Source organism: Pygocentrus nattereri, chromosome 2, assembly GCF_015220715.1.
Source record: "Pygocentrus nattereri isolate fPygNat1 chromosome 2, fPygNat1.pri, whole genome shotgun sequence".
Taxonomy (NCBI): Eukaryota; Metazoa; Chordata; class Actinopteri; order Characiformes; family Serrasalmidae; genus Pygocentrus; species Pygocentrus nattereri.
The window spans coordinates 37334283-37478461 of NC_051212.1; the positions used below are offsets into that span (position 1 = coordinate 37334283).

At 38.2% G+C, this 144179-nt stretch overlaps 6 protein-coding genes and 1 pseudogene across 7 annotated transcripts; 4 read left to right on the forward strand and 3 right to left on the reverse strand.

The window, feature by feature from the left end:
- Nucleotides 1–2578: 2578 nt before the first annotated feature.
- Nucleotides 2579–26358, reverse strand: retreg1 (reticulophagy regulator 1). The gene is made up of 9 exons (XM_017714211.2): nt 26033–26358; nt 24464–24570; nt 23167–23197; nt 5777–5903; nt 5602–5686; nt 5147–5269; nt 4114–4184; nt 3884–4007; nt 2579–3446 (listed from the first exon to the last, which is right to left on the reverse strand). The coding sequence occupies exons 1-9, from the start codon at nt 26206–26208 to the stop codon at nt 3019–3021; spliced, it is 1272 nt and encodes a 423-aa protein (XP_017569700.1). The 5' UTR covers nt 26209–26358; the 3' UTR covers nt 2579–3018.
- On the forward strand, nt 26311–35778 carry rnf182 (ring finger protein 182). Its single transcript, XM_017714212.2, has 2 exons — nt 26311–26385; nt 33544–35778. The coding sequence occupies exon 2, from the start codon at nt 33717–33719 to the stop codon at nt 34467–34469; it is 753 nt and encodes a 250-aa protein (XP_017569701.1). The 5' UTR covers nt 26311–26385; nt 33544–33716; the 3' UTR covers nt 34470–35778.
- A 2689-nt stretch (nt 35779–38467) lies between these two features.
- Nucleotides 38468–63319, forward strand: ranbp9 (RAN binding protein 9). Of its 2 annotated transcripts, none has more exons than XM_017714208.2 (14): nt 38468–39127; nt 41098–41209; nt 41378–41430; nt 52155–52322; nt 53913–53935; nt 54498–54682; nt 56774–56886; nt 57020–57128; nt 57238–57392; nt 57744–57885; nt 58826–58947; nt 59123–59271; nt 60120–60231; nt 61811–63319. In XM_017714208.2, exons 1-14 carry the CDS (start codon nt 38911–38913, stop codon nt 61939–61941), a joined length of 1791 nt encoding a protein of 596 aa, XP_017569697.1. In that variant the 5' UTR covers nt 38468–38910; the 3' UTR covers nt 61942–63319. The 2 variants fall into 2 exon arrangements, with proteins under 2 accessions (XP_017569697.1, XP_017569696.1); XM_017714207.2 differs by having other exon boundaries at nt 38471–39127; nt 59120–59271.
- Nucleotides 63320–63664: 345 nt separating this feature from the next.
- Nucleotides 63665–71061, reverse strand: nol7 (nucleolar protein 7). The gene is made up of 9 exons (XM_017714213.2): nt 70811–71061; nt 70149–70326; nt 68038–68098; nt 67817–67872; nt 67699–67724; nt 67477–67543; nt 65042–65163; nt 64854–64931; nt 63665–64765 (listed from the first exon to the last, which is right to left on the reverse strand). The coding sequence occupies exons 1-9, from the start codon at nt 71025–71027 to the stop codon at nt 64692–64694; spliced, it is 879 nt and encodes a 292-aa protein (XP_017569702.2). The 5' UTR covers nt 71028–71061; the 3' UTR covers nt 63665–64691.
- Nucleotides 70997–75216, forward strand: epdr1 (ependymin related 1). The gene is made up of 3 exons (XM_017714214.2): nt 70997–71270; nt 72570–72778; nt 74505–75216. The coding sequence occupies exons 1-3, from the start codon at nt 71026–71028 to the stop codon at nt 74693–74695; spliced, it is 645 nt and encodes a 214-aa protein (XP_017569703.1). The 5' UTR covers nt 70997–71025; the 3' UTR covers nt 74696–75216.
- A 311-nt stretch (nt 75217–75527) lies between these two features.
- stard3nl (STARD3 N-terminal like) lies at nt 75528–88120 on the forward strand. The gene is made up of 9 exons (XM_017714215.2): nt 75528–75847; nt 78995–79277; nt 81619–81696; nt 82657–82734; nt 83066–83119; nt 84298–84415; nt 84565–84663; nt 86536–86591; nt 87019–88120. Exons 2-8 carry the CDS (start codon nt 79077–79079, stop codon nt 86586–86588), a joined length of 681 nt encoding a protein of 226 aa, XP_017569704.1. The 5' UTR covers nt 75528–75847; nt 78995–79076; the 3' UTR covers nt 86589–86591; nt 87019–88120.
- Nucleotides 88121–94907: 6787 nt separating this feature from the next.
- On the reverse strand, nt 94908–129779 carry LOC108437215 (annotated as a pseudogene).
- Between the last annotated feature and the right edge of the window lie 14400 nt (nt 129780–144179).

Sequence of the window (144179 nt, forward strand, 5' to 3'; positions counted from 1 at the left end):
ATGATAATTTCTTCAAAACAGAGTCTCAGATTCAGAACAAGAGTTTATGACATTTGAACAACTTTTACTCAGTCCAGCTCAGCGCAGGTGTCAATGTGCTCTAGTGCCTAGTCGTACCACTCCAAAAAAATAAGGTGCAAGTACAAATAAAACAGTGTAAAACAAGACTACACATGCAAAGCCTTGTGTTTAGGTACATTCAGCTTCCAAAAAAATGCTTAATGAAAAAAAATACAAAAAAGTTAGAAAACAAAATATGCATCATAAAAAGTAGATACTTTATTACCTTTTCGTCTTAAAGAAGAAATTGCTTTCCTTCTCATTTGGGTTATGATGTACTTATCCAGGTGGAAATCTTGTTGATTGTCATTTTGAAAAAAGGCCTTGTATCTTTGGCCGTTTAGCTTTGTAAAAGATCAGGAAAGAAGGAGCTGAGAGGAGATCACGTGTGCGCTATTCTGTGGCATTAATAAGGAGAAAGTTTGGCAGCAACATGGGGAGTATCCTGTACATCTCCCAGCCCCCTAACAGCTAAACTACTACTCTGGTCCGCACCCCTCAGGTGATCACGTATTGAGTTGGTAAATCAAGCTGAAGTGAAAGTTGAGCAAAATATTACATTCACACTATTTTCACCTTAATCCAAACGTGGCTAATCGGCCAAGACAGGCTAATGAGAGGCTAATGTAGGTGACAAGAAATGAAGGTTTATAGCTCTCCAATTAGTGTTATCTTGCACTTTAAACCACATTAATTGCAAACATGATTTTACAGACACATATTAGACCAAAACGGCTGCTTCTACTGTCTAGCTATGTGATGAGTTATTTATTTTTACAGATAGTGTTGGGGTTAAATGGCACAAAGCGATACTTTACAGTAAAACATTAAACTCTGCTACATAACATTAACGTTAACATGCCATCGAAGCTGTTAATGCTGTCATGAGTTCTAATACCAGATTATATCCTGTAATATAATGTTCTATTTATTATGTTATCATTACTGTTAATTATCGCAACATATGACATAATGTTTGATGTCATGACAGGTAACTAGAGTACAATTAATATAAATTAGCATGTAATATAAGCTGTCATTAAATTAAACATTATGCTGTCTGTCATGACAATTACAGGTAACAGTAACATGATAGTTTTATTACTGAACAAAATCTGTCATATTCATGCCAGCACATGACATGTTTATGGTATTTTATCAATATTAAGTAGCAGGTTTCAACTGATTTAACTTTTTCCTGCAACAAAATAGTGCAACATATGACCGTCTTAATCGCTGTAATCATATTGCAGTTACTGACATAATAATTTTGTTACTTGTGGTACAGTATGTCTCTAGGAGAAGTGCATTAATTACACTCAACACATTTAAAACATACATTTTCTCAGGACTTATCTCTGTATATATTATCCGTGTGCTACCTGACACTGGACTGTATAGCTTTGTGAATGTGAGCAGTGCAGCACAAGCACTGTCAACTCAAAGAACAATCTGTTGAAGGGTCTAATCATAGTCATACGGGCTAACTGATATAGATTCTGTCAGATGGGATGAGGTCTATCAAATCTCAACTTCAGCTAAACTACATTTTCATTCAGAAATAGCTCTGTATGCTTTACATCTTATTTAAAACGATTCTGTTTTGATAGCAGTTCATAATTTTCAGGAAGCGTAAATGGGAATAGTGACATGCCTTTTATATGATTATTATGTGATTATTATTTCTTTATTATTATTTTTAAATAAAGTACTGAAAGGACAACAGGGTTTTCTCTTGTACTTTCCAGTTAAAAAGACTTGCCTAGGTCTTTACTCTAGGTTTCAACACAGCAGTAAAGTAATGAGTAGTGAGCTTACATTTTCCAGGAAGAAAGGGGTAAAGTAATCCTATTATAGTTTGAGAAAAGTAATCTGTGTGGGATTACTTTTATTTGAGTAACAACACTCTTAAAAAAGATGGTTCTTCAAGGGTTCTTTAGTAAAGAAAATGGTACATAGAACCATGAATAATCTAAGGAGCCTTTGCATGATTAAATGGCTCTTTGCACCGTGAAAGGGTTCTTCAGATTAATGGAGATTGTACAGTAGATAGTTTTATATACATATATATATATATATATATATATATATATATATAATATGCAATATAGCACCTTTTGTAAATGGCAAGCTTGTAACAATAGGCTAGTAGAATTTACTAAAGAACCTTTGAAAAAGCATGTATTTAATAGGGGACCCCAACACTGTTTATAGAACACACAGTGTTAGAAACCAGCGAGTCTATTTGAGAGTACGTGGCAACTCATTAGGTCTGAAGCAATTGTGTGATATTTATGCTACCTGCATACACTCCTAAACAGATGGTTCTTCAACGGTTATTGATGCTCTATATAGCACTAAAAAGTGTTCTACTACTGTGTCAATGTCAAGCTTTTAACAACAGAAGAACCCTTTTATATATACACATCTATATGCTCTAAAAGGAAGCATCTACAGCACATTCTCCATCAATCTGAAGAACTCTTTCATGATGCAAAAACCTTTTTTTTTTTCATAATTTTTTAAGTGTATAGAAGTTTATATTACTTGTTAGCTACATCAGCCTCAAGACTCCAGAGCCAAACTGAGCTAACATGTCTCAAAACACAAAGCAAATATGTCTTGGTTGATTGACTACATTTGTCATTTGAGGAGAACAGTGTGTAAATTAAATTTCTGGCCAACTGTCACTTTTATATCCAAAATATTGAACACCAAGCTCATGCCAAATGCATTGTCGTTCCCACACTTGTTCACCATTGCACAAGATGCCTTCTTCCTCTACAGATTTGCAGATTACTGCAAAGTGATTCCGTGAACTTACAAAAAAAAAAACAAACAAAAAAAAACAATGGAATACCATCTTTAGTCTGGACCTTTCCCAGTTCCTCCAACCATTTCCGTCCCACACTCCTGCTCAATTGCAGGCAGGACCAGGTGCCCTTGAGAAGAGTCGCATCAGTGGCGTCCAAGCAGTTTGGAGAAAAAGCCTGGTTGTTTGGTGCCTTTGGGCTGGGTCTCATCACTGGGCTTCTCCAGGCCCAGCTCCCCTTCCAGCTGCTCCAGCTCAGACTGGTCTAGCAGCTCAAAGTCCTCTGCCTCGCTGTCTGTGTCCTCGGCCAAAGCCTGGGCCAGTGCTGGTACCCCAACTGCCTGTAGACGCTCCTGCATGGCTGTGGTGACTGCTGCTGTAATCACATCTCCAGCCATCCTCTGCACCAGTTCCAGAGCCTGTGCTGCTGCCTCCCCCTCCACACGTTCTCCTTGTGTGGGTAGACCTATGCTCAGGTCATCATCATCGCCGTTAGTCCCCAGACCGTTATCCAGGGAGGGAAAGTCAGGGAGCCCACCAGAGAAGACTTCCTCTTCACTGCGGCGATCTAAGTCTGGTAGCACCAGAGAGAAGAGTGGGGTCAATACATGTGAAATAACTGAAGGCATCCTGACTGACTCTCAGGGGCATCAGATCTGTCAAATGTTAGTATTAATTACTCAAATCATATTGCCCTTTTGTCAATTAACTGTTAAAGTAATAAAAGTGTCTAATTTCAAAGATTTCTAATAAAGTGTTGTGGCTGCATATATATGATGTATCTGCTTTTAAATCTTTGTCTTTTGGAAAATGAGGAGTACCTGGCACTTAAAGAAATACAGCTTGGTCCAAGAACTTCTTATTTGGTATATTTGTTAAGTGAAAAGTGTTCGATAAAACGTTTTGTGCTAGTCATGAGCACAGTTCAATTCTAACAGCCCTTTCTTGTTCCCATGGAGTGATTTCACTGGATAGCTCAACACTGTAGCAGACAAAAGGACACGAGCTCACCCTCTGAGTTCTCCGTCTGAGGCGTGTGTCCCTCCGATAAGTTGAAGGTGCCGTTATCTGTCCACGTTATTTCAGAGACTTCAGTGTCTGATACAGACAGCTCCCTACATGCTGTGGAGTCCAGCTGAAACACAGAGTCAGTTTCACTTACCCTCTCACCTCACACTGAAAGGGAACATTTGCATTGCCTTTCCTGCAGCAAGACAGCAGAAAATGAAATGTTCACTCACCTTAGGGAACAGTGAGGACAGATCAGCTTCAATGCTCTCCTTCTCAGTCTGGGCCTTCAGCAATCTCTGCTCTGGAGAAAAGAAAGAAAGACAGGATTCAAGTTCAGGTTAGAGTTTATTTTGCCCTGAAGGCAATTCATTAGCAGCATAAACAGACATTAAGACAGGTAAGCTACTAATTAAAATTAAACAGACACAAAACTGTCATTTCACTGCCTCTTTCATGCTATCACAAACTGAAATTAATTTAGATAAATGTATTTCAGATAAATGTATTGTTTTTGTAAGCATATGTAAAAGCACAAGGACTAAATTGCTTCTAAAAAGGCTAAATGTTTCACTTTACACAGACAAACAGAATTCTTTTTGTTTAGGTTAAAGTTAGGGTTAAACAGTTTATGGAATCATAATAGAAAATGTCTTAATTTTTATACCATCCTACAAACAGTTTGCAAGCTGTAGACTATTAACATCATATTAGAAACATTTTATAAAAGTATCTGCAATAAAATTGGTTCAGTATTATTGAAAATAGGTAACTTTTTAACAGTCTGGCATACTGTATAAGAGTGATCAGCCTCAGACTTGTGGATCCCACTGTATGACAACGTACAGTCACATGCAAAAATTTGAACATTCCTGGTCAAATTACAAGTTGTATTGATTTTCGAAATGAAAATGAGTTAACACGTTCTTTACGGGGAACATACATATATACTTATATAGTATTTCTTCTACACACTTCAGTGCACAATTTCTATTTTTGTTGGGTTGCACACACAAGCTAAGAAAAAAATAACAAAATCTAAGGCATCCCATAACTTGTGTTTTATTTTTTTTCCAATATGTTAAATTCATTAAATAAATAGTGATTGTGCATTACAATGTGTATACGTGAGTTCTCTGTTGAGGATATGTACTTACTTTCACTTAGAAAAAAGTAAAAGACTGAACAGGGGTGTTCATACGTTTTACATATGACTAAAGTATGTTTTGTGGATATTTGGTGTTTAAAGAGGAAAAATTACACTACCATGATTCTCCTTGATCTTCTGAAGGAATTCTCTTACTCCAAAATTCAGTTTCTGCAGAACTGGATCCAACCACATCCCAAACTCATGTGACGACACAAGAGGCCACAGGAAAATGCCCAGCACTGGAGTGAACAGATGGACAGAGCATTAACACACATGTCATGAATCTGCCAGCATGTTTCACAACCTGCTGACTGCAAGGAACTGGAGAAGGCAGAGAATGAGTGAGAATGCCGTCATGATTACACTACTGGGAATCTGCTATCACATGTCAGGCCTTCTGGTGTTCACTGTGATACTGAGAATGATGCAGGATGGAAACCCAGCTTTTCTCTTTAAATGTTTCTGTTAGCCAATAAAAACCATAATCATCTCATAACATTCTAATAGATGAATAAACAGGTTGAAACTTCACATAATTTGGAGAGAAATCAGTCAGACATAGCATACTTACCTATAATGTATGAAATAACAATTCCTGGAATGTAACGCCCCAGCACTGCCAGGAAAGAACATAAGCTGCATACCAGCAGACAGAACTGCAAACAGAAACAAACGCAGACTTCAAATACAACTACACAAATCAGAGCCTCAGTAAGTTCAGCTTAGGTCCAATGGCTGTACAGTACCTTGCCTGGATTCTGTTGTTTGAAAGATGAGGTCTCGGCGAGAAACAGCTTGAAGCTCATCCAAGAGTCTGTGAACTGAGCTTCTGCTCCAGACCTGCCCTCCTGCCCTGAGTCAACCATCTCCCAGCTACAGACAGATAAAGAAGCCATAAGTTAATTTTCTTATCACTGAAATCAGAGTAACACTCATCAATGTTAAGCCTGAGTAAAAAAAAACTGACATGACACTTAGCACAAACCTAGCACTGGCCCAGCAACGGCCAAGTGCATACTTAGCGCAGAACATTAATGCTAATTTGTGTAATGCTAATTCACAACCTCTAGGCCCCATTTACACTCTTCTTTTTTAACATCAGCTTGTCCACTTTGAATCATCACTTGGATATGCATCACACCTACGTCACACAACTGCCCGCTCACAGCAGAAGAGGAGGAGAAAACAGCAAGGAGTCGATTATTCAAACAGAATACACTGGCAATCTGCAGATTAGCCTCACGCTAGCCATGCAAACTTTGCAATGTAAAATGTTTTCTTTAGCAGTCTGAACATTATTTATAAATACATGCTTTGTCTGGCTGTAAATTTGGTGTAAAGCCTTTCTTTTTGTTTGTTAGATATGTAGCCTTTAGCATGCTAGCTAGCCAGCTTGCAGAGTAAAGTGATGAATCAGCAGTTATGTGTAAGAGATGGAGTAGTCAGTAAAGCACTGCAAATCATGTTATGGTTTTGAAATGTTAAGCGATTTAAAGTGTTGCTGTGGCTTTTTGGGTTTGAAAAGGGAAATGCGTCACGTCACAATCATTTCTGGGCAAGTTCTGCTGCTGAAGTCAACAACTGTGCTCAGTCTATCCCTCAACCCTCCGAGGGCTCATCTAACAACCTTCACTTGAGCTAATAAAGCCCCTTAAGGTGGTGCTCAGGTTCACCCTGAGGGGAAATGACAAGTCCAAGTGGACACGGGCTTGTTAAAATCAGAAATGGGTGGCTAGGAGTCACCATTAAATGTGATGCTAAATCACAATTTCTCTATTTAAAGCTATAAATGGCATATGTTCACATAACTCTGTTAGAGAATCACTGAATTGCAACTAAGTTTATATTTTAGCTATAGCTCATTGTAGTTTGAGCTAATTTACTTTTAGTTTCTTTTTTTGTTTTAGTTTGGCTACTTAGCTGTAGCTTCCACAGTAGAGGAAAGTTCTGCATCTATGAAACTAGGCCAGGATGCACATTTATGGTTTAAACATTTATCACTCCATATATAATGTGTCTCTCAAGCATAACCTTTTCTCAACTATAAGAAGAGGAATTTCCTAAAGTTCATTTGAAATGTTTGTGGGAACTGCAAGCAGTGTTAGAAGCACTACTGTCTATCTTCTCCTACACCAGTTGTAAAGAGAGGGTTAGTGAATGGCTGCCACGTATAAAGCAAAAAGTAAAGGTCACTATGGTCGATAAGGTCATAAAGCCTGAGGTTGAAAGAGGGCACACTAATGAGCCTCTCCCATTGACCTTGTTTCAGGGCAGTGCTGTACACAGGCACATGTGTTCAATAAAGTCATGTGTTATGCACCACATGTGCACTGACTTTGTAGCCGTTGCAGTAGCACACACAAAGGAAACATTCCATGTATACTGTAGACTGATATATTAAATGTGTGCAATGGAAGGCTGATTCTCTTCCAGCTGTCCTGGAACGTGGAAGTGTGAAATAGTTTAAATCTCATCTGCAATCCAGTTACAGCAAAGTAGATGAGGATTCTTCTCACTTAGCACAACATTAGCTTAATGGGAAGGAAATGTAAAGCAGTAGAACCGTACAGTTCTAGCAAGGGTTGCATAAATCATCAAACATGTAGTTTTTTTCAAAACTACAATGTGGTAAACAACTGTAATAGTTTCCACTATTTAAATAAAATACCATTGCCCTACATTTTCTTGTATTTTATTTTTTGCTGAGGTCCACATACGACAATTGTGTGGTGTTATGTACTAAAAACAGAGTTTCCACACTCTTTTATATCTTAGAATTAAACTGCTTTATTATTGTGCCTTTAAGACTGACATATAAAATCATTGGTCCAATTGGCTTCCCTGTACTGTTTTTCAATCAATAACCAGTCCAGGCTGAAATACTCCTTGTCACTTCAACATGCCCACTGTGTTGGTTTCACGTTTTTAAAACTTTAACAATATTTACATACAATATCATGATTGATACAGATCCTACGCTTACACTATTCATCTGTTTATAGGCAAATCAAACTGCACATTTCTATTTGACTCAGATGAGAGACTTGCAAGGAATTCAAAGGTGCCACTTGTGAAGTTTGTGAAGTATCGTCTAGCATGTTTACATCAACAAGAAATGAGGTACCATCTGAAGTTTACTGTGGAATAGATATGGTCACAGAGTGAGGTTTAGACATATTTTGCCTACCTTACTAATGAGGATAGCCAGCCAACAAACACAAGAAAACTGGTTTTATTTCCTCTAATGCAAAGCAGTCAAACCACCAAATTTACCTCCACAAATAGCTGAAAAGTGTTTTTCCTCTGTAGTGTCCTAGAACCTCCTGAGATACTTTAACTGTATTTGGTATCATTTTGGTATTTGGTATTGAACTCTGCGAAACTACATTTGGTAACATGGCAAAACTTAACTCTTGCTCAGCATCAATAAGACTGTTCCACATCTCAGGTCTTCTAGTTTCAGATATTCCACTATTTTAGGGCACAACTTTCTTACTATCTACAAAAAGTATGTTGACAGTCATATGTGAGGTGTGCTGTGGAGTCTTTTATGATGGGACTGTAGTGGAAGTGCTTAACACCCTCACTGATGACAGCTGAGTTAAAGAATGCTGTTACAACTCTACAGCTTGTCAGCCTTCCTGCTCCAAAACTACAGATATGATACTACAGATAGGTAAAATACAAAGAGACTGTCTCTAAACTCACTCACTCTGCCATACTATACAACTAAGAGCTTTAGAGTGGCAGCAAAAGCTTTATTCTAATCACTGAACCCAAGATAGTCTGAATGTCGCTCTAATCACTCAGAGGGATAGTACACGTCCCTCACGTCACACCTTCATATGATGACCCTAGCTTAGCTTTCAGTGAATTAGACCGGCTTTCAGAAGAGGGCATCTTAGGATTCTTTGGCAAAGGATGAGTATCTATTAACAGACGTTCAGTCAAGCTATGTCCTTTATCTGGGTGTTACGCTGCCCTCTTACAGCTGTCTCATCTACTACTCACTAGGTTAACATGGCAACTCTCTGAGTGCTAGCAGTACTAGTGCTAACAAGCCTACATTTGAAGTAAACCATTGCGGTGAGTGTGTTGGAGTGGTTTCATTTCCATGAAAGGTCACATGCCTGTTACTTATTACATTCTAAGCAAGAGCCATCAAATGAAGACAGTATCCTGAGAAACTGATCACATGGAGAGAAACAGCACATGTGACGATGAGGCAACCTGGCTCACATTAGCATTTCACCATTCAAAGGGAGGCTGATACGGTGCTAGATTATAGTTAGCGCCAAAGAAGGCGGCTTGCCCAACACAGAGCCAAGCGGGTGGCCGGGCTTCATTGAGGTGTGATCCCCACATGATCCTGTGTGGCTCATAAAAGCGTTAGCAGGGGTCATCTTCTGTGACAAGGAAATGGCAGCTGGAAAATGCTGGTCATTCTCTGCTACCACATGGTATTCCATGCAGCAAAAACATAAAACCCACATATGGTCCACACTGGTGGCCTACAGCAAAATAGGGCAACTATGTGTGATAGACTGCATAACATCACATTAATATCTGACAAATAAATAACTTCAAGGTCCTGTGTTACAACTGCCTCTATTATAGCTTTCATTGTTCAGTTAGTAATGTGATGGGGAGGGTTGTTAAAATGTGTGAGAAGGCCTGCTGTGTCTTGTTTAATGCCGACAACTGTTGACCCTAGAGAACAAAATCCAGACAGCTGCTTGCTTCAACTCCAATACTAATCTTTAAAGCAACACGTCTGAGAATCTAACAAGCCAGTGACAGGATCCAGAAATAGCCTGAAAGCAACAGCTGAACAATTTGAGGAATGGTGGTGAAAAAGGTAGCACCTCTGCCTATCTTCCCAAACTGGGAAGAAATGGAGAAAAACCAGTGAAACTCTTTCACACATTCCTCAAAAGCTACAGCTGATGCTTTCAAGATGCCAGCCAAAGCGAGAACAGACTCATGGGTTTCATTATTCTGTAGTTTCCATACACGTATGAACCTCCGTAAAGGCCTTTTGACAATACCCCTGAACTGCTGCCAAGTAAGTGGGGCAATCCATGACAGGCTTGTCATGGAGACAACACAGTCCACAGGTAACAAAAATAAGTCAACACTAATACCATCAGAATATCTGAAACATGATAACTTTGCTAAGGATCTGAACATTTTCTAAAACATTCACATAAATTCTGTAACAAATCAAGTAATAATATCCACTTTCTTCCACTATACTATTAAACCTAACATAATGCCCAAATCCCCCTTCGTTCCACCCTTTATTAGCACCATCCACTTTCCACAGACAACACACATTTTCCATACCGTGATAAGGAGCGTTTTACCTTAACCCTGACCCATGGTCTTCCGAGGCCATCTCAAAGGCTTTTACCATGCAGAATGTTTTCAGAAAGGCAAGGCTAAGATCCGCTTAGGTTTTGGCTGGAGCGTCTGTTGCTCAGTGGCCCTCAGTCCACTCGGCATGCCACACCGAGCCACAGTTTCCAGTGTTTATGTTGACCAAGGTCCCAGCTTCACTATTTCAACCAGTCTGGTCTAAAAATACCAGAGCCACACAGCATTCCACAGGCAGACATCAGATGTGGTGGGGTTGGTGTGGGACACACAAACTGTGCTGGAGTGTGACACATCAGCTGAGTATAGCTTCTTAAACAACTTTTAAACAGGAGGCAGCCTTTGTGAGGTTTTGCGTTATATGCTATATGTGGAACCTTCAGAGTGGGAACATCTTAGCACAATAACAATGACACCTTATCAGATGTGTTTTCAATTTAGCATCACTGTCAGACCAGAAACTTGTATCTTATTTGCTTTTTTTTCTTTTAATTTGAAAATGGTAACTTATGTGAACATTGGTGTGAACAACTTATGTTCCAAAGTTCTGTATATTCTCGATATAAAAAGGTTTAAAGGATCCCATATAACACATTTTGTTAAAAAAAAACACTATTATTTCTCTACTAGAGGTAACTTTAATCATAATATAGTAGGGATGCACTGATCTGATGTATATCTGCCAATGACCAACATACATATACATAAAACACAGAAATTGGGTCCTCTTATACTTCTACTGGATTAACATTTCAGAAAAATATAACATTTATTTTTACAGGGTTACAAATGTATTGAAATTAATAAATTCAACAGAGACACTGTAACAGAGTACAGTGTATCCCTTGTTAGCCACATAATAAAGAGCTAAGCAATATAGCTAATAAGCCTATTTAGCTGCTTTATACTTACACTTTGTAAGTTGAATAAACTTAAATTGTTAATTGCAATAATATAGAATATTAGAATACACACACACACACATCATACACACACACACACACATCATAGACTATATTGCCAAAGGTATTCACTCACCCATCCAATTGAATTCAGGTGTTCTAATCACTTCCATGGCCACATTTCTATAAAACCAAGCACCTAGGCATGCAGACTGCTTCTGAAAACATTTGTGAAAGAATGGGTCGCTCTCAGGAGCTCAGTGAATTCCAGCATGGTACTGTGATAGGATGCCACCTGTGCAACAAGTCCAGTCATGAAATTTCCTCGCAACTAAATATTCCACAGTCACCTGTCAGTGGTATCATAACAAAGTGGAAGTGATTGGGAACGACAGGAACTCAGACATGAAGTGGTAGGCCACATAAAATTACAGAGCGTGATCAGCGGATGCTGAGGCGCATAGTGTGCAGAGGTCACCAACTTTTTGCAGAGTCAACCACTACAGACCTCCAAACTTTATGTGGCCTTCAGATTAGCTCAAGAACAGAATAGAGAGCTTCATAGAATGGGTTTCCATGGCCGAGCAGCTGTATCCAAGCCTTACATCACCAAGCGCAATGCAAAGTGTCGAATGCAGTGGTGTAAAGCGCCGCCACTGGACTCTAGAGCAGTGGAGACGTGTTCTCTGGAATGACGAGTCATGCTTCTCCATCTGGCAATCTGATGGACGAGTGTGGGTTTGGCGATTGCCAGGAGAACACTACTTGTCTGACTGCACTGTGTTAAGTGTAGCGTTTGGTGCAGGGGGGATTGTGGTGTGGTGCTGCTTTTCAGAAATTAGCCTTGGCCCCTTAGTTCCAGTGAAAGGAACTCTTAATGCTTCAGCAGGCCAAGAGATTTTGGAAAATTTCATGCTCCCAACTTTGTTTGAACAGTTTGGGGATGGCCCTTTCCTGTTCCAACATGACCGCACACTAGTGCACAAAGCAAGGTCCATGAAGACATGCATGAGCAAGTTTGGCGTGGAAGAACTTGACATAATTGGGATTAATTAGAGCGGAGACTGCGAGCCAGGCCTTCTCATCCAACGTCAGTGTCTGACCTCATAAATGTGCTTCTGGAAGAATGGTCAAAAATTCCCATAAACACACTACTAACCCTTGTGGAAAGCCATCCCAGAAGAGTGGAAGCTGTTATAGCTGCAAAGGGTGGACTGACATCATATTAAACCCTATGGATTAACAATGTGATGTCACTCAAGTTCATATGCGTGTGAAGGCAGACGAGCGCATACTTTTGGCAATGTAGTGTCTATACACACACACCCACACACACACACACACACACACACACACACACACACATATATATATATATATATATATATATAAAATATACCTATATATTATAATGTAATACCATTGTGCTCTATGTACATATATATCTATATATATCTATACATATATGTACACGTACACACACACACACACACACACACATATGTATATATATATATATATATATATATATATATATATATATATATATATATATATATTCTACTACTTGAAAAAAATACGGACTTACATTTAGTTTAAGAATATGTTTTCTTCTCTTAAAAATGTACAATTCTGGAGATTTCGTTCTGATGTTTTGCTCACATGTCAGAGCTCAATGCAGAAAACTATTCCTAGAAGTTACATGACCTCAGTCTGGCTTTTTCTAGTCTGTTATGGTGACGCCTGAGGCTCATAAGATTACACAGGTGATCGCTATGCCTCATGAGACTAACTGTTCCTTCAGAGTAAACATGACGTAAATTTAGTAACACTGTCTAATATGCAGATAAGCTAATGCATATCTGCTGTATCACCTATGATTGCCTAATATATCAATATTATGACACAACAAAGGAGTTTGCCATGACATATGGAGTGTATTAAAGCGTGCCCTCCTTGTTATTTTAATCAAAGTGACATATGCTGGTCATATGACTGTGACGATAAAGTTATGACTGGAGAGATCATGACCAAGCAGATGTCTTCAATCACCCACCCCCACACTAATAGCAGGGTACGTTACAGGAGCACACCCCTATGACCATCAGTATGCATGGTTCTGATTGGTGGAATTAGAGGGCTGGTAGTAAATCCTCTCCAGTAAGGGTAGTAAGGAAGTGTACAGCACAGAAACAGCAGTGTCATCCTATCCCTCACACACATCACACACAGAACAACAACAGGGTGAAGAGTGGAACACAAACTTGGGGTTTCTTAACACTGTAGAAAACACTCTAGAACAAACAACACCTGGAGAACACAAGTACACAGTTCTACAGAGAGCAAACATAAATATAACATGTTCTGAAAATTTCAGAGCACTATATATATATATATATACAACCCCAATTCCAATGAAGTTGGGATGTTGTGTAAAACATAAATAAAAATAGAATACGATGATTTGCAAATCCTTTTCAACCTATATTCAATTGAATACACTACAAAGACAAGATTTTTAATGTTCAAACGGATAAACTTTATTGTTTTTTGCAAATATTCACTCATTTTGAATTTGATGCCTGCGACACGTTCCAAAAAAGTTGGGACAAGGGCATGTTTACCACTGTGTTACATCACCTTTCCTTTTAACAACAATCAATAAGCGTTTGGGAACTGAGGACACTAATTGTTGAAGCTTTGTAGGTGGAATTCTTTCCCATTCTTGCTTGGCAGCATATGTTGCTCCAAAACCTGTATGTACCTTTCAGCATTAATGGTGCCTTCACAGATGTGCAAGTTACCCATGCCATGGGCACTAACACACCACCATACCATAAGAGATGCTGGCTTTGGAACTTTGCGCTGATAACAATCCAGACAGTCCTTTTCCTCTTTGGCCTGGAGGACACGACGTCCATGATTTCCAAAAACAATTTGAAATGTGGACTCGTCAGACCACAGGACACTTTTCCACTTTGTCAGTCCATCTCAGATGAGCTCAGGCCCAGAGAAGCCGGCGGTGTTTCTGGGTGTTGTTGATATGTCTTTCGCTTTGCATGGCAGAGTTTTAACTTGCACTTGTAGATGGAGCGACAAACTGTGTTCACTGACAGTGGTTTTCTGAAGTGTTCCTGAGCCCATGTGGTAACATCCGTTACAGAATGATGTCGGTTTTTAATGCAGTGATAGATCGAAGAGATCGAAGGTCACAGGCATTCAATGTTGGTTTTCTGCCTTGCCGCTTACTTGCAGAGATTTCTCCAGATTCTCTGAATCTTTTGATGATATTATGGACTGCAGATGATGAAATGCATGTTGAGAAACGTTGTTCTTAAACTGTTGGACTATTTGCTCACGCAGTTGTTCACAAAGTGGTGAACCTCGCCCCATCCTTGCTTGTGAACGACTGAGCCTTTCAGGGATGCTCCCTTTATACCCAATCATGAAACTCACCTGTTTCCAATTAACCTGTTCACCTGTGGAATGTTCCAAACAGATGTTTTTTGAGCATTCCTCAACTTTCCCAGTCTTTTGTTGCCTCTGTCCCAACTTCTTTGGAACGTGTTGCAAGCATTACATTTAAAATAAATTAATATTTGCAAAAAACAATAAAGTGTATCCGTTTGAACATAAACATCCTGTGTTTGTCACCACACAGTCACCACCACTTTACTGTATTCATAAGAACTTCAATCTCGTGTACATATTGCAAATTTCTCTTTATCTTTGTATTAAATTATTAAAATGTTTATTCTTTTACATAAATGGTTGCAACTGTAACAACTGCAATTTCCCTCTGGGATCAATAAAGGATTCTGATTCAGATTCTGATATTAGGTTTAACTTTATCTTAACTTTATTTCACCAGGTGCACCCAAACTTTTGCATAAAACTCTATGCCACGAGTGGACATTTCATTAACATAAAAAACCACACTGTAAAAACATTCAATGTTTGTAAAAATAAGTAACCCGGTTGTCTTAAAAATTTGAGTTCCCTGAACTTCAATTAATAAGTTTGTAACAGACTGTAAAACACAGATTATTGTTTTGTTAACTTACTATTAAAAGTTCAGAGGACTCATTTTTAAAATGAAAATTTAAAATGAACAATGTTACTTTCCTTTTAATGTTAAAGCAGCCAATTATTTTTTATATATCTCAGCACAGCACCCTGTTAAAATAACTAAATAGTTTATGTAGTACGTAGATTAAAATGTACTTAATTTTTGATGGTTAAATATTAAAATAAAAATAAAATGCCTGAATTTTGTCTGTATTTTTGCCTATTTTTACAGAGAAGAGTCTAAAACTCATCATCATTGTAGTATGAAAATCTGGTAACTCAACAACATTTTCATTTTTAACACCATCTGTTGATGAATGAATGGACCAATAGTAATCAAATTTAATCAAATCTTTTTACATTTATCTACATTAAAGTTAAAGGGCAATTCCACTGATTTTTAAAATACTCTATATAATTCAAACCTTGGGATGTAAACATTTATAGTGGTGTGCTGTGAAATAGTGCACTATAGAGAAACCTCAGATTTCTCTACATTGCTGTTGATAGGAACCAGGGGTTGTTGTCTCTTCCATGCAAATACAGCCATTTTATTTCCTATTCAGAATGAGCAGTGGACCTGTACTACTCCTTCTGAGTTGTTAAACTAAACCACTGTGAATGGTCAGCTCCCTCCATTGTTCGTCCCATCTGCTGATCTAAGGTGGTCAACTCCCTGCATTGTTGGTTTGGCCCTTTGATTGCTGACCATAAGGTCACACAATAACCCTCCAGGGTGGCAACCATCAAGGAGTGTTGATGTTCGCCATCCTTGCAGGGAGTCGGCACCTCTGTCCTTTTGATAGGGTAATCATCATCCCCCTGCTTAACCCCCTCTTCTTATCACGCTCATCCCCCTCGCATACCCTTGCTTAACCCCCTCTTCTTATCACCCTCATCCCCCTCGCATACCCTTGCTTAACCCCCTCTTCTTATCACCCTCATCCCCCTCGCTTACCCCCCCTAAAACTCCTTTTCCGCACCTTTATCCTCCTCCCACAACTTCCAGTGTTTATAAGGTTCTCCTAAAATAGGACTGGCTGTGACAGACTGGCTGCTTAAGGATGTTTTGTTCTTCTTTTAAGTTATCAGTGGCAACCGTGACTAACAGAACTAGGCCTTCACCTTGTGCCACAAATGTCAAAACCCTTAATGATTATGCTAATTTCTAATATTGTTATTATAGTGCACCTATGGGATTCCAGCAGGACGTTAGAACTAAGCTAACGTCAATTCATATAACATTCTTTCGCCATTCTAAATTAAAAGCCAATTTTTGAAGGTTGTTAAGACACTGAATGTTTCATTTTAATCATATGGACATATCTGAAAAAATATTTTGCCTTGTAGGATTTTGACAGTGACCCTTTCAGTACAGAGCCCGAGCTGCGGCTGTTTTCCATTTCTAATAGAACTGACTAAAACACAGTGGTCAGGTTAGCCTTATATTTGCAGTCAGTCATGTACACTATACTGCCAAAAATATTTGCTCGTCTGCCTTCACACGCATATGAGTGACATCCCATTCTTAATCCATAGGGTTTAATATGATGTCAGTCCACCCTTTGCTGCTATAACAGCTTTAACTCTTCTGGAAAGGCTTTCCACAAGGGTTAGGAGTGTGTTCAATGTGTTTTATGGGAATTTTTGACCATTCTTCCAAAAGCACATTTGTGAGGTTAGACACTAATGTTGGACGAGAAGGCCTGGCTCGCAGTCTCTGCTCTAATTCATTCTGTGGGGTTGAGGTCAGGACTCTGTGCAGGCCAGTCAAGTTCTTCCATACCAAACTCACTCATCTTTCTCTTTATGGACCTTGCTTTGTGCACCGGTGAGCAGTCATGTTGGAGCAAGAAGGAGCCGTACCAAAAACTGTTCCCACAAAGTTGGGAGCATGAAATTGTCCAAAATCTCTTGGTCTGCTGAAGCATTAAGAGTTCCTTTCACTAGAACTAAGGGGCTGAGTCCAACTCCTGAAAAACAACACCACACCTTAATCCCCCCTCCACCAAACTTTACACTTGGAACAATGCAGTCAGACAAGTACCATTCTCCTGGCAACCGCCAAAACCAGACTCACCCATTGGATTTCCAGATGGAGAAATGTGATTCGTCACTCCAGAGAACACAGTGTCCATCAGGGGAGTCAGTGTGGACACCGTAGAGGATTACAAATATCTGGGTGTGTATATTGACAATAAACTGGACTGGGCTGGGCTAAGAACACTGACGCCCTCTACAGGAAGGGCCAAAGTCTTCTCTATTTTCTGAGGTGCCTGAGGTCCTTCAACATCTGCCGGACTATGCTCAGGATCATCTATGAGTCTGTGGTGGCGAGTGCTATCCTCTGTGCTGTTGCATACTGGGGAAGCAGGCTGAGAGTGGCAGACACCAACAGACTCAACAAACTGATCTGCAAGGCCAGTGATGTGGGTGTGGAGCTGGACTCGCTGACGGCCGTGTCGGAGAGGAGGACGCTGTCTAAGCTGTAGGCCATTATGGACAATGGCTCCCACCCACTCGACACGGTGATGAGACACAGGAGCTCATTCAGTGCAAGTCTCATTCTACTGAAATGCACCACAGAGCGCCACAGGAAGTCATTCTTACCTGTGGCCATCAAACTCTAATACTCCTCCCTCAGTGTGATTCACAAAGCGTGGTTCATCTGTGCAAAACTCAATACCTAACTGTATGGTTCATATATGTAATATATGTGCAATAACTCAGAGATACAATACATTGAACTGCTTTATACTAGATATACTAGATATACAGATATAATAGATAAATATTTATTATCACAGTCACCACCACTTTACTGTATTCATAAGAACTTCAATCTCGTGTACATATTGCAAATTTCTCTTTATCTTTGTATTAAATTATTAAAATGTTTATTCTTTTACATAAATGGTTGCAACTGTAACAACTGCAATTTCCCTCTGGGATCAATAAAGGATTCTGATTCAGATTCTGATATTAGGTTTAACTTTATCTTAACTTTATTTCACCAGGTGCACCCAAACTTTTGCATAAAACTCTATGCCACGAGTGGACATTTCATTAACATAAAAAACCACACTGTAAAAACATTCAATGTTTGTAAAAATAAGTAACCCGGTTGTCTTAAAAATTTGAGTTCCCTGAACTTCAATTAATAAGTTTGTAACAGACTGTAAAACACAGATTATTGTTTTGTTAACTTACTATTAAAAGTTCAGAGGACTCATTTTTAAAATGAAAATTTAAAATGAACAATGTTACTTTCCTTTTAATGTTAAAGCAGCCAATTATTTTTTATATATCTCAGCACAGCACCCTGTTAAAATAACTAAATAGTTTATGTAGTACGTAGATTAAAATGTACTTAATTTTTGATGGTTAAATATTAAAATAAAAATAAAATGCCTGAATTTTGTCTGTATTTTTGCCTATTTTTACAGAGAAGAGTCTAAAACTCATCATCATTGTAGTATGAAAATCTGGTAACTCAACAACATTTTCATTTTTAACACCATCTGTTGATGAATGAATGGACCAATAGTAATCAAATTTAATCAAATCTTTTTACATTTATCTACATTAAAGTTAAAGGGCAATTCCACTGATTTTTAAAATACTCTATATAATTCAAACCTTGGGATGTAAACATTTATAGTGGTGTGCTGTGAAATAGTGCACTATAGAGAAACCTCAGATTTCTCTACATTGCTGTTGATAGGAACCAGGGGTTGTTGTCTCTTCCATGCAAATACAGCCATTTTATTTCCTATTCAGAATGAGCAGTGGACCTGTACTACTCCTTCTGAGTTGTTAAACTAAACCACTGTGAATAATTCTGACTCAGCAGACTGCAGCATCTTAGAGCCACACTGAATAACATTTTTTAAATCTTAATGCAGAATTTTTGGACTTTTGTGGAAGTCCCCTGAGTGAAATTAAGCTTCTATCTTCTGACCTGAGGACGGTCAGCTCCCTCCATTGTTCGTCCTATCTGCTCCCTGCATTGTTGGTTTGGCCCTTTGATTGCTGACCATAAGGTCACACAATAACCCTCCAGGGTGGCAACCATCAAGGAGTGTTGATGTTCGCCATCCTTGCAGGGAGTCGGCACCTCTTTCCTTTTGATAGGGTAATCATCATCCCCCTGCTTAACCCCCTCTTCTTATCACGCTCATCCCCCTCGCATACCCTTGCTTAACCCCCTCTTCTTATCACCCTCATCCCCCTCGCTTACCCCCCCCTAAAACTCCTTTCCCGCACGTTTATCCTCCTCCCACAACTTCCAGTTTTTATAAGGTTCTCCTAAAATATCCCTAATCAGACTGGCTGCGATCCACTAAGCTGTGCCCACATTTCCTGTGTGTCAATAAAATCAAGTCTACGCTGAAGGTCTCCTGACTTCTGATTCCTGAAAGCTGAATTTCTAACACCCCTTTAAGGATGTTTTGTTCTTTTAATTGTCAGTGGCAACCGTGACTAACAGAACTAGGCCTTCACCTTGTGAAACAAATGTCAAAACCCTTAATGATTATGCTAATTTCTAATATTGTTATTATAGTGCACCTATGGGATTCCAGCAGGACGTTAGCACTAAGCTAACGTCAATTCATATAACATTCTTTCGCCATTCTAAATTCTAAATTCTAAAAGCCAATTTTTGAAGGTTGTTAAGACACTGAATGTTTCATTTTAATCATATGGACATATCTGAAAAAATATTTTGCCTTGTAGGATTTTGACAGTGACCCTTTCAGTACAGAGCCCGAGCTGCGGCTGTTTTCCATTTCTAATAGAACTGACTGAAACACAGTGGTCAGGTTAGCCTTATATTTGCAGTCAGTCATGTACACTATACTGCCAAAAATATTTGCTCGTCTGCCTTCACACGCATATGAGTGACATCCCATTCTTAATCCATAGGGTTTAATATGATGTCAGTCCACCCTTTGCTGCTATAACAGCTTTAACTCTTCTGGAAAGGCTTTCCACAAGGGTTAGGAGTGTGTCAAGTTCTTCCATACCAAACTCACTCATCTTTCTCTTTATGGACCTTGCTTTGTGCACCGGTGAGCAGTCATGTTGGAGCAAGAAGGAGCCGTACCAAAAACTGTTCCCACAAAGTTGGGAGCATGAAATTGTCCAAAATCTCTTGGTCTGCTGAAGCATTAAGAGTTCCTTTCACTAGAACTAAGGGGCTGAGTCCAACTCCTGAAAAACAACACCACACCTTAATCCCCCCTCCACCAAACTTTACACTTGGAACAATGCAGTCAGACAAGTACCATTCTCCTGGCAACCGCCAAAACCAGACTCACCCATTGGATTTCCAGATGGAGAAATGTGATTCGTCACTCCAGAGAACACGTCTCTACTGCTCTAGACTCCAGTGGTGGGGCTTAATACCACTGCATTCAACGCTTTGTATTGCACTTGGAAACCCATTCCATGAAGCTCTCTTCACACTGTTCTTGAGCTAATCTGAAGGCCACATGAAGTTTGGAGATCTGTAGTGATTGACTCTGCAGAAAGTTGGCGACCTCTGCGCACTACACGTCTCAGCACACGCTGACCCTACTCTGTTATTTCATGGGGCCTATGACTTCATGGCTGAGTTGCTGTCGTTCCCAATCGCTTCCACTTTGTTATAATACCACTGACAGTTGACTGTGGAATATTTAGTTGCGAGGAAATTTCACAACTGGACTTGTTGCACAGGTGGCATCCTATGATGGTACCACGCTGGAATTCACTGAGCTCCTGAGAGCGACCCATTCTTTCACAAATGTTTATAGAAGCAGTCTGCATGCCTAGGTGCTTGGGTTTATACACATGTGACCATGGAAGTGATTGGAACACCTGAATTCAACGATTTGGAAGGGTGAATGAATACTTTTGGCTAAATAGCATATCTAGAGCTTCCAAAAGGCCTAAAGTCTCATTTCTTCTCACAAAATTGGCCACCCTTATTGGAAATCAGAACATGATTTGATTCCACTGTCAGTTCCTTATCAAGCGGTTCATCTGAAACATTAGGACTTCAGTTCAGTTCTGAAGTCCTAATCGATGGGAGAGCTCGCTTGGCTTCTATCTACCTAGATACCATAAAGAAAGAAATCCTATTTGGACAATTTTCCATTCAGTACTTCAAGAATTTCACTCTTGAAGAAATTCATCAGTTGATAATAAAATGAGAGAATTACTTCAACACTTGCAGAGTTTAAATGCAACAAGCCCAATGATCATATTAAACACAAATGTACTAACAAACAGACTTTTCTTTCACAGAAATCATTAGGTCATCTGAAGGTGTAGAAGGTCCTGAGGGGTTCCTCCATTGACAGCTGCTATATCTATATATATATATATGTGTTTTTGAGATGACTTAACAACTCGACATGGTTTAAGGCAGGTGTATAAGCTTACAGTTTGCTATAACTTCTATTACTTGTTAGCTATATTAGCCTTGCAGCTCAAGTGCAAGGGTCCTTCCCCCATTACCATTACACTTGGTCTCTTAGTATTTATTTATAATATCATATCACTGCTACGGACAATAACACTAAGTCACTTTAAAATACATACATATTCTTCTGAGACTGTCCCTTGTTTAATACATTTGCACAACATTGCAGTTTTTCTTACACAGGTCCCTCCTGTCCCTGTATTTTGTGTATATTTAATATATTAAAGTTTTGTTTTTTTCTTTTTGTATTTTCTTTTTGTTTTGACTGCACTGTGTTTAGTATGTATATAATGCTGCCGTGCTGTAGAGTGATTACCTCACCACAAGCATTTCAATGCATAAATGACATGTTGTGCAAATGACAAATACATTTGAAACTTGAACAATAACTATTAATTAATGATAAACCTAATATCTGCTTGTCATCAGAGTTGAACACTGACTGATACAGTGACTGGCTGCGAAGTGGTATAGTCTACTGTCAAATCCACATTCACTGAACCTGGGAAAGAGTGTGCTATATATATGTGAGAATGAGGATATAGGGGTCTCAGGGTCATGGTTTGGGAAAGGGTGAAGACAACTGCTGGAGCATGACCTAGATCAACAATGGCCTGTGAATGTGGGTAGGCTGAAGCAATGCAGCAGCTGCTGGGGGAACTGGGCTGGCTTTAACAAGTCCTGCCCCACATAAACACTGTGTTGAGGATTACAGCGTTGGCACACCCCCAAACCTCCACCCCCCCACTAGAGCACAATGGTGCCATTGGGCTTGTTTTCAGCGTAAGTACATAAACAATTGTAGCGCAACAGCGGTCACAGCACAGGGCCAGGCAACAAGACAAAAATAATGTAGAACCGACGGCCAACCATTAGTAACATTGGATAAATTCATTAGCCCTCACTGTAATCAAATATCTTAACGAACTTACATCTTCTTGCATGTATGAGTACAAGCTCTTTATAAGCAAAGGTTGCTTATGCATGACCAACTAATATGACTGCTATGTTCTGAGTTTGGCTACATTGTTATCAAGTAAAAGCGCTGCACTGCCCTTGCTGGCAGAACATTCTGTCCTGCTTCTACAGCAACATTACATCTGGCAGCGTAATGCCATCAGTGCACATGACAGACTTTATGGATTGCAGCATGTTATCAATAATGCAGCGAAGGTGCTGAAGCACCCGCTAGTGGTGAGATGCTACATTGCATGTGCTCAGCGTAGCTCCCAGGAGAAAAACAGGTCAAACTAGAAAAGTGATACAATGCAAACTAAAACACATCCTGCAGAACTAGATAAGATAAGAAGCTTAAACATACCTGCTGGTCATACTACGCCATACATTGGTACCTATTGGGAAAAACAACCAACAAACATCAGTTCTAAGCTTCTCATATCTTTCAATTCCATATTAATACAATGTGAACAAATTCAACGTATTGCATACACATCATCAAGGACCTAGTGAATGCGTTACCACTATTCTGCATAAAATCTCATGAAGCTATAATAAACCACGTTTATGTTTGAGTCTATTCCAGTGGGTTGCTTAATTTAAGGGAAAGAAAGTGGATCTTCCTGGAATTATATCTCTTCTTTTATTGTTATGTTAAATTTTACTGCCTTTCCTTTATACACCTTTTCTCTTTTTGTTTTTAGGTGCATTTCATGTTGTTTACTTCTCTGTGTTTTGTATTTTGCTAAAGTGTATCGCCTTTAATTTGTCTTTTTTTTATTTCCTCAATTTTAATCCTGCAGTATACCATAATAAATCATGCCCTCAAGACAGTGCAACTTCCTTGAATTACACTTTTTAAAAACTGATTTTCAGTTCAATTTTATCTTGCTTTATTGATAATTCTTTTTTTTTCTCTTTGCATTTTATTTTGTGTATTTGTATTGTATTGTTTTCTTCGTGTTTACTATATTTTGTTGTTTTTCCCTGCGTATGATGTATTTTACTATTATTTGTTTTTAATTCGGTTGTTTTCATTCCTCTGTATTTTGTTCATTTTTAAAGCTTGTTTGTAATGTTATGAATAAAGGTACTATATAAATTAAATGTATTATTATATTATTATTATATACTGAAATCATACAATCCTTCACTAATTAGATATTATTCTGATATATATCTTACTTTTAAATTATTGGTTAGGCAACTCTACTGACTATGTCTACCCATACACTATTGTTCCAAAGTTTAAAAATCCCTGTTATTGATCATATAAAACCAATTTTGCAGCAGATACATGTATCAAACAATTCTTTTATGATGCTACTACTCTGCAACTTCACAGGCTTTTTGTACAAAGCTCTAAAAATGAAGAAATCGGTATCTTATCAGTATCTTATCATTTAATAACATCTTGATGTTCCAAAAAAAGTTAAATATTGAATGAAACAATACCTTAAAATACTTTATAATATGTAGCTTTTCGTATTTCAGTCTATACAGTATTAACAAGACAAGGGATTCCAAACTATTGAACAATAGTGCATGGCTATGGTGATACACATGATTCATGTGAGTTACAAAGCTCACAAGTTCTAATATCAGACTGATATTTTTCAGTAAAGATTCAGTGGTTAAGTGCTTTAGACAGTGATCCACACCTCTTGACTTGGGAAGCACGACATCCCTCATCAGCTGTACCAGCAACAAGACAGCCAGACACAAGCCGAGAAGACAAACCACTCTACAGGGGCTCAGGGACACAAACCTGGATGGGGAAAATAATAACAAAGCTGTTTTCCATTGAATTCAACAGAGAGAAAGCAGCCTCAACTGTAAACCAACATGAGAAGGAAAGCATAGCACTTTCCAAACCACGCACAAATGTCTGTGACCACTACTGAAAAATCTTCTACTTGAACGTATTCCATTGCAGATAATATTATAAGCATAACAATTTCAGTGAGAAGTAAAATCTTTTTAAATATTTCCATGAATTTCAGAATTTCTTCTGAAGATAAGACCCTGGCCTCTTTGTACAAAGGCTCTCACATGGTCAATGTAACAAAGTATCTTACATTTGAATATTGATGTAGAAACAGAGCAGAACCTTAAACCCTTCCTTTATTATTTTCAGAACTTTTCTCTTTTTTTAACATGTTTCACAATTCTCAAACTTTTGGCTGCTTGTTCTGAGTTCTAAATGTCAAAATAACTCAATTTCAACGTGGTCTCAGACTTCTGAATCCCATTGAACACTCAGAAAAAATTCCAAGCCATCTACGTCAAAACCTCTTGATGGTTGCAGGGACACGCTTAAAAAGAGGGTTGTTTAATAAAGGCAATGGCTCCATTTATAACTATTTGTAAATTAATGTGTTATATATGGTTCTATATAGCATCAATGCAGAACTCATGTTTCTAAATAGAACCACTGATTTTACTAAAGAACCCTTGAAGAACCATCTTTTTAAAGAGTGTAGGAGAGGCAGGAAAGCCTTCATGTGCACTTGGCTGCTACTGTCCAGCACAGTTGGCTCTCAGCAGAAGGCGTGAGTGCATAATCTCCGGCATTTTAAATCCAGGCCACAGCTTACTTACAAGGAGGAATATCCTGTGAAGGGTATTTATATAAATCCAAAGGGGGGACACTCTGTTTCTTAACCTAAATCCAGAGTTTGCACAGTCATACTTCCCTTGCATACTTCCCTATTATATGTGCACCAACACAGCCAGTGAACTAGATTTATCAACATTAAAAAAGTGAACTATAAATGGCTTATCTAATCTTTTCAGATCATGGTGAAGCTCTGTGCTACAGCAGGTCTGATGGCAGGCAAACATGACTTAGAGAAAGGCCTGCGCCTTATACATCAACACCCCGGCCTGCTTGACCTGTGAGGAATTTCACAAAGCTGGATTTCCCGCTTAGCCAGATAACTTCAGCCAGTCAAACAGCAGAAGAAGTAAAGGATGCTTCTGCTGTATAGTGTTGACTTTTGGCCTAACTTATCCAGCTGTACTGGGAAATAACCTACAGCTTTTTGAGACGCCTCCCCTGGCTAATAGATACACCTCAGTCGTGCTAAATAAGCGAACAATTACAGCCAGATTGGAGCTCAGTAATAAAGCGAGGTGTGAGCTGCATGTTGTGCACTCACGAAAATTAAAGCCGTCTTTCATACATCAGGAGGAAAAGTGAAAGGAAAACGCTGCGTCATGTCTCTCACCAGAACACGGCGTTGGTGGCTGCGAACAGCGCGGTGGTCCTGAACGGTTTCCTCCAATCCACCAGCGCCCGGACACCGCCTCCTCCTCCAGCCCGCTGCACGCTCTCTGCAGCCCCGCGCTCTGTGTCTGAGCTCCGGCTCTCCTGTACAGGCTCCGCCGCTGCTGCCATGGCCATAGCACCGCGCTCCGCCTCGCCCTCTCCACAGCGCCGGCCGGTGGCTGCTGCTGCTGCTGCTGGAGCGGTCCGTGCTGCTGGTGTTGTTGTTGTTGTTGTGCGGCGACGTCATCCAGTGACTGCCCGCGGTAGCTCCATGGGAACGCCCACGTCATCAAGATTCCGACTGTAACGAAGGTAGGAATGAGTCGGGTGGAGGATTTAGGTTCTGAAAGATAAACTAAACGACACAGTAGATGTAAATGTATATGTAAAAAAATACCGTCTGTTTTTGGACTGATGCTATTGACTAAGACTCATGTAATCACTGACATCCTGCCTATGTTGAATACGTTTATGTAATGTCTATTATTTTTTCTTTTTTACTTTATTTTATAACTCACAATATAATAAATAATAAAGATATATTATAAATATTAATACTAATAACAAAGAAAAAATATAATGTGAAAAAAAATATTTAAAATATTATGGTATCATTGCGGGATTCAGGTGCCACAGATCATCACAGATGATGGCTGGTACAGGCAGTGCAAACCACACTAATGTTGTTCCGTTTAGCTGAATGGCAGTCATGCAAAACTAAGGCAATTGTCGTGCTGCCTGTGCTGTCTTTTGAAGGCAGTGCTACCCAATCTGTCAGTGCAGACACAAAGGATTATGGGATATTTAAGGGCGAAAAAATGGCCGTGCTTTCCTGCCTCAGCATGCTGCCTGAGTAGGCAGCGTCTATTACATTTAGACACAGACATGCGTCTTACACAGGCTGTTGCAGTCACATTTCAAACAAAAATAAACACAGCAGACCCTTGATCACCTCCTGCTGCAGTAGTTCATTTTGTTTTCAAGGCAGCAGACATTAAAGATGGGCAGTCTTTTGGGGTTAGCTTTACTCCAACATAGACACTACAGTGATTGCCTTTTTCTGTTTTCTCGTGTACTGTCCAAGAAGCCGCTTAATTTGGTCAGATGCACCAGACGAGGCCAGGGTCAGGCCCTTGTCCAAGCAACAACAACCTGTGGACCAGTTGGTAGTAAAGCGTGAAAGACTAATATTTCTTGTACTCCAATTGTGAGTGAGAGTCAGAGACACGAGTGGGACACACAATTTGAGAACTGACTTGAAAAATCGCCAAAGCTGAAATTGGCTTCTTATTTGAATTTGCCACTCCACCTTAAATGGTGTTGCAGTTACATTGAAACACCTGTATAGGTGTAAGAATGTAAGTGTTGCTCCATTTAAGGTGGAACAGAAAGTGAGAACAAAAAGCTGGCGAATAAGCCAAGTTTCACATTCAGATGTGAAACAAAATTTAGAAAAAATAGAACATTCAGAAATATATATATACACACACCAAAACACTGAGATATTTGAATTATTATTATTGAATACTATGATATAATTCTTTTGCTATACCGTGCCATACTGCTATTACTACTACTACTACAACTAAAACGTTTGATGAACATAACGCACATATAAAAAGATTTCTTTTCAAAATCTTGTGTTTAATATTGTCTTTAATTATCCTTAATAATAACAGAATAACATAAAACAAGAATAACAAAGTTTTCTTGAGGGTACATGCACCAAATGTTTCTAATACAATGTTAATACCTTTCTTGTGCATCATTCTTTTATACATTTTTTTCTTTTTCATTTATAACATTTGTTATTTTTCATTTTGCAATTGATTATTCAGATTCAGATTTAGACTCCTTTATTGATCCCAGGGGGAAGTTGCAGTTGTTACAGTTGCAGCCATTTATATAAAAGAATAAACACTTAAATAATTTAAAGCAAAGGTGTAATAATAAAACAGGTTAAAATGTTCAACAATTAAAATGTGCAACTTACATGAACCAAACGTGCTGCAGTGGAGCAAGAAGTCCTTATGAGTCATAATCTGAAAAACTGTAACCTCTCTTGACTTTATAAAGAAGTATATAAGCGCTGCACTCACCATCCACTTTATTACTGCATATCAGTGTATACTGATAATGGTCAGCTTCTGACCACAGGTCCATTGTAGATCAGGTATAATTTGGGTTTAGTATTATTCACAACCCAGCAGTGACATGGTAATTTGTGTGGTGCTAGTATGAGTGTATCAATTATTTTACTGGAGTCTTTACACACGTCAGCGCCACTGCTGTGCTGATGGTGGTCCAACACCTAAAAATATCCAGCCGAACACATGATATTGTGGACAAAAACTGACCAATGACAAGGATGATTAACACAAACTGTGCTAAAGATGGTCTCCAACGTGTACATCAAAAAAAATTGAGCTACAATGCGGAGGTTTTCTAATAAAGTGGCTGCTAAGTATTAACCCCTCTGAACACGGCTAATGTTTAAGCACATTAAAAGGATGTACTCAGGACACCTGCAGAAAACTGGTTCAACATGTCACTCTCAGAAACCAACTGCAAACTACACCAGCGTCCAAAAGATTTCTGGCAGAAAAAAAGTGTGACAGCGTTAGCTCCCAAAGGGAACATCAAATCAGAAAAGAAGAGAGATGTTTTCCCAAAATGAGCTTGTAAAACCAAGAGACAAAACAGCTGAGGAGATTATGTAACAAACCAATAATCTCCCAAAAAGACACCTGTGATTGGTTAAACCCTCCCCTGCTCCTTAAATCTGTGTTCTCATGGATTTCCAGTCACAGGTGGCTGGTTTATTGCTGATATTTGAAGTTGAGGTGCAGGAATGTGATTTGAGTGGCTCAAAGCAAAGTTTAACCAAATCTAATCCAGTTGGTTAGAAGACTGGCTAACAACAGCAGAATACGCCTTTGTACAGTATTTGCCACATAAAAGCTGTCCTTAGGCCTCAATGGCACATCATACCTATAGGGAGGATCACAGTTTTTCATGTCAAGTTCATTTTTAGATGATCACACACTTAAGCCCCTCATACACACTCAGACTGCCAGTTTCTTACTTACATGTCCACATTAATTACATGCATTGTTGCTGGAAAAGGAACTTTATTTGCATAATTCATAAAGGAAAGTTGACATTTGATTGGTTCAATCCTTCAGAGTTGGTGTAGATGATAAGCTCTTTTGTTATTTCATATGCACATTTGTCATATTTATTATTTTCTCATGTGCTTTTAGATGGAAAATTGACTTATGATGTCAAAATATGTACAGTGTATACACTCTGACTGAAATTGCTGGTTGTTGTTATGTACAGCCAGATATGAAGATAAAACATGTCAGACATTTCTTAATCAAAAATGTGGCCTTCTAACCTACAAATCTCAAGAGAAAAATAAATAGATGATTATTAGGAAGGATAATTTAAAAAAAATACAATACTCCTCTTTATAAAAACTAATGGTAGAGTATATAGAACATTTCAAAGTATACAAATTTTAATCAAAATGATGTCCACAGATTAGCAGCTTACACCTGCTATCAGTGAAAGTAATTCTGTTTGATCCCAAATAAATAAATAAATAAATAAATAAATAAAAACAGATGTTCCTGTAGCTGTTCCTGATGATTTCACTATAACAACCTCCAGGTATAACTATGGTCAATCAGGAGCTGAGAAACTATCTACAGATAACTAACTGTAAAAAGGTACTGATCAGAATGATATGAAAGAATATCAGAAGCATTTGACAGACCAAAGAGCCCTGTGAAGACTCTTACCAACAGGTGGGAAAAGGTGACACCACAAGAACACTGGAATAATGCTCTGTTTGGGTCTTTATCGGAAGTTTGTACATACCAGATGGTAAACTAGTAAATACGAGATGCTTATTGTCAGATACGCCCACTACACAGAGAACAAAAGCATGGAGGTCCAGAGAAAACATATTCTGCTTTTTCTTTGCTGTATGAAAAAGCACATAGAATCTAATAGAAGTGCATTGGGTTTATATTTTTTCACATTCACTCCAGGTTTAGCACTTTTTACTTGTGAAAGGTCAAGTTATATCTCATAAGCCCATGTATGACCCAGAATCCTGAGCTTACTAGCTGTAAATAAGACTTTGTTGGCTGTTTGAGCCCAATTTACAGGAAGGAAAAATGGTATTTCCAAGTTTCCGACACTATCGCAGCATAATTGTCAAGCTCAGAAAATCCCCAAAAGTTGATGACAGGACAAACAGAAAATCTATCAGAAGTGCTACCAATAGGCCTACAGCAACATACCTAGTTTGAAGCATGGTGGTGGCAACATCCTATTTTGTGACTGCTTCTATTCAGTTGGGACAGGGGCCTTATTGAAGATAGAGGGGATAGTGATTAGATCAAAACATCCACAAAATCTGCTGGCCTCTGTCAGAAAGCTGAAGATGAAAATGAATTTCCCCACCCAATATGCTAATGAAGTCAACCAAGGGACTGGTCTCAAAAAGGAAGATCAATGTCTTAGAACCAGTGGTGGACGAAGTACACAAATCGTGTATTTGAGTTAAAGTAGAGATGCCCAAGGTAAAATATTACTCCAATAAAAGAAGTTCCTCCATTTAGACCTCCACTTGAGTAAAAGTACAAAAGTATTTGCCTTCAAATGTACTTAAGTATTGAAAATAAAAGTACTGAAATATGAATTAATATATTAAGACTAATATATTATTATCATTTTTGTAACAAGACTCTTGCTTCATTAACTAATTTTAGAGGAGATTTCTCCATCACTCTTGCTAAACCAAACTTTTAATATGTCAGTAATTAGTTTGACGCTGACGTCTATTAAAATGATCAGAAACACAAAACACTGAAGGTGAACAATTTCCATGAGGTAGAACCGAGTGGCTCTGAAATAACTTTCTGCAAACAAGCATAGTTTCAGTTTAAGATTTATTTGTAACTTAGTTACAAGTTTAGGTTTAATTAAAACTTTCTTCAAACTCAGGTTCACAAATGAGTTTTCCTTTACTATATTGAATCTGTAGGTCTCTGTTCATAAACTAGCAAATTTAGTAAACAAAACATTTGTTATAGAAAGATTTTACTATAACATTGTCACGATTGGCCCCTCCCAGTCCTGTCCATGTCCTCCTTTTGTGTTTACTTCCCAGTCCTGTCCATGTGCTTCTTTGTTTTGGTTTTCAGTCCTGCCCCCTTGTTTCGTGACTCTACTCCTGATTGTCTCCAGCTGTTTTCCGCCTGTCCCTCATTATCCTTTTGTATTTAAGCCCTTTGTTTGCCCCTTGTGTTGGTTGGTGTTTGTTTGAATTGTTTGTTTGTTTGATATGTTTCATGTTTGACTTGCTAGTCTTTGTGTGTTTTGACGTGCTGTTTGTATTCTCGTGTTGTTTGGTTCTTGTTTGAGGTTCTGTGTTTATCATGTCTACATCCCGATCTATTCGCATTGGCTCTAAGACCCTGGACTGTCTCAACCCTGATTTTGGATTTGCCCACAATAAAACTCGCTTATCTCTGCATGTGCGTCCGTCTCCTCGCTCCCAGGCATTTCAAACATGAAATAGTTTTTGTATAAATTCAGAAAAAAAGACAAATGCCAGTCACAACTGCATATGTGTATATATTTCTATATGGTGGTCTATTTACACAAAGGTAGGTTATTTCATCATTGATGTTTAAAATCAAAAACTTTACACTGCTGCACTGACGTTGAACCGTGTGCTTGCACTGGTTTGGTATGACCAACAGGTCAAAACAAGCTCACAACAAAGTGATTGGTGTTCTTACTTCATGCTTCTTTCATTTTTGACAGGATACATTTTTATACACACATAAGCCAAATGGAACGACAGATTTCACATAATGAAGTGGAGTAAAAAGTAAGATATTTGACTTTGAAATGTAGCGGAGTGAAAGTAAAAAATCAAAAAAATTTCAGTAAAGTACAGATACATGAAAAAATTACTTAAGTACAGTAACGAATTACATTTATTTGGTTATTGTCCACCACTGCTTAGAACAGCCCAGTCAGAATGTATGTAAAATGATCTAAATCAGGATTTCACAGAGATTTGAGGAAGCTTGAACATGTTTGCCAGGAAGAGTGGGATAAAATTGCTAAGTTCGAGTGAAAAGACTCAAAGCCAAAAACTCACTGCTAAAATAAAGGCAAAAAGTGCTCAATAAAGCATTCATTGCAGAGTTGTGCACACTTATTCCACCAGGGTAATGTAATTTGTTTTCAATTATTTTCCCAAATAATGATCTATTAATTTTGTCATGTATCTTAATTTCTGGCTTTACATCACAAAAGCCTGCAATTTCAATGAGGGTGAGCAGACATTTTATATCCACTTTATCTGAAAGCCATGTAAGGCTACACTAAACTAGACTGTATTTGCTGAGGGAGCAGCCATGCTTTATCAGTTTATATGACTGTAAAGCTGACACAATGGTGCAAACCTCTTCATTCCTGTGATATGAAATCCATTTTCCTTCATTTGCTATTAAGATTTTCAAAAGTCATCTTTTCTAATGCAACTGGCTTCTTTCCAATAAAATATCATCACAATTTCACAGTGTATTGTCGTACTGATCTTACATTAGTAGTTTAGTCTAAGAAAGTACAGTATAAAAAGGCTCAGTGATAAAAGCCATTCATCATATATTTCTTCTTTGTCTAGCTCTTGCTATCGTTGTCCAGCCTAAGTGCACTAAGATGTGTGAAACTGGCTTTTGTGAACTAATCCTTCACTTTGCTAACACTCAGATAGCAAAACCTAACTATAAAAACAATATGAAAACACATACAGACTGTAGAAGCATAGAAAAGGAAAAAGCATGGTTAAAAGCAAATTGTCCTAAAAGGATGACTTGTGCGAGGGACCACATATGCGAAGTAGAATTTGTGATCATTTTATGGTTTGAAGTCCTACAACCAGGACCTCAAACCATCACACATGATAGATTCTGAATAATAGCTGTCTCGTACAGTCAGAGCGGAAGACAGAGGGAGAAAGGCATAACCCATTTTCTCCTGTGCAGTCAGCGGACACTGATGAATTGGCTGAGTGTCAAGGGCATTTTCCAATGTGGAATCCAGATCTACCTACCAAGTTCAAAACCAAAACTGTGATTTTTTTTTTTTTATGCTAGCAATGGACATGGTAACATCATTCAATTAAAATATTTTTTACTGAAAATACATGTAGTGGATTCCTTTTTCCACTGTCCTGCAACAAGTAAATAAAAAACCTTGTACCAGAAAATGGGAGTGGAGGCGCTAATTGGACTAAATCTAACTGGCAACAAAAAGGCCTGTCTAGAAAATTCCAGCCCTGGTTTCACAGGGCCTGCTTTGTTGCTGCCGCGTTTGTTCTCTAGTGCTGTGTTAACAGTTATCTTTTCTCTGTCTGCCTCTCCCCACCCTTCCACACAGTGCGGGAAAGAGTGCCCAGCACGAATGAGTCCAGCACCGTGCAGCCGCTGCTCCCTTTTGCCCTGGCCTGCATGGCACTCTATCTCTGGACACTATCTGTGGTGTAGCAGGAATCTCTTGACCATGTTCCTCACTATAACAAGCCCCTGCAACAGCACTAAAAGGAGAAAGGCATGATGGGTCAGCTTCCAGAGGAAGTTTTGGATGGCTTTGGGGTCGAAGAGCTGGAGTGTAAGATCTGCTACTGCACCTACAACCTGTCTGGACGACGACCTAAAGTGCTTGAATGCTGCCACCGTTTGTGCGCCAAGTGCCTGGCCAAAATCCTTGACCTAGGAGAGTCGCCTCCCAACGCAGTTGTCTGTCCTTTCTGCCGCTATGTTACTGCACTCCCTGGAGAGGCCGCGTCCAGCCTGCCGGACGATTACAACCTGGTGGCTGCATTATCCATCCGGACCCGCCACCATCCCAACCTTCGCGAGAACCACCAGGGTGAGATCTTGCTAAGCCCGAGGTGCTTGAGCTCTCTGGTGGCTCACTCTGCATCTGCCTCACCTTCATCTATACGCTCCAACTATGTGGTCATCACCATCATGCAGCCCCCACAGCAGCCTGTGGTGGTCACTGGCCAAGCTGGAAGGAATCTCCGCTCGTCCAGTCTGGACTCCATGGCCTCAGTCACTCGGCGGTGGACTGTGTGGAACTGCGCAGCCCTGCTTTGTCAGACTTCAGCCCGGGCCCTGCTGTGGCTCCTCGGGCTTTTGTACTTCAGCTCCCTGCCACTTGGTGTTTACCTGCTCATCATGCAGAAGACCACGGCGGGTGTGCTGCTGGTCAGCCTGGTGCCTGTCAGTCTGCTTGTGATCATGGCATATGGGCTCTGCCAGTGCATGTGCCATGAGTTCTGGAACTGTGTGCCGCCTTAACAACCAAAGGGAGGAGGGCCGTTTGCCCAAATGTTACATGATCTGGTGACTTGACCACAGTCTGGATGTGTCAGTGGTCCGACAGGTTTGTGGAAAGTTATGGACACCTTCACGGTTCTTTCTGGGTTTTAAGGAAGCGTGTACATAAATGATTGAGAAGAAAAGCAATAGATTTCATAAAAATACAAAGATCTGAGAAATTCCATACTGTGATTATGTTGCTTGCAATTGCCAGATACCCTGATCGCTACACACCAGTGAACCCTTGATTTAGCATAATTAACAATCTGCTTGCATTATTTTGACCAAAATTAATGACTTCATTCATGTAAATGCCCACAAAAACCCACAGCACAGTAAAATATTGGTCACTTTTTTAGTGTCTGCAAAGGCCTCTAACACAATAAGAATTAACAAATGATATATGGTGCAGTCCAAATTATTACACAGCCTACTTTCAACAGAACCACTTCATTTGTTCTCTTGCTTATATGTAACCCTGACAAAACAATTCACCAAATATAAATGCAAGACAGTCTGTGTGTTTTCATTGTGCTGTGTTCCCTTTAGTGCCATGAAAGATAAATAATTTGGCAATGTAAATCATTTAGACAGTGAGTTTACCTTATGTGCACTAGAACAATTAGTCTGAGTCACTCAGCTGTATCACCGAGGAAGGGACATTACATACTGGTCAAGAACATTCTGGTAATAAAGTATTTATCCTTAACTTACCAATCTTAGAACTCATAAACATATTATGCCCTTTTTTGGTAGAAATAATGGAATGAACTAATAAATTAAGCATTAATTGTACAAAAAAATGGATTTATGAGTTCATTTCACTTTATTGAACCTTAATATTACAACATTGAGTTGTTAGAGGAAAACAAAAATCAATGTCATAAAAAGGACACTCCGCCTCTATTTGGGTCTTTCAGTCTTCTGTTCTTCTAATAAGAATTCTACTATTGGTTTTAGTTGAAGGGATACATTTTTATAGTTTTATAGATTGTCTCCTAGTTTCTGGTAACTTCCTGGTTGTTGTTAAGTGTTGATTATAAAATCACGATTATCATGCAAATAATACCACTTGTTCTCAAAACATGTGAAAGAGCAATGGGATAAAATGAAAAAAGTTTGTGTGTGTGTGCAAAAAGAAAAAAAAGGTCAATGGTTGCACTTAATAGAAATTCCTGGTTTCCTGTTTGGTTGCCCCACCAAAGTTAAATGCAGGCATTGTTAGCTTTTTCCATAAATAGAAAATGTTCACTTGTTTGTGTTTTCCAAATAAAATATCTAAAAGATAGATGAAGGCTCCATGGCATTTATAACAATGTTTTAAATGTTCAGAGATAAATAAAAGCTGGAATGTAAAACCTACTTGACTCAGGTGTGAAATGTCTCTTGTACAGTTCAGCCTATAGAGTGGCTTGTTCTGCAGCCAGAATACAGAGGAGACCACCTCAAGCTACAAATAAGTGGGGATAAAAATTAAAAAGCATAAAACAAACAGCTGAAAGAGAGCTGAAAGTACAACACTACTGTTATATGATTGTATATTCTTCTTATTATTATTGTCACTTTTCTGCCAGCTTTTTGTTCTCTAACTCATCCATCAGTTTTCAAGATATCAACACCATTCCAACTCTGGAATGTTTAGTCTGATCAGGAATAGTGAACTTGCAAACAGCATTTTTCATACAATCTTTCACAGTTTTCATACAATTTGTTCCTCTCACAGGAATGAATAAAAGAATTGTCTGGGTAAATGTTTGTGAACTCCACTTATGGTACAATAATATAAGAGCACTAGCAACATGCAGGATACACAGTAACTGCCCAGATTAATTTTAACATTCTAGATGCATTCTTCCTAGAATTCCATAGCAACCAACTACCAACACCTTAGTGACCATCTGGGACATCTTGACAACCACCTAGTACCATCTTAGAAACCACCTGGTATGCCATAGCAATTGCTTAGCAACAATCCAGAAACCACCTTGCAACACCATATCAACCACCTAGCCACAACCTAGCAACCACTCGGAAGACCATAGCATACACCTAGCAACAAGTTACTGACCACCTGGACACTGTATGATCCACCTGGGCCACCATATCAACCACCTTGGATACCATTTCAACCACCTAGCAAGACCATAGCAACCACCTGGGATACCAAAGCACCATAGCAACCACATAGCAACACTGTAGCAAACACCTAGAAACACCCTAATCACCATCTTAGACATGATAGCAACCACTTAGCAACACCTAGCAACCATTTGGGGTACTATTGCAACCATCTTGCAACACTGTAGCAACCACCTGGGATATCATAGCATCATAGCAAAGTGTCTCACAAAGTGTCAACACTCTAGCAACCAACAAACAACACCCCAGTAACCATCTGGGACACTACAGCAACCACCTAGTAACACCCAAGCAACCACCTGGAATTCCATAGCAACCACCTAGTAACACCCTAGCAACTAACTAGTAAAACTTAAATTGCATCTACCTAGCAATGCAATCAAAACATCTACAACAACAATCTAGCAACCACCAATACCCTAGTGACTACCTGGAATACCATAGCAACCATCTAGTAACACCCTAGCAACTAACTAGTAAAACTTAAATTGAATTGCATAGGAACCACCTTCGGTACCATAGCAACCCCTTAGCATCTACCTAGCAATGGAATCAAAACATCTGCCACAACAATCTAGCAACCACCAATACCCTAGTGACTACCTGGAATACCATAGCAACCATCAAGTAACACCTTAGCAACCACTTGGAATAACCCATCTGGGATACCACAGCAACCACCACCATACAGAGTCCATCTAAAATCTAACACACTTGCTTCAGTTGATGAAGCTCATCGGCGGCATCCAAATATTACAGCGAGGTGTAGTAGATCTGTAGTGTAGTAGATTGGGCACCCCTGCCTTAGCAACCACCTGGGATACCACAGCAACCACCTACCAACACCTTAGCAAACACCTAACATACCATAGCAACCATTCGGCAACACTAGCAACTGCAAGGGAGCTGCTTAAGCTGCACGATCAGTCTGCATTTTCTTCAGGAAATACACTTTAGTAACAATAACTCTAGTTTTGTTGTTGTTAATTATATAACATTATTTCCACCGACACAATTGGGGCTCAGTTTCTACAAGCAAAGTGTCAATATTATGCTAATTTGTAGAGAGACTGTTCAGAGTGATGCTTGCTCTACCACCAAACAATCATGTTAGTGCTAATATGCTCTACCTTATAGAAAACCGTAGAGGTGTTCTACCTGTGCTGTCTTTAGTGATAAAAAATGAGCTCCAGTTGCTAAGTAATAGCTCACTTTACATTGCAGTGAACTATTACAAAGACCAGAGCTGCATCTCTAGTTAGTTAAGAACATTAAAGACAGATGTTTCTTGATTGTGGGTGAAGCAGGATAGACAATGAGCCCCTGAATTTCACACCTTGTTCCTACCCTTCCATAGAGAACGAGGCCCATTGTGCTCCTTTGGACTCCAGGCCACAGATGGCTTTACTCATGACCTCCTGATAACAGGCAAACACTGACTGTGTATGTACGGCTTTTCTGATGATATTGTGGATATCAGTGCTTAGAGAACATAGACAATCTGATTCATTAAGATTCAAGAGAGCGATATCAGTCCTATTTAACTTGATTTAATGTGATTTTTATTTTGATTTTGGTGTAGTATGTGTAATGCTGAATAGTTTTTAATAGTATTTTAAAATGTGACTACACACTTTTTTTTACCTGTTACAAGTTACTAGCTCAGGAAAAAATTGTATATATCATATCAATTATCATCCTATCAATACATATAGTGATTCATATCGTGTATCGAGAAAATGTCTTTAAGTATCGTGATTACTTTTGCCACATTGCCCACCGCTAGGACTTAATATTACTGACAGGCAGCTCCTCTATCAACTCCTCCAGAAGTGTGACTGGACTCTGCGAGAGCCAATCAGATGAGCGGATTTCTCACCAACAACAAACAAAAGATCGGGTTCAGACGTCCACTGCGCTTTCTCCATGTCTTTCTCTAAATGACACTCATCGAGTAGCTAGATGTCGTCCTAGACAGCTGGAATCAACTTTCTGGATTGGATTTTGTCGTCTTCGTTGCATCGACATTCCGCCGTAACGGACCGAGGAGCCTCTTCGCTTCGCCAGTCTCTGCCAGAGAGCTGTTTGCTTTGCTGCTAGCTCTCACAGCTAGCGAGTTAGCGGACCGGATAGAGAAATAAAAAAGCAAAGAATCCCTCAGTCTGTTCGTGTCTTGTGGCGGCTGACAGTAGACGCAGCTAATCGCTGGCTGCTGCTGGAGTGCTGTCCAGCTAAGAGTAGCTGGTACGCGGTTGGTGTTGAAGGGAGGAATCCGATCGCAATGTCCGGACCGTCATCGGGCTGCGGCTTTCTGATGTCGGTCGTTGTTCACGGGGACTCGGCTCTAAACGAGCAGGAGAAAGAGCTAAACCAGCGGCTCAGACGCCTCTACCCGGCCGTCAACGAACAAGAGACACCGCTGCCAAGATCGTGGAGCCCGAAGGACAAATTCAGCTACATCGGCCTCTCTCAGAACAATCTCCGGGTGCATTACAAAGGTAAACTCCGGCGCATCGTCAACAACAACAACAGAGCTGGCTAGCTGGACAGCTAACTTAGCTAGCGGAGCTAAACCAAGTTCTTCTCCAGCGTTCAAGTAACGTTAGCCAGCTAGTCACAATGTTTACACGCTAACGCTAGCCTCTTAAGCTTGGCTAACTAGTATTGCGACATGACCGAGTCTTAGTTTGCCTCTTAATAAGCTACCAAGTCAGTGGAAGTAAAGAACTAAATTATCTTAGCTTAGCTACCATAGGTAAGTTATGAGGTATTACTGCCTCTATAGCGTTGTCATGTTAGGCTAGCTTGGTAGAAAACAGGCAAGACAACGTTAGTTAAGTAGTAAACGGTTCGTTTGGCTAATGAATCGGTTAGTGTGTCTGGTCAGGGAGGTACAGCCTACGTTGTGTCAGTGTAACTGATCAAGGTGAAGATTACTTGAGATTACTAGCTGGTTAACGCTACGACAGCAGTCTCTGGCTGGACAGGAGCTTCAGCCAAGTTTTCAGAGTTAGCCAGCCTGCTAACTTCAGCTAATCAGAGTCTTCAATGAATTCCGGAAGTAGCACTAAGCCAAAGGAGTCATTCTACCTCTGTTTGCTGCCGATTTCTGGGTCAGTTTCCTGCACTTTTTCTTGACTTGAGGGTCGTTGCTCGTAATAACAGCTTCTCTGTCAGTCAAAGCCGCGGATGATCCGCTGTAGCTGCCTGACTGAACACAGTAGCTCAGCAGGGCCCTGCTCTGGCTCGGACTGTCACTCGCTCATGTTGTTTTATTATTATGTGTTGAAGAGGCATAAAGAAACGAGCATGGTGGTGGTTTACGCGAGCCCTCTCGGGTTAAAGGCGTTATGGTTAGACGCCAACAAGGTAACCAGCTAAACAAGTTTTCAGTATACTCAACTCGCTCAAGTGCCAAATGGGCTGTAGCCATTTTCCTCAGCTCAGTCAGTCAGCAAGGGAGGCCGCAAAAATGTTAGCTGAGGCAGTTTATTTAGCTACTCGGTAGTGATTACATGGTCTATGTTTATTCATTTTGCTGACAGGGGAGACTCATATATTGGGCGACCAATGACCTTTTTGCCTTTTGCTTCAGGCTACTGTAAACAGGTTTGACACTACTTCACTAATTCTAAGTAGTTGACCTCTGACCACTTGGTAAACGCTATCCCATTGTTTGCATCTAAAAATAGCTTTATACAGTAAAGATCATTAAGTCTGTAGCAGTAAACATTTTGTTGACCTACAGGGTCGTTTTAAATTGACCACAGCTTAGCTGTTTTTTGGCATGGATATTAAACAGTAAAATGGAGTAATGAAAACAGACATTCGAGCAAGAGGCTGACCTCTTTGTGGTCGCCTACCTTTACACTGTCCACGTTTGGGGCAGGTCTTTAAGTGTCATTGGCCCTCAATTATAAAACAGTTTTCTCTGGATCAGTATCTCCTCACCTCTTTTCCTTTTTCTCTGCCTCCAGAATTCAGCCCAATAGGTTTGTTTTTGGTTCTCCTAATGTTACCATCTTCCATTATATTACTTCTCGTTTTATGATTATGTATACTATTTTTTTTTTTTTTTTTCTTGTTTCTCACTCATTTAATGTGTTTACACGTACTGTGTGATTAAATCCCTTGCATCCGTTTGCTCCTGTGTTATTAGTTTCTTTGTTTCTGTGTCTTTGGATATATTTTTTTATTCTTGTTGTCTTTGTACATTTCTGTATTCTGGAACTGTCAGCCATTTGCAAAGCACATTTGTGTAGTCATTTAAATGCTTCGCTTTCTTTTGTAGTTCTCCCACATGTTGTTTAGGTCTACAACTAATCTTACTTAGCCATTACACAGACATATATATGCATTATGTGTTTATGTAAGATACACAATGTTTTTTAACAGTTAAGCCATTTTCTTTTCAGCAGTAAAATGTATCTGCTGTGGTTTTGATTGTCTTTGTTCTGCTAATTTGCAGGTCATGGAAAGACCCCTAAAGATGCTGCATCTGTTCGTGCAACACACCCTATTCCGGCTGCCTGTGGGGTCTACTACTTTGAGGTGAAGATCATCAGTAAAGGGCGAGATGGGTAAGGAAGTTTGTTTTATTGTGCACATTCTGACCTGGAATGCACCAAGACAGAACCATGTGTAACAGTCACAGTACGTTAGTGGATTTTGTCTAATGCAGCTGTTTTGTGATCATCACTCGTTTTTACTGCTGGTGTAGATTTATAATGTCTGTCTCTCAATGTCAGGTACATGGGAATTGGTCTCTCTGCCCAGGGGGTCAACATGAACAGACTTCCAGGTAAAACATGTTTTTGTATTAGGAGCCTTGGTCTGGTTGAACAGGGTAGTTGTCTCTGTCTAGCTGAAACATAGTCAGTTGTATTTGAATCTCTCTCTTTTTTTTTATTTATTTTTTTATTCCCAAAAGGCCAAAAAATGCAGTTTTTGTTTTGAAGCCAGTGGGAGCAGGACTGCATATTCCCTTTGCATACTTATGTTTAACGTCCTATTCTGTGGCTAGCCTCTGTAGACGTGTCATCATGTTAAGGTTTCATATAAACACTGGAACAAGGTTTTAGGTTGTTTTTGTCTAGTTGTGCTTGGAAATCACTTTATCATGCTTTGTAGTTATCTGACAGGTTCTGTGTGCTTTATACTATGGACAGTTCCCCCAAACATTCCTGTTATTTGAAATATGAGATGAGAGCAGTAGCTAAAATGGGATATTTGTGTCTGTATTTTGTTAATTTCTCATCTTCTCAGGTTTTTTCCTCATAGTCTTTGATCAAAGTATAATAACTATTGTCCCATCTCTAAAGTGCCTTCTGATTTTTGCTTATTGCTACGTGCCAGCAGATATGGAAAATTGTTAACCAATATCAATACAATAAATACAATATTCATAATTTATGCTTAAGAGGTTAGTTAATTATTTACAATTAATTACAAAATTTTAATATCAGCACATACTCAATCAATACTCATATATGCTTAGGTCTGAGTAGTTATGCTGGGTCATATATGCTTAGGTCTAAGTAGTTATGCTGGGTCATATATGCTTAGGGCTGAAGATATATATCGTTATTGTGAAAAATTAGTTCTGAACATATTGTGCATATCAACTTCATGTTTTGTTATAAATTGAGCAAAATTAGTCCCTTTTTATTACTGAATAAATATCGCTGCGTTCACAGTTCTTGATAGTAGTTTTTAAAATGCAGCACTGTTGGTTCCTTTTTCTCTGTTCCAACTGATCATATGTTTAAAAATATAAATACTGTGACATCATATATTGTGAAAATTTCTTGAAGTATTGCGATATTAGATTTTTGCTGTATTGCCCACCTCTACACATGCTACCTAAGGTAGATCTCCCACACATGTTATTGAAATTACAAGCCGACCTCACCAAAATGCCCCACACAAACCGGCAAACATTGTCAGGTGGGGTAGTCCAGTGGCTTTGGCAATGTAGTATCCTACAGCTGTGTTCCAAAAACTAGGCTGCAGTCAAGAAAGGTGTGTCCTTGGGAGGACTTTCCTATGAATGCTCCTTGTTTGTGTTGCAAAATGGAATGATTTTCCAAGGCTGATTTGTCACGTCATCTGAAATGATTTGGCAAAACTTCCTTGAGTGAAAAATGTCACCCACCCAACATTCAATTTCAAAACCAGGGGAGTGGCAATTTTAATTAAAAGAGGTATTTATTTTATACTTGACAATGTTCTCACAGATGCAGGTGGTAGATATCTTATTGTTCAAGGTACTTTGATTAACACTCCAGTGGTGCTGGTAAATATATATGCTCCCATCTTTGACAATCCAAAATTTATACATAAGCTATTTAGTTCCATTCCCTCCCTGAACTTTCATCGCCTGATAATGAGTGGAGATCTGAACTGCACCATTGACCCGGCACTGGATCTATCGGATTTTCATTCACCACCTCACTCCTTGATGTCCCAGTCAGTTTCTGATTTTAGAACTAGATATGGTATTATTGACTCTTGGAGATTCTATAATGCAGGTGTTAAGGAATTTTCTTTTTACTCTCATCCACATCAAACTTATTCCGACATTATTTTTTTGTTTAATTCTCTTGTTTCTAGAGTTACCTCTTCTAAATACTACCCAATAGTTATCTCTGATCATGCCCCTCTCCCTGTAAATATAAAAATTTCAAATTGCCCTCTTTTCCAGACCCCTGGAGATTTAATTCATTACTATTAGCAGGCGATTCATATAACAATTTTGTCTTATCCTCCATTGCAGAATTTACTGCTACAAAAAAGAACAAGAACATCTCTTTTTCTCTCTTATGGGAATCTTTCAAGGCTTATCTACATGGTCAGATTATTTCCTCACAGCACACCGAAGTAGATTGCATAAAAGCAAGTTGCAAGATCTATTGAAATAAATCGCTGCTTTGGATAAGCTTAATTCGGTTAACTCCACACCTGCTCAGCTGAACCGTCGATTTACAAGCTGAATTTGATCTTATTACCACAACTGAGGCTGAACAATTGTTGTTGTGGCAGTAATTATTATGAATATGGCGATAAATCATCTAGGCTTTTAGCACATCAGTTAAAAAGACAAAATACCTCTCGGATCCATTTTACAGGTCAGGAACTCAACTGGTATGCTGTTCAGGTCCTCTCTCTATTAATGCTGCTTTAAGTCCTTTTACTCTAGTCTTAATCATTCAGAGGCTACATTTGATAGTGCTGAGATGCTGTTGTTTTTGGGGATCTTGTGTTTCCCTCTATAAATCCTACAGCCGTAAATGATCTTGATTCACCCTTAACGAGGCACCTGGTCCTGATGGCTTTCCAGTGGAATTTAAAAAAATATATTTTGACAAGTATCTCCCCTTCTTTTAGCAGTTTGCAATGAGCTCCTGGTATCCGGGGTGCTACCTTCAATTCTTGCTGAAGCAACTGTATCCCTTCTATGGCTTTATTAGGGGGCATCATCATTTTATTTATTTTTTTAATGTCCGCAATGTCTTTTAAATACAATTTTCAGAAAACATTCCTCCTCTGCTCCTGAAGGCTTTCGACTGAGTAGAGTGGGATTATCTTTTTGCGATCTTGCATAAATTTGGATTCGTAGACAAATTTATCTCTTGGATAACATTGTTATGTACTCCCCCTGGACCCTCCCCCCAAGCTATCTCTCGTTCTGGTATTGAATTGAAATGATCATTGTATGCAGACGACTTATTGTTTTGTAACTGGCCCAATCAGTTCTCTTCCTTCGATTTTGGCACTTCTAAAAAGGTTTTTGTTTTCAGGTTATAAAGTAAATTTACAAAAAAGCAAGTGTTTTCCAGTGAACTCACTTGCATTGTCTCTTATCCGCTCTACTATTCCATTTAAATTTGCTCAAACAGGATTTAAATATCTAGGAATTCGTGTGTCCCGCATGCTACCTTCTCTATTTCATACCAATTTTTCTCCATTAATACAACAAACTTGAATGGGATTTGCAGAGGTGGAGGTCTTTTTTTTTTTTTTTTTTTTTTTTTTTTTTTTTTTTTTTTTTTTCCCCCCTCCTCCTCCCCAATTTAAGTCGTTTACAAATACACCCGCTGCTTAGGACTCCCCCAAACGCACAATGCCACCAATGCTAGGAGGGTGGGGCTAGCACAGGCTTCCTCCGAGAGCTGTGAAACCAACCACCGCTTCTTTTCGAACTGCTGCTCACGCAACGTCACGGGACAGCCGAACGCACTTGGAGGAAAGCGCCAACCGCCAGATCTATTAGTCAGCTTACAGACGTCTGCGCTAACTAGCATTGCGTTGAGTGTTGGGAGGAGAAGGGCGGCCATCCTACCCACCCAGAGAGAGCGAGGCCAACTGTGCTCTCTTGGACTCCCAGCTATGGACGGCTGTAGCATCACCAGGGATCGAACTCGCAGTCTCCTGAGGTGGAGGTCTCTTCTTTTATCATTGATTTGTAGAATTAATATCATAATCTGGGCATAACGTTCAGCTTTTCTTTTTTTTTTTATTATTATTTCAGACTTTTCCTTTTGCCGAAAAAAATCTTTAAAATGTTGGACCAGTTTATTATCTCTTTTATATGGGATGGGAAAGTTCCCAGGGTGAGAAAATCAATATTAGAGATTTAAATTCGATGGGGGATTGGCGCTCCCCAACTTTCTATTTTATTACTGGTCTGCCCATATTCATAAGTCTCTCTTTTGGCTTGAGTCTCCAGGATCGCTGTGGTGCAGGCTGGAGACCCACTCCAGTTCTCAAATCTGTGTGGGCATTGCTTACCTCGTCTTTTCCACTTAAGCCTTCTAATTTCACGGATAATCCAGTAACACTCTTCACCCTTTGCATTTGGTTTCAGTTTGGACGTTAAGTTAATGTCCCCTTCTTCCTTGATGCCTATATTGGGTAATCACTTATTTCCCCCAGCTTTGAATGATGTGGCATAAGAGAGAGATCAAATCTTTTCATGATCTTTACAGAGATGGTGTCTTTTGTAGCTTTTCTCAATTAGCAGAAGAGTTTAACTTGCCCTCTTCACATTTGTTCCGTTATTTGCAAATTGGACATTGTGCTTCTTCCCTTTTTCTAGACTATAGCCGCCTTCCTACCGAACAACCACTGGACAACATTTTGACTCTTGATACCTCTCAGAAATCTCTTATATCTAGGATTTATTCACAGCTCATGGCTATAGATGTTTTCTCCCTTAATAGGATCAAAAGTGCTTGGGAACATGAGCTGGGCTTTATCTTTATGGAGCAATGTTGGGACAAAGCCATATATAAAGTACGTTCAAGTGTTTCTTGCGCAAGGCTTCAGTTGATAGAGGTATTACATAGAGTTCACAGATCCAAGTCTCAATTATAAAAATTTTATCCAAATGTCATAGATCACTGTGATAGATGTGATGTAGATGTGATGAAGTCTTATGTATTTTTTTTTGCCCTTCTCTACAAAAATTTTGGTTTGAGTGTTTTCAGATAATGGCAAAGGTTTTAGGTTTTAAAGTTAGTATGAATCCCTCTGTTGCAGTATTTGGTTTTCCCGCTGATCTGCCCCCACCCACTGGAGTTCAGTCGGATATCCTTGCATTTACACCCTTATTAGCGAGACGTCGTATTTTATTATTGTGGAAGTAATCAAAATCACCTTCAATTACATTGTGGCTCCGTAATGCTATACGTTTTCTTAAATTGGAGAAGATTAGATTCACAATAAAAGGTAACACAGCGGCTTTTTATGCTAAATGGAATTCTTTTCTTTTGTATTTTGATGCACTCCAGGTTATGCCAGCAGGTTAATTTTTTATTTTTGAAATATTTTTTAGTAAATTATTTTTATTTATTTAAAAAAATAAATTTATTTATGTGTTTTATTTTTGTTTTTTTCATTCTTTCTACCATAAGGTTGTTTTTATCATTGTATTGTTTGGAAATTCTTGGTGTGTGTGTGTGTGTGTGTGTGTGTGTGTGTGTGTGTGTGTGTGTGTGTGTGTGTGTGTGTGTGTGTGTGTGTATACACGTGTGTGTGTGTGTGTGTGTGTGTGTATATACGCACGTGTGTGTGTGTGTGTGTGTGTGTGTGTGTGTGTGTGTGTTTGTGTGTACACGTGTGTGCGTGTGTGTTTGTGTGTACACGTGTGTGTGTGTGTGTGTGTGTGCATTGAGCTATTGGAGGCTATTTGTTTATTGTTCATCGTGCTGTTTTTTCTCCACTTATTTGATGCATTTGTTTGGTTCCTCAAAAAAAAAGAAAAAGATTTGGCACATAAAATTTAAAGGAGAAAACACTGTTGATTTGAATAAGCTGGTAAGCAAAATGCTAATGTAAATTACGTAATATGTCAGGCAAAACAGCTTTGTAATTAAATGCTGTATTGCAAGCTAGAAACTCTTAAATGAACTGAAAGCAGGTGTATTTCACATCCTGCGTTCAGGTTACATTCTCCTAAACATATACACAACCAAAGAAATAGCGTGCAGTACATTTCTTTATATATTTTAGTGGCCTTTTTTTAAAAACTAGTTTGATTTGGGCAATAAAAGAGCATAAAGGATTCTTCGGTAGCGTCCTTGAAATTTCTGAGAATGTAGGCTGCATTTCTCTGCTATATTAGGAGCATCCTTCAGATTGGAACAGCCTTGCATGACATAGTGGTGTAGAAAAAGCAGCCTACCTGGACCATTCACCGATGTGTAGTTATTTTATGTGTATTTTGACTTGTTAATTATCTTAAAGAGTAGAAGAGAGCTATTCAGTTATATTGAGAGGACCCAGTGACCTTCAGGGTGAAAATGGAAACCAAACAAAAGGTCATTGACTTTGTTCATAGGCAAAACTGGCTCAGGCCTGAAGTCCTTACTGGACAAATCGCTGACTGCACAAAAAATTCAGAGGCTTTTTGTTAAGTCGTGAATTCCACAGTCAACAATTTAAACCTTGAGAATTTACTTCACTTAATATCACTTGGGAACAGTCACAGAATCTTTTGTTGTTTTTGTTGTAAAATGATCAAACCACGCTTCCTTTTACCAAAATATTACTTTTAGGTTGCCTTATGTTCACTGATGCATATCTGCTGGATGGAGGCTCTAATTGATTTCACATATCCCACACAACATGCTCTGAAGCAAAAAAAAATCTGACGTCCAGTGGAATCCCAGTACTTTAAGAATGTGATATGGAGCTTGAGAAATATCAGAGCTTCTTCCTGCTGAAAACACGGTAACAAACTTTAGAACGTGTGAATATGCGTCTTGTTGCCCCTTACCGATGCTGATGGTTGTCTGTATTGTGAAACGCAGGAGTTTTTGCAGGTACGGCAAGGACTCAGATTTCATGTGTGAAATCTGATGCTATGTTTCCTTTACCTTCTTTATCTGCTGCTGATGTTGTCTGTCCAATACATGGCATTTAAATTTAGTTAGAATTGTCTATCACCGAGAACATCTGCTGTATAATATTTCAGATGATACCTCTTCAGCCAGGAAGCGCAGAGATGCATGCATTGTGATTGTAAGACCTGTATCAAGTAGAAATGCAGTGAAACTGGAATCATAGGCCAATGCTGATGTCCCTTGTTGTACAACACCATTTCCCAAAAAGTTGGTACACTGTGCAGAATGTAAATAAAAAACAATAATTAAAAAAGGGATGCAATGATATGCAAATCCTGTAAACCATATTTTTAAAGGAAAATACTACAAAAACAACATATCAAATGTTGAAATAGAGAAGTTGTATTATTTTTTTGGAAAATATTTGCTCATTTTGAATTTGATGCCAACAGCTTATTCCAAAAAAGTTGTGATGGGGACCTGTTTACTACTGTATTTTGTTAACAGCTCTTTAAGTGTTTGGGAGCTGAGGAGAACAGTTGCTGTAGTTTTGAAAGTGAAAGGTTTCACCATTCTTGTTTAACATAGGATTTCAGCCGCTCATCAGTATTTTTCGTTTCGTAATGCGCCAAATGTTCTTCCTGGGTGACGGGTCTGGACTGCAGGCAGGTCAATTTAGCACCCGGACCCTTTTAATACATGTAAAATGTGGTTTGACATTGTCTTGCTGAAATAAGCAAGATCTTCCTTGAATAAGACATTGTGTGGATGGCAGCATATTTTGCCAAACATGTATATATTGTTCAGCACTAAAGGTGCCTTCACAGACGTGCATGTCACCCATTCCATGTGCAATTATGGACCCCTGTACCTTCATCAATATTTATTTTTGAACTGTGCGCTTATAACAGGCTGAGTGAGCTTTAGCCTGAAGGACACCGTGTCTGTGAATTACAAAAAGAATTTCAATTGTTGATTTGTTGGACCACAGGACACTTTTCCACTTCGCCTCAGTTATTGTTAAATAAGCACAGGCCCAGAGAAGGTGGCAGCATTTCTGGATCCTGTTTATATATGGCTTTGTGTTTGAGGTGTAACTTGTATTTATGGATGCAGTGACAAACTGTTTTCAGAGACAGTTTTTTTCAGAGGCTCATGCAGTGATTTCCCCTACTGTTTTTAATGCAGTGATGCCTGAGGGCCCAAAGATCATGGCTAGCAAATACAGTTTTTTGGCTTAGATACTTTCATACAGAGATTTATCCAGATTCTCTGTATCTTTTAATGATATGTACTGTAGATGCTGAAAAGTAGAAGTTTTTGCTATTTTATGTTGAGAAATGTTGTTCTTGAATTGTTTCACTATTTGCTTGTGCAGTATTTCATAGAGTGGTGAACCCCTCATCATCTTTATGCCTGAAAGACTCCTACTCTCTGGGATGGTTTTTTTTTTTTTTTAATTTAAAAAAAAAAAAAAATTTTATATAAACAACCAGCCTTTAGTTGCTCTGGTTTTTGGAATGTGTTGTTGGCATCAAATTCAAAATGGGCCTATATTTAAAAAAAAAAAAAAAAGTCTCAATTTCAACATTTTGATTTGTTGAAATGGTTTGAATGATTTCCACATCATTGTATTTTGGTTTTTATATACATTGCACAGCATCTCAACTTTTTTGGAAATGGGGTTGTACATATCTGCCAATGCATAAAAGTTTCTGTAATGCAGAGATTAGGACTACAAAGGACTGCTTTGTAGCACAGATTAAGGAGTTACAAATGCAATGACAGATGAAATGCAGACATTTTAGTACAGTAGTCCAACATCACCTAAACATTCTCTTCTGGAGCACATCATCAGATATCACTTTATAAAATGTCAAATGTAAACGGCTGCTGATCAGTTTTGTTTAAAGCAGTTATTTGCTCATCTGATTTCGGTAGCAATGAGCCCATGTCCTACAGTGTTTGTTTTTATTCCCCCCTTAAGGTCCACTTCTAACATTTACCATGGTTTTAGGTAACAAAAAACAGCCTGAATTAATTTTCCAGTCTTTATCCCTTAGAATTAAACCAGCTGTTTTTGTTAATGTGCCTTTAAAACATACATGTGACTGGGCTCTGTTCTGAAAGGCTGCTCTGTGTTGTGCCTCATTCAAAACACAGTTTGAGCTGAAACACTCCTTATAACTTCTGCATGAATAGGCGGGGCTAAACTTCTGTAAACTGACTAGGTGGATGTGTGCAAATGTGTTAGTCTTCATGACCTGATTGAAAGAATTAAATCAAAACGGGCTTGTTTCACAGCTTGGTTTACATATATATAGACTGCGGACTGGAGAGAGTTATTAGTTGATGCTTAGTTGCAAGGCTGGAGGACAGCCCTACCCCCTGTGCTGACATTCGTGCGTTAGGGTCGTATGTTCAGAGGCATGCAGTGTGAGCGATTTGGCAGAGCGCGGTGACACCCAGTCCCATTTGTGCAATCACAGGACACAGGGAGGGTCTTCTGCAGCCTGTTGAAGAGATAAGAGCTTAAAGCACACTCCCCACATGGAGTCTACCCTTAGGGGTGTGAAAATACATCAATGCATTGGGAAGCAATGTGCTGAGGGCAGTTCAATGTTGGAATTGATTATAATTATGTTTTAGAATAATGTTCAGTTAGTTGTGTGCTCATTTTCTTGGCTAGAATGCAATATAGTTCTTGGTGCATTCACACAGGAGAGGGAACATTTAATCACCTGACAATTCAGTTTGTCTCTGATTCAGTGTGACAAGATGGTTGTAAAAGGATTGATTCTTTATGCATTTTAATTTTTGATTTCTATAGCCTACATTCCAGTTTTATTCTCAAATTTGTCCGCATTCACAAGCAGTGTTAGCTTGGCTAAATGTGGATGTAGCCTACACATGGTGTACTTGTTACAACTAGGCATATGCCTTTATTCTTTGTCTCCGTATGTACAGTATGCAGTCGTATGTAATTTAACACGTAAACATTTACATGTGTTGTGTTTTTTTTTTTTTTTTTTTTTTTTTTTTTTTTTTTTTTTTTATTTCCTCTAAGCCCTTCAGATGGTCCACATTTTTGCTATTAGGAATTGAGTTGAAGCAGAAGTGTGGAGTGTCTGGGGTCCTGGGGACCGGTTTGAGGACCACTGCTGTAGAGGATGTGCTCTACAGAGAACAAACATAAATATGGCTTTTTTCTGCTATTTTTAGTGCAAAATCATTGTGTATATTAACATATTAGAGGGAAAAACAAAGCATCAGATATAAAATGTACCATAACGTTTGCACAGACCACATTAAATGTTTTATTGTTTTTCACATTGTCAAATGAACAGTAATTGTGCATTTAAAATGGACAGAAGTGTTTTTTGGAGGATGATACGTTGTTTTGAATAGAAAATCAACAAAACATGCCAGAGGCAACCAAACCTTTGCACGTGACTGCAGCCTGTACTATTTTTTTTTGTCAGAAATTTTTGAAATGGTTTACCTGTAAATTACTGTAAAAATGATTGACAGTTTGTGCTGGACTGTAGAATCTTTCAAGAAAATTATGATGAGTCTGAGACTTGTTTTAACGTAAAAATTCCAAAATGTGCTCTAAACGTGCAGAAGTCGGCCACGTTTTTTATTATTAATGTTTGAGCCAATCTGCATTTTGAATTTATGATGTAAATAACACGAGGCAGGTAAATACCTCTTTGCTGTATTTGACTGCGGCTGCATCTGTTCAAAAACACCAAAGAACAGTTACCCATGACTCATTGTATTGAATAACCAGCCGCCTCTTACTTTTGATGTAGCACTTTATCTGTTTTAGGTCATTTAAACAGACAACTGATGTCATTCAAGAATTTTAAATGCCAGTTTGAGCCATTATGGAGTAAATAATGCTGTTTACACTCTTTATTCCACTGCTTTGTAAATTATTTCATCAGTCATATTTGGATATTGTGTATTTTGTCTTGTATTTTTCTAAAAAGGATCATACCAAAATAATCTCAAGTGAATCAAATTGTTGGCAAATTTGAGATTTCATGATTTATTGAAGTGTTTGCTAAAGAATCATTATAGAGTTGTTGACATTACCTGTTTTCCTAATTTCTGGTTGCTGCTTCCTGCAGTTCACTGAATGCTAACGTACCTGGCCATCGTTCTATTCTCTCAGGTTGGGACAAGCACTCATATGGTTACCACGGTGATGACGGCCACTCTTTCTGCTCCTCGGGCACGGGACAGCCGTATGGACCCACCTTCACGACAGGCGACGTGATTGGCTGCTGCGTCAACCTCATCAACAACACCTGCTTCTACACAAAGAATGGTCACAGTCTAGGTAGAATACCATTTATCTTCCTTTACCTTACTGAGAATTTTGCAAGCGGTGGCAGTTATTCTGAAAACATACAGAGCTGTTTTTTAAGACATGAATTGAGCCTAGTCTTAGACTTAATTACAGTGCCAGTGGTGAATCTCCATTGGAAATTCTTTTTAGTTTACATTACATTACATTACATTTACAATCTAGAATTAGGCTAAATTTTGGGAAGGTTTGGGAAACAGGCAAATAATGAATGTATTAGAAGTATCTAGGTGATATTGGTAAAACTGTCCCTTTTTAAGAGACTGCTAAAGAGAGTTAAATAAAAATAAAATGGACTAGTAAAAAATGGACTTTTTCTGGACATTACACACTACACAGGCTGCAACTCTCAATGTTTATTTTCAAATATTCTGATGGATATTATCTCCAGTATTCAAATATTCTGTAATTAGGAAGGCTCAAAATATGTTTAACTTTAATAACTGAATAAAGTTGTTGTTGTTGTTGTTGTTGTTGTTGTTGTTGTTGTTGTTGTTGTTGTTGTTGTTGTTGTTGTTGTTGTTGTTGTTGTTGTTGTTGTTGTTGTTGTTGTTGTTGTTGTTGTTGTTGTTGTTGTTGTTGTTGTTGTTGTTGTTGTTGTTGTTGTTGTTGTTGTTGTTGTTGTTGTTGTTGTTGTTGTTGTTGTTGTTGTTGTTGTTGTTGTTGTTGTTGTTGTTGTTGTTGTTGTTGTTGTTGTTGTTGTTGTTGTTGTTGTTGTTGTTGTTGTTGTTGTTGTTGTTATTATTATTATTATTATTATTATTATTGTTATTATTGTTATTATTGTTATTATTGTTATTATTGTTATTATTGTTATTATTGTTATTATTATTATTATTATTATTATGCACTGTTGTATACATGTTTTTGTTTCCCATTTAAATTAAATTTGCCTGAAATAATACAAGGTAAATAAAACATCATAGATAATTATTTTCATGGTAAATTGCTAAAATGCTAAACTAACTTCCCAATCTGGCAACACTGAGCAGGTTTCTGGCTCTGTTTTAAGTCACAAGCAGTGCAGAAAAGGTTATCACACGTTGCAGTCTGAATAATTTTTCAATGATTCTGGACAGCTAGCCATCCTATATGCTCTCATTTATTGAGGCTAATAAATGCACCTGCGAGCCTGCTAGCTAGTTGGCTAGTAATCGGAAATCTTATTTGAACTGCACCTCAAAGTTGTGCTAAATCACAATCTTCAGTGTGCCTGGTGTGCAGAGCTGGCAACTCTACACTAACTTAGTATTTGTTTCCTTGCTTAAGAGCATGGGTTCACAAAAGTGGTAAATTTGGAAGCTATTGGGTATCTTTTCAAATATTTAATTATTAAATTGATCAAATATTTTTGAACTTTTGTTGCAGCCCCATTAATGACTAAGTCAGTGGGGTATATTTTAAGTATTATTAAAATTCTGTCTGTGCCCCTGTGCATTTGAATTTAATATTTTGCAGAATTATTTGAATGAATATGTAAGTTATCACATTAATTTCATTCATGTAACAAAGATAATTGTTATAATGATTAACTGTATTATGTGTTGTCTTTTTTTTTTCCAGGTATAGCTTTTACAGATTTACCAGTAAGTGTCTTTTTTTTCTTTCTTTCCTCCATTCATTTTCTCAATGTTGACATCAGGAACACTGATTTATCATCATTTCTAGTAACCTTGATCTGTGAAAGTCGTGAAACATATACACAGCCAGTCTTTTCATGGAGACCTAGACATTGCTAAAGTGGGTGAGCTAACAAGCCTTAAGTATTTCACTAGCCAACAGAATGAAGGTCTGTTTGGGTCTAAAACAATAATCCATTGAGTAGAAAACAGAGTTGGCATGGCTCCAGCATTCATGTTTCTCAGTGTGGCTGTGAAGTGCAGTTTTCCAGCTTTGACCTTTCTTTTTATTGGACCATGAGCACGAGCGCTCTGAGTTATTTCTCCTGAAAACATTGCAGAATGGCCAATATGGCCGTTGTACCTGTCATCTTTGGCTATAAAGGACACAGACACAGAAAAACCTATTTTCTTAAAGGGTTGTGGGGAAACATTTCACATAAGAGCAGTTTGTTGAGGATGACTTGGCAGGAGAAGTTAGCAGTGCACTAATCTTTGTATTTTTCATTAAAATATTTTCATTCCACAGCCAAACCTGTACCCGACAGTGGGTCTCCAAACTCCAGGGGAGGTTGTGGATGCAAACTTTGGGCAGCATCCATTTGTGTTTGACATAGAAGACTACATGCGCGAGTGGAGAACCAAGATCCAGGCTCAGATTGAGCAGTTTCCCATCGGCGAGCGGGAGGGCGAGTGGCAGGCTATGATTCAGAAGTGAGTCTGGTGGTTTCAGTCACATTGGGACCCACACCGAGTCCTTTCAAATTGTTATTGCACCCATCATGTAGATACTGACACAATTGCACACCCATGACTCATGTAAACATCTAGGTTACTACTATACTTCACACTGCAAGCTGCACTGTGAACATGGTACTGTATACTATGAGCTAGTAGTATACAGTATAGTGTCCAGTATACATAACATGTGCTATATTACAGGGCAGGGTGTGACTAGATTTGCTCAGGCCCTGATGTTGGCAATCAGACTGATCTCAACACTAAACAACTTTTCTTTTAGATCAGGTCTTTAGCAACACAGATATATTTTGGTTGAGAGGTGCTCCTGCTGAGTTTTGAAAGATACAGTTGCATACAGTTACCCTTTTGAATTACCTGGATTTTGCCATAATTACTAATAAAATGAGATCTGGTCATTGTGCAAGTCACAATTATAGACAAACATGATCTAATTAAACTAAACTAATAACACACATTTTTCTTTTGAACACGTTGAGTAAACATCCACAGTGCAGGCTAGAAAAATGAAGTGAACCTCTGTGTTAATGACTTATAAGAGCTAATTGGCTAAAGGTATTTCAATTAAGAAGAGGAAATTAGAAGTGTGGCCTTCACAGGTGCTTTGCCCATTAAATCAAGGTGGTTAGTGACAAATCTATTCTTCTCAAGAAAGGTTGGTGTGAACCATGCCTTGATGCAAACAACTTTCAGAACACCTCAGAAAAATGTAGAGACAAATGAAGCTGGAAAAGCCTGAAAAAGCATTGCTGGCAATTTGCAAGACTTGGGTGTACATCAAGCCAGTTAGACAAATTGTCTACAATTGGAGAACATTCAGGACTGTTCCTGCTCTCTCCAGGCAGGGTGTGCTATTAAAATCACTCTAAGCACACAACAGGCAGTCATTAAAGAGGTGAGAGAGCCCAAGTGTCCAAGGGTAACAGCGGCCCTACAGAAGACTCTACAAACCGCAAAAGCTTTTGTTCATGTGTCCATCTCACGTTTGCCCAAAACACCACCTAGGTGTTCCACAGTGACACTGGGAAGTGGAGCATTTTAGCACATATGCGTAACGCTATATTTGGAGGAAAGGGGTCACTGCACACACACACACACACACACACACACACACACACACACACACACACACACCAAAACCTCATCCCAACTGTGAAGCATGGTGGAGGGAGCCTCATGTTTTGGGGTTGCTTTTCTGCCTCAGGGCCTGGATCATTGAGGGAACAAAGGCATATCGAAACATTTTACAGGAGAATGTAAGAGCAGAAGACCATGAACTCAAGCTAAAGAGATGTTTGAATGATGCAACAAGACAGTGACTCAAAGCACACATGTAATCAACTTCAGAATAGTAGAAAAAGAGAGTTATGGAATGGCCAAGTCAGAGTCCTGACTTTAACCCCAACAGGATGTTGTGGTATGACCTAAAGGGGGCTGTGTTAGCGAGGCATCCCAGAAATACTGAAGAACTAAAACACATTTGCATTGTGGAAATCTTATGATTCGATGACTGCTAAAGGAGGATGTATAGGTTATTCAAGGGTTCATTTACTTTTACTAGCCTGAGCTGTGGATGTTAACTGAATCCACAGTAAACACAGAAACAGAAAAACAACTGTCTGTGTTAACAGTTTAGTTAGATTGTGTTTGTCTATATTATAACACTTGGATTAGGTATAGACCATGTTGAATTAGTAATCAGAAATCCAAGTAATTCCAAAGGGTTCACTTATTTTCTCTCACAACTGTACAATGACAGAGTGAAGGAAAAAAAACAAATCTTCTTCTTCTTATAATAATAATAATAATAATAATAATAATAATTGTTTTGTGAAAAAAAGGAGAAATTAACATTTTATAATTGCAGTATGAAGACTAGATTAATCAGGCAGGCTAAACTGGTAAATAGAAATATCTAATATTAATCATACGAACAAAAATATAAGACACGTGCAACAAAAGCAAAAAGTAAACAAACTAATATCATAGGCCACTTTGTTGCTTTGTAATCATAACATGTCTGTAATCTTTGCTCTTTGTTGGCAGGATGGTGGCCTCCTACTTGGTTCACCACAGCTACTGTGCCACCGCTGAAGCCTTTGCCAAGTCCACTGACCAGGCTGTGCATGAGGAGCTTGCCTCCATCAAAAACAGACAGAGTGAGTCCCCTTATGTCTTCACACCTGCTTAAACAACCTTTAGCTTTACAACAGTTCATTCGGTGATTAGATGTCGAACAGATGGTATGCTCCTGGTGGAGATATACTGACCAGTCCTCGCATGATTTTACAGAAATCCAGAAGTTGGTCCTATCTGGCCGTATGGGGGAAGCTATAGAGACCACTCAACAGCTCTACCCCAGTCTGCTGGAAAGAAACCCCGACCTTTTATTCATGTTAAAGTAAGTGGCACAGTAAAAGGTTTGCTTCTGGTTCTGTAGAAGGGTGATGTTTAATGGAGGTGGATTTTTACGTTTTCATAATGTGTTTATCCATGATATCCACACACAGAGTCAGGCAGTTCATAGAGATGGTGAATGGGACAGACAGTGAGGTCCGCTGTCTTGGTGGGCGGAGCCCAAAGTCACAGGACAGCTATCCTGGCTCTCCTCGCCTCTTCAATAGCCCTACCCACAAACCCACTAGCTCTCAGGCATACCTGTCAGGTATACATTACTTACTGAATATTGGGGTGTGCGTGTGCGTGCGTGTGCGTGCGTGTGCGTGCGTGTGCGTGCGTGCGTGTGTGTGTGTGTGTGTGTGTGTGTGTGTGTGTGTGTGTGTGTGTGTGTGTGTGTATGTATATATGTATATATGTATATGTGTGTATGTATGTGTATGTATATGTATGTGTATATATATATATATATATATATTGCACTAGGTTAGCTGTGACCTTATGGCTATACATGGCAGTCTTAAGATATTTTAGAAGTTTGATATTTTAGAGTTTTCATTACTGTGTGAACTGTCTTCATATTTTGTGTGAATAACTGTGTGCTGTGCTCAATCACTAGGTTTTGATAGTAACTGCTGTAATGGAGTGTCATCCAGTAAAGCCCACTCTTCAGTGCATGGTCACAAGCCGTGTCCCGTAAGCATGCCCAGCGGCGAGCTTGGGGTTCTGAATGGCAGCCGTACTCAGCAAGCTGGTCTGAGGTATTGTCATGAACACACATGCTCATACATTAGGGATGTACTTGCAACTTACTTGTTTTTTTAAACCCACATCACCCCACATAAGAGCTTCACAGGAGATTCACTATAAAGTCTTCTTGATTAAGTCCTATAGTCTCTCATTTGGATGAAGCCTGTCTGTTGTCAGTGCTTTGCTGCGTTAGCCTGACCTGAACATTGTCTTGTAACATCATTTATGTACAAACAAGGCCAACATCACTAAAGAAATAGGCTTTTATTCATGTGTTTATTTACTGAATACAATTTCAGATTGTTTGTTTATATATTTATACGTCCCTCTGTCACTTCCCAGCAGAGCCAACTTGGACCTTGTGCTGTGCACATCGCAGCATATTAGTGTAAACTTAAGAAAACATGCAATCCATGTTTTTCATTTTTTTCTTAATTCTTTACATCTGTTATTTTCAAATGGCTGTTGTCAGGTATAACTACAACTTAATGCAAAAGAAATCCCAAAAATAAAAAAGCAATTAAGGCTATGTCTACTTCCCCAAATACAGATTCAGAAATTAGGAGCGTTGTGTAGATACATATAGTGGCATTGCTTTTTACCCCTAACAAACACGTATCTAACATACTATTCTCTGCACATCTATTCTATTTAATATAGGTTGATGTTGTCTACTGTATATTTTTGTTTGTCTTGACACCAATGCAGAAAGAAATTCCTCCTTCATTTAGTCTGTGAACTATCAGTGAACTATCCCTTGATGCATTTGTCACGTGGTTCTATTAGAGTACCCCTCCGTTTTTTTTCCTGCCTTTTCTTTTTTTTTTTTTTTTTTTTTTTTTGTATTTTTGACATTTCAAGTTTAACGTGAAATGGACCATCTAAAGTTCACAGGTTTAAAAACAGTTCAGAATGTGCAATAAAAAAAAGTTATTTTTTGCTGTTCTGTAGTAATGATGTGGAGATGGAGGTTGATCATATCTCTAATGGAGTGTCTGAATCCTCCTCTAATGGCTTCCTGAATGGAAGCTCCACACACGGAGCTGACCTTGAGGACTGTGATGCAGAGATGGGTAAGGCTAATGATAATGGCTTTTATTTGAATAGCAGCTTTCTCACATTTAAAATACTGCTGAAAGTGTTTTAATAACACCGAGACAAGGTATGGGTCAAGGAAAAATGGAAAGTTGTGATACAAACTCCAGAAAATGTCATTAGTTATTCATATAAATGCTTTTTACACAGAAGTAGAATCAGCTCAGTCCAAGAGGCAGTTGTGCGGGGGGAGCCAGGCTGCTATTGAGAGGATGATCCACTTCGGCCGGGAGCTGCAGAGCATGAGTGAACACCTCCGCCGGGAACGAGGCAAAAACTCCACCAACAAGAAGATGCTCAAGGTACCAGCACCAGAGAATTCCCGCTTGGTTATCTGGTCAGGTATTGCAGGTTGCTTATGAGAAAGTAAATGGTAAATTCATTTTAAAGGACAAATACCCTTCTTTTTCTTCCCCTGAACAATATATTTCAGCACTGCACCACATTTCAGCTCTTAATTACAAGACTTTGTAACAGTGGCTTTTTTGTATTGATGATATTAGTGAGTTTGAACTGCTTTGGTCAGCTGAGGCAGCTTGCCAACCAATCAGCACTCAGTAGCAGTAATGCTAATATCCTACTGCCCAAAACCTATTTGTTGTAGAAAAATGCTAAGTTTTCTTCATTTCATGTAAAACATATTTCTACTTTCCCAAAATTAGAAATAGGTAGTTCTTGCATAAAAGACACATTTTCAGTTAAGATTTTCTGTCCATTTAGCTCCGTTCACTCTTTCATTGAGGCCTCTCATAGATGGCTTTACCATATTGCAGTTATGTTTTTAGCATAATGGGATTAATAGTAAGTTGACAAGTTACCTCTCAATCTACTTATGAGTCAAGTGTAATTGTTTGTTACTAATAAAAGAAATGAAACCTGTGTATGGGTACAATTTTGGATCTGGTATTAACGTGTTGTGGTGTATAAAGTGAAATCCTCCCGGAATTGGATATATAAGGGAAAAAGCTAATTTTGTGAAAAGGGTTTACAGTTACACAAAAGAAGAATCAAATTTCAGCTGTATACATTTTGCTTAACAAATGCTGGTTTTAAAATAAAAAACAGATTTTCACCTTTTTTAAATTCAAAGCTCTTTATCTGATCTTAGTTTGTAGATTGGCGTAATTGCTTTCCCTCCATGCTTGTACAGGACGCGTTCAGTTTGCTAGCATACTCGGACCCCTGGAACAGCCCTGTGGGTTACCAGCTGGACTCCATCCAGAGGGAGCCTGTCTGCTCCACACTCAACAGTGCAATATTAGGTACAACTGCACACAGTTCACACAAAGTCTGTTTAAATCTCATTTTTTATTTTATATATATATGTGTGTGTATGTGTATGTATATGTGTATATATATATATATATATATATATATATATATATATATATATATATATATATATATATATATATATATATATATATATATATATGTGTGTATATATGTGTATATATGTGTGTGTGTGTGTATATATATATATATATATATATATATATATATATATATATATATATATATATATATATATATATATATATAATAAAAAAATACTGGAAAATGAGGAAACCTCTACAGTCAGCTGAAGCAAAGGTTAAGGAAGCCATTACATTTGAAAGCCTTTATATTTGCATTCAGTTTGGTCAGCAGCATCTCATGGAAAATAAGAATAAACTATGACTCATCTGCTCAAAGCAGTAACAAAAAAAAAATCCCTCTAGTTCTTCTGTCTAACTGATGCAGACTGATGCAAACTGCTGCAAGGACCTGAGTGCAGTCAGTGCACTCCTTGAATATCTGTTCGTTTGTGTCTGTAGCACCTACAGAACATTTTATAGACAAATTATATTATTGAGGCACCAATCTGTGGCGGTGATGTGTAAATTAAATTAATTTTTGGAAAAAAGAAAGCAAGTAATATATTCTCACAGCAGGAAAATTCCTTTGGAATTTGGTGTTTCAGCAGAAAAATCACCAACTTGTGCTGGACTAAGGCACTCCAGGATCAGAGATGCACACCTATTGTTTTATAGACTAGTGCTGGGTCTGTTTAGGAAAACACTGAATTAGTCAAAAGTAAACAAACATTTAGCAAAGTGAATCACTTTTTGGGTTGCATTAGACTTAGAATTTTTAAGGGATTTGATTGGCTGTTGCACAGCGGGAAAAGTATCAGTATAAGTTCCCCAAATTCCCACAGATGTATTAACACATCTTATTGTTCACACCAGTATTACACCACAAATACCACCACAAATACCACACTCGGTAACAAGAACAACATGGAGCACCACTGTTTTTATTAGTAAGTTTTGCATTCCAGAATTTTGAGGATTATTGCTGCCAGACATGTTAAAACTGGACATTTTAGATTTGTTGATAATTAACTTTAGTCCTTAGCCAAGAAAAATGAGTCCAGCTTGAATAGGCCTGTAGTATGATTTTTAGTGTTATTGTAATTAATTGCTTTTCTTAGCACAACAATGCTACTGTTAGTAATTAAAGAACATTATGTGTACAAGTAGAGCAGCATTAGTCTTGTTTAATTGGAATTAGGGCAGCGCAGTATGTGAAATGTTGAATACATATTGTATTCATCATTTTCAATATTATTTTTTTAAGGTGGCGCTTTTTTTTTTTTTTTTAAATAATGTCTGCTCCAACTTAACAGATGTCAGAAAAAAATACATATTTGGGCATATTGTATTGTTAAAATTTTAACTACCATGATATTTTTGCCATTTTTGTCATCTGCTTCTAAGTAATAGCTGAATGATACAAAGAGTTGAGACTCTAACATTATATTCCTGAAACATATGTATGTGTGTGTGTATATTGCAGAGACTCATAACCTGCCGAAGCAGCCCCCTCTGGCTCAGGCGGTTGGTCAGGCAGCTCAATGTCTGGCCCTCATGGCTCGCACGGGCATCGGCTCCTGCGCCTTCGCCTCCGTGGACGATTACCTGCACTAGCCCCCGGAGAAGCTGCCCCTTTAAACAACCAGCGCAGCCCAAGTCATCCAAACTCAGCCCAGCCTCCTGAACGCTGGGCCTGCCCTGAACCATGGCCTGGAGCACTGAGCCTCCAAACTAGCCAGACCAGACCCATCCCATAATGTTGGCTACTCTTCAAGAGACTGGATCCTCTTCATCTAGGCCAGCCGAGCCTAAAGACACATTAGGGGGAAGGATCCCTCGAGCCAAACTGATTCCTGAACCATTATGCTCTTTTGCTTTTTGTTCCTTTTTAAATTTTGTTGGGGGGAGGGGAAGGGGAGGTTGTTTTTGGGTGGGTGGGTGTTGCAGGCTCTGATTGTTTCCTATTTTACAAGGCATGAGGCAAATTATTCTGATTATAATTAATGTTATCATTAAACTTGCATATAAGATATATTTGTTCTTGATTGAAAGCTGGCCAAGTGAGCACGAAAGGTCCCAGTACAGTAACACCCTGCTGTTTTTAAGGTGTCAGCTTGTGTACTTGTTACCATTTAAACCCTCCCCACCTCGTTTTTTGAAATGATTATATTAACATGCAGAGTGGAACATTTTAGTTACCTGAAGAAGAAAAAAAAAATGCCATCTAACACTGCTGGACTCATCCTTAGTGGTGGTATTTAGAATAGAGAGTTTAGTGTGAGCTATATATGAGTTTAAGCCCTTTTGTGCAAGCGCGCCCACCCTCTACCAACTGCACAGCAGGTTTGATGCAATGTTTGGACACTTTTGATTTGTAACTGTATTGATGTCTATGGCTATTCTCATCAGCCCCAGTTCGTCTCTTAGACTGTCCTCATCCAGGCCAACTCTCCACTCACACTTGCACTGTACAGTATGGCTCTCAGGCGCCTGGGCCTGTGTCTATCAGTCATTGCAGAGTGAGAGCTTTGATAAAGGAACTCTTCCCTTTGCCCCTAGTCTAGGGATGTTCAGCTCCAGTCCTGGAGGGCCAGGGACCAGCACAGTTTGACTATTTCCGTGTTAAAACTTAGCTTATTCAACCCCGCAGTAACATTTAGTAGAGGTATCTGAGCAGGAAAATTGCCAAACTGTGCTGCCCTAATACTCACCAGGACCAGAACTGGATAGCCCTGCTTTAGCTGCAAAAAATACTAAAGGGAAAACCTCTGCCTGCATCAGCTCTTTTACTGTGGAAAGTTTGGTAAATACAGGCCCAGGCCATTCAGGTCACATTCAGCTGAAAGAGGCAAGCCTGCTCCTGGTTTTCTCCCATCGTTTACCAGCCAGCCCTTATTGACCATCAATACGTTAAAAACGAAGAGAATGATACAGTATTGTCAACAGCACTGTCTTATCATTTTCAGTAATAAAATACAAATACCCAGGTGGTGCCATGTGTAAGGACTGTTATTCCTAATGCCAGAACAGTTTGATTGCATATAGGGGATGAAATTAATCATCTGTTTTGCATGCTGCTGGTTGTGGACTGTATTTGGTGTGGATGCATGTTACTACAAAGGCTGTCATAGAGAAATGTGTAAATATTCAGTAAAAACACAAGTACCACTTCCACTGGAACAGGTGCGCTGTTGACCTGTAAATAACATCACTGGTCGCCTGTATTAGAACCTGACGAATCTAGTGCTCATAAAATTCATGCCAGCTATGTGGACTTCCAGCACATTGTAGAATGGACAAACTCTCCATATGTAAGTGACAGTTCAGTCAAAAAATATTTACACAACCTCAGGTTTACTCCAATTAGTTGGTCTGCAAAAATTTTTTGTGGACAAAACTGAATGTATAACAATTGTATGCTGTACAGAGTCAGAGAGCACACAAGTCATTTGAACATTTGAATTTTAAGTCAAACCATTGCTTTAAAATTTATTATCTGCACTCTCAGGTCAAAGCTTTGGACACACCTAATGTCAGATAATACATTTTAAAAGCTTATGCTTAAATGCAAATTTGTTCCTAGGACGAATAGTAAATTTGGTGGCTGAAATAAAGTCTGGAATATCACCGCTGTTGGAAGAAAACTAAAATTATTATTAAACTAAAATTACTATTAAACTTAAAAAAAAAAAAAAAAAAAAACAACTACCATTTATATTGTCTCAATGTCATTACCAATGGACCAATAAAAATGGTCCACAGTGACTCAGAATAAAATTGTTACACTAACTTACCCTAAAATTCAAAAACGTTTGAAACAAAGCCTTGCATCTTCAAAAAGGAGTAACAAATGTCTTCAATCCTGTTGGAAAATCATCTCGCATAGCTGTTCATGATGCATCTTGAGACAATATTTAAAGCTACATTATTTTAGATACCAACACATCTAAAACAAACAAGGTGTGTTCAAACTTTTGACTGGTCGTGTACATTGAGCTTTCTAACTGTCGATTTCCAGACCAGCACCAACTATCAACACCTCATTAGCAAAGAAACGACTGCTAGACATTAAATTAAATGTATTTTCATAAAGACTGATTATAAGAACACTGACCACAGTGATTTCATTCCATTTTTTTGGACTCTTAAAGTCAACGACACATTCATTCAGCCATGAGCTGCTCCCAGTCACAAAATAACCCAACAGTATTTGTCCGAGGCAACTGCAGACTTGCCATTTTGTCTGAAGCCCTCTAGCATACGACAGTCCTGAATAAAACAGCTGAAATGTGCAGTGAGGTGAGCAGGCGGACTGTCTTTATCTTGCTGTCGCTTCCAATCTGTCCATTTAAATGTTACAGCTCTCAGCTGGGAATTAGCTTCTGCTTCCGAATAAATCTCTTGTTGCACTTCTCTGCCTTGGCCTTCTGTTCTGCTCCTGCCAGGACACAATGACGGTGGAAGCCTTTAACTTATGGTTGAGGAAGGAATATATGCTTATTTCAACATTCACACCTCAAACTTACCCAATTTCTTATTCACAAACTGCACCGCAGCCCCTTGGTTGGCACCCCTTTTCTTTTCCAGGGATAAAAGCTCAGCATCTGAAAGATAGTTCCTTGATGAGCAACAATTCTGTCAGCCAGCAACTGCTTATTACTGAAATTACCCATATTAAACATGTATACTGAGTGTAACTGATGTGCTTTCTTACTGGTTGTTCTATCTTTTCCTGGTCCATATAAGCGTGACCGAATGAAGTCCATGGCTGATTGCTGCAGTGATTCATCAGCGGCTTTGTCCTTCACCCGCATCACACTGCAGTTTCCCTGCAAACTGGAGCAGGACACAGGATTTTGATTTGTGAACATGAAGCTCATTTCTGTTTCCAATGCAGGCAGTCACTGACAATTTCTCTAGTTAGAGGGAGTAAGCAATTCAGAATCAATTCAACAACAGTTCTGTGCAGTGCATTCAGTTAACCAAAACAGCAGATCCTATTTTGTAATACACCATATCGATTACACTATAAAGTCATCTGTGAGGTGTAATTTACATATTTACAACTATATCATCTTTGTTAATTGTACTTTTTAGGATCTGTCTTATCTGTGTATTTACTGTATTATGGTATATTTTTATGTATTTATCTGATGTTTAAGTTGCCATTACAGTTGTACTTAATGTCTTATTATTCATCCTGTCCTAGAAGCACTACAGGTTAAATCACATACAATAATCCCCTTCTATAATAATTTTAATTGTTTCCATTTCAAACAAATCTAAGCAGCAACAACCAATTGCAACACCGATTTAAATTAGGATGCGGTTTCTGCCAGTCCCATGTTTGATAAACTTGAAAAAGCAAAATATAATCAACTAAACAGATCAAACAATGTGGTATTTGTGACAAATTAATACATACAATTGTAAACCCCCCCCTTGAGCTAACAATGAAAAATAGGGGCTATGTTGCTTGCTACAAGAGTAAAATCAAATCCTTACAGGAAAGGATATCCATTTGACAACTATCTTTGCAATGCCCCTGAACACTTGTTTTTACTCATACAAGACCAGGCGACCATCTTACTGAATAGGAAGAGACTTAAAGCCCAAACTAAAAGCCACATTGTTAACAAAAACAATGAAACTGGTGATAAAACCTTATAAAAACAGTACAAGTACTTTTTAGGGTTTGGTTTAAAAAAAAAAAAAAAAAAAACACCACAAAATGTCCTATTCATTTTCCTACCAGTGTCTGGTCTCCTTGGTTACAATGTCTCTGATAAAATCATGTCTCTGCTGTGGTACATAAAAAGTAATGGGCCTTTTTAGGCAAAATGGCTTTGGAGAAGAGCATCAGGCTAAGCAACCACAAACTCTTAGACCAGGAGTGCCCAACTCTAGTCCTGGAGGGCCAGTGTTAAGCAGTTTGGAGATTTACCTACTATTTGAGTTGGCTAATCCAGTACGAATCTGCCACGTTTGTAATTTTTACAAGTCTGCTAACTAATAATTTCAGAGCAAATTACTTTCTATAGCCCTATTTGAGCTTAATTAGTTTTAGCAGAGGAGGGCTGGTAATGTAATTTGATTTGACAGGCCAATTTGTACAGAGTAAAGGATCTGAGTAATTTCCCCAAATAACTGACTGAAGCATCATCGTGGCGATTGAAGCATCATGTCACAGGCGCCACATTTTAAAGCATCAACAGCACGCTGTGCAGCTAAATGGCAGATTTGAAACAGAAAAAAGGCGACGCTGTACAAGGGTGGAGCCTTCACCTCTACAGGCTAGTAAAGTGGGTTCATTCAACTTACCAAATGCTACCCAACAGGGCCAAGACCAAAAACGCTTCTTCTCCTTGTAATTCTGCCATCTCCAAAAACGTTGTGGATTTCAGTTGTCTTGTCATAAAATTAATTTTAGCTGTTGGCCTTGTCTTCAGATCACAAAAGTTCAGCAAATTATAAAAAGGTAATTCACTCGGAAATACACACGGAAATATTCTTTACCAGACTTGTAAAAACAACGGACACAACCGATTCATATCGGATTAAAGTCATAGAATATTGTTGGTAAATCACTCACATTACAACCTACCTAATACAGGAAAGGAAAACTAATACAACTAAAATACTGAGCTATAGTTCTAACACTGAGCCCTTGGTTGGGTTTTGTTTTTTGCAACCTGAAGACAAAGCTAACCGTTCAAAAGGAGCTTGATTTGATGCAACTCCTAAATCCTTAAGTTCATGAGAAGAATACTGAAATCCACAAAATTTTTGTTGATGGATGAAAAGACAAACAAAATTAAATATCTTGAAAGTACAGCTCGCAGCAAGTCATCTCATAGTGAAAAGAGATATAAAGTCGTCTCCTTCATCCAGTGTTGCCATATTTGCCATTTAACCATACGAGGTGTTATTGTTGGGAAGTTTGGCGCCTGTCGTATGATCCTGATGTGAAGGTTCCTGCGATGACGTTTTGATCTGGGCTATTTGGGGAAACTACCCAGATCCTTTATCCCATAGAAATCAATCAGTCAAATCACACACAAATTACATAACCAGACCTCCTCTGGTAAAACAAATCCAGCTCAACAGGACTTAATGAGACTGGCCCCAAACTCAGCAATTTGAGCCTACCTTCTAGACGCTTTCTGCGACTTTATTTCTTGCATGTTCTCCTCCTTCTCCTCATTTTTACTCTCCTCTGCAGGGAAAAACATCATACATTCAAAACAACTGTTTTTAAAACTAGGCACGCAATACATTACAATCACCCTGAAACAGATTTGGAGTCAACCAAAGTAGGGACTTTTAAGCAACAGAGAAAAAGTGAAAGGTATGTAGCAGACTCAGACTTACCCTTTTCAACTGAAAGCTTCTTTTTTCTATAATGAACAGAAGGTACAGTTAAATACAGTGGTAATGAGAGAAAATGAGCATATAGACATAGATACTGAGTGTAATAAATGTCACCTACTTCTGTGGCACTGTATCAAATTCTTCCAAAAGAGCTTCTGAAAGAAGACTTTTTTTCTTGGGGGAAAAAACACATTTTTACCAAGATTTCAGATGGTATAGGCGTCTGACAAGTTCATTAACGTATTACTAATTAACATATCAATTTACACATACAGGTAGGTAGAAATGGTTATTAAAGAACTCCTCACATGTGATGGCATGCTATGAAACATTCTGTACCTTTTGCTCTTGGAAAAACAGCTGCTTTTTTCTTCTCTTCTCCTTCAACAGCTCCTTTTCTCTGATGACAAACAGCATAATTACTCAGCAGCTCCAGAAAGTTATTAATACACTGCAGGTACCTGCTGGATTTTTATGTGGATTCATCAGAATTCTGTGATTTTTTTTTCTCAGCATCCAGGATTTGCCACACACAATATGACAAACCAACATTACTGCCATTACTGGACTGAACCACAGCTCTGCTGTCTTAAAGGGGAATTTCACTGATTTTCTTAACTTCTGTATAATTGTAAACGACCTCCATGTGTCTTCTGAGTTTTATTTTGCAAAGTTGAAAATGGTAAATTAGTGGTCAATTTTGAAAAATTGTTTTTTTTTTTTCCCCCTTAAAATGCTCAACATGCACCGCTCCAGCATAAATTAGTTTTTAATAATATATTTTAGGTTAAATATTTCTCTCAAAGCCATCATTAAGCAATGTGTCAGGCATCAGGCAGCGTATCTGTAAAAACCTCTGTGATGTAGCTGTTAGAAACAAGGGAATTTTGCAAAAAAAAATTGACAAATCAGTGGATCGTCCCTTTACATGCTGTAATGAGAAACACATCTGCCATCTACACTGAAGGCTAGGGTTCGATCCCCCACAGGGCCAGCAATCCATACTATACCACACTAACAGACACTTAACACTCCCTTTACCCACCTGTGTATAATGATCAAACTGTGTCTTCCAAATGTCATGCTAATGTAAATGTAAGAGGACCTGAACTGTAATAACACTGTTATTATGGAAATAACATGAATTAGGTAGAATATAACGCTGCTGAGTGCTAACATCAAAGTGCCAGTTATTTCCACACCTACATAATATTCACAACTGTTTGTACAGTGAATGCAGTTACAGGTGATGGAATAATATTTGATGTAATATTTTTTTTTTAATTATTAAAAAAAAAAAAATTATTTAGTAAACGCAACGGCTCTAGAACCATTCCATGCTTAAAAAGGTATGCAACACAAAACAGGGTTCTTCTATTGTTACAAGCCTGACACTGTAGTAACATCAAAACCATACACAACACATTCTCCATGAATCTGAAGAACCTTTTCACCATGCACAGAACCATTTACGCATTAAATGGTTCTAAACAGAACTACTGCTTTTACTAAAGAATGCTTAGAGAGCCATCTCTGTGTAGAGATTATAAGGACAGATAAACCTCTCATGCCGTAGCATGTACATAATAGCGCAGTGGTCACTAATCATCCTCTCTGAGATCCACATTTGTACAGAGCTCAGTTCTCAATGTAAACTAACCAGACAGACGACTGGTGATCACCACAAGGTCAGCTATTCAGAAAAACTCCAGTCCAGATCTGCTAGTCCACAGCACTATACAATTTAATGCTGCTTTAAATATAAGGAGCTCTCAATATTTGCCACTCTGTTAGCAACTTCTTAAGCTGAGGGCAGAAAAAACTGATTTTCAATGCTAAAAGGAATATTTAGTCCAGTTCTGGCCACACACATAACCACTTGCCATACAATACTGACACCACTGACGATGTGTTCCACTAAGACGTAGTAGATTTAGCCTGTTGAGCCTAACAGTGAGGCATGACTGACTTACTCCTACGGAAACTGTAATAACACCCCTGTGCTCAGCTTAACGGTTTGAGGTCTTAAGAGTTTTTTTTTAATAAACCGTATTTATTAAATAAACCAGGGACGCTTGTGAAACTGTCGTCTTGCACCGCCTTATCAAGACTTTCACCGTTGAACGAGGTTTAAGTTGGATTCTTCAGAGTCTTCCGTTCCACCTTAAATGGCAGCAGATGCACTACGGCGCCTGTACTTGCAAGCTTACAAGCGCTGTGCTATTTAAGGTGGAACGGATTATTCCAAACATTAGCCTCGTCACTAGTTTATGGTGAAAAAGACTATCACTCTTCAGCGTGGATGCGCAGTCGAGAGTAAGTAATTTCAGCCAAATCAGGACTCAAGAGTCAGACTCGAGTCATTTCGAGTGCGGTTTAGAATCATCTTCTGTTCTGGTCCAGCGCGCTAAGCGTGTTAGCAGCTGAGCTACCGCCCCACATATACTCACCTTCTCCTGGCGCGCAGCGCCTCCTCCGCGCTCTTCAGCGCCACTGATTTAGACTCCTCAAAGGCCACCTCCTCAGGCCCTTCATCTTCACTGGACTCGGATATTTCTCTTCCGAATTTAACCTGTTTCTCTGATTTGAGCTGAGGATCTCCACGCTGAAGCTTCGCCATATTGGACGCTGCACTAAAAGAAGCAGAGGTTGCAGAAGGAAACATCGCCGCCTGGCGCTCAGGAGGGTTACATGTTCTCTGACTCTATGAGGGGTTTGCAGTATAGACATTTAAGAATCACTTAAAGCTGGAAAAAATAAGGATAAACTGGTTTTTGATGGTCTGGTGCTGGTTTGCACCCAACGTGGTCTTGGTGGTTGACCAGCAGAACAGCGTACTAAACCAGTTACTCTGTTGAAAAGAATCAGCCTTTAAACCATTAAAAGTTTTTGTTGGTTCTTGGCGGTGTCCAGTTGTCTTAAATGGTATTTAGTGTTTTCCTGATGGGTTCACATCATAGTATAAAGAGTTCTAAAGGTTTAAGACAGGCCCTGGGTGATGCAATTTATACACCTGTGGCCATGAAAGTGATTGGAACACCTAAATTTAATGATTTGGACGGGTGAGTGATACTTTTGGCAGTATAGTGTATGAAGGATGTTGTTTTTGTACTTGTTTTGTGTTTGAGGATGTGGTGAATCGGATTGGCTGGTCTCTCCATGCTGTCCATGTCTGGACCAATCAGAGTTGGTGGAGACTCCGCTGTAGACTCTGCTGTTCTCTGTTCTGAGCGCTCATATTCACACATTATCAGTCCGGCTTGGTCAGCGCTGCTCTTTTCTTGGCCTTGCTGACTTTGTTCCTCGGTTTTCTGTCGCACAGTGGACATGTCCAGGTTTACAGTGCTTACTCTGGCCCTGTGTCTGTCCGGCGTGGCTGTTTGCTTCGTCCGGCCGTCTCTCTCCGCCGCAGCCCCGCCGCAGCCCTGCGCAGCTCCGCTACAATGGGAGGGACGAACGGTGCAGTACGACCACAACACCGGGAGGAATACGCGGGCGGTGGTCTCGTATGACGGACAGAACCAGCGTCTGAGGGTGCTGGAGGAGAAGAGGAAACACACACCGTGTAAGAGGTGAAGAGCGTGTTTCCAGCAGTGCAGGCTAGTCTGCACTGATAACACCGTATTAGCGAGCAGGACGAGCATCTGGGCAGTGGATGAAATATGCAGTGTGTTGTTTCCCTTCGTTTGCTTTGCATTTGTAAAATTCAAATGATTTCCATGCACGTTCCTGCAGTTTCGTAATCCTTAAAAGTAGGTGCAAAGGCTACATGAGCAACGTGCAGCTTAACATTAGCCCACCAACACTGGCTACTGAGAGCAAACAAACAACACGTGATGCTGCACGGTTTACAGTGTCATGGCGAAGACGGTCAACTGCACAGATATTAACCGCAGCATTTCTCTGTTGATCCTGCTGTTTAATATGCTGGTTTGAAATGGCTTCATGAGACTCAGCATGCACAAAGGGGTTTAGAGATTTCAGATGTTCACTTATTCAATAGTACACTGTACATGGTCAGCAAATACAGCTTAGGGAAAAGTGCACAGTCATGACACGAAATAACGAATTTCAGACTCATACAGGGCGGCCTGCTTCATGCTCATCCTCAGCTAATGTCTTTTCCTAAGCTACCTCCTTTACCTCACCCTCTGCCTCTTAACCCTCATCATCTGATGGCTGAAGACAGGGGTGTCCTAGCTGGGGGAATGGATTTATGGTCTATCCAAGACCTCTAGGTGCATAGGACCCTGAGGGCCAGGGTCAGGACTTTTTGTTTTGGGGGACAAGCTTAACTGGTATTTGCACAGGACCAAAAAATGTTGTGGAATGGCACAGGCTCGACTCAATGTCTGACTCCAGCTCAGTGATTCTACAATTCTCTCACTGATTTGTCTCCCAAAGTCTCCTAAAAAATGGTGGGAAAGAGCCCTAAACGTCCTCTACAAAGGATATTAAGAAACAAAATACTTGTTCAGCACATTTTTAAAAACCTACAAAGCTGCAGTTATACATACTAAAGCTTATTATTCAGTAACTACAGGGACACTAATGCAAGCAAATTCTTAGGTTAGAGAAGTGTGTAATAACACTTGGCCTTTTAAGTTGTTAAGAGGTTAAGAATAAGATATCTCTGAGAAGTGAAAGGTGTTCTTTCTAAAGTACAACAGGTTTTAGCCAGTAAATATGAGTGGTCTTTGAAATACAGGCCAGAAATGCATCTCCCCGAAAGAGGACAAATGAATTTAAGTCTTGAGAATAGAGGATAAACTCCTTACATTAACTCAGTACTGTGTACAGTTCAGTTGTTCTTGCAGAGTTCACCTAAGCCTTCCTCAGCACTGTGTAACTAACATTGTCTCACTGCTCAGGTACTTTGAATACATCTTCCTGTTCAACAGTGGGGTGCTCTTCCAGATTGAGCAAGTTACTAAAACCTGTGCTAAGCTTAATTTAACTGAGGAATGGGACCCATATGACATCCCGATGAACTCCACTTATGAGGATCAGTACTTCATTGGGGGACCAGGAGATATGATCGAGGTTCAAGAGTGGTCTGACAGAAAGCCAGCTCGTAAACGTAAGTATGGACTGATGTTGGATATTCAGCATTATTGAGACAAGTGAATGACATTTCTGGGGGCAGAGTGCACCAAGTCCCTTTCACTTATTAATCTCATCTCATTAATGCAGGAAAGATGATCAGAAAAGAATGTTATACAGCTGGGGGTGGTCGATATGGTAAAAAAATAATTTGTTGAAGATTTTCTTCATACATGACAGGGCAGCGCGGTTGCACGGTGGGTAGTGCTGTCCCCTCACAGCAAGAAGGGCCTGGGTTTGTTTTCTTGGCTATGCAGACAGGGTCCTTTCTGTGTGGAGTTTGCATTGAGTTTTGCAGTCCAAAGACATGCAGTCAGGCCAATTGGACATGCTACATTGCCCCTAGGTGTGTGAGTGAATGTGTGTGTCTGTCTGTCTGCCCTGTGATGGACTGGTGACCTGTCCAGGGTGTATCCTGCCTTCTGCCCAATGACCACAGGAATAGGCTCCAACACTTTCCCGTGACCCTAACGGGGCTTAGAAAGTCTGTGTGTTTTGATGATACATGATAAATATCACAGTGTTTTATTTTTCTGAGGTTTGATGAACTGATACATAAATTGTCATATATTGCATCATGTTTTGCAATATATCCTCATATATTGCCTGCCCCTTTAAAATGAACACATGTAAAAACCCTAGCAACACTGCAGTGTCTGATATATTTATTATAGGCCTGAGTCTACTGTTCTGACAATGGTCCATCACCCAAATAATATCTGGTCATAAATGGTCCTGTGGTTAGAAACTGACCAATAATGAATGTGGCTGATGAATTGTGCAGCAACTGATGCACTACAGACTAGAATAACGTACTTAATAAACCTAAAGAGCACTGATAAGGTAGTGTAGGCCTCTGTGATAAAATAGCAAGTGAGTGTAGGTACAAGGTAGGTCTATATGGAGCATTCTAAAACAGCCACCCCACTGTAAAAAAAATTAGTTCAGAAAAAAAAACAATTCAGATCTTAGATAGTTACAATGATTATCTTATGATCTATTTACACCTAAGGCATTCATTGATAGCGTAATAAGGAAGCTATATACAAAATCATCATTTATAAAGTTCTTCTTACTGGGAGGTGAAACTTTAAGGTGACCCCTACATTTCCACTTGTTAAAATAATACTTACATTTTTAATGTTGTTTTTAAAAGATTTTTAAATTGGAAATATTTAAATTAATGAGGAGTTTTAGTTCTTAGGCGGAGCCTTATTTTAACCACACCCCTGCGGTTTAGAGGAGGATACAAGATTGTATCTCTGTCCCTCATGGCCACATGGTAAGCAGTTAGATCTTATTGTTTTGAAGTAATGTGTCCCAGAGTATGAAAATCCGTGTGCAACATTAAAAACATTGTTTTGATGAAAACCTTTATGATTTTGTGTGTGTACAATTGTTCTAATTTGTTTTACTAGTCATGTACTGGCTAGCGTTTTTGAGTTAATAAGCTCATAGTGTCACTGCCAAAACAGTCACCACTGAAATATTTGCTAAAATTTGAATAGTGATATGATTGTTTTGGTAGTGACAAAATGTCTTAACTCCAAGTCAGTTGAAAGTCCAAATGTGTCCAAAATGTGTTTTCAATTCTGACTTTCAGTCAGTTTGGCATAATGATCCACATATAAGGCGTAAAGATGTTCAGAGATGTTGGTGAGATTTGCTTCCAAAAACGACTGTGATCTGTGTCTCCTTCACAGATGAGACCTGGGTGGGTGTGTACACCTTGAAAGACTGCTACCCTGTACAGGAGACTTACACTAAGAACAGCAGCATGACCACATCCACACGCTTCTTTGACTTGGCGCTGGGCATTAGCGACCCTGGGGTCTTCGTCCCACCCAGCAGCTGCCTGTCTGCTATACCTGAACGTATGGCCTCTGACTGCTGAACCTCTGGTTCCTGCACAACCACCTGTCTGCACTCTGCACAGGCGAATGATGGATGTGGCAAACACGGCTTTCTAGAGGGAAAACTATATTGAGCTAATGTTTAAGAGAAAAAATGGAGTGTATACCTATTTACTGATGAAGCATAATTGTAGCTTTTGCACAAATAACCATATATGTATACAGTAATGAAAATGATGGCACGTTTATATAGCAGTTCTAATGTTTTAAGTTTTATTTATTTTATATAAGGCATACAAAATTGTGTGCATCCACTTTAAACATAGAAGCACATTCTGGTCAGCATTCAAAGCATGCAAAGCCAGCAGTTCAGGTCGATACACACTACTTAAATTTTATACTGATCACTACTGTTTTTTTATTTATTATTATTGGTAATGGAGTAATTTGTAACTCAGCTGCTATCATTAGAATTCTAAATTCTGTCCTGTGTGATTGCTGGGCAGTGTTGCAAAGCTATATATCCATGACGCAACATAATAAAACCAGTTGCCAGAAATGATTCCTGTGGATTTGTTTTCATTCATGTTCAGAAAATAAAAAGGCACATGCATCTGAATAAAAATATCTTACAAATAGATATGATAGTCCATGCTGGATGGCTGATGGCTGAATATATGAATAAACACCACAATGAATTTTTTAAAAATAGAAATATAAAATTCCCACAATTCTTTTTTCAAGCTGAAGATAAAATACAAACTCATAGCCTATAGCTGGAGATAAAACTACAACTCCCACAATTCCTTTCTCAAGCCGAAAGCTGGAGATAAAACTACAACTCCCACGATTCCTATTCAAGCCTATGGCTGGAGATGAAACTACAACTCCAACAATTCCTATTTAAAAACAGAGTTACGTACCTGTTATTAAGATAACCGTAGCGCCTGAGAGAAGTTTCTTTTTCGCACTGATACAGGAACACCCCCGACATCCGAAACTTCATTTTAGCTTCATAAAATAAATGAAAAACAGTCATGAGATCAGCGGTTAAGCTCAAGTAGCCGGCCGGATGGTACGGCCCGACGTCCAGTAACACTAACGTTAGTTTAGCTGGATAACCCAGTTTTCCTCTTTACCTAAATGTTTTAGTCGGTTTACAGTTCAGTCTTTTATCTTCACTGAGAACTAAGGTGAGTAAACACCGCTACGCTTCATGTTATATTGTGTAACAGACACATTCCTGACGAAGAGTGAGAGATGAGTAGCTGCCTGGCTAATTTTAGCTCGGTTAGTTAGCTTGTTTGTTCTGCTAACTTGATATCTTCGCTTTATTTTAGGGACGCGAGCGTATTATTATTAGCATAAACAGGCACATTCAGACAAACTACCTGCCTCTCAAACTGTCTAACTTGTCAGTGTTTATTATGCAAGACTAACACAAACGCGGGCGTACAAATGTGCTCTTGATAACGTGCTTGTAGTCGAAGGTTCGTGGAAAAGGTTTCATGAAACGGGGCGTTTAGCTAATGTTAGTCTCGTTGTGTCCTGCCAGCCTTTGCTGGTCTGGTTAGCTAATGTTAGTGATTCCCCTCGTCTCTGTAACAGGTGACCGAGTGTATTTGCTCCTTTAGTTACAGCGAATCATTCAAGGCCTCTCAGTTTACGTAGTTAACCTAGCTAACTAAACTGGGCTAGCGTTACACAGTCAATTACGCCAGTTCATTTGGTCTAAATGGAAACTTAAAGGATTCTACTGGATTATTGTGACCAATGAAATATGTTAAGAATAGGCCCTGGTAATTTTGTAAGGCATAATTTGCAGACAGTGGTCTTTTTTTTTTATCGATTAAATGGCAAAACTATGAGGAACTTGAGAGACAGTTAAACGTTGTCACTGTCAGGCTAACAAACAGGTTTTACTTCCTTAATACTGGTAAAGGCTTGCTATGCATCTTTTACTGTGGTTTATTTAACCGTAGCCGCTGTTTAAAGTGCTTGATACAATTCACGATTGTGGTATCACAGTGACAGGTTCAAGAAGTCCTACCCTTTGTAAATGTTAAGTTTTCCCATAGTCTTTTCTGTCTGTGGTGAGTCCACCTGCAGGTATATTACACTTAAAGAAATGGCTCTTCTTTGCATGATTAAAGGGTTCTTTGATGGTGAAAGGGATCCTCAGATTGGAGGAGAATGTGCTGTAGATGGTGCTATGTAGAACCTTTTTGAAAGGCTTGTGAAGCACCATAAAGGGTTTTACTATTGTTACAAGCTTGTATCTTAACTACAGCAGAATGCTTTTTGGTGCTGTATAGGGCCCTTTTCAAAAAGTTTCCATGCAGAACCATCTATAGCACGTTCTCCACTTTCACGATGCAAAGAACCCTTTAATCATGCAAAGGGTGTATTAAGTGTTCATGGTTGTAAATACAACATTTTTTTTCCTAGCTAAAGAATCCTTGAAAACCGTCTTTTTAAGAGTGTATGCAGTGGCATGACTAAGCCAGAGTCCACATTCATCAAGCTTCTTAGAGTAGGAGGACTGATCTTGGATCTGATTTTGTTGATATATAGGATGTTCTCAAAGACAGAAAAAGATCCTAGATCAGCACTCAGTCATTTGGTGAATATAGACCTAAATGTTTTATTGTAAACCTTTGATCCCCACAGTCCTAATCTGCTTTTACCATCTGATCATGAGTGTTTGGATATTTTATAAAGAAGTCTTATTTGCACAAATCATAAACGCAGCTGCCTGATTTCCATACAGCCTGTATGATTACAGGGATGAGAAATATACTGACTTCTCTCTGTTATTACTTTTTATTAGAAGTACTTTATGTGTAACTGTCTGTTTTGATCAGACAGTTCTGACCTGGGTGCCAAGTTGGTTATAAGACTTTTATTCCACTTTTATGATTTGTGACTAAAAGTAGATGACTGACATTCGGAGGCACTGCTTTTCCATTTTCATTGTCCTCACAATCCAATCCAAGGTTCAAATACCCACATATATGTAATGATAACTTTTCTTGTTCTTTTTGCTGGGCAGCTGCATACACTACTGTGCTTTGCGTTGTATCATTATATATGTTGTATATACACCATCTGTACTGACCACGGTCCGTTTATTTATCTTCTTAGATCAAACGTTATGCAGTGTGGAATGCTTCTGTAATTGTAATGATATTGTTTCTGATAAAACCCAAAGATGTTTCTGAATATTACTGTGAATAATTTACTCCTCCGAACAATATTTTTATGGGAAAGTTTTGCATTTTTATGGACAAGTTTATTTATATAGTACATTTCACACACATCATCATCACTTCTCTATTCCAATAGAAATGAGCAGAGCAGCACACATTCCTCTACTGATCACGTGTTTAGTTGTGGCTGTTGGTGTAATAGATAGTAATAGATATAATATAATATAGATCTCTACAAACACTCAGACTTGCCCTCTGCTTGTCTAGAGTATGAGTGCTTTAACTTGAGTACATTTCTGGCCCAAGATTGCAATTCTAACTAGGCTGTTATATACACAGCTGCTCTGTTTTCCTGGTCACACTGAAGTCTTGACTGACCTTAACATTGCCCAATTAAAACATGTGGTGTATTGTAGGGGTGGGAAATATGGCAAAAATGCAACATCATGATACCAGAAAAGGTTTTCACTATACATACGGTGACCTACGGTGACCCCCCCCCCCCCCTGCCCCCCCCCCCAAAAAAAAAAAACAGTTCATGCGCAGCACTGCACTTAAGTGTAATAACACAGGACTAATTACGCTGTCTTTGTAATGAAACATGCAGTTGTTCAGTGTTTTCAGGTGCTGACATCAAAGATATGCATAAAAATGCAGATTGGAACATCATTTATCACAGTGACAATGAAGTATCGGCAGATTGCCCACCCCTAGTCCAGAGATCAGACTATTTCAGATGGGTTCAGATGTGTGTGAATGCGTGAACAAAAACTCTGAAAGTAAGGTTTTCCAACATTTCGTGGTGTTTTCTCTTTAGCACGACACTTATGATGACAGCTTTTTGAATTGCAAAAGGCTAAAGAGCTATAAATGCACTCGTCCTCTAGCAGCTGTTGTAATTGTTTTTGTTCAATTCAGCTTCTTAAACTATTTAAGAACTTAGTTGTGCTATTGTTTGAATGTAAACATAGTGACTGTCATGCTAATTCTCCCACTACTGTAGAAATCCACATATAACCCTTGAAGTCACCCGTCAACCTCGTATGAACACTATTAGAACAGTCCGATATGCTTTTGGCTGTTTCCCAAAATAGGCCTTCTGCAGCTGTGTGAAATATTTCTGTGTTTCAGCTTAAGCAGACATGGTTGCTGAGTGTTTCTCTTGTGGTTGGTGAGAGGAAGCAGTGGGCGTGTCTGGACTGAGTGAGAGGTCATGGCCAGCCAGTGCAGCAGTGTGGACTCCAGAGCCACGTTAGGGGGTGTGGGCTCCATTAACTCCACTCCCATATCTGCCCGCATCGAATCCTACGAAGGAGTGGAGAAGAAGTGCATCTCTGATGTCAGGAGAACTTTCTGCCTGTTTGTGACCTTTGACCTCCTGTTCGTCACTCTGCTCTGGATCATTGAGCTCAATGTAGGTTCAGCGGTTGCACCTTAGTGCTGTTGCCTCCTCCAGTGGCAGTTCGCTAAAGCATTGATCAGGGATGGAAAAACTGTGCCCTGACCACGCCTTATTTCCTATTTATTGTTGTGCTTACAGAGATGTTGTACTGGGGTGTTCATGAAGCACTGTTTAAAAGTTGTGGTTGTTCACGCATACTGGGGTTCGTTTCCTGACATGGGCAAGCCCACTACGCAAAAAAAAAATAAGTCCTTGGTCTTGTAACACTATATTCTCCTCCCTCTGCAACATGGTTAAAGTGTGGCTTAATTTAAAGTGTTTACCACGTGCCATAAAAGTCTCTCACTTGGTACAAAAACCTGTCATAGCATTGAATAGCAAAGTTTAACACATTCTAAGTACTTGTAATCTTTACTGAACAGTCTTCTCAAGGCCTGTTTTCTGTTAACTATGTATTTCTTAAAAATCGGAGTTTTCTTCAGGATATAATATTTATTATATGCTGAAGATTAACAATAACCTGTTACAATTTTCACTATATATACATTATGTGTATAAACACACACATAAATATATAAACTTCAAAATGATTATTTCTGTGTGCAATATTTAAAGCTACAGCATGAGTTTAGTGAGTTTTAAAGACCTTTTGACCCTGTATTTTCTCAACAGGAACTTATTTGACCTTTTTCCAACTTTTTATTAAATAAGAGCAATTATGTCTGATTAACAAAGTAATGTGTATATATATTTTGACTTGTTTGACTCAAAAGCAGATTATAAAGTTCCCAAGATGTCTGTATGCTTCTTAAAAGTTAATATGCTCTTCGGTTTCTTTGTATATTATGTCCAGAACATCTTCCTGTGTCATTCAGCAAATATTCCATCTGATCAGTTTTTTGGGCAGGATGTTTCACAGGGAAAGTTCATGGCTCAGATGATGCGTGAGAGAAAGGGAAAGTGCGGTGCAATTCAGCTAATTGAATCTTTTAAATTAGGTATCTCCATTTTTGTCAAGTTTTGTTTTCCATAGCATTAATTAAATATTCAGTATGACCACTGTCATTTACGTTGTTTAAACGTTTCACAGTGAAAGAGAAACTAGAAAAACTTTTACACTCACTTACATTAAAAGTTAAAAACTTTGTCGCGTTCACTTGTCAAGTTAGTACTTTGCAGAAACGTTTTTCTTTGGACATTTTTAGTTACGCTCACGGATGGACGTGGATGCACGCCTAATTACAGATCCTGAATGATTTTACAATAGATTTGTATATGACATTTAAGCATACTGCCCTCAGTATTTGTTTCATTTGGCTCTCTTATGATTTTAGGCTAGATTGTCACATACAGTATTTCACTTCCAAAATGCGATCTACTTTATCATTCTGAAATTTTTAAAATGACATTTTCTTTCAGTTTAATATGCAAGGCCTCATTTTAATGGGAAGTGTTAGATAAACATACTTCGAAAGCTTTAGGCAAGAAAAAACCTGGCAGTATCTGAGCCGTGAACTGCATGCAGGTATTTTCAGTAAATCTATCGCTGCCCAGGAAATCTACTTACAGGGAAATTCCAGTTTGTAAACAGTCATGTAGAGTCCTGTAAGGCATAATGGTTCACTGTAGGGAAACTTTTTTTACTCTCTTTTTTACACTGACTTTTACACTGCTTTCTTTACAAAGGTAGTGATAGGAACCGGGGGTCGCAATGTCTACAACACAAATGTAGTCATTTTATTTATAATCCAGATTTGTTCAACTCCACTCTTAAAAATGTTTTTTCAGGGGTTCTTTAGTAAAGACAGTGGTTCTGTATAACATTTATAGAACTGTTTGCATGTTTAAAGGGTTCTTTGCATGGTGAAATGGTTCTTCAGATCGATGGAGAATGTGTTGTATATGGTGAAGAGATTTTCATGCAGCTATCATAAGGTAAAGGGGAAACTTGGGACCGAAATTCACTTGGAAAAATTCAAAATGGATTTTTGACATTTGGTAGAAGCTCTTATTTAGATCGACTTACACTTTGATCGTTTTACAGAGGTAGGCAACAATAGTGTTGGAAGTATTGCCCAAGGACTTTTATTGGTACAGCATAGGGTGCTTGCCCAGTTGGGGGAGTGAACCCCAGTCTACAGCATGAAGGACATCACACTACCCATTACGCTATACAACCAAGATGTTTTGTTTTACACAAGTGACCATTGGTGTTTTGCGATATCAATAAAGATAACTACACAGGATAATTACAGTGGTAGTGGTGGGGGAGATATTTTTGTGCAGTTCTGGATTTAGGTAGTTTGTTAAGGAACCTGCTTTTGTTTATTCCCTCATGTCATCTCTTTTTCAGGTCAATGGAGGAATACAAGAGGAGCTAAAAAAGGAGGTGTTACAATATGACTACCATAAATCCTTCTTTGATATTTTTGTAAGTACTCTGTTTTTACTTTTGTGTAAGATCTGTATCCAGAGAGCTTGCAAAATGTTCTTGCTATTACAATGAGTGTCTATGAGCTTTAGATTTAGTCTGATTTATTCATTAAAAGGGCTGGTTCAGCTGCAGGTTTAGATGTCAAACAATCAGGAGCACGGCTCTTGTAATTAATCAGTTGTTTTAGACAAACTGATTAAAGAAAATTGTTTCTTGATTGGAATTTAAACCTGCACAGACTGTCTGTGGTGAAGATTGGTGACCCCTGCTGTCCTGTTGTAATGATGTCGTAGTTATTTAAATTGTATAAGTGGATGGTTACACCACCACTGCTCCCAACTACAAGCTGTAGTTCCTTAAAACTGTGGTTCTTATTCTTTCCCCCTCCCTCTCAACTCACCCCAAAGCACTCTAGATCAGCTTTCTTCACATTTCTGCATGTGCAGTGGACATGAACACAACGCTGAAGTCCACATGCTACATTGCTATTTAGTAATGCCACCACAGGAGCTGCCTATCACATGGAAAACATGGCATTGGCTGTATATGAATGGGGAAAAAAAACAAAACAAAACCAAAAACCATTCCAACCCAATCATATTGTTTAGCTGATATTCTTCATAGTAGTTTAAAGTTTGTACATTAAATTCAGGTGTGGAGATTTTTATCCTAATGTTCTGCACCTTTTTAAAAAAAATGATTACTTAATACAGAAATACTAGAATACTGTGATATTTTTTGCTAGGTTATTATACAGTGATTATACATACACAAGCAGCCAATGGCCAATATGCTCTTCCTTACTGTCTGTTAATATAATGTTTGTAAGAAAACAGTATCTCCCTAAAAGTTGACAGTTTTTTTTTTTCTTGTTAACATTTTGACATTTTGTTCATTGCCTCGGGGTAGATAAACACACTTTATCTCCTCAGTTTATGGCCTTTGCTCCTTTTTCAGGTTTTGGCTGCCTTCCGATTTATGGTTTTGATCCTGGCATATGCAGTGTGTCGATTGCGCCACTGGTGGGCCATCGCGGTACGTTGACTGCCTCAAGTCTTAAAAAAAAACCAGTAACAGGCAGTGCTTCCTTGTATTGACACCAGGGGGTAGCAGTGCTCTATCTTATTTCAGTTTGATTCATTATGCATTAAGAGCTTCTGCAGCACTGTTTTTTTGGCAGTAGCCTGTTATGTTGCATTATACAGATAAATATACCAGCTATTGAACAAGATACTGAAAAACAAATACACTGTTGTATACAAACTGTTGAGAACACTGGTGTTTATAAATCAGTGATGATTTAGTGCTGTGCTTAATTTCTTTTCATTAATACATGGAGGTCATTGTCATATTTATTTCTTTACAGATAACTACAGCTATCACCAGTGCGTTCTTGATTGCAAAAGTTATTATATCAAAGGTATTTCATTTTATATTTCTCTCCTTTTTGCATGTATGATTAAATACTACATTGCTCACAGTGTCAAAGCAAGCCAGTGTTGCATTATCGCTGAGGCTGCATTATAATACAATCCTGTTTAATAATTCCACTTGGATGCACAGACTAAACAGGATAACGGGCTACTTACTTAGAAAGTAAGAAAAACAATTAATTTGTCACTGTTTCTTGAACCTGTCACGAGCCAGTTTCAGTAATGGATTAAGAAAACTAAATGAGCAAGGTTGTTCTTTACTGAGATTCAGTTTCATGGTCACAACTGTTTTTGAACATTTTAGAACGAATTATTAAGGAGACTTTCACTGATGTTTCAACGTCTGTGCATAATTTAATGGTTGAGATGTAAAAGTCATTCAGAGTGGGTCAAAAAGTACTCAGTACTTTTTCATTGCTGAAAAACCTGCCAGCTCAGATTTCTTTGCAGTGGTGGTCATCTGAACCAGGTCACGATGTGTACAACACAAATGTAGCCACTTAATTTGCTGTTCATTAAAAACCAGTGAAAACTCTTTGGAGTTTTTATATGTTATGTTGTTGATGAAATCACAGCAAATCTAAAACAAATATGTTTTTCATGTGGACTATTTTACCTTAATATATCCTGCCTGTACCTCTCTACCATCAATGGATTAAAAAAAAAAAAGCTTCTGACCTAAATCTCATTGCCTAAATATAGTTTTGCAATGTCTCAGACCTGAGGCAGGAGGTTCCTAATCATGTCATAGTCATTTTCTGGGTGGTAGCTTTTTGAGGCATTTAAGGGGCATGCCACTCATTTTTTTTAAAATCTTCACTGAATTAAGCAGTTAAGATGTAGACAGAGTTATTCAGAGGAGTCTGGCCTGAAATGTTCTAGAGAAACTTAGAATTGTTCATAGTGGTAGTTGTAAGAACCAGACGTCTGAAGAGTTTGACATCTCTAAAAGCTTTCTCACAGAAAGTCATATATGAATGAAAAATATAAATCATTTAAATATACAATTAGATTTAAAAAAATATATGAAACGGCTCTGAATATGCAGCCTGATGTCTGAGACGTTGTAATGATAGTTTTGAGAGGATTTTATGTTCTGTACTACAGAAATAAATATTTCTTACATGTGGCCCTTTAATGCTTGTTCTCTCTGGGGTCTGTCCAGCTGCTCTCTCAGGGAGCATTTGGTTATCTACTGCCTATAATCTCTTTCATCCTGGCATGGATAGAGACCTGGTTTCTGGACTTTAAAGTTCTTCCACAGGAAGCTAATGATGAGAACAGTGAGTTTGCTCCTCAAGTTATATCACAATATTATCTCAGTTATCACCCCTGATGAATCAGACCTCTGATACAGTCCATTTGATGTATCTTGTTTTTGAATTGCTTATAGAGTATTAGCTCTCACTGATGTCTGTGTTCTGGATGACAGGGTATCTGACGATACAAAACATTGCAGAAAGAGCTCCTCTTGTGCACCCAGGGCCGATCTCAGACGGCCAGTTTTACTCACCACCAGACTCTGTGGCAGGTAAGAGTCTGATCATGAACAGCCAGAAGAAAGAACACGACAGCGTGCACTAACATTCAAATGATTAGAGTCAGTGTTTTTAATAATGTGAAGCCAATTGCAATGAATAAAATGATTCTAATGTGAATAATGGGAAAGATGTGTTCAGAATAATGAACAGAGCTGTTGATGATTTTTAAATAACTGAGAAAGCTTTATTTAAATTCTAATAAAGATTTCAGTTATAACAAAATTGAAATCCAGAATACCTTGTATTTCAAAAGTAGTGATCATATCTCAAGATGGATACCTCAAAGATATATATTATTGTAAATAATAATAATAATAATAATAATAATAATATGCAGCTCAGTGTTTCACAGAGGTATTAAAGTGTAGCAGCAATATAAAAAAGTAACATTATTAATAATAGCAATAATAATAGAAATCAATAATGAATAAATGATTAAAAATAATAAAATAAATTAAAGTAATATTATTACTATTACTATTGAAAGTAAGTAAAAATGGTATCATGAAAGAATAAATGATGAAATCTTGAAATGATGTACTGATGTTGCCTGTCAATTTTTCTGTTGCATAAAATCAAAAGGCTGCCTCACCACGTTGTTTCTTGTTAATCTGTGGTAGTCTAAGCTAGCATTGCATGACCTTAAAGAGCGATTTTGAAACATGCAGAGACAGGCAGTCCATTATGTATGATTCTAATCTGTGTAATGCTTTAAAACCAGAAGCAGTATGTTAAAATCTATCCCAAAAGAGACTGGACGCCAGTGTAATGAAGCCAGAATTAGTGTGAGGAGTTCTCTCCTTTGTGCTGCTGTTAGCGCTCTAGTAACAGCATTCTGGATAAGCTGTAACTTATCTATCAATTTTTTGGCAAATTGGTAAGCAGCGAGTTGCAGTAGTCAAATTGTGAAAAAACAAAAGCATGTGCCAATTTCTTAGCTTCATGTAGACTGGTATAGTTTGGAGGAATATTTCCAATGTTATCTTTCATATTTAATTCAGAATCAAACAGTACACACAGACTCTTCACCACTGTGACCTGTGTGGATAGACTTTGATTTTCTCTATTAGCATTAGCTCCTAATGAAGATCAAAAATAAGTTCTGTTTGATCTTCATTAAGTTCTCTCATCCATTTAGTGATATTGGCTGTGGACTCTGTCAAAGCATTAAGCCTAATAGTACAAATGGATGATTACCATTTGATTATTTGCTGATAAAAGACTTTTTTTGTTATGGCGGTGCTTGAAATATAGAATAAAACTAATCTCAAAATATATTTTAGTCTTTAGTTTTTAATACAATCTGCATTAAAGCGTTCGGTGTTTATTATTATTATTATTATTATTATTTTTGTTGTTATGCAGAACTCCTAAGATTAGTGTGGGGAAACATTGTGTTTCCTGAGTTTTCTGGTAGATACGAGATGAAATGATACAATGCTCTTTGAGTAGTATTAAGTAACTGTTGAACCACAAAGCAGGTTTCCTGTAAATATCACTGTGAGAGTCCAGGTGCACCATCACTCTTTCCGAGAGATTAAAACAAATTGCGCAACATGGTTTTTCAGAATAACTCCCTGTTCTATTCACAGAGCTTTCTTTTTGTTTTTTTCTTTCCAATAAGTGGAACCTAAGTGAAGATGTAGCCTACGTAAAGTAACAAACATAATATGAAATGTATGAAATATGAAATGTATAGCTTACATCTCTTATGACTTTTAACTTTATTTTGTCACCAATGAACCTTTTAATTCTTCACCCCCAAAAAAGTTTTCAGTTGTTTTTCATGTACTCAATAGTGAGCCTGTACATTTGGGCATATAAAGAAGCTCAAGAGATTAAATGTTTTGGACTTCTTGCAGATTCGGATGAAGAGCTTGATGATAAACATGACCTTGAGAAGCCCATTGTCTAGCAGGTATTTACTATCACTTATTCTGTTGGAAATAAAATTATTTTCCAAGATAACTACAGTAGTATACTAACGTTATGGCTCCTCTGGTTGTTGAGTTGTTTTTTGTTTGTTTGTTTATGTATTTATTTAAGTTAAATAAGCACATCCTCTACAAAAAACACACTACTAATCTTAATGCACAGTTACTGTTTATTTGCTGAATTTAACACAGAAAAAATAAAATGTGGCTTGTTCAAAGATGTTTTATATTTGGTTTATTTTTTTTTCTAAAATGTAAAACTCTGCACTGAAATGACATATTTAAGTGTGTTCTCTGTAGATGTGTAATTTTATACTTCAACATGTCATTTAACCAGAACACCGAAACCTTTGCATATGAAATACGAATATATCAAAATATTCATCAGCAGATCTTTGTTGTTTTTGTCAGGAGTATCGGGTCATAAAACTGCCAAACTGCTGAATAGTGTCATTAAAGCCTCGATGTGAATCGAGCCAGCGCTCTCTGCTCTCTATGGTTCATTATCTGAAGTGATCTGGACGGTCAGTCTGCCTCGGATCCATCATCACCACTTCTGCAGTACCACTGTCAGCGCCGCTGCAGCACTCCAAACTATCAATGCAATCATTTTACAATGCCACAAAATCTTTATCATGTCTTAATGGATGCTGGGCCGCATGTACACGGCCCTGATGTTTACATGTTTGTCAAATCGCTGATGGACAGATATCACAGTTATGAAGGAACCATCTACTCGCTTGTTCTTTTTCTGCTTGTGCTGCACTTTCACATTGTTTCCCCTCAACAGAGTGGCAGACGAGTCCTCGTTCTCCGCCGTCCTCGTGGCCCTACTGTAGCAAATGGCCGCCATCGTTAATGTAAATGCTCTGACTTTAGCGGTCTTAAATTCGACATTAAGGGTTTGATGCATACAACACAGAGCCCTTACATGTGAACAGTATTTATAGGTTAAAGTTGCAGCTACACAAGCACTTATTAGTGATCATTTTGCAATATATCAAAGCATTTAGCCTTTTTATTACATTACCACTAATATGCTAGGCATCAGTTTGTGTATAGGAAATTGACCATTGACCATTATAGGCAGTTATATACTGTATTACCTATAATATGTTCAGAACAGTTTGTTTACCTGCAAAACAACTTTGAAAATAAAGGGCTCACCTCATTTCGCATGATCTTAAACTAAGTCTGCCACCGATATGAAGCATGACTTGTAAATGGTTTGTCCATGTTGTATATTAGGAAACATTCCTGAATGCCTAAAGCGTATCAATTCAATAGCGACTTCTTCTGTTACCGACTTTATTTGTGACTTTCTGTGTTGATCAATAAGCCACGCTTACAGATAAGGGCTTACACACCTGGTGCTTATCTGGCGCCTTCAGCCTTCTTGATGTACACTATTTAGAAAATCACTTTTTAATGCACGTACACCTAATGCCATTCTTTTTCATGATAACTGTGAACTAATTTGTTTTAATTAAAGTTTTCTGTTTGTCATTTTGAATTGCTGTCCTCCTTTGAATTAAAATACACACACAAAAGTGGCCGATCTTGAATGTGTTTCAGTTTTATGAGATGGTAAGCTCAGTACATGTGATCAAAACAAAATATGTACCTGAAAGTTTTACAGTATAACATCATTTCTGTCTAATAAAATTAAGATGTAGATTGATATAATGTTAAATCATAAATCAGTTTCTCCATTAGTTACTAAGTTCACAGTGGTGGTCATTGGAACCAGACATCTGGAGCGTTTAATGCCTCAAGTCAAGTCAACATTTATTTCTATAGTGCTTTTTAAAACGGACGTCGCAAAGCAGCTTTACCAAAAATATTCATTAAGAGAAAGAGGATGAAACCTTGAGAGGAACTAAGACTCAGGAGGGGAACCCATCCTCCTCTGATCGACACCAGATAGCGAAACGGTTTAAACCTTTAATGTTCTGCTCATCCATTTGGTAGAGCACATTTTGAGTCACTGTACATGCCATTTTGAAAGTTGTGGGGTCAAAAAAATAAATAAACCAATTGTTTTTACTATTGCCCAAACAAATAAAAAACACAAACAATATAATTCCATTGCTTTTTTCTTGGTGAGGACATTAAAGGGATAAGGTACATAACAGAAAATGCCTGAGACATGTTTTATTATAGTTTTGAGATAATGACTGAATTATGCAGAAATTTAGAAAATAGCGTTCAAAAATAAGTTTTACATTATGAACTCGTACACCTTTTTATATTCAACTAGATTTGTGTTTGTGTGAACTGTGTAACTACGGCTAAACAGTCTAGGATAATATCTATTTGTGGTTTTTCTGAGCATTACAATAATTATTTAAATTTGATTATTCTCCATCAATTAATCTCCAGACCTTTTTTTGCCTACTAATCCAGGAAGACCAGCATCCACGTTTCAAACTGAATGCTGAATGTGGAGTGTCAGACTGCCAGTTCACCAGCTCTGCATTAGTAGGTTAAGTCTCCTCACTTAAAACTAAGACGATGTCAAACACTCCAGTAGGATAGAATTACACTCCTTTGAATTGTGATTTTTGATATAAAATAATTAATTGTTTAGCTCTATGTATAAAGCCCTGTAAAACACATGCTTTCTCAGTGGTTCTGTAAAAAAGCTTTCCGTGGCTTCGTAGCATCTTAGTTATGTAGGCCACAAATGATTCTGACGCTATTATGGTCCAATATGTTTGGACTGTGCAGTTAACAGTTTGCTAAATTAACTAACAATAACCTTAATGCGTAAATATATTTAACAGTTTATAATTCAACATAGTTTATTTTTGTGGTTTAAATTGTGACATTAGTGGTAAGATATGGTAAGCAAAGAATATTTGACTTTTTAGGACTCTTGAACTTTGACAATATCGTATAAACAAATAAAAGCAGAAAAAGGCAATCTCTGCATTCCTACAATTCACCAGAAACCAGGGATGAAAAATACTTAAGTGAGTGTTGTTACTGCATTTAAATATAATTTTGTATGATTTTTGTTCCTTATATTTTTACTTAGATGTTTAAAGTATTTGTTATAGATTTCAAAAACCAGCATTTTAAAATGTTTTTTTTTTATTGTTATTATTTTATTAGATGTGGCCCCATATGTGCTGCAGAGTGCATAGACTGACTGACCATGATGCTGTGCAAAGTGGAGCTTTAATATTGTATACAATATTGTAACAATCATGTTACAAATCTGGTGTGGTGTTTACTCCGGCTTCAGAGTGTGTTTGACTTTTAGACATTTAAGAGTTTTTACAGACATTTAACTCTAGTCTGGGTTATGTACAGCATGATTTAGGGCTCTTCAGTCCCAGTTCAGCCCAGCTTGAGCCAGCTGAAAAAAGTATTTTGGACATGCAATATTTTGTTGGGCCCTGTTAGATATTAGAGAGGAGATGGCATATTTTAAGTGAAAACACCTCGTTTACATTGTGCACACAAATGGGATTATTTTAATAAACAACTTGCACTGCTATGTAACTGATGAGTTGAGCATGAGATTAGTAGTACAAGGAGTCGCAGCCATCAGTCAGTTTAAGATCAACATTAAAGTTTATTTAAATGAACTTCTGACTCTTAATTTAACATCCTCCACATAAAACACACTTCAGCACATTTTAATGCACATTGACTGTTTATTCGCTGAGATTATCTTGGAAAAAATAAAACATAAAATATGGCCTGTGCAAAAACTATGTCATTTTTTATACTTCATGCTTTAGTTTTTCACAACTTAGTAAATACATAGAAATTCTGCATTAGAATCTGCAGATAAACGCCATATTTTAAGTGAGTTCGCTGTAGATGACGTGTGACTTATTTTCTTTTAGAAAATTGACTGGGATACTGTGAGTCCATGTATGTTCCGTGTGTATGCATGAGTGGGTGACTGGTGTGTGCGAGTGTGGGTGTGGGTGTGTGTGGGTGCATGTGAACATGTGTGTGTGGACAGCTGGGCCTGGGTCTATGACTTGCTGAGCCTGGACATCTGTGGTACATGGTGGTGGGCAGGAGTTACCCCTCCCCACCGCTCCCCGCTGCTTGCCGACTCCGCCCCCCCCCCCGGGGTATGGGTGCCCTGTGGGTCCCTGGGTGCATGATTGGACATCTTGGCGTGGTCCCTGCCCTGCTCCCTTGGCGGTTGTGTCCTGAGGGTGGTTTGGGCCTTTCTGGCATGGGGGGGGGGGGTCCTGCCGGGGGTCGGCCGGTCTCGGGCGCCTGGGCCCTCGGGGGCCGCATGCTCAGCTCATGCTGGGGATGTTGGCCTGCCGGGGGGGGTGGGCTGCTCATTGCCTCTGGCTCTCCGGTCACTTGCCCTTTGTCTGTGGGCGCTCTGTCTGGGGCCTCCATTCTTCGTCCTCTGGGGCGTGCACACGGTGGCCGTCGGAGCATGTGGCCTCAGGTCTCCTGAGTTCCTAATGGGCTGTGGATGGTCCGGGTCCCCCGGGTCCTTCCCTATCTGTCTCTGGACCACGGGAGCATGGTTGCGGCTTCTTGCCCTCATTGCTGAGCACATTCCATGACACATGACACGTGAACGCATATACACACATATACACATTGCTGCAAACAGTAGAATTGTGTGTGGTGGGTGGGTGTATATGTATAGAGGCATATGTATATGTAAACATGTGTATGTATGTAGCAGCAAATAGTAGAATTATGTCTGGGTGTATATATGTATATGTATATGTGAATATGTATATGTATGTATATCTGTATAATTGTTTTTTTCCCCTCCCTTTTTTTTTTTTTTTTAACTTACTTATTTATCTATTTATTTTTATTTAGTTGTCTGTTTATTTACTTATTTTATTTGTTTTCTCTCTCTTTTTATTATTATTATTATTATTATTTTCTATTTATTTATTTACTTACTTAATTATCATTATTATGATTTATTATTATTATTATTTTTATTTTTTTTATTTTTTTTCTCTCTCCTCCCTTCTTCTCTTTCTTTCCTGTCCTCTTTTTTATTGCCTGTCAGGCCTGGCCAAACAAATAAAATAAAAACTTTAACAAGAATAGGCTTTAGTAACCTATAGAGCTTTTTCTTGTGAAAACAAATATGTTTGGTACATCAGTACATTCGGATTACCATTCCGATTGCAAAAATGGCCAGACATGACAGGTTAAAAAAAAAAAAAAAAAAAAAAAAGAAAATTGACTGGGGGCTTTCAAACTGTTGTGTTTGTGTATTTTTGGCTCCATACATCTACGATTTTGACACAGTACCCACACTTTCTCTTATGTATAACATTCCACTCCTGCCAAAAACGCATGATGTTCATTGACTAATTGTATTGCTACGTTAAGATTTGCAGTGTGATTAAGTTAAAACAGACTTTGTTGTCTGATGTAATTAAATCTGCAGTAGTGTGATGCATGTGCATCAGCTGTGCTGAGATGTTTGAGTGTGTGTGTGTGTGTGTGTGTGTGTGAGTGTGTGAGTGAAGGTGTGTGTGGGGGGGTGTTATCTGCTGCTTGCTGTCTGTAAACCACTGCAGCCACAAATAGGATCAGACAGCATCAGTCACTCTGCAGCAGCTCACAGCTAATCAGCTCATCAGCTCTGCCAACTGCGCTGAAGCTGCTGTTTGTTTTTACAGTAAACACCTTCAGTTGCACTGCATGCAGACCTTCACCACACTTTCCTACCACAAAACTTTCCAGCAGACTCTTTGAAGTGTCGTACTGGCCTTTGATGATGTTAATGCCAAAAAAGTCAAAAGACAAGTGACACCCAGTTCAAACCTGCTACATCTCTACATATGGGTTCCTCCTAATATGTATGTACTGTGGCCTGCAGACAGACAATGACTGGAAAAGACTTATGCATCTTACTGTAAATGTGCAATAGAACATGCATAACAAATACAAATGTTAGAAATAGTAAGTTATGAACTGGAACATATTTCAGTATCATGGTAATGTACAAGGCTCACCTCTTACTAGTGATATGTTTTGCATACATACACTGTTATATACTGTTATATACTGTTATATATTGTTATATATACATACATTGTAATTGTTTTGGACAATTATAATGAAAAACAAACATGCTCCAAAAAATAGACATGCTCCAAAGTGACTCCATGTCCACTGAAAGTTAAGAACTTTTTTTTTCTTTTGAACATTTTGCTAATTTACAAGTGCTGTAATTATAACTGCAGTGACGTATATGAAACTTATACCTGTTATAAACTACAAATCAAAAAGGATTTTGGATTCTTTGAAGATTTTTCAAGGAATATATGTTTTACATTGTACATTATTTACTGTAAATTTTTGATATACAGTAACTTTATGCTTTGTTTTCTACTCAAGATTTTGTCACCACTTTTCAAAAACTAGGCTTTCTGAAAATGAGTTATTGTACCTTCATCCTTGATATCACACAGCTTTCTCAGTCATTTTTAAAAGAATCTACAGCTTCATTTAAAATTCTAGATTTAAATTGTCTTTACTCCTGAAACTGTAACACTACACAGCACTGCAGCAGAGCCAGTTCCTTAAATATGCAATCTTACAGAAATGGCATCGATGGCAGTGACTGAACTCACACTCTAATGGATTTTATTTGATTTTTTTTTGTCATTTCATTTAAGTATATGGTGATTTTTTTTATAGATGATGAGTGTATTTGTATAGACAGTTTCATTCAGGTTCATGGATGATGTTTTGTCTTTGCCTTAACATTTATTATAGTTTGGCCCTGATCAAAATGGATCAAGCAGCTCTTTTCCATTTCTGATATCATATGGTATCATCAGGAAATACACGTGGTGGGGCTCAAGTAGATTAATAATTGTTTTAATGACACTATAATGACGTTACAGCCATATGCAAAGGTTTGAGCCCCCTGATGGCATGTTTTGTTGATTTACTAAGTGTAAATAAGTGAACACACTATCTACAGGAACACAGGACATTTGCAGCTACAATTTCTATTTATTTGCTTAATTTACCACATTGAAATAAAACTACATAAAATATAATAATACAACTTTAGCGCAGACGTTTATTTCTTTCTCAGTTTGTTAATATCAGCAAATAAATAGTTTAGAATTTGCTGAATTGTGTTTTGGGTATGTAACTTATTTTCACTCAGTTTGACCAGGGGTGCCCAAACTTTTGCATAAGACTGTAGATGTATAAACAAAACATTTTTATAAGTTTAACCAAATGCAACAAATACTAAACATTTGGACAGTGCATATGGGTGTGTAATAAATTTATATCTGTTTAGTAAATCATAAATATTCATGAATTAACTCATACACAGGCTTAGGGTGGTCCCTGACTGGAAAAGACTGAAAGGACCGATATATGGATGTTCAAGAAATGGCTGTAGGTAGTTTTATACACTCTTAAAAAAGATGATTCTTCAAGGGAACTTTAGTAAAGACAGTGGCTTTATATACAACCATAAACACTCAAAGAACCACTTGCATGCTTAAATGGTTCTATGCATGGTGAAGTGGTTTTATATAGAACTTTTTTGAACCCCAAAAAGTGGACTGTTACAACAACAGCAGAACCCCCTTTTTGTGCTATATAAAAGCATTTTCTGTGTAGAACCATATTCTCCATCAATCTGAGGAACCATTTCACCATGCAAAGAACCATTTAAGCATGCAAATGAGTGTTTATGGATCTATAAAGAACTATTGGCTTTACTAAAGAACCCTTGAAGAACCATCTTTTTAAGAGTGCAGTTTGCAGGCGATTCATTCATAAAGGTACAAACAGTGTAAATGTATTTTCAGTTGTGCAACTGTGGGTCCAACTGTGTAACTTAAACATGTTTTTCCCAGGACTAAAGTATCTTTACATTACCTAATATTTTAAAACAGGATATGAAAAATAGAATATTATAAAAAGCATGATGACAAGATGGCACATGTGGAGTCAACACAGCTTCTAAAATATAATTTCAATGGATTATGGTACAATTATGTTCCGCAACTAAAGGTACTGAAGACATACTCTTGAAGGTACCATCCCCGTGAGAGTTTAACCAGTTTTCTTAGAGTGTACCATGACATTCCACCACTAAACTGGATAACAGAGATTAATGATGAATCTTAAAGAGCTACATGACTCCTGTGTGAATGTGTCTATCATCACTGTGAGATTTATGAAGAGGTCATTATTGGACTGTTAGAGAAAGAGTTCAGTATTACTGACGATGATCTTTGTGCTGCAGTGATTTGGAAAAATTCATTCTTGATCAGGATTGACACCAAATGATTAGGAAGACATTGTGGCTGAAACCAGATTTATTTGAAACTTTCTTTGAAGAAAAAATACAAACATTAAAAGCATAAACTGGTTCTTTAATTGAAATAGAGACAAAAAGAGATACAGAATGAGTAAATACAGGTTTATATATGCTTAGCTAACACTTAATCAGCCAAGAACTCTCTAGCATTTCTGCTTCTAACTTCCTAAAACAATAAGTGCATGCTAAAGATAATAGAATTAAAGGAGAGAACACAGTCATATGCAAGAACACCCTGTATCAAATGACACCTCCTGTAGAGAGAACACACCTAAATATTTGTTTGCAAATATTAGTGCACAATTTTACCTATTTGCTATTTTAATGTATCAGAAAAAATAACACATAGAATATAAAATGTGCCACAACTATTACAAAGGCCATTTTTCCCAGTGTGTTAAATCCAGCAAATAAACAGTAATAGAGCATTAAAATGTGCAGAAGTGTGTTCCCTATAGAGGATGTGTAACTCAATTTAGAAAATCAGCATGTAATTTAATCAGTGGTGCCTAAACATTTGCATAAGACTGTATGCAATGATCAAACATGAATAACGTAGATAGATTAATACAGGAAAAGTGTAAAAGTGACTGTATACAAACAAAAGTACCTTAAAAAAACACATCTTTATGGTCTAATCAGTCTGATGTTGCAGAACATAATTAGACAAAAGAAAACAAATCATACCTGTGCCAAGCAATCTAAGGCTAGGAGGCAACTAATAAAAGGATTAAAATAAAAGATAAAACTGTTAAGAGAAAAAAAAAACAACAAACGAGTGAAAAAAATATATACCCTACCAGTCATAAGTTTGGACACATCTACTCATACATCTATTTTATTTACTATTTTCCATATATGTGAAACATTACCTCAAAAAATTGAAGACATCAAACTATGAAATAGTTCATATGGAGTTACTGGATTTTTACCTAGTAAGATCTAGTAAGATCTAGTAAGTTTCCCACAAAGCTGATTGGCTGAAATACATTAACGGCAACAGAAATTCCGCTAATTAATAATCTTTTAATGAGACACACATAGTAATGATAAGGTCATAATGGTTGTGGTTCCATCTCTGAAGTCCTAAACATGAACTACTTCTTTCCCAAAAAATGGTTTACAATCTTTACTATTTTTATTTATATGTTTTGGATAGGCGCCAATTTGAATATTCATATTTGCCTTTTATTATGAAAAGATTATGAAAAACATACAGCCAGGTGTGTCCAGTCTTTTGACTACTAGCCTATGTAAAATATCTGCTCCGTCGTCCTAGTTTGATGTGGGACTGGGTTTGCTAAATGTCTCACTGTTTCCGGCCCTCCTCTTGTACAGTAAGACCCCCACAGCACAGAAATACAGCACGTTCTTCACCAGCAGAGACACGTACGTGAGATTGAACAGATAGAGTCTGTGCACCAGCTCCGACGAAACTGCAGAGATGAGAGAAAAAAGACAGTGAGAAAGTCTGCATGATTGTGAACTGCATTAGTGTTTACCTTTACATTCTTTACAGCTTATATTCCACTTTGCTTTTTATATGTAGAGCATTAGTAGCATGAGTACATTTAAAAAGGTAGTTCTTCAAGGGTTCTTTAGTAAAGAAAATGGTTCTATAGAGCTATGAACAATCAAAGAACTCTTTACATGATTAGTTGGCCCTTGCATCATGAAAAGGTTCTTCAGATTGATGAAGAACATAGGACTTTTTTGAAAAGGGATCTTAATAGCACCAAAAAGAATTCTTATATTGTTACAAGCTTGATGTCGTAACATGTAGTCCTACAGGTAGGACCCTTTGTGGTGCTATACAGAACCATTTTCAAAAAGAGCCAAGGTATAGAACCATATCCAACAGATTCTCCATCAGTCTGAAAAGCTCTTTCACAATACACTTAATCATGCAAAGAGTTCTTCAATTGTTCATGGTTCTATATAGAACCATTTTCTTTACTAAAGAACCCTTGAAGACCCACCTTTTTATGAGTTTATTTCAGCTAATGAAAGAACGAAAAGGGTAATGTACAGGTGCTATTCCTTTTACAAATCATGGTAGCACTTTATTGTAGGGCAGCATTCATAAGGAAACACCATGTGACACCTACATAAGCTCATCATGACCACTGACATCACTGTTCAAAACAAACAAGCAAATATCAACTTTTTAATTTTTATACCATTTGAGCGCCGCAGCTGTCCTTTTGAAAATTTCATGATGAATGGACCAGTAGTGCTCCAAAACGGCTTAAAATAAAAAAAAACCTTCTACAACATTCTACAGAAAGAGCTCAACAGTGAACAAATGTTTAAAAGACTATTTGTATTCAGAACTCAAATGTTTACAAGGATTATGTGATTTATAAAAACCCAATGCATTTATTTAGCTAGTCATAAGCTAAATATTTACAAAATCTCCATTTATAGCAGGTGTGTCCAGTCTTATTCACAAAGGGCTGATGTGGCTATAGGTTTTCACTTTCACAAAGCCTGAGATTACCTGATCAGCAGTTTGAGGACTAAAACCAACTGATTAAGCAAATGGAATCAGGTGAGCTGCAGCTTGTTTGGAGTGAAAACCTGCAGCCACACCAGCCCTTTGTGGATAAGATTGGACACCACTGATTTATAGAGTTGCTTCTATTAGCTGCCGGCTGTCCCAAACCTCAAAAATCATACTTCTCATTTTTTTTCTCCTTTGTTTTCAACATTGTTTTAAAAAGGAACTTATTGTTTAACTTGATTTATTCTAAATTGAAATTGATTTAGATTTATCATGAGTTTATTTATTGAATGGAAAGAAAAATGCTGTCCCATGTTATCATGTGACTACCGAAACACTAAGAGTTTCAATCTGTAGTCGGAGCCTTATTTGGGCATTTTGGAGCAGGAAGTGAGACTGCATCCCTGTCCCTCACAGCCACATAATGATCAGTTAGTGTCCCAAATACTGAAAATCAAAATTGCCACCACCAAAACAATATTTTCCACAATGAGGAAAACCTTTAATGTTTTAATGAAAATATCAAGATTTTATTTGTGCACAGTTGTTCAGAGCTGTGTTTGCTAGTCGTGTACTGGGTAGCGTTTTTGAGTTCTGCCCAAAATTGGCTGAAATTGTCACTACCGCTACAAACAGCGTCCTGCAGTAAAGTGTTACCCAAATTGTTAATTTGTTGACAGAATATTTTTCTCATTGTATCCATTTCTGTAAGGAGTGGTTTCAGTGTACATCATTAGATAAACAGGGGCTTGTGTTTAAATCTCTTTACCAAAATTTGTGCTTTCCTCTTCTTTTCGGCCAGGTGATGGTGAACAGGTTGGAACATCCCCATTAGGTGATTCAGTCGTAGGTGGTTTACCATCTTCTGTAAGTTAATAACAAGGTCATTTTTAATGGAAATACAGAATGCTTCAGTGTCCTCATGGGTAAAGGTAAGAATCTACTATATGTTCTTCTAGCTAAATGAATGACCTCAGTTAAAGCACAAGGAATGACAGCCAATGAACATGAAGAATAGATTGAATGTATTTAGGTCACCTGACGTGTGTATTGTTAGATTAGAAATGATTTAATGTGTTTATTCATGTGCTGCTCGTGTATTAAATTGAATTAGAGTGTTCATTTCTGAAGATACAGAAGCAGCGTGCAGTAGTTACCTTTTGAGATGACCAGCTTGTTATCATTAACACTGCCCTCGTGTTGGACAATGCAGGTGTATTCATTGTTCTTTGCTTTGTCTTCATCTACGATGAGCATGCTGGTCACCGTTGAAGTATCATTCTGCTCCATCAGATCACCTTCCGCATTACTACTACCTTCCGTCCATTTGAACCTCACCAGGCTTGGATACATGTCTCTGGCTTGGCACAGCAGCATGCTCTTTCCATTGCTCTGTTTGACTATTGGGTACACCGATAATGTAGGTGCTTGTACTTTGTTGTCTGTGGAGCACATACAATGTTCCTGTTATTCAGCAATCAATAAATGTTCAATAAAACATTCTGAATTACTTACTACAAGGTAACAACTTCTTAGTTGGTTGTGCTTTTCTATCAGTATATTAATCAAACATACCTAGTGAGCTGTAAAGATTCACTTAAAATGTGCAGTCATTCTTTCATAAACAGTCAAACAGATCAGGAAAACGTAGACCGGCGTCAAACCCTATGATCTCAAAGACATTAATGTTTGTCCCATCTTGACAAGTGAATTGGATTGAACTGAACTGAATTGAATGGAAATGAATGTTTTTCCTGTCTTGACACACCGAGTTCAACCTGGCATTAGTGTTTGGCATTATAGTGTTTGTGAGGGTAAACCCTAAAGGCTGCAGTGCTGTGGCCCTCCAGAGCTGACATACCTGATTTAAACATGGGGAAAAACGAGAAATGTCAAAATGCTTGTCTGAATCTAGCTGTGTATTAAATTATCGAGAATATAAGAATAAAGCCACACTCAAAGAAAAATACCTGTGCACATTTTATCTAATGTGATTAGTTTGGAATTGCTTATATGGAATTACTTCTACCAAATAGGACTTTTTAGACCCCACCTTCCATTATCACAACACAGCTGATTGGCTGAAATGTGTTAATGGGTACATGTGTTATTTGTTGTGTGTTTGTTTGGTTGTTTGTGACATCAATTCATACATAAGCATCCATTTCAGTATTCATATTTATCTTACAAACAACTTTTATCCTTTAGATCAAAATGCCTTTAAGATGATAAAAACATGCAATGGGGTGCGTCCAAACTTTAGACTGGCATCATCAGGGTTTGATTTGTGAAGTAAATCTTGATTGTACATTTGTGGCTCCCACTGATTCTAGATGATTCTATATCATCATATAATACGGTACATTTTTAGCTATCAGTGGTTCTCTTAACACTTCATCCATGTGACACACGTTAAAAAATCATCACTGTCAGAACAAAACCTTGGATCTCTGGAACGTTAACTTTACAAGAGAGGACAAAAACATTCTTAAGTATCAATGTAAGTCAGTGTTATAGTAGCTTTTTGTAAGGCATTTTGCTCAGTTTCTGATGGTCCATTCATCATGGAATTTGAACAAAATAAAAAAAAAAGGAAAAAGAACAAAAATGGAGATGCAAGATTTTGTCGCAACAGCAGTTATATATAGTTTTGTTGTCCTGTCTCATATTTATTTGGTGCATTTTTGTATTTTTTGCATTTGTTTCACACTGTTTTGTATCTATACTTTATGTAGTCCTGTGCTGTTGTTGTTTGTTGTATCATAAGGCCTGAAGAATAATATTTTGTTCAAATGTGTACAAGTTATATTATGGAATAAAAACAAAGACCACTTTAAAAAGTTTAAAAAACGTGAAAAAAAAAGGAGAGAGATACCACAGCTCTACATGATTACTACATGATATTGTCTGTATATATTCTACGTTTAGTGTTTTTCTGAGAAAATAAATACATACCGATGAGATAAATGTTTACTGACGAGATAAATCTTTCTATCATTTTTCCAGCCCTTTAAAACTTTTGCACAGTACTGTATATAGTATAATTGCAACATAACATTACTAAGAATGTAGCTAGCTGAAAGTTTTTTCTCAGTTAAAAATATCAATAATTGAAAAGTTTCTGCTTGCTTGCTACATGCCACGTCAACAATAATTCAAGTATACATAAGGCCTCTGTATTAATATTTTTACTGTAAGATTTAAGCTAAATGTTTGAGAAAAAAACATTTGATCCTGTCACGCATTTCATTTTTTCTATGTATTTATATATTATCTGATATATTAGTTTTTCCTATTACTTCTTTGGGGACAGTGTAGTAATTTCAGTGTATCATTTCATACTATTTGTGCTATATGTGTGCAGGCAACTGCATAAATAAAATACAATATTTATCAAATTTCACAAAGTATATGTTTAATCTGTGGTCAGCTTATTCATTTCAAATGAAACTAAATAGACCTGATTTTACTCTGAGGTGCTTGAAAAGTTCAGATGAGTGTTTAAAAGTGTTTTGGAGGATGTTTGTTTGAATTCCCACAGCTTGTAGTGCTGTTCTTAGAACATATTATAGTACACTATAGTATATGTTACATATTATAGTAAATATTATGGCAGTTTAAAATGGAGTTCTACAAATTTTTCAAAATCTATGTATTATTACATAGTAAGATGTAAGCAAAGGTTTAGTGTGAAATGCTCCATTCTGGAGAAGCTTACAGAGTCAGAATTGTTTACAGTGGTGGTGATAGGAACCAGATGTCCAAAGACTTTAATGTCTGTAACAGATTCCTTGCAGCAAGTTATTTTTTAAAGTTATTATATTTTGAATGACCTTTTTACTGTTGTCAACATTACATATAACACATAGAAGACAATGTAGGCTCGCTGTTGGTTTTAGTAAATAAAATGACTATATTTTTGTTGTAGACATTACGACTCCTGGTTCCCTTCACCACCACTGCAAAGAAAACTGAGTCAGTAATTTTTTCTACAATTAACTGTTTTGCACCAAACCACTCTGAATGATTTTGTTCACATCTCAATGAAAAAAAAAAAATCTGTGAAAGTAGCAGTAAACATGTAAAAGACTGCATTTAATCAACATATTCAGTGTTTATTATAATTCAGTCTATTGATCAATTAGCTAGTTTTTTTATAGTTTATTTTAAGCTGTGTATGTGATTATGCTCCATTTGCTTCCTACTAAACAGTTCAAACCATATAAAGCACTGCATCAATATAAATGTCTCATTTTGAGTATTTTATCAGTTCTGTAGACCAAAACACTAAAGTCTACATATAAAAAGAAACTGAAAAATGTGTTCATACCAGTGACGATTAGCTGCCTTCCAGATCCAAATATTTGCTAGCCATAGCCACACTTAGCGACAGACTACAACAAATACCTCTACTATAAACAGACCTACTGAAGTTGTGGAATTAGTGTCTAAATACTTTTGAAGGGCTTAGAGACCTTAGATATATTTATATATGGACAAAATCATTTTAGCAAGGCTTTTAACTGAGGGCATTAAATGAAAACTCTTCTTCTGCAAAGACATTTTCATTACATTACATTAATATTTCAATACATTTCACACTTTTTACTTTAATCTGTTCTATTTAAAGCTGCCTTGATGAACTTTTAAGCTGCAACAGGAACTGTATTGATAAAACTCTTATCTCCATCAACTTTTATCAGTTCTGTCAGTTAAAAAGACATTGCGAGATGTCATACCAGTGACGATCAACCGTGTTCCATATCCAAATACTTTGAAGGAGTAGTAGAAGCCGTCAGAGCTACACTTAGAAACAAACTATAACAAATACTCCTAACAACCACCTGGGAAATTAAGCAACCTCTTCCAGAGTCTTTAGCTAACTTTATGCATCTGTTTTGAATATTGAAGGTACCAAAGCTACAATTTCATCTGTATATCATATGATTAACCTAATGATAAATATAATGTCAGAAATTTGTTTAAATAGTTTTTGTAGCAAAGCAAAAAGACCTTTTTCTTACCTGTTACATTAAGTCTTGTACCTGCCCCAAATGTCTTAACCCGGTAACCCACAATAACTTGTTCAAGCACAAAAATGACCTGAACTGACCCTTTCACATACACAGCCGCTCAGATTCAGCATTTATTTTCGATGAAAATGTCCAGATTTCCACATAAAAGTGACTTTAAGAGTTAAACAGAGATTTGAGTTAAATAGTTTTTGAATTAAAGAGTTAAATAAAGTTTTGTGGTAGTTTGAACAGTTGATGTCAAAATAAGAGAAATATTATGACTGTATTATCAGAAAAATAATTTAAACAATTCAATATTGGAAATTTACTCTCTAGAAAGTTTAAAGTAAAACAACTTTTGATAATTTCAAATGCAATGAAACTGATTTTTATATAGAAGACTTCATGATGTAATAACACTTCTAATAAGCCAAGCTTTTTAAATTAAACACATCTTGTCCTCTGACTTTTCAGCTTTGGTTTAACTTTTGCTGTTCAACTTGATTGAATTATTTTCAGTTCAAAGCTACTTTATAGAGCTTTCAGCCTCTTGAACATCTTAATTTTTCATTCAACAAATACATGGGTTATTCTTATGCTATAGGAGATGGGAATGGAAGCCTGAAACTGCTGGCAGCTCCAGGTAGTTTAGAAAACTTGAAGAGGCAGTACACTTTTAAAAATGCCTCATCTTGCCTCAGTTAATCTTAGAATTCTTATAATTTTTGTTGATAAAAAAAAGTGCTCCTACCAGTGACAATTAGCCATGTTCCAGGTCCAAAGACTTTGTAGTCATAGCCACACTTAGCGACAGACTATACCTCTACAACCAATAAACCTATTGAAGCTGTAGAATTATTGTCCAAATACTTTTTAAGGTTTTAGAGACCTTGGATATATTTAAATCTGGACAACACAATTTTACCAAGGCTTTTAACTATGGGCTTTAAAGGATATATTTAAAGGATATATCTGCAAAGATATATTCATTACAATTTGAAGAATTTTCCACTCTGCTACACAATTTAATTTTCTATAATGTATTTTATTTTACTCTGTGCCATTTAAATTTGCATTGTAGAACTTTTAAACTGTAAAATGAACTGACTTAATAAAACTGCCCCATTCTGCCTCAGTTATCAACTTTTATCAATTCTATTGATGAAAAAGAGATTGCAAGACGTGTTCATACCAGTGACGATTAGCTTCGTCCCAGATCCAAAGACTTTGTAGTAGTAGCCAGAGATACACTATATAATATACTATAACAAATACTTCTAACAACCACCTGAAAAATGAAGCAACCTGTCCACAGTCTTTATTTCGTAGATATGAATTTTAAAAGTACTAAAGCTATGATTTAATTTATAGATCATACAATTAAGCTGATGATGTGATAATGTCAGAAATTCATTTAAGAGCTCAAAATGTTTTTGTAGCAATGCAAAAAAGACCTTTTTCTTACCTGTTACATAAAGTACTGTTCCTGCACCAAATCTCTTAATCCAGACACCCACAGTCACTTACTCAAGCACAAAAAACCTGAATTAAACTTTACAGGCTAACAGTAGCTCAGCTTTCATTTTCACTGAAAATGTGCAGACTTCCATGAAAGAGTGACTTTAAGAGTTAAATAGGCCTACATTAAAGTTTTGTGGTGCAGCTCTGGAAGCTGTCTATGTGCTCTCAAATGGTCTATTCATTTTAGAAGGATATTGGAATTACATTTTGAATAATTTCTGAACACTTTCCATTTTTAGTGCTGTCCAGTTAAGAAACTAATGGAGAAATATTATGACTGTATCTTTAGCAAAGTAACTCAGACAATTCAAGATTGAAATTTACTCTCTAAAGTGGAAATTTGATCCCTATGCAAGCAATTTGAAACAATTTTTTATATACGTTTATATACAAAGTTATAACACTGTTAATAAGCCAAGGTATTTTAAAATAAAAATGTTTTATCCTCTGCTTTTGTTTAACTTTTGCACTTTATTTATTTTATGTTTATACCTTATTTAGCTAAGTTAAATTTAAAGCTACCTCTTTAAAGCTTTTAACCTGTAAGTTTATTCAGTAATTACAGTGCACATTGAGTTATTCTTACTTTATAGGATTTAGGAATGGAAGCCTGCAAGTACCAGCAGCTCCTGTAGAGTTTAAGAGGCTTCAAAAGGCTCTACATTACTAAATATACCTCAATTCATTTTGAACTTTTTATCATTTCTATACATAAAAAATATTCAAAATGTGTTCATACCAGTGACGATTAGCCGCGTTCCAGATCCAAACATTTTGTAGGTATAGCCAGAGCCACACTTAGAAACAGACTATGACATAAACTAACAACCATCTGACAATTTAAATGAGCTCTTCCACAGTCGTTGAGAACAGACACTGGCTTTAATATACCAGTCATGCAGAGAGTCAAACACTTGATTTGATGATTAAAAATTCACAAATTGGTTAAAAGACTCCAGAATGTTTCTGGAGGAATGCATAAAGATGTTTTCTTACCTTGTACATAAAGTCTTGTGCCAGCACCGAAGACCTTGATATCCACAGTGACTTATTCAAGCACAAAAAGCCTTGACCTGCCTTTCATATGCAGTAACTCAAGTTCTGCTTTCTTTTCCCCTAAACATTTAAAGATGGACTTTTTTTGGTAAGGAGAGACGTTTTGTTGATTAAATAAGTGAAAATAGGCAATCAAATCCTCTCATGGGCAAACATTTACTGTTTATTAGTTGAATTTAACTGATGAATTTTACTGGTGGAAAAAAGAAAACATTAAATGTATTCTGTGCAAAAGTTTTAGCACTGTTATATCATTTTTTTGCAAAATGAAACTTTTCCCAGTTCTGAACTCAGCACATATATAGCAAATGTGCTCAGAAATTAGTGGTTAAACTGTTACATTTACATCCGTTCTCTGGAAGTGTTTACATATTTTCACCTAGGAAATCAATAAAACATGTTATTTGACTGGGAGTGTTCAAATCTTGCCTATGACTGAATAACTTCAAGTATTTAACTGCTGTTTTTGTGATGGCTCTGGCAGTCAGTCTGTGGTTGTGGTCGCTAACATTACCAAACTTTGTAGCATCTGTTACAGTATTGTAATTTGTGTAAGACCTTCACTGCATGCTGGTTTGAATATTTGATGGAAAACCATACATTTAGACAAGCTACACTCTCCTACAGAGTGATACTGGAGTTTTATGTCATTGTAAAGTATAGTTTCAGATGTAGTTTGAAATTGAATAATTTGTGGATTTTGTGCTTCAGCAAGGAAAGTTTTAAAAAGTTTTTAAGATATATTTTTGTCAATATTTTTTGCATTTATTGAACATTTCCTTTCAATTGAAATCTGCTTTATAGATCATGTAAGCTGCAATAAGTACTACATTAGTAAAAGGCCTTATCTTGTCACTGTTTCAGATCCAAATGCTTAGCGAGAGCTGCACTTAGAAACAGACTACAGCAAATACCTCTAAACTGCTGCTAATCTGGCAAATAAAACAACCTTTTTCATGCTTTTTAGAATTGAGTACATACACAAACTTCATTTCCCAGTAATGAATGTTGAAGATGCTTAAGCCAAAACTTAATTTGTATTTGTGAGTCAAAGGGTTGAACTGATAAGCAGATAATGTCACAAATTTCACAAATTTGTTTTAGAGCATTTCAGGAGCAATGCATAGAGATCATCTTCTTACCTGTGACATAAAGCCGTGTGCCTGCACCAAAGATCTTCTTCACTCTAACCACAATGTCTTATTCAAGCACAAAAAGACCTGAGCTGCCCTTATAGATATTACAGTAACTCTAAATACAGGTTCTGCTTTCATTTTCACTGGTAACATCTGTATGTTTTACTCTTTTGCAGGTGAGTCATGTAAGTGTTTAACAGATGTTTATTTCCTATGTCTATAGATCTGTCCACAGAAATAACTGAACTTTGAGGTGACAGTTAGTGGTACTGTAAGAAATGGGTTCATTGCTGTCAAAGTCAAGCCTTTGACAGCAAAATTAGCCCCTTAATTTATCCTCATAAAACCTCATAATGTTTCTGGAATAGTTTAAAAAGGCATTTTCCTACCTGTTACATAAAGTCTTGTGCCTGCGCCGAATCTCTTAACCCAGCCACCCACAGTGTCTTATTCAAGCACAAAAAGACCTGAACTGACCTTTACAGGCTTACAGTTGCTCAGGTTGTTTTCCTTTTTACTGCAAATATCCATACGCGATCTGTTTTGCAGGGAAGCCGTGATTAAAAGCGACTTCTAGTGTCAACAGACGTTTTAGTCCACACTGTTAAACTTATGTGAACATTATATTATATTATTATTACATTATATTTGAATAAGCTTATCTTGATCTTACCACTAGGTGCTGCCATGGCTGGCATTCTGATATCAAAAGCCCTTTAATATGTCACGTTCATGTTGATTATGTGCACCTGTCAGACACAGATGACAGGTGTGCATTACAGACACTCAATTATAATGTTACTTGAGGTTGACAAGTATCACAATTGGCCCCTCCCAGTCATGCATGTGCTCTTGTTTACTTTCCAGTCCTGTCCATGTGCTCGTGTTATGTTTACTTCACTGTCCTGCCCCCTTGTTTCGTGACTCCACCCCTTATTGTTTCCACCTGTTTTCTGCCTGTTCCTCATCATCCCTGTGATTTAAAAGCCCCTGTTTGCCCTGGTCTGTGCTGGTCTTTGTATGAATGAACTGTGTTGATTCAAGTGTTTGGTGTTTTTGTTCTTTTTGCCACCGTTGTTTGTTTTCCCTGTGTTCTTTTGACATGTCTTACTCTCCATTTTTCCAAGTTGGCTATTTGAACCTGGACCGTTTCGACCATGACCCTGTGTGTGTGTGTGTGTGTGTGTGTGTATATATATATATGTATATATATATATATATATATATATATATATATATATATATATATACACACACACCTAAGATGATGGTATGTAAAAGAGATGCTATAATTTCGATTTAGACATAGAGACACAGTGACTAATAGATCAGCAGGAGTCAATGTTGCCTTTTTTCAAATGTTTCAAGTGATGTCATTCATGACCATGTTTACAGTATGAAAACACTGAAAGAGTATGCAAAGTAAACTTATAAAGTAAGTTTAAAGTAATATATATATATATATATATATATATATATATAGCCTAATATATTATATATAATATATTAGGCCAAAACATTACAAAATTATATTTTTGAGTATATTTACACAATAATAAATAATGAAATAAAATTCTGTACCTAGAACATAGAACAATATGCATTTCAGGACACAATCTACAGCCCTGGACATGCTAGCAAAATAAAGATGATGTTCAGACCTTGCAGTGCTGAGATCAGAAGGGGAGTATAATTTCAGCAGGTGTCAAAATAATACTGCCAAAATTCTACTCCTCCCAATAAAATCCCCCCTATTGAATTTAGAGACATATTATTTATATGCTGTAATCTATAAACCAGAAGTCAGCAGAACAAGTTAATCATTTCAGTCATAGTGCATCCTCAGAGATAAGAGGGGCATAAATTTGACAGTTTCACATTACACCTTTGTGTAAAAACTGCTGACTTTTCAACCAAAATGGATCTTAAATTACTACCATTACAACTATTGTTATTACTATAATCTTTATTATAGGCAACTCGTTTATGCAGTAATGTATACTAATTTGTTCATTTACCCTTCCTATGAAAGCAGTGAAGGTCTGGTTGCTGAATAATGACAAGAAAAATTACTGCAAGGTCAGGTCATCAGATGTGAACTTTATTGCTCCAGACAGAGGTTTAAAGCTGTGTTTCATATGTCGTAATATTTATTGTTATGACTGAAATCCATTCAGTCCCACCAGTTCTCAAGTCCTGCAACAACAATAATCATTGTTATTTCATAATATTTAACTAAACTATCAAGATGAGAGTCTTTGTTTGGCTTTAGATCCTGTTGTGTTGTTTGCTGTGAAGGAAAATTAAAGATAAAGCATTATTTACACGCAGAAATAACCTCAGAAATACTGCAGTCCATACCATTCACATGTTTACGTAAAGCGTGTGCACATGAGGGGGAATAGCAGTTTTTGTAGCAGCTTTAGTCATTAAGAACTTCTGGTACAGCTCTATATGAACCCTCTGCACCAGGGGATTTGCTGTCTCCGACTTGGTGGCGTTGGGACGTGTAACTCGGGCTGCGTCGAAACAGCTGGAGTTTCGTCCCAACGGGACAACCACATACTGGAGTCTTGCTTTCTCGCTGCGTCCTTTAGCGGCTGGTCATTCTGTCACGTTGAGGAGCGATGAGGAGGCAGATGTATGTGTGAAAACAAGTGAGATTTATTAAGGGCAAATCCATACTCAAAACACTCCAGGTTCAAGGAGCCAACACGGGGGTACCGAGGGAGAGACAAATCTTAACTAAACAGACTGCAAACACCAAGGAGGCCAGAAATAAACAAAACACCTCAGGATATAACAAAGACCACAAGATAATACACCACACGAGAATACAAAACATGAGAATACAAAACAATGACCAGCAAACTAACAGGGGAAACACAGGACTTAAATACCAGAAAACAACGAGGGTTAAACATACACAGGTGGATAACACAGGTGAGAACAATCACCTGGAAACAAGGGGGCAGGACCGGGAATGAATCAAAACACAAGCACATGGACAAGACTGGGAGGTAAACACGAGCACATGGATTACTGGGAGGGGGCAATTGTGAGAATAACTTTAAAAGTGCAGATTTTTCTCTAAAAGCATCATTACATAGATGCCCCATATGAGAAATATTATGCATTATCAGCTCAAGAAACATTTAATGCTTAAAGTGAAATTAATATGTTGTGTGATACCTCACCCCAATTTATTGCTCTGTGTGTTTTTTGGGGAACGTCTCTTCCACTTATCTATCCTTGTCAAAGACTCAGGGAACCTAAATCTGTGTTTTCTCTGTAATTAATTTAATCTTGTTCTTGCAGGCAAATAGTAAACCTATAATAATTAAACTCTTTAAATAATGTTACAATGACTAATAAATGACTGATTTGTTTCATCATATTTCTCTTCTCTCTAAACATTCCCCTGACCAATCATAAGGCTGATGTCTCTTGCCCCGTCCCACACAAAGCAGTTCCAGAGTCAGTTAGTTGGTCCATTCATCCATCCATCTGTCTGCACATCTGTTTGTCTGTCATTTTTTTGGCAGTTACCGTCACATAAAGGCTGGATAGTGTTGGATAGGGAGCTATCAATCAAACTGCTCACTAGCTACGCCCACACAGTTCTCAGATAGGTCTGATCAGCGTTTTTTGATGCTTTATCATATTTATATGTTATATTTTTCATTCAAACTCAAGTTTAATATCTTACAAACATTTTAGTATTCTAGTATTATACTCTGTGTTCCTGGGACTTTAATCTCTTAAGTGACCAGGGCCACCAGTGGGCCCAAAGATTTACTAACACACTTCAATAACCTAAGAATAACTCAGCCAGTTTGCACTGAAGCCCCTGTAAATTAAACTAAATTAAAAGCCTTACTATGTAATAAGCCTTTAATTATGGTAACAATTAAGTGGTTAATACTATTTTGAGATTGTATTTCTCCTCAAAGAATAGTTGAACTTAAGAAACACATTTTTGCTTTGAGGATTGTGATTTGTATTGAATATTTCCCTTATTTCTTCATGTAGATGGTAACTGAGAGATGGTAACTGTACATAGTAAGTACAGAAATTCAACTGCTCAGCAGTTGCTGAGAGAAGGTTAATTAGGTAACATGCTGTGTCAGTTCTGCTATTCTGCCCAATCCTTACACAATCTCATATTAACACTATACAATATTTTTCATCTCTTTGTCATGCAAACTCTCCACTTCTCCTTCCTTCTCTCTTTTCTTGCATCACCTTTCCCTTTTGTCAGTTCGTGTTGATGTGCAGAGACTGCTTTACCATGACATTATGTGCACACTTGCCTGCTTTCAAATTTAGATTTGTCAAGGCGTGGACATGAAACACACCACATATGAGTCCCCGTTTCAGTGTGTGGATCTCATTTCTTTAATTGTTCATTCTTATTTCCTTTCCTTGCAGCCTTTCCTTTCATCTTACCTTCTCCCTCTAAGGATGTGAGGATGTAGGCATCAACACCAAATGTGTTTACCAAATGAGATGCCATTCAGTCAGTCGCCGCTTTCATAATCTGTAACTTCAGCTTCTGTTATTAAACGGACAATTCACTGATGTTCATACCTATATGATCCTAACATTTAGGCTTCCAGAAAATAAATCATACAAGAATGGTTCAAATTTATTTTTTGAAAACAACTTCCACAATGCATTGTGGTGGCCAGCTACTTACACACTCACCTGCAGATTTAGTAACTTGACTACCCTGACAACTTTTGGTTTCAAAAAGGAATCAGTAACAAATGTAGCTGCTTTAAAATGTATATGGAACTTATATCAATTGAAAAGTGACCCAAAAGCTAAAATGCATGCTTTTTCCCTCTAAATGACAAAAAATATATATTTTCTCTGTCACACATTCAGTTATAACACATGGTCTGTCTGCCTGGCTGCAAAAGTGGATTGTGAGTAGTGTCCAGGGTTGCGAGGGTTACTTGAATTTAACACATGCCAAACACAAAATCTGCACTGTTCTATGAAGCAGAATGATAGATTATAAGTGATGTAAATATTGTTTCTCCCAGAAACGGTCACTTATGTATCTCACATTTTGGGTAAGGGGTCAAACTTAAGTGAAGAAATATATGTATATATATATATATGTATAGTGATCCCTCGTTTTTCAATGCGTTCCAAGACCACCCACGAAAAACTAATTTCCGCGAAGTAGAGCACGCTTGGAAGGCATTGCAGAAACGCAAAAAACACTAAGTAAAGATCAACTGAATACGACCACGCTGTAAGCAATCTTCCAATGAAGTGGTCGCGAGAGACTTGGAGAGAGAGAGAGAGAGATGACAAGGAGTTGCTGGGTTTTTGTGGGCATCTTTCAAAATACCAATCACAGGCCAGAATACAAAATGTGATTCGTCATCTCTAACTTTCGCACCAATAAGCCCCCTTGAAAAAACCTGTAGCGAAAAAGTAGCGAATCCACGAAAGATGAACCCTGAAGTAGCGAGGGATTACTGTAGATATATATATATATATATGAACTTTGCAGACACTCCATAATCACCTCTTGGTGGTTTCAGTCCATAGAAATAAACATATACTACAAATTTAAAAGGCATTCATTTCTCATGACAGCTAAGTGACATGAAGACATGAAGGTCTTTGAAAACTTGGTCCTAGCTCACCTGAAGGCCATCTCAAACCCTCTGCTGCAGTTTGCGTACAAAGCTAACGGGTCTGGTGATGATACAGTGAACTTGGCCCTGCACATCATACATCTCAACAGTCCTGGAGCCCACGCTAGAGTTTTTTTTGTGGACTTCAACTCAGCTTTCAACATCATAGTGGAAGAGCTGGAAACTCTCCCATTTGCCAGTGGATCATGGGCTTCCTGACAAACAGGTGACAGCAGGTATGGCTAGGAAAACACATCGGACCCCCAGATATTCTGTACTTGTGTACCAACAAAGCTGTATGCTGTCACCCCTGCTCTTCAGTCTCCACACCAATGACTGTCTTTAAGGAACCTGCAGTCAAGATCCTGAAGTTTGCAGAAGACACCACCATGATGGACCTCATAGCCAACAGTAATTAGTCTGCCTACAGAAAAGACATTAAGCAGCTGGTCTCCCAGTTACAACCATCTGGTGCTCAATACAGAAAAGACTGAAGAGATGATGATGAAATTCAGCCGCAACACTCCCCTCCTATCCCCCCTCAACATCACTAGCTCTGGGTCACTCAAGTTCCTGGGCACCACCATATTGAGGGACCTGAAGTGGGTGAGGAACATACTCTTCATGCTCTTCTCAGCAGAGAGAATATAGATATTCTTATCTGCAAATGTACATATTTTCACATACATTGTTAGCTCCTCTCCATGGCTCTTTATTACTCTTCATTCCACTTTTTATATTTTTATTTTTATTTTCCCATAGCTGAATACTTGTTATTAGTCTATTATGCTTGTCTGGCGAAATAAAGTGATTCTAATTATGATTCTGAATTTAGCACCAAACTGACCTGTAGCAACTCCATAACAAGCATAAAAAGTAATGGTAAGGTAAGTAAAACAGTATGCAATGTCACAGTAGCTGTCATGATTGGTCCCTCCCAGTTATCCTTATGCTTGTGATTTGGTCTTCCGTGTACTTTTGATTATATGTCAATATGCTTTAGTTTACCTCCCAGTCTGGCCCCCTTGTTTTCAGACTCCTCCCCTGATTGTTACCACCTGTGTTTTCCACCTGTGTCCTGTTATACCTTGTTTCCCTGTTGTATTGTATTGTTTGATGTATGTTTTCTCCTATGGTGTTTTATGTATTCCAGCCTCCATGATGTTTCTAGTCTATGTTTATTTTTCATCATGTCTGTCCCTCGTTCGATCCGTGTTGGCTCAATGACCCTGGACTGTTATGACCATGACCCTGGATTTGCCATGAATAAATCTCACTTGTCTTCACACATGCATCTGCCTCATCATTGCTCCACAACATTACAGTAGCTAGCTAGCGAAGTTTAAATAATACAGCAGTACTGACACCTGAAGCTGCAGAATGTAACTGCTGCTCCATTTAAGGTGGAACAGGAAAATTTGAATATGCTGGTGACTTCAGCTTCACATTAGCAAAGAATTAGGGGTGAGCAATAATAAATGATTGTCACATTGCCCTCTTTAAAGGCATTTAAGAGACCCTTGTTATTTCCAAAAATTAGTGCAGTCCTGGGGCGCCATATCTTATCCACAAATGGCCAGTATGTCTGCAGATTTTCATTCCAGCAAAACAGAAGTGCACAACAACAGCTGTTTAAAGACTGAGACCAACTGATTAAACGTGGAATCAGGTATCATCATGACTGTATGCAATAAAAACCTGCAGCCACACCGGCCTATTATGAACATGACTGGACACTCATGGGACAATCAGAGAATTTGTAAAAACAATCAGTCTTTGTAGTGGTGTTTCTATCACTGTGGTATGTGACATTGGATAATTACATGGATTTCATGCAGACAATAGCATTTATATTTTCATTTAATTACGTTACCAGAGCTTAGCTGTGATCCAGCCTATTTTCACCCCTATTGTTTGCAGATTTTCATGCAGAAGACTGAGGATTTTTCAACAGACCTCCGTTAGATTGACCTCTGCAGAAAAAGGACCAGTGGTGTGTTCTGTGTTCCTACTTGTACATTTGTGCAAATCATGGGTCAGAATGTGTCAAATATAACGATTTATCAAGTTTCATGAAGCTCTTTATACAGTCTACAACACTGGCTGTTTTCAGAGATTTGATGGCTTTAACTAGACTGTACAAAAAGAAAATGCTCATCCAGAATCAAGAAGTACTTAATGACAGTCTTACTGAAAGCTTCAGTTTCATGAAACTTGATGTTAATGGTCTGCCTGAAGATAAAATAATGCTGGCGTAATTTTCATCACCACCTATGGCAGCAGTCTGATCACAAAATACTTAATTCCCCAAATATTTACATTCAGCATCACTGAAAAAGGTTATGTTGGCTTTAAAAGGGTGTTGGGAAAACCAAAAGTCAGCTCTCAAATGGGGAAGATTTCTTAAGAAGAATGAATGAACTTTATTGTCATTGCACATTGTACTCGTACACAAATTGGCAGCAAAGACTGAAATAACTCACCAAGCACTCATCAGCACTGAATGAACTTTATTGTCGCTAACTTATTTCACTCACAATGGAAGATGAACTGTGGCTGTAACAATGCGTTCAGTAAAGCAGTTGAATTACCCATGAAAACTCATGCATAAATAAGGATTTATAAATATATGAGTTTTGAATTCACTTCCATATCAGCGCTGCCGTAGGAGAACAGAAATCCTGTCAGACTCGTCTGTCTCCTATTCTGATAAATAGCTTATCTGAATGCGCTTGAGGACTGCAAGTCAAAAGTGAGTTAATAGCGACCCCTTGTGGAGAATGTTCAGATTGCTGAACAGGGTTTTAAATTATTTGTTTATTGTTCGGATCGTAAATGAATCGCTAAACCAGTTTATCGAAAAACAGTTTCGATACTCGAAACAGTTTTACTCAATTATTTTGTTAATCATGTAATCGATTTCAAAGGAATACTTATGATAGCAACTGTATTTACTATTTTTTTTATTTTTTAATAATTTTGCTTTAAATTTGTATTAAGGGCGGCACGGTGGCGTAGTGGGTAGCGCTATCGCCTCACAGCGAGGAGGGCCTGGGTTCGATTCCCCGACCGGGCGGCCAGGGTCCTCTCTGTGTGGAGTTTGCATGTTCTCCCCGTGTCTGCGTGGGTTTCCTCCGGGTTCTCCGGTTTCCTCCCACAGTCCAAAGACATGCAGTCAGGCCAATTGGACATGCTAAACTGCCCCTAGGTGTGAGTGATTGTCTGTGTCTGTCTGTCTGCCCTGCGATGGACTGGCGACCTGTCCAGGGTGTATCCTGCCTTCCGCCCGAAGACTGCTGGGATAGGCTCCAGCATCCCCCCGCGACCCTGACGGAGAAGCGGCTTAGAAAATGGATGGATGGATGGATTTGTATTAAGTCTATTTTGTCTTTTTGAAATCCACAAGATGGTACTATTTTTTTGTGGTTACAAGGTTTTTTTCAATGGAGTACCTGCTGGGTTTTATCTATAGACTGATTCATGTACAGCACACTGATGCTGTAATTGAGTTATTGGGCTAATAAGTGTTACTGGGCGGGATTCCTGTTGTGCATTATCATGTTCAGAACCTTAACATTAGTCTCACTATCCATATCCTATTGGACCCTACTGTAAAATAAGCTTTATGGTGCTCTTTAATGTACTAAACCAGATGTACATGAGGGCTCAGGCATTCCAGATGCAGTGCAGTTGTACTGCAGCACACTGACACACCTGTGTTCACTCTCAGTGTTTTTGTACAGGATATGAGTAATTACTGTCATTGTGGCTGTCCCAGCAGGCACAGTAATAAACTGCAGAGTGGCCCATCTTCAGTGTGTCCACTCTCAGAACATAAGTATCATCATTCTCTCGTTTCACAGAGAAGTCATCTGCTTCAGGGTGGTTAGGATCACGAACAGTGCTAGTGCCAGCTGCATTCACATACAGTATTCTTCTAATCGCTTCACCATCTTTCTGTTGGTACCAGTGCACATAATTGCTGCTAGCTAGTCCGGTCACTTTACATTTAATATAAGCTCGTTTGACTTTTTGCTTTGTCCAGGAGAGTTCAGGTTGCTCCACTGTCAGCCCCAGCACACCTACTGTGATAAACATTAAACAGTAAATAAGTCATTCTAATATTATTACTGAATCTTATTCCATCAAGACCTCACATCTGTATGGTACTTACCTACGATCAAAGAGAGGAAAACAGCACATACACCTATAAACATCTTTCATTTAGTGGTGAGATGAAGTCTGTTCTTCATAAAATGCTCTCACAGAGGTTTTAAGTCAGTGTGTGTGCATGAACTTGAGCAACATGAATCTTTCATCTGTGACTGATGTCATTTCCTGTGTAACATTCAGTGCTCTGGATCTTCTAAGACAGTTTTTATTTGACGAGCAACTTCTTGGTTTACAATAATAATAATAATAATAACAATAATACACCTAATGCACATAATATACAGGATCCTACTGCGAGTATTTTGCTAAGCTGCACTAATCCTCCTGATTTAACATGAACAGCTGCTCACAGAAGAATCTATGAACACAGACTTAACATGAGAAAGTCAGAGATCTTAAAAGGGTCAACTGAACAACATTAGGATCATTTTCACTCAGTCAGTATTTCTGTTCTTTACTTGCATTTTTTAATCTTTATAGCAGCAGTTCTTATACATTTAACCTGCAGTAGAGGCGGAACATATTATGATATTTTATTGTTATTGTGATGAAGTGAATTATTGTAAAATGTACACTCACCGGCCACTTTATTGCTAGTAAAAGGTTGGACCCCCTTTTTGCCTTCAGAACTGTCTTAATTCTTCATGGCAAACTTTCAACAAGGTGTTGGAAACATTCCTCAGCGATGTTAGTTGGTTATTTGAGTTACTGTTGCCTTTCTATCTTTCTTTCTAGGATGGGGACCCATCCTCCTCTGGTCAAGCTACATACAAGTGATTATACTACTAATATTAATAGCAGTAATATTGGTATTAGGAATAACTAGGAGTCTATGAGAATATCAGTGTAGGGTGGGCAGCTAGTCTAAGGCACTCTGAAACAGTTTGGCATCCCTCCGCTCCACCGTCCAAAAACTTGAGTGACCGCGTGCGAGCAGCGGGACGACAGCACCAGCGTCTCAGTTTACTATAATTCCCTGTGTCCATGGACCCCTGGATCTGCTGCCTTTATCTAAGGGGGAACCATTACCTACCAAAAGCTAAACTGAACAAGTGAGTTTTCAGCCTAGTCTTAAAGATTGAGACTGTGTCTGAGTCCCGAACAGTTTCTGAAAGATCATTCCAGAGTTTGGGGGCTTTATAAGAAAAAGCTCTTCCCCCAGCTGCAGCCTTATGAATTCTGGGGACTATTAATAAGCCAGCGCTCTGGGATCTGAGTGGTCGTGATGGCTCATAATGAGAAACAAGGTCTTGTAAGTACTCGGGAGAAAGAGCATGTAGGGCTTTATAAGTCAATAAAAGGATTTTATAATCAATACAGAATTTAATAGGCAGCCAATGAAGTGATGACAGCACTGGACTGATATGATCAAATTTTCTAGTTTTAGGGAGGACCCTGCCTGCAGCGTTTTGGACTAGTTGGAGTTTGTTTAAATTCCTGCTCGTGCATCCTGACAGTAGTGCGTTACAGTAGTCTAGCCTAGAAGTAATAAAGGCGTGTACTAATGTTTCCGCATCACGCAGGGACAGGGCATTTCTGATCTTGGCAATGTTACAAAGATGTAGAAAAGCTGTCCTAGTGATGCTGCCTATGTGTTGATCGAATGATAAATCTCAATCTATTATAACGCCAAGATTTTTTGCTGCTGAGCCAGGTGTGGCTGGAAAGTCGGCGAGATTTAAGATTAAATCTGATAATTTACTTCTTGCTAATTTTGGACCCAGAAGGAAAACCTCTGTTTTGTTACTGTTTAATAGGAGGAAGTTACATGACATCCAGCCTTTCACGTCTTTTACACAGTCCTCCAATTTCTTTAACCTGTATTTGTCATCAGGCTTGGCTGATATGTACAGTTGAGTATCGTCTGCATAACAATGAAAGTTTACGCCATGGTTACTTATAGCTGTGCCTAATGGTAACATGTGTAGTGTAAATAATAATGGTCCTAATATAGACCCCTGCGGAATTCCAAATCTCACTTTTGAATAATTGGAAGATAAATTGTTTACCCTAACGAACTGATAACGTTCTGATAGGTAAGATTTGAACCATGATAAGGCTGTCCCTGTGATTCCAACCATGTTTTCTAACCTTTCTAAGAGAATATTGTGGTCTATTGTATCAAAAGCTGCGCTAAGGTCAAGTAGCACTAAAAGAGATATGTAACCTTGATCAGAGGCAAGAAGAAGATCATTAGTTATCTTAACTAGAGCCGTCTCAGTGCTGTGATGTGGCCTGAATCCAGATTGAAATGTTTCATATATATGGTTCTTGTGTAGATATGAACGAAGTTGTTGGGCCACAGCTTTTTCTAAGATCTTCGATATAAATGGTAAGTTAGAAACAGGCCTGTAATTAGACAAAACGGCGACATCAAGATTTGGTTTCTTGATCAGGGGTCCACTTGGACATCCAGCAGTTTAACGCCGTAAGCCTGCTGTAGGCCTAAACGCCGCGCCGCATAGGGATGGGGCCAGAGCAGATTACGGCATCGAACATCGTCTGGGCCTGTTTAATCACCTCTCTAATATTAGCCTTAGTTACCTCAGACTGCCGCAGACGGATATCATTGGCCCCTACATGAATGACTATCCTCGAATATCTCTTATCAGCTAAGAGTCTAAGGTTGCCACTAATGTCCAGCGCTCTGGCTCCTGATAAACATCTAACTGTAACTGCTGGTGCCTCTAAAGGAGTAGCTAACTTCACGTGTCGAACAATCGAGTCTCCTATAACCAGAGTACTTTTAACAGGCTTCACAGTGGGTGCTTCACTAAGCGGGGCAAACCTGTTTGACATGTGAATCGGAGAAGCGTGGTGTTCTGGTGGGCTAGCTTTGGCCTCAGCGTTAGCATTAGCCTTAGCCTTCCGGCTAGACCACCGAGTCATCACCCATTCGCCCCGCTGTGAGGGCTCTAACGCCGGAGTCGAGGGGGTGCTAACTCTCCCTAGGGCACCCGGAGCTGCTAACGCTGCATCTGGCTGCCTATCCCTTAATAACCTCCGGATGCGCACTTCTAACTGGTCTACCTTCTCCGCCAAACAGCTAACTAACTGGCACTTAGCACAAACACAGCCACTATTGCTATTGCTAGAGGCGGAAAAGGGCGTTAGACTAAACATGCCACACTCTGCGCAGACGAAACAACCAGCAGAAGCCATGATATTTCAGCCACTTACTGCTTTTTTTTCAATAACCATGGCACATTCAAAGTCACTTAAATCACCTTTCTTCCCCATTCTGATGCTCAGACTGCACTTCAGCAAGATGTCTTGACCACCTCTACATGCCTAAATGCATTGAGTTGCGGCCATGTGACTGGCTGATTAGCTTTTTGTGTTAACAAGCAACTGATTATATTATGTGAAATGTGGAATTCAAATCATTGTACTCAGAGTTTTTGAGGGCTTGTTTTAAATATGGCGCTATCAGTGCATTGTGTCCATCAAATATCGGGATGCACACAAGAAAAGTATTTTCTTTTAGTATTGTGATATATTTTGTCATATTGCCCACCCCAAGGTGTAAACCTGCTTGCTGCATTGCATTTCTTTCTTTCTGTAACATCTTGATAGTTTAATATTGAAATATTGTTTTAATTCACTAGAAACTAAGGCTGGTAGAAAATGAAATAATAGATAACATATCTAACTTTACACTTGTAAAAAGTGTCAGTGCTACTGAATGAAGAGCCGTTTTGTAGCTGAAAGAGTCGTTTCTTATTAATGAGCTGAGTTAGTTGATCTGACTCACTGAATAAAGGCTGGAGTGGTCATCACTGTGTGCGAGTATGCAGGCTGCTCTCCACTGTATTTTCATTTCAAACAGCCCTGACACCACAATCTTTACAGCACATCTACCAATTCTACAAAGCACGTTTACCCTTAGATCTAACTACTCACTCAAATTAAACACTGCATTCAGAGATTTTTCTGTTGTGTATGAGGGCCATTTAGCTGTCTGTTTTGCTGAGTGTCTGTTTTGGTAATCTGTTCAAACACCTTCATTTGATGGGGCCTTATTGGCTAATAACACTGGGCAGTGTGCTGCCAATACAGCAACGCACATCATGGACAAAAATCTGCATGTTTGTATTCACAGATAATGAAAATGTACACTCTTCGGGTCATCATCTGTTCTCACACAGTTGCTCCATAAATTAAAACTTTTGTTTCTTATTTAAAAAAGGAGCAAATGCATTTAGCTTGAACTGTAGAGCCCTACAAAGGTAAATAAATAGGTTAGATGAACATTTTACATTTATTTAAACCTCAAAAACACTTCAGATCAACTCCTGTCTTGCTCCGCATTTTATAGTGTAGGATTGCCTATTTACTGTACACACTTATGGGGTTCAGGGTGTAAAATGCACAAGATGAAGTGAAAACAGAGACTGGAGTTTCAGTGGTGAGAAGACTTAATAGATAAAGTTCTTTCCAACAAACCATTATACAGGGTGTGAATCTTGGTCTGTGGGGTCAGTACAACAGGCCCACTATTCTTTCTTTAGCCACTCATTTACATTTACAGCATTTTACATTTACATTTAAAGCACTCCTGCACTGAAAGAGGAGTGTGCTGAAACCTGTTGCTCTCTGTACCTCCATCTGTCTCACATAGACCACAATTCACAGACTATTTCCTCCATAGCACAATGCTGCCAACATTATGTGGTATTTGTTGTGTTTGTGTGAATTTTGCCAGAAAGAAATGCACGTCTTATTTATAATGGGAAATTCTAGTTATCATTTAGTTTGTCATTTTATTATCAAGAAACTAGACTTGCTGTGAAAGACAGAAAGAAGCTATTCAACATTAATAGCTTTGGTATGCTTTTATTTCTGGGTAGGTAGTGTGTGGCTCTAGCTGTGAATAAGGCAGGTAAAAGAGGACGCCTTCATTTTTTTCATTGCTTTAGTTATTTTGTTTGGCGCCTGTGTAGATAAACAATAAGCTATTCATTCTGCACTAGGTTTAAAGGTAAAAAGGTAGCAAAAAGTAATCATTTAAAGTTGTTTATGTGCAGTGATTAGTACTTTGATCTAAAATATGTAATCCTAACGCATTTATTCAAAAAGAAGAATGACGTGGATGTGGTCTGGTTTGGAGTTATTGTACAGGATGTGAGCAGTTTGTCTCACTGTGACTGCTCGAGTCCCAGCAGGCACAGTAATAAACTCCTGAATGAGTCGACTTCACTTCGTTCACTTTCAGAGCATAATTATTACCACCCTGTAGTTGCACAGTAAAATCTTTTTCTTCAGAGTCACGAACAGGGGTAGAGCCAAGTTTATCAACATACAGGATCCTTTTGAGACCTTCACCATCTTTCTGTCGGTACCAGTGGATGTAACTGCCATCACTCAGTCCGGTCGCTTTGCAATTGATATAAGCTCTTTTGCCTTTTTCCTTTGTTGAGGAGGGTTCGGGTTGCTCCAGAGCAGTCTGTCCCAGAACACCTACTGTAATAAACATTAAACTGTAAATAAGGCACTTTAATATTATTATTATTATATTATTCAGATTCTTACTGCATAACCATCAACATGATACTTACCTACAATCACTGAGAAGAGAACAGCACACCCATCTATATACATCTTTCATTTAGTTGTGAAATGAAGTCTGTTCTTCATGAAATGGTCTCGATCGCACCTTCCCTCTGTATGAACTGTGCAGTGTTATCTGCAACATAACCCTTTCAGCTGTGACTTGGTGTCACTTCCTGGAATATCCGCCAACATTACCTTCTGAAGGGTTTTCAGTGTGCATACTCAGTGTTTCAAAGTGTTTTAAAGATTTCACTTTTAAGCTCATCATGGACTGTAATTTTGTCAGTTCCTTTATTCTTTTTTGTTATCTTAAGCTTTCTTTAGTTGTAATACTCAACTTTCAGAGATAAAACTCTTTGCCCCCACTATGTACTGTACAGTGCATATATTATAGTCTGGAATATTGTTGGTACAGTTCTACTCTTCAGCTTTCATACTGGCATATATCAGAGTGCAAACTGGGACACTGGTGGTCATTTACAGTATATCACGTCTGGTAAGTCCTAAAGCAGTGTAATAAAGCTGTGCTTACTCTGATTGACGCCAGAGGGTAACCATGCTCTTTATTATGGTTCAAATGTCAGGGCTGTTACTTTTGGTTTTAAGCAGTAACAAGTACAAGAATGAGTGGCTGAGTACTGAGGACTGATGCAGTGCTAAGAATGTGAATTAGGAGAACTTTTGACTAAGTTTGGAAACGTCAGTGCTCTCAAGTTACGCTAACTCAAAAAAGCTGTACAACTGATTGTCTGATCATTTAACTGTAGTTGAATGTCCATCCATCCATCTTCTAAGCCGCTTCTCCGTCAGGGTCGCGGGGGGGTGCTGGAGCCTATCCCAGCAGTCTTCGGGCGGAAGGCAGGATACACCCTGGACAGGTCGCCAGCCCATCGCAGGGCAGACAGACAGACACTCACACACAGGGGCAATTTAGCATGTCCAATTGGCCTGACTGCATGTCTTTGGACTGTGGGAGGAAACCGACGCAGACACGGGGAGAACATGCAAACTCCACACAGAGAGGACCCTGGTCGCCCGGCCAGGGAATCAAATCCAGGCCCTCCTTGCTGTGAGGCGACAGCGCTACCCACCACGCCACCATGCCGCCATAGTTGAATGTGTGAAATGTAAAGTACTTGCACATTTAATTGTATTTTAACAGGACTGTTTCTCTTGCCTGTCTCCCACATGCTTTTTTGGCTCTCTACATTTCTTTTGCTTTTACCTTTTATTTCTTAATTTCTTTTCTTTTTTTAACTAGTGCCATAAAACAGCGCTTATACATACTGACTGAATGATTTATGTGAGTAGGCATCCCATCACTTTTACCAGTATTCTGGATACTGAAACAGGGCACACACAACACTAGTATAGTATAGTTGTGTAGATCTGCCTTGTGCCAATTTCACCCTCTACTCAACGCGGCTGATGTACTTGGCATCTTCCGAATGTTGATACTCTAAAAGTGCTTTATAAACATTTTCGGGCCATTAGGAAAATCTCTTTGGGGCACATGGCTGCAGACTTCCTAGTACAGGTTTAGCCACCCTTACATGAACCTCTAGTGATGCCCTTGGTGCTGTGACCAGCTAATTGGAATGGTTTACCAGTTCCTTCTTGGGGCGGATGGCACATGGCAAATACTTTTGTTGCATTTAAACTTATTTGACTCATTTAGACTTATTTGAGCTATTCAAACATATGTTAGATTTGACCCAGTTAGATTTGTCTTATTAGTTGATTTTGGGTTCATAATGGTACCCACGATAAGGCAAAATCTTTGTAATAATAACCATCTTACCAGTGTTCACTTTTCTATGTAGATAGAAGGATGCAGAAGGAAACAAATGACAGCTTCATTTGTTGTTTCAGAGATCTTCATTGTTGGAAGAATGCGCAGATAAATGAGAAGCTCATAATTCCCCAGGTAGTAAAAGGTAAACATTGAAAACTGTTTGTGTTGTTCTAAGTGAGATAAGTACTTTTTTTCAAATAAGTAGGACAAATGTGTTTATTTGAATATGAGAATGAGTTGAATGTAAGTCTGTTGCGGAGCTGGCAGGTTTCGCTCTGCCAGAGTTATTGTAGAGGATGTGAGCAGTTTGTCTCACTGTGGCTGCTTGTGTCCCAGCAGGCGCAGTAATAAACTCCTTCATGACTCAACTTCACTGCATCTATCCTCAGAACATAATCATCATTGTTCCCTAACTTTACGGAGAAGCCTTTCGCATCAAGAAGGTCTGGGTTATAAACAGTGCTAGAGGCACCTTTATTAACATAAAGAATCCTTGTGAGAGCTTCACCCTCTTTCTGTTGGTACCAGTGGACATAATTGTCACTCAGTAGTCCATTCACTTTGCAGCTGATGTAAGCTCTCCTGCCCTCTCCCTTTGTAAAGGAGAGGTCAGGTTGCTCCACTGTCTGTCCCAGAACACCTACTGTAATAAACATTAAACTGTAAATTAGTATATTTTGTTAAATTCTTACTTTTTATTTCATAATACTCTATATATATGTTGTTACTTACCTACTATCACTGAGAATAGAACAGCACACACATCTATATACATCTTTCATTTAGTTGTGAAATGAAGTCTGTTCTTATGAAATGCTCTTGATCGCACCTTCACTCTCTGTGTACATGAACTCAAGTGTTATCTGCAAAGTAAATTTCTCAGCTGTGATGTCATTTCCTGAATAGCGGTCAGGATTCTGGTTGTTCTAAGGTAATCTATTTGGCACATAGTAGTAGTAGTAACAATTATAATAGAATGAGACATCCTAGTGCTTTTTGCCTGTGAACATTCATAAACATCAGTTTTAGTTACAAGCCAGGTTCATGAAATACTGTGAATACAAAAATAAAATGCCAAATCTACTTGAATGATACCTTTTGGGTGTCATGACTTTAACTCCTTAAAACCCCTTAGGCTTATTACACACAAAGGCGTATTACTCAGTAACTACAGACTTCACTGAGCTTTTCTTAGGATACAGAAGTGTGTAATTAAACTTTGGGCCTGCCAGTGTGCCTGGGCCATTTAAAGGGTTAAAAATGACAGACAGTGTAGCTCACATATGACAGGGACCATATGACAAAACATGACAAAACTGCCAAAAAGCATGTCATCAGCATCTAGCAAACCAACACAGAGATAAAGAGCACAAGACCCTCTGAGCGTACATCTATCCTAAACAGACTGTTCAAAAACAAAATCAGCGCAACTTTCAACAAATACCACCACATGCTACTGTATACATGAAATCTACAAAATAAGGAAATAGAGGTCTAGCAAAATGACATGCTGATGTACACAGGTATGGAGTTATAGATGAGAAAAATGAGAAAACATTGAGAATAAATGAGAATAATCAAGGTACATGCTCAGAAGAAATATGTGAAATGTGAAAATACTGTAGCTTAACATTATGAAACTCCTTTTAAATATGATCTGTTTTAAGAACTTTAAGAACTGACCTTAAGAACTTTAAGAACTGACCTGTATCATATGTTTTACATGAGGTTTTCATGAGTTCTTTCAAACCGATTGAAAATAGGCACCTCTGCTGTATTATTAGCAGACTATATTACATTAGCTATAGTTACTTAACCTGGTTGCAAAGGTTTTGGATGTAATAATAACTGATTCAATCTTATTAAAGCAGTTTGTTCCTTTTGCCTAATAACAGCAGCTTGAATGGCTAAGGCCATTTCTCCACCACTGTTATTTATTTTAATTATGTTGCTTTGGCTAATTTAAAAAATGTTTTGATTGTGTTCGTTACCCAGCAGATGCCATGCAGAAGTAAATGATTTAAAAGTCTTTTTTTCACCCTCCCCCAATTTCACAGATAATATCTAATCTAATATTTAGTATGAACATAACAATGTATTTTAAATAAGGTATTGTTTCTTCTTTTTAGATGGTGGTAACTTCTTTTCAGATGGTGGTGACCTAGCGCCCCTAATGGAAGAAAGTAAAACAGTTTAACAGGTGGTGCTTGTTCTGATTGACACCAGAGGGTAACCATGTGCAGTGTTAGGGCTCAGGTTTTACTGTTTGGGGTTGAACAGTTGAAAATAGAATTAGAATTCTTCTATTGCCATTCATTCAATAGTACTGCAATCAAATAGCGGCCTACAAGCCAAATCCAGCCCATGAGCAAGTTTTCTGTGTCCGTAACCCACTCTCAAACAGTTGTGCAGTTTCAAAATTATGCGGTAGAGATGAGCATTCTGACTAATTTTAATACTTGAGAATCCATAAGTGTTAATTAACTGACATGTTTTACAACCCTATTTCCAAAAAAGTTGGGACGCTGTGCAGAATGTAAATAAAAATAGAATGCAATAATATGCAAATAATGTTAACCATATTTTTAAAGGAAATACTACAAAGAAAACATATCAAATGTTGAAAAATATATGCCTATTTTGAATTTGATGGCAACAACACATTCCAAAAAATTTGGGACAGTGGCATGTTTACCACCAGGTGATGTGTTTCATCACCTTTTAACAACACTCTGTAAGCATTTGGGAACTGAGGAGATTCATTGCTGTAGTTTTGAAAGTAATGTTTTCCCACTCTTGTTTGACATAAGATTTCAGCTGCTCAACAGTTCAAGGGCTCATTTGCAGGGTTGGGACAGCTACTGATAAATTTGTAGTTAGCTACTTTGTAGCTACTTTCCCAAAATGTGTATCTAACTACAATTTAGCTACTTTTCCAGAAAGAGTAGCTACTTTTTGAAAAGTAGTGCACTGCTTTTTAGCTACTTTCAAAGCACAACTGTCAGAATGTTTGTGAATCTCCACCTGACACATCAAACAACCCCAACTGATAGTGTGAACAAGACACTGCATTTAATCCTGTGCCAGAAAGAAACATACAATGAAAAGTTGCAAATATACAAAAAGTTAATCAAAAAGTGTAACCAACAATCAAAGTTACACACCCAAAGGTGTGATATCCATCAAACATGTACAAATATGTATGGCTGAAAAACATGGAAATGGATAAGGAAAAAAACTAGAATATGAGAAAACTGATAAAATGTACTTGAAATCTAGAGATGAATGCTATGTTTGAGTAATTGATACTGAAGCTATATACCAGGGCAGGATCAAGCTGAATATTTAGTTTGGCAGTTTTAAAGAGAAAAACATACAGATAATCAATATAATCAGGTGATAAATATTATAGGACAACAGTTGAACATATGACAATAGTTAAATGGAGCTGTACTGACTATTATAACTGTGAAACATGATACATTTGTCAACTTCTACATTTCTTATAGTTTTTACTGTCTCCCTTACATTCCAGGCTTATTACATACTGAGGCTTATTATTGAGCAACAACAGGAATCTCAGTGCAAACTGGCTGAGCAATTCTTAGGTAATAGAAGTGTGTAGTAAAACTTTGGCCCTGCTGGTCGGGCACTGGACATTTAAAGGGTTTACATAAAATAATATTGTAGTGTTGAGGAAACCTAGAATTATTAGTGATTTTCTTTGTTTTCATTTTTTTTTCTTTTACCATAAATATTTTGTTTTTGTGATATTTTTAACTGGCTGCTTTGGACATTTTGCTTTTTTTTATTTTCACAATAATGGCATTTTGTGTTTAAAATGACAGGTTCAACAATATTGCCCTACTGAAATGCAGTGACACTGAACACAAATGAAATTCAGCAGGCAAAAGTGTTGGCTGTTCACTGTGCTATATGTTTCCTTCAAACCTACACCAAATCAGGACCACCCATACTCTCCAGATTTTTTTGCTCTATGCTGGCAAGAAAAATAGCACAGCGACAATCCAGTGCAGTCCAGACACAAGCCATTAACACAGAAATAACAAGGCTATTAGTTTTACATTTTAATGATGTCAGTCCCAAGAACTTTACATTATTATTCCCACATTAGAGATGGCCATAGCAAAAACATGGGCCCCTCCACCACCAAGCTCTCTGTCTAACTCTAGGTCATCCTGATAGGGAAGACTGTGTCATGTAAGCTGTTACAAACTTAATCCACATACGTAAAAATTGCTGACATTAAATTGTTAAACATTTGTAAATATGAGGTTTTAAAGGCACCACTGACTTAATCAAAGCCATTCATATTGGAACTGTTTCTGTGCTATTTCACCAAAGTAGGAGAAGGACGAACGTGACACAGGTCTTATTAAACTTAATTATAATAGATGAAATAAAAGGCAGTGACTTTGCTTTAATGACAAGAGTGCAGCAGGATTTAAACAGAATTACTCTTTAGAGTGTTTGTTAGAGTTTAGAGTGATTTTCCTGACTCCCTCAGACATGCTTAAGGTTTCATAATGTCAGAGTTTTTGTACAGCATGTGAAGAATTACTGTCACTGTGGCTGCCTCTCTCCCAGCAGGCGCAGTAATAAACTGCAAAATGGTTCATCTTCAGTGTTTGCACTTTTAGATCATAAGAATTAGACCTCCTGTCCACTCTCACACTGAACTCTCTTGCCTCCTGATGGTTGGAGTCATGTGTGGGCCGGGTTTCATCGTGCTTGATGTAGAGGATTCTTTTCAGAGCTTCACCGTCTTTCTGCTGGTACCAGTGGATGTAGTCAGTGGTCAGATCCGTCACTTTGCATTTGATGTATGCAGTGTTCCCCACTGGCTTTGTCCAGGAAAGTTGACTTTGCTCCACTGTCACTCCCAGCACAGCTACTGTAATCAACATTAAACTGGAAATCAGTCATTATAAAAGCTTAAAGTTTGTTGTAATTTAATGACCTTGTTTGATATTCTACTCACCTTGAGTCAATGACAAAAGAATAATATACATATTAATAAGCATCTTTAACTGGAGTGTTAAATATAAAGCTGACTTTTACACACTTGGATTTTCATGCTGAGTTATCAGTTTCAAAATATCTCTACTATAAAACAGTACTGATGTTATTTCCTGTGGGTGGAGCAGCAGTAACAGTGTGTGTTCTTTGATTGGCCCCTCTTGCTCTGAAAGAGGAGTGTGCTGAACCCTGCTGCACTCTGTGTCTCCATCTGTCCTCACATGAACACAGTTCACAGACTAATTCCTCCTATAATTTTATACACAATGCTGCTGCCAATATATGGCATTTGAGGGTGTTTGTATTTGATTTAAGAGACCACATGTGTTAGTATAACAGGAATTTAGCCAGACAGGAACACATGCTTTATTTGTAAAAAAAAAAAAAATCTAATCATCATTTTCAATTTCCCATTTTTATGAGTAGACAATGAGACTAGTGATAAGACACGATGGGACTGTTTAGCATTTAATATGATTTTGATATCTTTATTACTCTTTTGTTACAGGATCGCTCACATAGCTATGAATAGCAGATGTATAAAAAAGAGAGCTTTATTCTTTATTTCAGTCATTTTCTTTGCTAGAGGCTGTGCAGATAAATGAGAAGCTAATGAAGGTTGAGATGACCAGAGCGATTGGCAACAAAACTGTGTAGAGCTGGGATAATGTGCAATTTTGAGAAATGAAGCTCAACGCAGCTCAGATTAAAATAAATAAATAAAAGGTGAAATAAAATGCAGTGACTTTGCTTTAATGACAAGTGCAGCAGGGTCAACTAGGCTTTTTCAGCCTATGGTGGAAATAAAATCTGCTGAATGAAGTTTCTTCTGAATAACGCAGAGTTTAGAGTGTTTTTCTTATCTCCCTCAACCATGCTTGAGGTTTCATTCTGTCAGAGTTTTTGTACAGGATGTGAAGAGTTACTGTCACTGTGGCTGCCTGAGTCCCAGGCCGCGCAGTAATAAACTGCATCATGGCTCATCTTCATCTTTGCACTTTTAGATCGTAGGAGTTTCTCACCACAGTGAAGTCTTTTGTCTCTTTAAAATTAGAATCAGGAACAACGCCACCACCATTGCTGACATACAGAATCCTTTTGAGAGCTTCACCGTCTTTCTGCTGGTACCAGTGGATGTATGTTGTGCTCAGATCCGTCACTTTACAACTGATGTATGCAGTGTTCCCCACTGGCTTTGTCCAGGAGAGTTGACTTTGCTCCAGTGTCAGTCCCAGCACAGCTACTGTAATCAGCATTCAATTGGAAATCAGTCATTATAAAAGCTTAAAGTTTGTTGTAATTTAATGACCTTGTTTGATATTCTACTCACCTTGAGTCAATGACAAAAGAATAATATACTTATCAATAAGCATCTTTCACTGAATTGCTAATTATATATATAAAAGTATAAGTATATAAAAATGCTGCTTTTTAAGCTCTTGGATTTTTCATGCAAAGTTATCAGTTTCAAAATATCTCTGCTATAAAACAGGGCTGAGGTCATTTCCTGTGGGTGGAACAGCAGTAACAGTGTGTGTTCTTTGATTGGCCACTCCTGCACTGAAAGAGGAGTGTGCTGAACCCTGCTGCTCTCTGTGTCTCCACCTGTCCTCACATGAACCTCAGTCCACAGACTAATTCCTCTATAACAATGCTGCTACCAATATGTGTTGCTTGAGAGCGTTTGTGTTGGATTTACCCTTAACAGACCACTCATGCTAGTATAACAGGAATTTAGCCAAACAGAAACACATGATTTATTTGTAAAGAAAAAATCTAGTAATCATTTTCAATTTCCCCTTTTTATGAGCAGACAATGAGACTAGTGATAAGACAAGATAGGACTGTTTAACATTTGGTGTGGTTTAGACGTCTTTGTCGCTCTTTCACTACAGGATCACGTCAAAACAAATGACAGCTTCATTCCTTATTTCACTCCCATGCAATTTTCAATACACCACCGACAGTTTCCATTTGCGCCAGAAGGGGCAACAAAGTCATTTCAGCCAATATAACTTTCCTGAGAAGTCAATGTTTTACAATAGACAAAACCAGCGCCCATCCCATTTCCCCACCAAAACACGCAAGCATGCTTTTTTTTTTTTTTTGCTCATTTTAATGCTTGGTGCTTTGAGCTGAAGCAGAGCCACAAGCTCCACTACACATACACTCACACACAGAGCTGCCGCAGCAGAGCTTCAGCTTGTGTGTCAGTGTAACTCTCCATAGTCCTCATCTGCATCTATATCTTTTTAGTCATTGTCATTTAGTCATTGACTAAAAGAAAAATGAGAATATTGTTGCAGTTACTACTCAACTGATCGATTTTTAATTCTAGTTCACCTTCATCCCCGGTTCTCAATGCTAAATAAAAAATACAGTGGATGAGGTTTTGGTGTGTTAAATCCATTAAAATCTACTCAATGTGTATTTCACAATGAGCCAGCATACCAGCATGAACCTCACTCACAGGCAATAACTGCTGTATGTGGAAATAAAAAAAGTCTAGGACTGGAGTTTTGGATAGCAGATCAGCATGCACAGCGCTCATGCATACAGAGTTGAAAGAAAAACTATACATCTGCTTACTAGTTTCATGGCTGTTTTTCAACTACAAAACACTATGTGAATCAGCTTTGTTCAGGTGTAGTACTCAGAATGATTACTACCGCTATTTGGATGTGATTAGGTGAGCCACTGGATGAAGTGGATGTAATTAGCCTTCACCCACTGACTACAGTATCATTGGAAGGCCATGGTGGCTAGTCTCGTGGTCCTGGACATGGTAAAACTTTACAATACTGTTTCTTAGTTAATAAGTAACTATATAACTATACAGTGTAGTCTCCACAATATAATTAATTATACCCTCCATTTCTATTCACAGAAACAGGTATCCTCAGAGAAGGCTGGGGCATCACACCACACTGTACTGACTGGTGTCCCTCATGTGTTTGTTTGTTTTGATCAGAAACCCTAAAAGGATAATCTTCATATTTGGCAATGTGAACCAATTTGCACATCAGCCTACAGATGGGACAACTACTAAAATTATTCAGTAGACCAGTCTGCTTGCCTCTCATCTTTAGAGAAGAAAACACCATTCTTTTCTGCAGGAGCACATGTACCAGTGTTTCTTCTGAACAGTAGTTCTCCTTTATTATCCTCTTGAGGGCAGGGTCAGTTGACGAGAGGGCTCACGGAAATATCTGAATGTGTATGTGTCCTGCCTTCATATTCACTTGGTTCTACATATTGTAAAATAATGATTGAGGTGTTGGTGTTCTTCATTAGGAGTTAATGATAATCAGTAACAATATAAAATGAAACAATGGTAACTCATTATTAACGAACTAGAAGTTATTGATGATGGGGAACAGTATTATAAAGTGAAACACATGGTAACGATCGATTTATTAACTAGGAGTTAAAGGAAGAGTATTATGAAGTGAAACATCTCTCTGGCTCTCAACGAAGGCGGTTGCACCTTCTCCCTCTTCTCTCCCTTATCTCCTGCTTCGCTTCTCCTGTCTTGTCTAGTCTACTGTCTTCCCCCAAACACCTGATTGTTTTTTTTATATACTTTATTTATAAGGAATCGCAGAAAAACACAACCCATGCTAATAATGACAATATGCAATCAGAAATAGTAACTAGCACCAAAGCATCTAGAACAAAAAAGGGAAAGAAAAGAAGAAAAAGAAGAAGGAAAAGAAAATAAATAAAAAATCAATAAATAAAACAAATAAAAATAAAATACTGGCTGTCGAGTTGAAGCATTACAAAGAATAAATGACAATATATCAAGCTGGAATATATCCAATATCAGACTGGGACTGGTATCAGACCCTTCCAGACTATTCAAAACCACTCCCCAAACACTCTGGAAGCGTTTATATGATTTAGCGTCATTGCAATGTAACCGATCCATTTGTATAATAAATAACATCTCGTTTAACCACCTCTTAAAACATGGTGTCACTGGGGATTTCCAAGATAAAAGTATGACTTTTTTAGCTGCAACCATACCCGCCAGTAGAGCTTGCTGTTGTGCAAATGAAAAAGAAACAGAACTGTCAAGCCAAAGACAGCAAGTTTGTAATCTGGGACAATGTCCACATTGAATGCTTCAGAGAACCAATGAAAAATATGAACCCAATAGTCATGCAACACAGGGCAGGACCAGATTAAGTGAGACAAGGAACCTTCTGAGGTTTGACACCGATCACACAAAGGAGAGACAGAGGAGTAGATTTTGTTCAATCTGGTTTTAGAAAAGTAAAACCTGTGTAATACTTTAAACTATATGAGTCTATACCTGGAGTTCACTGAGCAACGATGAATGTTGGACAAACTTTCCTCCCACATATCATCAGCACCCAACTCCTTGGCCCACCCTACCTTTAGGGGGGTAGTATTGTCTGATGGCGATAATGCAGCAATAAATTTGGACACCAAGTGTCTAGCGTCAAGGGGAGAAAGTAGCAAGTTATAAAAAACAGATTCTTTTGGTTTAATTGAAAAAGAGGGTATATTTTTTTGAACATAGTGTCTGACCTGCAAGTATCGAAAGAAGTGAGAAGAAGGAAGACTATATTTAATTTTAAGCTGAATAAAGGAAGTAAAGCTATTGTCAAGATAAAAATCTTTGATGCACTCATCTTTGACCCTTCTCTCTCCGTGTAAGAAACACATTATCTAACCGGCCTGGAACAAAAAAATGGTTATGAGCTATAGGAGTATAGCTGGAAACTGGAGGCAGAGAAAGAAACCTCTTAATTTGATTCAGAATCCTTAAGGAGTTTTTAATTATAAAATTATTACCGATTATTCTATTGAGAGATTTCATCATAGAAAACAGTAAAACTGGTAAAGAGGTATTTGTTAAGGACTGTGCCTCTATACTTAACCACAGTGGAGCCCCATCAGGTAATGAGTGATCTATGATTCCCTTCTGCCAATAGATAAAAACCTAGCATTAGATAAAAACCCTAGCATTGGCTGCCCAGTAATACTGCTTAAACACAGGCAGGCCTAGGCCCCCAAGTGCTGCCTTTGCAAATGTCTTTTTGAAATACGAGGGGCTTTATAGGCCGAGACAAATGAGCAAATAATTGAGTCTAATTGCCTAAAAATGGATGAAGGGAGGAAAATTGGTATGTTTTGAAAGAGATATAAGAATCGTGGTAAAGTCACCATTTTGATAGCATTAATACGTCCAATCATTGATAAAGGAAGTAGCTTCCAGCATTCAATAATCGCTTTTAATTTGTCGACCATATGTAGAAAATTTAGTTTGAACAGATGTTTGGGATTTCTTGATATCTTAAGGCCTAGATATGTAAAATGATCATCCATTATTTTAAATAGCAATGATTAAAAAAAACTAGGACTAAGGTTATTAGTAATGCACATAAATTCACTCTTGCTCCAATTAATTGAATAACCTGAAAGTCTACTAAAGGCATCCATATAATTTAATAAGTTGGGAACAGACAGCTCTGGGTCAGATATAAAAATCAGCAAGTCATCTGCATATAAATTCACAAGACTTTCAGTGTCTCCACATTTAATGCCATGAATCTGTGGATGATTCCTGATCCCTATTGCCAATGGTTCGAGAGCTAAATCAAAAAGAAAAGGGGACAAAGGGTCCCCTTGCCGGACCCCACGATGTAGTTCAAATGAACTCGAGCACTCCCCATTAGTAGATATAGTTGACATAGGACAAAGATAAAGCATCTTGACCAGTGAAATAAAAAAGTCACCAAATCCAAATCTTTTGAGCACCTCAAACATATAGGGCCATTCTAACTGATCGAAAGCCTCTGAGCATCCAATGATATAATTGCAGCCTCTTTATCTTTCATTTTGTCAGAGTATAAAATGTTGAAAAGGAGATGTGTATTCGCAAATGAGAATCTACCTGGTATGAACCCAGTCTGATCTGTGTGAATTATCTTGGAGATATGATTTCCAAGTCTAATCGACATAACCTTAGTTAGAACTTTTGGATCGAAGTTTAAGAGTGCTATTGGTCTATAAGAAGCAGGGTCTGAGTCTTCTTTTCCTTTTTTCAATAAAAAGATAATATTTTCTTCGTACAGGGAGCTGGGCAACTTTTTATTCCTAACCGAATCATTTATCATCCTCAACATATAGGGGACAAGTTGTTTACTAAAAGCCTTGTAAAATTCAGACCCAAATCCACCCGGACTGGGTTCAAAGAAAGGTTACAAAAAATTAAACTGTGACATCTACTAAGCATTATTCTTTCACTGCAGTAGGAGACACCTGCCTATGAATCGCCCATAACTTGGAGCTCATAGTAGAAAACATACTCTGGCTCTTATCTTTTGCTGTCCATGAATAGCAGTAATGAAAATGTAACTTTAATATGCTCACATAACTGCAATATGTTGCCACAGTTACAGCCTCATTTACAGGAGTCCCATGAAAGCAAACAAAAGAGACAGCTAACCTGCTGTAAAGGCTAGTTATGTCACTTGTTGATTGTCCAAGATACAGCACCTGTGAAATTACTGGAAATTATTTATTTAGTTATTTGTTTGTTTTGGCAGAATATTCATTTATTTACTTTGCATGCATGTAGGTAATCATAAATCTTTTTCTTTATTATTTTTTTATATAGAGTTCTACTGTTATTGTTAGTTGGATGATACACTGCCATTTCTGTATACTGTTGTGACCCGTGCGTGTGTCAAAGGAACAAATTCCTAGACAACACCCCACACAGCATACCCAGACTACGCCACCCCAGTTTACTGGGTAAGGGGCCCCACGCTAGAATACTCAAATAAATGAGTTAACTTTCAGTAAAGAAAACTGTCCACAATATTGTCAATATAACCATTAAGAGCAACAAGAGAGTGGAACCTAAAATGGAAACCAGCCATAATTATCACTGTTTAGGTATTAAAACCAAGTGCTCAGAAAGGTAGAAAAAATCAGTACACCCCCAAATATAAATAAGCCAATACAACCAAAATTGCACAATACAAAAAAAGAAACAAATGATGTCACCACAACAAACAAAACAGCACAAACTGCACACCCTATCACAAAAATCACCAAAATTAATTAAATAAATAAATAACTCAAAATGCTATAATTACAGAGAAGGAATATTAACAGAGTCTCACTATAATGAGCAATTAACCTACACACTCTTAAATAAAACTTCTACCATAAATAGGGACTCAAGTGTAAATATTATTCCAAAATGTAAATCTAAAAATAATACAAATGGGCATCTGAACAGCAAATCTTAAAAAAACAACACATAAAATACTCTAAAATAGGTGGCTCAGTGCAAATATATAAGAAGGCATCTATAAAAGAACACCCAGGGGAAAACAGTGGCCTGTAGACCACCAGACTTTGATCCATTATTTAACCTACAATGGTATTCCACCCTTGGATGAGCCAGAGAAGCTCAGATTAGTCACTCAAAACATGCAGCGGTACTTTTCTGGTAGCATGGACTGCAAAGTCGAGTGCCTCTTCAGAAGCTTAAGCACTATATAGACTCAGTACTCAGGCTGGAGTCCTGCTTCTAACTTTGGATGGACTTCTATTTGATTAATGACCAGGACTCATTCTTCCATAGACAGCAGCTCGCGCCAAGCAATTCAAGCTCTCCTTTGTCTGCCCAAAAGCAGAAGTGAGGTACATTGCAACACCGGAACTTTTATTGTCCCTACCAGGCTTTCCACACTATTTACTAATAAACTAAAACTACAGGAAGTGGATAGATTGGAATGAGAAGTAATCTGTCCCCTTTTATACCAAGAAAGAAGCATAAAAACTAAATAATAAGAAAAAAATGTCTTTGTACAGTTAGTCTATGGCTTGCACAAACCTCTCAGTTCCATCAAATGGCAGCAATGAAGCTTTATTTTCCACCAACCCTACTACACTGTATTTGAATTGTTCGTGGATGTCAGGGTTCCTAGAAGAAACTGCAAATGGGCTGTGGGATACTCTTGGTGAACCTCATGTCATCTCAAAAACTGTCTTCAGCATAGCTCATAAAATTGTATGGACAGTAGTTCCTGCAGACTCAACAAACTGGAGAGACTATTCCAGTTGGTAGTTTGAGACAGATTATTTCCAAAACTCAAACATACATAGAGAGAGAAAATGGAAAAAACATTACATTATGTGAGTAAAATCTCATTGTGTGAGTATAATCACTATATAAAAGCCAGAAACTAATATTAAGCATGATTGGTTTGATTCTAGTGTAGAACTTTCAGGTTTCACTCAGGCAGAGTTATTGTAGAGGATGTGAGCAGTTTGTCACACTGTGGCTGCTCGTGTCCCAGACGGCACAGTAATAAACTCCTGAATGAGTCGTCTTCAATTCTCTCACTCTCAGAGCATAATTATCATTCTCTAGCTGCACAGTGAAGTCTTTTGCTTCACGAACATTATCATTATAAACAGGGCTAGTGCCACCTTTGTTAACATACAGGATCCTTTTGAGAGCTTCACCGTCTTTCTGTTGGTACCAGTGGACATAATTATCGCTCTGTAGTCCAGTCACTATGCAACTGATACGGGCTCGTTTGTTCTGTGACTTTATCCAGGAGAGTTCAGGTTGCTCCACTGTCTGTCCCAGCACGCCTACTGTAATAAACATTAAACTGTAAATGAGGCATTTCAATCTTATTGCTCAGATTCCTATTTCATAACCATGAAGACTCACATTAATACGGTACTTACCTACAATCACTGAGAAGAGAACAGCACACACATCCATATACATCTTTCATTTAGCTGTGAAATGAAGTCTGTTCTTATGAAATGCTCTCGATCGCACCTTCACTCTGTGTTTGTGTGAACTGAGCAGTGTGATCTACAACGTAAATCTCTCAGCTGTGACTCAGTGATGTCATTTCCCGGATACCAGTCAGCATTCTGGTTCTACTACTTCATTCTGATGTGAGGCACTCAGTCCTTGTAATTTCTTTAATGTACAGCACTTTGAGCTGCAGGTTCATTATGTGATCACCTGAAATTTTAACTTGTGCATTCTGAAAACACCTAATGGTTTTGCTTTCTAATGGGAGTTGGCTCAATGGTTTCCACTAGTTTAACATGGAATACCTATAGATCCCATGAGGAAACCATTAAATGCATTTAGAATCAGCCATTGATCACCTGTTAAATCATTAGGATCCTTTACAATGTGATATCAACTCATTAAAAGAGCCAAAACAGGTTACAAAGCCATCAGAAACAAACAGAAACACTTCATGGTTTCTGTGGCTTCTTGAGTAAGGATACTGGCATATGCAGAATGTCAACTGGGAAATTGGTGGTCCACCACCACACATCATCTCTCTCAAGTCCTAAAGCAGTATAACAGGCAGTGCTAATTCTGATTAACACCAGAGGGTAACACTGTCCTGTGTTTTAAGTGTTAAGACTGTTGCTGTTTGGTCTCAAGCAGTAAAATGTATTCATTTATTCAGTACTTCAGCTGTTGTGTCTTGTTGAACAAGAATGTTTTTATTTATTGTAACATCAATAGGACATACTTGAAGAGAGACACAGTAGTGCACAGTAGTGTTTGCTTTACTACATTTCAACATGTTCAATATTGCAATTTGCCTTTTTCAACATTTTTTCATGAATTTAGAACACAAATGAAAAGTGCACTTATGTATGCTCTTTAGCTACTGTTCAAATTTAGAGAGTCTCTTATCTTACTATGTCTCCTATTTATGTTCCCTCTGTCTTAAACTATAAAAATCTTTTGTCCTTGTTCTCAAACTGGTATTCATGCCTGTATCAATCATTACTAATCCTACTTTAATTGATTGAAATGATACAGAGTGCAGCTTTATTGGGTCAGGTGGATTCGATTCTGACCTCACTGTGCTACTCCAGAGACCCAGCAGGCACAGTAATATATTGCTTAAAGTTTGGAATTTTCAAAACAAATTGATCATCTGCTTTCTTCTCTGATTTAAAAAAAACAAAACCAGGTTCATTCTCAGTGGCTCTATCACTGATTCCCACATACTGAACTCTCTTCAACGTTTCATTGTCCTTCTTCTGATACCAGTGAACGTCATAGAGACCGTCTGAAGGGAATGCACATTATATGGTGGCAGTCTTTGTAGCAGCTTTAGTCATTAAGAAGTTCTGGTGCAGCTCCACAGCACTGTCCACTGGTGAGGAGAAAAGAGTTTTGGGTACATTACTGGTATGTGCTTTAGATGGAGAAAATGCTGAATATCTTAAAGAATGGTTATATTTCCTTCATTTACAAAAGCAGATCAGTGGGAAATTAACAATATTGTAGCGTCGGCCCAAAGGGGGACGGTACTACTTCCCATGAGCCCCTGCGGCTCCGGTATTGGTTCCTGTTATGTGTAATGTTGGCGCATGTATTTATTAGTTATGTGTTTGGTTATGTGTGTTATGTAGCTTGAGTCCTCCCTTACCGGTTTATGTAGTTGTACTGTATAAGTTGTCACCTGCCGTGTGCGTGTGTTGTATTGTTGTTGATGTCATTCCCTCGTGTGCTGTGTGGGAAAAGGGTCCATTTACCCATTTGGGTGATTACGTTGCTAAGGCATCGAATTAAAAGAGCCTTTTTCTGTCAAAATGGATCGGTTCACTGTCTCTCCCTCCTCCACCACGCCACAATATATATATAAATATAATAAATAATATGTATAAGTGAACAATATAAACACAGAGCTAACCTGCGCTGATGAGGAATATCATCCGTAATGATGTGAACTGCACTGGGAGATTCATGGTTGCTGTTGCTCTTGTGACTGCACCTGGGTGCTGGGTTAAGAGTGAATGTTATCACTCTTTTCAAGTACTTCTCACATCCTTCTGGTGAACTGCTTGGTTTTCCTCTTCTAATTACCTGTTCTTGTAGCAGTTCAACAGGATATCAGAAATAATGTTTCATTTACATATTCTACAGTAGTGAATAGTTCCTTTAAAGGACCCAAATCATGGAAAACTAGGAGAACTTTTTTGAAAAGACATACTACATCAAGCCTAATATTCCCTTACCAATCTATACAGTCAATATATGGACACTATGCTAATGCAATAACAGCCCATTTTAAATTCAGTGTTTTTATTATGACACAAGGACCAACCCATTTATATCTGTTCATTTATTCACCCTGCATATTAAAGTTCTAAGGAATGTTTCAGCTCAGAGTGAAACAGGGCGCGCACACACACGGGCAATTTAGCACATCCAATTGGCCTGACTTCATGTCTTTCAACTGTGGGAGGAAAGCAAAGAACCCAGAGGAAACCCATGCGGACAACATGCAAACTCCACACAGAGAGGACCCTGGTCACCTGGGGAATTGAACCCAGGCCCTCCTCGCTGTGAGGCAACAGCACTACCCACCGCCCCACCGTGCCACTGTGCTGGCAGCCCCCTCTTTAGTTCCAGTGAAGGGTAATATTAATCCTCTAGCGTACAAAGACATTTCACACAATTGTGCTTCTACTTTGTGGCAACAGTTTGGAGAAGACCTGTTCCTGGTCCAGCATGTACACAAAGCGAGGTCCATAAAGACATAATTTAATCAGTTTGGTGTGGAGGAACTCCAGTAGCCTGCACACAGGCCTGACCTCAGCCCCATTGATCACCTTTGGGATGAATTGGAATGTTGATTGTTAGTTAGCCAGGCCTTCTCATCCAACATCAGTGCCTCATATCACAAATGCTCTTTTGACTAAATGGACACAAAGTCCTTTAGACTCACTCCAACTTATATAACATATTCATGTTTTTGAATTGGATGTCCAACAAGCTCATGTACTTGTGATGCATGCAATATCATCCATATCATACAATATCATCCATATTGTGTATGATATTGTAGCATTCTGCATAACATACTGAAAAAAATAATGAAAAATACAACCCTAAACTTGTAGCATTTACAAATAGGACAGATTTGAAAAGGTACACTGTGACCTAATCTGCAAATACAGAGATGGCTGCCATTGCATTTCTAACTGTTTTATTTGAGAGCTGCGGCTTTGTTAACACTTAAGAGCCCAACAGAATTTTAGCACACTCTTGTGGATTCCTGGCAGTTTTGCTGACAGAGCTGGAGGCTCCTTTATCACTGCTGTAAACATATTATACCTATTATAAAACCATTCTAAAATGCCAAACACTTAATATTGGTTGTGATATGCTATTAAAATCATGTCACAGCCAGATAACATAAGCTGTAGGCTAAAGACAGTCACACACACCTGTGATTTTACAAGACACCTTTTTTCTTTGAAATTAAAGATCTTAGCAAGTGTTTACACTAAGAAAACATTTAGTTTTTTACTTCAGTATAACATTCAAGTGAAGAAACTGAGTGTGTGAGTGTGCTCAGTCAGTCAAGGCCATAGATTTACATAAATTTAGCAAAAATAACATGCTGAGTCATCAATCCTTAACTATGTTCACCTATTAAAGTTATTTCAATCCTTATGGAATTTCAATTAGAAACATTAAGTTAGCAGTGGAAAATTAACTAAACAGGAAGACAAACTTATGTCTTGAACTGGCTTCCCTTTCATCAGTGCTAACCACATAGGCAGAAATCTAGTCTTAGTATGTGACATATTGTTACAGCACATCTGTCTTTTGACATTTTTGGGACCTCCGTCTTAAAAAGAGATGTATAGATCTGTAAAACTGTAGCAAATAAAAAATTATAATATTTTGATTAAAAGTGAGCAACATAAAATGAACAAATACACTTTAAGTGTATTTAGCAAACGGAATAAGGAGGACTACATGTGTGTAGCAAATTTGTGTTCAAGAATTATTGCCATTTAAAATGCTTTTTTCAGCCTATGATGAAAATAAAACAACTGAATTATTTGTTTGTTTGTTTGTATGTTTGTTTGTTTGTTTAAATTAGAGAGAGACTCTTTTTGTTCTGCCTATCCCTCAAAAATGCTTAAGGCTTCATACATTAGCATACAGAATAGCTTCACCGTCTTTCTGCTGGTACCAGTGGACATATGTTGTTCTCAGATCAGTCATTTTGCACTTGACATACACAGTTTTGTCCACTGGCTTTGTCCAGATGAGCTCACAGTCAATCCCAGCACAGCTACTGTAATCAACATTAACCTGGAAATCAGTCATTATACACTCACTGGTCACTTTATTAGGTACACCTTGCTAGTAAAAGGTTGGACCCCCTTTTGCCTTCAGAACTGCCTTAATTCTTCATGGCATACTTTCAACAAGGTGCTGGAAACATTCCTCGGAGATTTTGGTTGGTTATTTGAGTTACTGTTGCCTTTCTATCATCTGGAACTGTGTGGGAGGAGTTTGGTGAGGCCATGAAGAAAGACTATTGACAGGCACAGAGAAGGTTCTGGCAAACTGTCAGGCGCCTTAGGAGAGGAAAGCGATTCCTGACCAACATTGTATACAGTGGGGCTGGGGGGCTGCTGACTTCGACTAGGGACGTTGTTGGACGGTGGAAGGAATACTTCAAGGAACTTCTCAATCCCACCAATGATCCTTCCCTAGAGGAGGCAGAGCTTGGAGATCCGAGCAAGGGTCCGTCCATCACTCAGGCTGAGGTAACCAAGGTGGTTGGTGGCAGAGCACTGAGGGTAGATGAGATCCGCCCGGAATTCCTGAGGGCTCTGGATGTTGTAGGGCTGTCCTGGCTGACACGCCTCTGCAACATCACGTGGACATCTGGGGCGGTCCCCCGGGAATGGCAGACTGGGGTGGTGGTCCCACTTTTTAAGAAAGGGGACCGGAGGGTGTGTTCCAACTATTGGGGGGATCACACTTCTCAGCCTACCCGGTAAGGTCTATGCAGGGATACTGGAGAAGAGTCTGACAAATAGTTGAATCCCAGATACAAGAGGAACAATGCAGGTTTCACCCAGGTCGTGGAACACTGGACCAGCTTTTTACCCTCACCAGGGTCCTGGAGGGTGCGTGGGAGTTTGCCCAACCAGTCTACATGTGTTTTGTGGATTTGGAGAAGGCATTCGACTGCGTACCTCGGGGGATCCTGTGGGGAGTGCTCCAGGAGTACGGGGTGAGGGGCTTGTTGTTAGTCCCTGTACAAACAGAGCAGGAGCTTGGTTCATATAGCCGGCAATAAGTTGGACTGGTTTTCAGTCAGGGTTGGACTCCGCCAGGGCTGTCCGTTGTCACCGATTCTGTTCACAACTTTTATGGACAGAATTTCTCGGAACAGCCAAGTGGCAGAGGGTGTCCAGTATGGTGGCCTCAGGATTTCACATCAGCTTTTTGCAGATGATGCGGTCCTGTTGGTGTCATCAGGCCGGGACCTCCAGCTCTCTCTGGACCAGTTTGCAGCCAAGTGTGAAGAGGCTGGGATGAAAATTAGCACCTCTAAATCTGAGACCATGGTCCTCAGTCGGAAAAGGGTGGAATGCTCTGTCCAGGTAGGGAGTGAATTCTTGCCCCAAGTGGAGGAATTTAAATATCTTGGGATTTTGTTCACGAGTGAAGGAAGGATGGAGCGAGAGGTTGACAGGCGGATTGGCGCAGCGTCTGCAGTAATGTGAAGTAATGTAAACCGTCATGGTGAAGAGAGAGCAGAGCCAGAAGGCAAAGCTATCAATTTACTGGTCAATCTACGTTCCGACTCTCACCTATGGTCACGAGCTTTGGGTAGTGACCGAAAGAACGAGATTGCGGATAGGGTGAGAAGCTCAGCGATTCGGGAGAGGCTCAGAATAGAGCTGCTGCTCCTCCATGTTGAGAGAAGCCAGTTGAGGTGTTTCGGGCATCTGGTGAGCATGGCCTCTGGACGCCACCCTAGGGAGGTGTTCTACACATGTCCGATGGGGAGGAGACCCTGGGGAAGACCCAGGACACGTTGGAGGAATTATATCTCTCGACTGTCTTGGGAACACCTCGGCATCCCTCCAGAAGAGCTGGAGGAGGTGGCGGAGGAGAGGGAGGCCTGGGCCTCTTTGCTTAGGCTACTGCCCCCACGACCCGGATTCAGATAAGCGGTGGAGGATGGATGGATGGATGTAAAGAAATATGTACATATATGCAGCCATGACTGACGTGTCTTTTTTCTCAATTTATACAAACACTATTTCATTTTATAGTACATTTGTTTTGGCTAATTTATGTTTATGAACAGAGACCTACAGATGCAATATAGTAAAGGAAAACATATTTGTGAACCTGTGTTTAAAGAAAGTTTTATTAAACTTAAATTTGTAACTAAATAATAAATAAATAAATCTTAAACTGAAACTTTGCTTGTTTGCAAAAAGTGATTTTAGAGCCATTCGGTTCTACCTGATGAAAATTGTTTGCCTTCAGTGTTTTGAGCTTTTTTAAATTTTAATAGACATCAGCATCAGACTAATTAATGACATTCTATTAAAAGATTGGTGTATCAAGAGTATCACTGGTCTATGTTCACCTAAAATTAGTTACTTTTACTCAAGTGGAGGTCTAAAGGGAGGAACTTCTACTTTTACTGGAGTAATATTTTACCTTGGGTATCTCTACTTTAACTCAAGTACATGAATTGTGTACTTTATCCACCACTGGAAATTCCCATAGAAACTCTAGTTTATATCACTGTTTTTGTAGTGGTGGTTCTCTAAATGTAACAACAGAGTTCTATAAAGCACCATAAAATAGCTATAAAAGCATAATTTTTGGTGCCCTCTACAGAACTTTCTCCGCCAATCTGAAAAACTTTTTCATGATACAAAGAACCTTTTAATCATGCAAAGCATTTGTTGAGTGT

Coding starts and splice junctions, on each gene's coding strand:
- retreg1 (XM_017714211.2), bottom strand. CDS start 26,208: ATGGCCATGGCAGCAGCGGCGGAGCCTGTACAGGAGAGCCGGAGCTCA. Junction 23,198..24,463: donor CGTGCTTCCCAAGTCAAGAG/GTGTGGATCACT, acceptor TTTTCCCAATAG/GTACCAATGTATGGCGTAGT. Junction 5,904..23,166: donor TGGCGTAGTATGACCAGCAG/GTATGTTTAAGC, acceptor ATCTGTCTGTAG/CTGGGAGATGGTTGACTCAG.
- rnf182 (XM_017714212.2), top strand. CDS start 33,717: ATGATGGGTCAGCTTCCAGAGGAAGTTTTGGATGGCTTTGGGGTCGAA.
- ranbp9 (XM_017714207.2), top strand. CDS start 38,911: ATGTCCGGACCGTCATCGGGCTGCGGCTTTCTGATGTCGGTCGTTGTT. Junction 54,683..56,773: donor TGGCAGGCTATGATTCAGAA/GTGAGTCTGGTG, acceptor CTTTGTTGGCAG/GATGGTGGCCTCCTACTTGG. Junction 58,948..59,119: donor GGACTGTGATGCAGAGATGG/GTAAGGCTAATG, acceptor CTTTTTACACAG/AAGTAGAATCAGCTCAGTCC.
- epdr1 (XM_017714214.2), top strand. CDS start 71,026: ATGTCCAGGTTTACAGTGCTTACTCTGGCCCTGTGTCTGTCCGGCGTG. Junction 71,271..72,569: donor AAACACACACCGTGTAAGAG/GTGAAGAGCGTG, acceptor CTCACTGCTCAG/GTACTTTGAATACATCTTCC. Junction 72,779..74,504: donor CAGAAAGCCAGCTCGTAAAC/GTAAGTATGGAC, acceptor TCTCCTTCACAG/ATGAGACCTGGGTGGGTGTG.
- nol7 (XM_017714213.2), bottom strand. CDS start 71,027: ATGTCCACTGTGCGACAGAAAACCGAGGAACAAAGTCAGCAAGGCCAA. Junction 65,164..67,476: donor TCGCAGAAAGCGTCTAGAAG/GTAGGCTCAAAT, acceptor GTCCTGCTCCAG/TTTGCAGGGAAACTGCAGTG. Junction 64,766..64,853: donor GTTTGTGAATAAGAAATTGG/GTAAGTTTGAGG, acceptor GTGTCCTGGCAG/GAGCAGAACAGAAGGCCAAG.
- stard3nl (XM_017714215.2), top strand. CDS start 79,077: ATGGCCAGCCAGTGCAGCAGTGTGGACTCCAGAGCCACGTTAGGGGGT. Junction 84,416..84,564: donor GGAAGCTAATGATGAGAACA/GTGAGTTTGCTC, acceptor TCTGGATGACAG/GGTATCTGACGATACAAAAC. Junction 84,664..86,535: donor ACCACCAGACTCTGTGGCAG/GTAAGAGTCTGA, acceptor GACTTCTTGCAG/ATTCGGATGAAGAGCTTGAT.